The 111,365-nt window shown below is 41.3% G+C and overlaps 4 protein-coding genes across 7 annotated transcripts; 2 read left to right on the top strand and 2 right to left on the bottom strand.

The window, feature by feature from the left end:
* Positions 1–29,782: 29,782 nt before the first annotated feature.
* arhgap20b (Rho GTPase activating protein 20b) lies at positions 29,783–49,668 on the top strand. Of its 3 annotated transcripts, none has more exons than XM_018728619.2 (16): positions 29,783–29,918; positions 30,152–30,273; positions 34,237–34,319; positions 37,015–37,185; positions 37,516–37,665; positions 37,887–37,928; positions 38,295–38,379; positions 38,496–38,573; positions 39,594–39,660; positions 40,783–40,965; positions 42,129–42,301; positions 42,612–42,773; positions 44,420–44,529; positions 45,480–45,669; positions 46,168–46,282; positions 46,395–49,668. In XM_018728619.2, the coding sequence occupies exons 2-16, from the start codon at positions 30,190–30,192 to the stop codon at positions 48,089–48,091; spliced, it is 3,390 nt and encodes a 1,129-aa protein (XP_018584135.1). In that variant the 5' UTR covers positions 29,783–29,918; positions 30,152–30,189; the 3' UTR covers positions 48,092–49,668. The 3 variants fall into 3 exon arrangements, with proteins under 3 accessions (XP_018584135.1, XP_018584136.1, XP_018584134.1); XM_018728620.2 differs by having other exon boundaries at positions 29,784–29,918; positions 30,189–30,273; XM_018728618.1 differs by lacking the exon at positions 29,783–29,918 and having other exon boundaries at positions 29,931–30,273; positions 46,395–49,667.
* Positions 49,669–51,737: 2,069 nt separating this feature from the next.
* fdx1b (ferredoxin 1b) lies at positions 51,738–56,231 on the bottom strand. The gene is made up of 4 exons (XM_018728476.2): positions 56,099–56,231; positions 54,368–54,492; positions 53,642–53,771; positions 51,738–52,486 (listed from the first exon to the last, which is right to left on the bottom strand). Exons 1-4 carry the CDS (start codon positions 56,215–56,217, stop codon positions 52,372–52,374), a joined length of 489 nt encoding a protein of 162 aa, XP_018583992.1. The 5' UTR covers positions 56,218–56,231; the 3' UTR covers positions 51,738–52,371.
* Positions 56,232–60,504: 4,273 nt separating this feature from the next.
* On the bottom strand, positions 60,505–89,034 carry msna (moesin a). Of its 2 annotated transcripts, XM_018728530.2 has the most exons (13): positions 88,728–89,034; positions 78,115–78,198; positions 72,052–72,147; positions 70,942–71,216; positions 70,565–70,648; positions 68,905–69,051; positions 68,544–68,640; positions 68,120–68,283; positions 67,182–67,312; positions 66,539–66,699; positions 66,092–66,184; positions 62,061–62,291; positions 60,505–61,914 (listed from the first exon to the last, which is right to left on the bottom strand). In XM_018728530.2, exons 1-13 carry the CDS (start codon positions 88,737–88,739, stop codon positions 61,750–61,752), a joined length of 1,740 nt encoding a protein of 579 aa, XP_018584046.1. In that variant the 5' UTR covers positions 88,740–89,034; the 3' UTR covers positions 60,505–61,749. The 2 variants fall into 2 exon arrangements, with proteins under 2 accessions (XP_018584046.1, XP_018584047.1); XM_018728531.2 differs by lacking the exons at positions 70,942–71,216; positions 72,052–72,147; positions 88,728–89,034 and having other exon boundaries at positions 78,115–78,173.
* Positions 89,035–93,600: 4,566 nt separating this feature from the next.
* On the top strand, positions 93,601–109,334 carry las1l (LAS1 like ribosome biogenesis factor). The gene is made up of 13 exons (XM_018728615.2): positions 93,601–93,951; positions 94,162–94,287; positions 95,177–95,246; positions 95,337–95,418; positions 96,386–96,553; positions 96,728–96,774; positions 98,880–98,983; positions 101,453–101,538; positions 101,627–101,833; positions 102,119–102,266; positions 102,761–103,110; positions 103,429–103,579; positions 108,780–109,334. The coding sequence occupies exons 1-13, from the start codon at positions 93,806–93,808 to the stop codon at positions 108,868–108,870; spliced, it is 1,776 nt and encodes a 591-aa protein (XP_018584131.2). The 5' UTR covers positions 93,601–93,805; the 3' UTR covers positions 108,871–109,334.
* The last annotated feature ends 2,031 nt before the right edge of the window (positions 109,335–111,365 follow it).

Here is a 111,365-nt window from a genome sequence, read left to right as displayed (position 1 = left end):
TAAATACCGTTAATATCCAATAGCTTCCATGTTACAACAGTCTGCAGAATTCTTCAGATAATCAATAAACTGTCTGATTCTAGAGATTGTTACCTTTGGTTTGAAGTATTAAATGTAGAGTTTGGAGCAGTTTTCAGCTTTAAATGGGGTAAAATGTTCAATGTGTACCAGTCGCTGGAATCAAGGGGTCAGGGTTCTAACATGACCTTTCAGCTGATTAAGGAAATGGATTTGATTCAAGAGATCATAACCTTCGATTTTAACTATTAAGTATAGGGTTTGGAACAGTTTTTAAGTTGTAAATAAGGTAAAACGTTCCCTGTGTACCACTAGCTGGAACCAAGTGGAGAAGGTTCTGACATAATCTTTCCTAAATGCAGCCTCCCACATCTTAAGACAACATTGCTTTTGACTCTACAGGTTATACCTGTCATTTTGATGTATAACATGGGATTTTATGCAGTTTCAGGCTTAAACAGAGGCTTAATTCTTTGCAACACTTCAGCCAACTGCTGGACACTGACTGTGATTGCAGCAAACCCAGCTCTGCATTAAGCTGTCCTGCAAAAAGAAAATGAAACAAATAGAAATATCATTTACTTCTTTATCACAAATTGACTTATAATGTGCTGGAGTAGTGACGGTGAATTTAGGGATTTAGGTTGTACTCAGAATAGTGCACTTTCTTTCGTTTAGTACATCCCATTAAGAGACAGATGGAGAGGTCTCTCAAATGCATAACTGAACATTCCACATTATGTATAGTGCAATCTTATATAAACATTTCATATTTTTAATTTCCTGGACATGTAGATGTTTATTTATGTCTGCATCAAGGGGGTAGTTAACATACATTATTTTTTAAACATTTTGTGCTTTGACTTTTGTGAAGACAAAAAAAATCTAATAAAATACTAGAAACAATTTTCCAGTGCATTACTACACCTACATTCCATGCACCTAGCTCTCATGGTGGTCCTGATACTGCTCTTAGTGACATGAAAAACAGTCTAAACACAGAGTAACCCTCCATTAACCTTTAGTTTTTCCCATTTTAAAAGACAAATTTTACATGCTGCAAATGCTCTCTCAAACCAGCTGTAGTTTCACCAGTGCCCTGAAGGGGGCATTGTTTAGGGTGTGTGTTGGGCCTGGAGGGCGATCAGATGATGGACTGTTTGAAAAGACATCTTTTTGAACTGCCCAATCTTTTCATCAAAGAGGGTGACGCCGCAGCTCCGGAGCACAGTTAAAATTCATGAAGTGCTGACCTCAAGCCGCAGCCAGTTCCCACAGCAAATAAGAGAAGGACATGGAGACATAAAAAGACACATTCAGTTTCCTCTTATTTTACCAGTTGTCCTTCGCCCGTCCATGCAGTGAAGGGCACCCCTGGAAATACGGCCATTATTCGCATTCTTATAATATAACATACTGTATATCACCTCTCCATTCACCCATCAAGTCATCATCAACAACTACTTGTCCAGTGCAGGGTTTTGGTCCACAGTCTATCCTAGAGGGTTAGGGTTTGAGGGAGGGTACCCTCTGGACGAGACACCTGTCCACCCAAGGGAAAACACACATGCATTCATTAGTTCTCATATCCATGATAAGGGAGATTTAGAGTTCACCTAAAACAAAAGTCTTTGTGTTGTGGGAGGAAACTAGAGCACCCCGAAGAAACCCAGGAAGAATGTACCAACTCCACATAGACCGAGCTGGATTCAAACCCCAGTTCAGACCCACTGCTCAGGAACTCTGTGCCACCAGTGCTGCCTGCTATGCCACTGCTGTATATGAAAACTGCAAGAAGTTCAGGTCCATGAACTGGAAGGTGGGGACTCTAGTATTTCAAGTTTATTTTAAGTGGCTATTTTAAATATCGGCAATTGTGCAGGCATGTTTTGGAAAATATTGTCTCGAGAGTTCAAGTGTCACCCACATTCAAGAATAGCTACTAATGTGTGACTTGGTGAGTGTTTTATTTTGGGACAAGAGGAGACAGCATTTCTCATGCGGGAAACTTAAACGTATGAGACAAGATAACAGTGTTCAAGTTTATTCATTTAATAATAACACACACACAGTCTGAAACCGCTTGTCCTGAGCGGAGTCGCGGCAAACCGGAGCCTAACTCGGCAACACAGGGCACAAGGCTGGAGGGGGAGGGGACACACCCAGGACGGGACTGGACTCCAGTCTGTTGCAAGGCACCCCAAGCAGGACTCGAACCCCAGACCCGCCAAAGAGCAGGACCCGGCCAAACCCGCTTTTTAAAGATAACAATCAATATATTAGTAGAGCACCTGAGCAGATTCAGAATGAATCACTTCTAAATTATGCAGTAACATATGTCCTTGAAATCATAGTTTACATTTAAAACCCAAGATAAAATTCTCTTTATGTGTCCTAGGAGCCGCATGGGAATAATGTATTGATGTTGTTCTGTCACATATAAACATCTAAAAAGCACAGTTAATGGGGATTTTGATGGTAGTATTTAATCTTCCTTCATAAAACATTTTCTGTCTGCACTGAACATTTCACATGGATAAAGTGATTATGCTGCAGTCAACAGATGACACATTCTCCATATATAGCTGCTTGATCACAAGATAACACACATCCTCCCTTAGTCAAAGCCTGTTTTTCGAGGGGAAGTCATGAGAAACATTTTGAATGATAGCCTTAAATGGTTTACGTTGTCAAGAAATATCAAATGGTCCCTCATTCATTTTCCCTCCATTTTGGGGTCTTGCTCCTTCTCACATAGAGAGCCAGACTGCAGAAAACAAGGTTGCAGAAATACACCCTCTTGGGTGTGACTCCTTACTTCCATACTTTTTTGAAAATATACACCATAACATTAGTCAGTTGTAATCGTATAAAATTGCGTCGCTTAAAATATTATGAAAGTAAGATAAAAAATATGCCTTAAGTTGTCAGTGATCAGGTGGTATTCATTGTAAGTTATATATGTATTCCATAAACCAAAAAACACGCACATCAGTTATTAATGTGACAACATCTTGGGTTATGCATCTTGCAAGCACAAACACCTTCAGCCGGCTTTGCATGTGTGCTATATGTTTCCCCACGCTAAAAAGTGCTGATAGTTGAATAGATCAATCCTAAATCATTAAACTTTTGAAATGAGTTCACTAGGATAATGGCTTCACATTTGAAAATTACTGCATTGTGAACCGTCAAACAACGATGTCACGGCTCTTGAGATCCCCTTCTCCTTGAGACATGCGGATGAGCAGGGCGATGAGCGACCTCTCACTTGGGGTATTTGACAAACTGACACCGCGTCATACTGAGTGTCTAACTCAGCTTGTCAAATACACTAAGTGGGAGGCCCGCGCTTGAAGCCAGGACGCTGGCCATGCCTAAACCTGCAGGACACAAACAATGTCTGTTATCTATAACTGCAAGAAATGCATCCCAATAAATAGCAAAACCATCTTTCTTTTGTAATTAACCCCATGACCTAAGCTGCAAGCTGATGCATTAAAAATGAACATTGATTTCTGTTAAAATACGTGCACCATGTCACCCGGAGGGACATGTCAATTCATCAAAGCCCTGAATAATTTACAAAATTATAAACCAGGAATAAGCACCTTCCTTTGAGAATCTCAGCACATTGATGAATTTTAATAAATACCTTAATTCAGCAAACATAAGCACTCTCACAATCAATGTTACCTAAGTCTTCCTTTTCTCATGCCATAACTTTTACATAAAATAATTTTTTTTGATAAGGAGTCACGTTTGAAGGTCGGCTGGAGTTTCTCTCTTGTGCCATCGCTAATGATAGAAAATAAAAGAATCTGAGTGTTTCCAAGAAATATGTTCCTGCAAAGAATGACATCCACGGTTAGTTGCATACATGCAAACCCACATTTCGATCACCCACAGTGATCGATCATAACCAGTTATGTCCAGCATTAGACATGTTGCCGAAGGCCCATGCTTTATCAAACAGGAGAAATAAGATAGGAAATAGACGCAACAAAGTGCTTGGCTTACAGCCATAATTAAAGAGCCTTGAATTTCAGCTGCAGCTGTCAATAGTCCCACGATGGGTTTATTTTTTAATTTTTCTGAAATGCTAGTCAATACCCTGAAACTGTCCTTTTGCTTCTGAAGTTTCACTTTGAATTCAAGTAAAGCTGTAATGAAAGCAGGGCGGTAAATGTCATCACCCCCAACCTTTTTTTGTATCGTCTACTTCAGGCGTCACTGCAGCCTACAACGGGCCATCAGATACCTGGGTCGGCCTTTGGATCAACGTACCTGGCTGCTTTCCAGTCGCCCGGGCCCCCGATGGGATCCCCCAAGGGGCCGAAGTTTCTCTCTGCAGAGCTGAGGACAATGTGCACAGGGCAGGTGGAGTCTGACCATTAATAGAGCAGCAGTGCAAAGAGGAAGCTCAAAATGGGGAAGATAACTGTGAGGTTAGTGAGCAGGAAATATCTGGGACCCAAGTGACAAAATGTCACACTTGTGAAATGCTGCAGAGAGCACTTTGTATTCACATGCACGTTAAGAGCGCTCTTTATATGGACATCATTTCTTTGCACCATGTTTCAAACCTTTGCAAGCTCCATTAGGTAACTGCTTTTTAGAAGTAAAATTCAAATGCAAGCAATCACAAGTGCTCATTATTTTGTCAGCGCTATTTTAATTGACCGGTTCAGATGAGCACTGATAGCCTTGGACCCAGTTCAGCAAAAAACACAAAATGTGTAGTTTGCATGAGAAGAGAAGCGACAGAATCGCTTAAAACATATGCAGAAGTTCACATAGATGGATCTGAAGATAATAATATAAGACTGTTTGCATGGTTTTCAAATGATTGAAAATTACATCTTTTCCTCCATGCAGGTTAACTTTGTGCAACAAAAGAATATGTTATATCTCTCCTAACATCAGGGACATATTTATGGTCAGAATATTAACGTCTAGTGCCTCTGCGTAAGATTAGACATACGCTACTACATGCATATATGTATTACACACATTTGCACGTAAGTAATAAAAAGTCCTGTTGCATAGAGCTCTATCATGTTACTCACTGAAGAGCAGTTTAGATGAGATCATATGTACATATATAGTTTTTCTACACCTTAGGATATTTTTTGTTTCATAATTCATTTTAATGCACAACACAATGGCATTAATAAAACTGTCAGAGTGGAGCTCATCATATTACTATAATACCAACCATTAGCAGAAAAATCAGACTTGTTTCATTTATATATGTGAAGATTTTCTGGCAATAAATTGCATTAAGTCATCTAGTAGGTGACATGCACCTCAGAGCATACGAAAGTGTATTCAGTTTTAACTTATACTTTACATGTTCAGGATTAAATAAAAGACAATGAAAAAGTCTTCAGGAGTGATACAGTCACTCAACAGGCCAAGCTGTGTTAAACCTGGAGGATAAATGTCAGAAAGCTGCGGATGTGTCATCAACATCCTTGTGTATCTTATAATATTTAAAAAAAAAAAATTGGTGGGAGGGTATCGGGATTTGTCTATCCTGTGTTTTATGCACCTACTCTATTGATGAACCTCAGTGCAGCAAGTGGTAGGTAACAAATTAGGTTTGCTTGAGACTTTCATGTCTGCAGCTATGTCTCCTTCTCTTCATGTAATGCATAAATTGTTCTTTTGCTGAGATGTACGTCACTTTGGACAAAAGCGTCTGCTAAATGAATAAACGTAAATGGAAATGTAACAGCCTGAAGCCACCTTCCCAAGGGTGTGAGTGTGTGGATTTTGTTGCCCTTCAGTGGGGAAGGAAACCTGTAGCCTATGATGGTTAGTAGCCTAGCCATCAGGAAAATACAGCTACCATAACCTCCAATAAATTCATATTTCATGTCATCTTCTGAAAAACAGAAGTCCTGCATTAGTGGAACCTTGTCTTTTTTAGGTTAAATGAGTTGAGCAATAGTTGCACATGATGTTATACAGATTGTGTGAGAAACCAAGAAAATTAATCTACAGTTTTACACACACACACACACACACTGTCTGAAACCGCTTGTGCAGAGAAACCGGGAGCCTAGCCCAACAACACAGGGTGCAGGGCCGGGGGGGGGGACACACCCAGGACAGGATACCAATCTGCTGCAAGGCACCCGAAGCAGGACTCGCACCCCAGGAACCCCAGGCACACCAGAGAGTAGGACCTGGCCAAACCCGCTGCACCACAACACCCCCCCCCCCCCCCCCCCACAGTTCTATTTTTTTAAATTTAGAAGTATTTTAAAGTATTTTCACAGACTAAGTGAACGCTTTGATTGGTGGATTTATGCAATAAATGCTTTATATTTTGTATTAAACAGAATGCAGTACATTCAATACATATACGGATAAGCATGCTTGTCATTTATACATACACATATCATATGATTTTTAGACGCAGAAACTGTACCTTAATAAAATTTGACTGATGAGTGATGTCTGTATGGAACATCAAAAGGCTGGAAGAACCTTTCCAGAGGCTAATGGCAAAATTGGGTGTCATCGATGTGTTGCACCACATCCCCAGAAAATGGACATCTATGTTCCACACACCCATTCAATGGACATCAATGCCCCACTCACCCAGCTGTCAATGCATCACAAACCCATCCAATGCAAAAAATAACACAGCATAACCAGCAAGTGGGGTTTGGCTTGTGCCTGCTCTCTGGTGGGTCTGGGGTTCGAGTCCCGCTTGGGGTGCTTTGCGACAGGCTGGCGTCCCGTCCTGGGTGTGTCCCCTCCCCCTCCAGCCTTGCACCCTGCGTTGCCGAGTTAGGCTCCGGCTCTCCACGACCCCGTTCGGGACAAGCGGTTTCAGTCAATGTGTGTGTGTGTGTGTGTGTGTGTGTGTGTGTGTGTGGGTGTGTGATAACCAACAAGTGGACATCTATGTCTGATACATCCATCCAATGAATATCAGTTGCCCATGCACCCATCCATTGGACATATATGGCCTATATACCCCAATAAACCCAGCTAATGGACAACAATGTATCAAACACCCAACAAATGCACATCTATGCCCGGTGCACCCATCCAATGCACAATGCACCATATACCCAGCAAATATGAAATAATGCACCACACACCCAGCCAGTAGACAATGCACTCACACCCACCAAATGTCCATGTTGTACCCTAAGTAAGCAAATAATGTCTTCTCTTTCTTGATTCCTTTTTGAAAGTATTTTATAATTCAGTTTATTTAATATGAAAAATTTATATTTGTGCAGTAAAAAAAGGTAGGGACCAGAGACTTGAGCTAAATTGCTTGATGTGTGGGATATCAAACGATCATCTGAACACTTGCTTTCTGGGGAAAGGCCACCACTGTATTAATTACAACACATAAAACGCCAGGCTGCTTGACAAAAATGGACTCTTTTTAGCATGCAGGCGCCTTTCTGTGTTTGCGAAAATCAACGTACTCATGTAACAATTTGCGGTCAAGCTAAAACTGAACATAAACGTGCATAAAGTGACTGCAGGAGGTTAGCGTTAGCATTAGCATGGTCAGAACTTTTACAAACGTACAAAATGAGAAGGAAACACGAAGAAACAGGATGTCATGTAACACCTCTGCTGACTTATAAGTAACTGAATTTCAGGCAGCGACACACAATTGTATTTGGTGTGCAATAATTATAGCTATTCACAATCAGACACTTGATTTTGCTCCAAAACAGCAGACCAACTTCTGCTATGCTATTTTCTGCTCCCTTTCACTAACAAATACCTGTCAATTACAAACCATTACCTTCTTGAGAAAAAATATCAGATAAGATCATTTTTGGAAAATGCCCATTTAGGAAACCCTATCTGGCCAACATGCATGTGCCCTTCATGTGCACAAACTTGCTAAGGAAAGTATACCTGAAGAGGCAAGTTACAAAAGAGGTCTTTCAAGATACTCTACCCGGTATATGTAGAGTGGATGCAATTTTCTACGTAAAATTTCCACAGCATGTTTCAACATTTGAGTCTTTGGTTGCTCAGTAAGTACTAAGGGGAAGTTTAGAACCACTGCAACAGCACAGCATCAAATGTGTTGCTAAAGAGGAGAACCAACTGGGTTGGGCATCTTGTCATATTTAGGGCTGTCAGGTATGGGTCACTTTTGATATCTTAGCACCGGGGTCACCTCAGCTAAGCTTTAAATATTCATTTGTTCATTATCAAAGACTAATGGTCCAACACTAGGTAGCTGCGGTCCAGACCTTGCCTGAAAGCATCAGGTACTAGACTAGGCAGGGTATACCAGTGCATCACAGGGCAAACACACACTCATTCACTCATACACACGCACACACACACACACACACACACACACACACACACACACACACACACACACACACACACACAGTATGGGCATTTTAGTCACCAGTTCACCTGAAACATATCTTGGGAGTGTAAGAGGAAACCAGAGCACACATTCGCAGACTCCACACAGACCGAACAGCTGTCGAACCTTCGCTCGATCAAACAGTCCAGGACTACCTGCTGTACCACTCTAGGCTTTAATTATGTAAGGGTGATTGACAAAGTAGTTGAGGGGATATATTGCGCTGGAGTTCAGCATAGGGCCTGTCTTTCAGTGATGTGCCTACTGTGCACATTTTTTTTCTCTGCATACATGTATAAAACTGTAAAATATTTTGGAAGAAAAGTGCCTGCTTAGGGCAATAATTACTGTGTCAGAGAGGTGCTTTATGCATCATTTTGAAGTTACTTCAAAGTTCAAAGACAGTCAATGCAATGAAAATGGAAAAACCTTTGCATAATGAATGTCATACATTTTTTGGGGTGTTTAATGGATATCGACTGTACAATAAGAACGGACAGCATAGAATGGCATGAGACTGGGGCTACCACACACACACCAATGGCACATTTTGATGCGATGAGCACTTTGTATCTCAACACATGTCACCACAGCTCTGAAGACTGACTGCACATACTAACCACGAGGTGGGTGTGATAGACATTATCTTGGACGTCCAAGCCTCCAAAGACCCCACTGAAACTGAAACGTTCACAGTGTATAGAGGGTGCACCGTCTAAGCCGTCTAAACATCTTGTACCCCATTCCAGAATTGGGCTCCAGGAATGAGTTAGAGCCACATCTTTCTTCACAATGTGAGAAATAACTGGTGCATTGAGAATGATAACTAAACATTTTGATTTTAGCCTGCTCTTTCAAAGCTCCTGCTCAGATGTAGGGGCAAGAGTATCAGAACTGCATTTATTGAACAAACTCGATATTTATTAATTTAACTGACACTTTTTTTCAATGCCATTTACTATGATTTACCCATTGATACACCTGGTTAATTTTTTCTACAACAATTCAGTACCTTGATCAAGGGAACTACAGGAAAAGGTAGATTTCAAACCTGTGACTTTTGGATTCAAAGGCAGTGGCTCTTAACGCTCTGCTCTGCAGTTTATAACCACAATCTGAGATAAACCATCTCATCCAACCTCAGTATGGACCAAAAGGACACAACAACAATATCGACTGTATCTTTCTTAGAATGAGCTTTCTTTTCCCTCCACTGTTTTCTCAACTTGAAATCCGAATCTAATTGATTTGCCTTTTAACATTTTAGTTGATGGTTACTAAAGCAATTCGAAATACTGATCCGTGATCGCACAACTGTGTGAATTTACAGGGGGGTCAAAGTGCAGGCCAGTAACACAAGTATATAGGCCGATATTAAAAGTATCCCACATGTAGTGTTCTTATTTAAACATCACCTATTTGAGTGTGCGTCTCTTGGACACTGCTTCACAGATCATCAGTTTTTAAAGACTTGTGCAAAAAGGCAAATACACATACACACCGCTTCTCCCGAGTGGGGGTTGCAGTGAACCGGAGCCTAACTCAGCAACACAGGGTGCAAGGCTGGTGGGAGAGGGGACACACCGAGGACGGGATGCCAGTCCATCGCAAGGCACCCCAAGCAGGACTTGAATCCTAGACCTGCCAGAGGGCAGGACCTGACCAAACCCGCTGCGCCACCACGCTCCACGAAAGTAAAGTGCTTTTTTAAATATGTTATTACTACTACTACTACTACTACTAATAATAATAATAATACTAATAATAAATGAAATAAAAAACAAAATACTCCTATACATAATAATAAAATTAACTTCTGGGAATACTTTCATTTTTGTGCCAGATAATTTATGTTTTCACAAAAGAGTAAGTACTAGTAAACTAACTAATGTTGAAAAAAATTATAAATAAATAAACTGAATTATAAAATACTTTCAAAAAAGGAATCAAGTGTCATGTTTAACACGAGCAGGCTAGAGTGACAGGTAGGCAGTGGACCCAGTTCTGGGCTGGTTTTAATCTTTCAGCGAGGTTCGTAGGACTGGACGTAAACAAAGTCAGGGACAGGCGAAGGTCTTGCAAGGCACGAATGTCACAATACAGGCAATTCGAAGGTCTGTAGTCAGGGAGAACGGGCGAGAGTCAGAAACCAGGAACACGGGAACAAGCAAGGCAAAGACGCTGATATTGCAAAATCACAAAGGTGTTTGCAAGAATTTACATCATGGTGTGGACTCAGAGCTCCTTATATCCCAGTGGTTCGATTAACCGCAGGTGCTTCGCTCGTTCCTGGGGGCGTGACATCACGAAAGCAATTTAAACGATCAGTTTTTATTTTTTTCTTCCTCTTTTTGGGCACAAGACTTCACTCGATCGGTTGATTTGATCATCTGACATTATAAGCATGAACAAATTTGTGCAAATGTTTATCTGTTCTTTTCTTGCTTCAATTTCCATGTACAGAGTACAGACACCCCTCGACTTATGCAAACAGACCATTCTTCAACGCCTTACGTGAGTCAAAATTTACGTGTCAGGTTCCCCCTCCTCCCCACCATTCAACCTAGGCTAGCTGTGTAGAGGGTCTGGGATTCGAGTCCTGCTTGGGGTGCCCTGCAACAGCCTGGCATCCCATCCTGTGTGTGTGTGTGTGTGTGTGTGTGTGTGTGTGTGTGTGTGTGTGTGTCCAGCCTTGCACCCTGTGTTGCCAGGTTAGGCTCCGGCTCACCGCAACCCCGCTCAGGACATATGATTGATGTCATTGCTTGGTAGATAAATGTACACTTGTTATCTCTCTAAAAAAACCTACATGCAGCTACTTGTGTAGTGCATAGAGGTTCATATGGTGGTATGGACAGTAATCAAGAATCACGTGTCCTCATCCAAATCTCTCCTCCTGTTGGTGTGATGCACTCTTTGCACTGTTTTTCTATTGTTTTCTGAGATGTACATCACCTTGGGAAAAGCGTTTGAAAAATGAATACACGTAAATCACATATTGCATTTAACTACACTGCATAACCAGTTTCTCTGCCCTCACAGACCTGCAATTGCACTAACCATAGGGACCAAGTACAAGGTGAGGCTCGGTGCATTGTTAGGGTTGTTCCTTGCATCTGCTCAGCTTTATGGCCCAAGCTCCAGCATTAATTTCAGTGGCAGTCAAGACAAATGCAAGGACAAAGAGGTGTAAGTGCTCATTAACTTTTTGCAGCGCTCACCCTGGAGTATTAATGCTGTTACTCACACCATCTGCAGGATTCTTGTAGATTGTGCCACCTTGGAGAATCTTGCAAATAAGTAAATATTAAAAGCAAAGCAGTGGCCTGCAGTAACCAAGCAAAATTTCTATTCAGAATTTAACCGCTCTCTGTGTTCATTGCTTCAATTACAATAGTCGAAACCAGAGTCTGTTCTGCGAGTTCTATGCCAGTAGGCTAGAATTCAAACTAGAGTAGAAAGGTAGAAATGCAACAAGGTGCAGAAGAGGGGTATTGAGGCTGTAGCGCTAAGAGGGAAGTGCTGACCCTGAAAATGAGAAAAAATCTCCTGAGGTTTGAGAGATTCACATTTCATAGCTTTATTTGGCCTGTGTGCATAGAGAGCCCTTGGTCAAGAAGAGCACATGTCTCCAAAGAATAGGCTTGACATTTACCAAAAAATGTGAAACAGGCATGTAATACAGCACAAAAACCTAAGACTTCCATTAAACCTTTAAAAGACTCCTAAAATAGAGACACAGGGAGCAAATAATGACACCATTTATTTATACCAGTCAAAGTGGCCTCTGCCAGCTATTGTATATGAGTAATCCAGCAAATTTTATTAATGTAATTGCCAGGCTGCATAATCACTCCAGTTATGAATTTAATTTTGTTTTCTGATGACATGACTTTATGTATGCTGTTGTGGTACCTCAAACCTCTGAGCTCATGAAGATCAGAACGGAAAGCACTGCCAGCATGGCCGCAGAATTGAGGAAGAGGTTAAGGCTGCGCAGTAGAGTGGGGAAACCGCAGTGGGGCGTGAACTAACGACAACTTTGGCTTCAGCAAGAGGGTAGCAGGCTCTGAGAGATCCCTGAAAGGGCTTCTCTGATCGTTTATGTATCAAAGCACTAATGCTAAAGTAATACCCTGCAATAATAATAATAATAATAATAATAATAATAATAATAATAATAATCATAATAATAAAGCATTAAATGGCTGGAGGTGGGGGCGTGGTGGTGCAGTGAGTTGGACCTTTTCCTGCTCTTCGGTGGGTCTGGGGTTCGCGTCCTGCTTGGGGTGCCTTGTGATGGACTGTCCTTGGTGTGTCCCCTCTCCCTCTGGCCTTATGCCCTTTGTTGCCGGGTTAGGCTCTGGCTCCCCGCGACCCTGTATGGGACAAGCGGTTCAGATGGTGTGTGTGTGTATGTATGAAGGGCTGGGGTTCTATCCTCTTGGAGCTCACACCAATAACCTGCCAGGAATCTACAAGGATAGAAAATTGTTTGTTATATTTCCTGAAGAAACCTGCAGTCCACAGAATGGAAAAAAACAGGTGGCTCACTGGACACATTGGTGGAGGTGTGTGCTTACATGCACCCTCCTACCATTGGTGTGGTGCTTCAAGGAGGAGATGTATTAGGAATGTAATAGTCGGTAATGAATAAATTAGAATTTCTAATAATTAAATTCATCAGAAAACTGAGTATGATAATAATCAGAAAATGCAATGAGGAAAATCCTGTTTTGGAAAGACAGCAGTAATAGCTGTTATTTTTTCACTAAAAATAAATTAAAACCTGAGCATGACATGGATGGCAGAAGAAAAGAAATTTGATTTTGAAAGAATGGCTTGCAATGAATGGGGGTGCGGTGGTGCAGTGGGTTGGACTGCAGTCCTGCTCTCTGGTGGGTCTGGAGTTCGAGTCCCGCTTGGGGTGCCTTGTGGCGGACTGGCGTCCTGTCCTGGGTGTGTCCCCTCCCCCTCTGGCCTTACGCCCTGTGTTGCTGGGTAGGCTCCGGTTCCCCGTCACCCCGTATGGGACAAGCGGTTGTGTGTGTGTCTTGTAATGAGCCGTGCACACTTAATGTAGCTCAACGATATAGACATTTGAGCTTCAGGAAAGTGTGCACAATCAAGATTGCTCAAATAGACATATCTGTTAATGCAAAAATGTTTGCTAGAATATTTAATGCACTATCACCACCTGATGGCAAGGAGGCACTGTTGCACTGACAAAAAAAAAGTTAAAAAAAAAAAAATTCAGGATTTCAAACCCACATTTAGAATCAGAAGCAGGGTTATGGATGATTTACTCATTTAAATGTTTCAAATAGAACACACTTTAAAATATTATTCATAGAATAATGAATAGGAAAGTGCATACTTCCTGCATCCGTTAATGCAAACAAAATAAATTTACACACACACTTTCTGAGCCGTTTGTCCCATACGGGGTCACGGGGAACTGGAGCCTACCCGGCAACACAGGGCATAAGGTCGGAGGGGGAGGGGACACACCCAGGACAGGACGCCAGGCCGTCGCAAGGCACCCCAAGCGGGACTCGAACCCCAGACCCACCGGAGAGCAGGACCCGGTCCAAGCCACCGCACCACCCGTACATTTACATTTCTTGAAATATATGACATACAGACGTGCATCACTTAACAACAGGGATATTTTCTGAGAAATGTGTCATTAGGCGACTTCGTCATTGTGCGAACATCATAGAGTTGTACTTATATAAACCTAGATGGTATAGCCTCAATGCAGTCAAGAGATGTAAAATACGAGATTTATGACGCTGCTGTCTGCATAACACAGCATACAGTTTTACACTGAACTGTTTTTAATAAGGGGGGTGCAGTGGGTTGGACCAGGTCCTGCTCTCCGGTGGGTCTGGGGTTCGAGTCCCACTTGGGGTGCCTTGCGATGGACTGGTGTCCCGTCCTGGGTGTGTCCCCTCCCCCTCTGGCCTTACGCCCTGTGTTGCCGGGTAGGCTCCGGCTCCCCGAGACCCCCTATGGGACAAGCGGTTCCGAAAATGTGTGTGTGTGTGTTTTTAATAAGTAGAAAGAGCACTGTAAAATGACAACAAAAAGTACAATATAGTAAATACATAAACCAGTAACATAGGTGATTATCATCGTTATTGAGTATTACGTACTGTACATAATTGTATGTACTATACTTTTATACAACTGGTAGCGCAGTAGGTTTTTTTACAGCAGCACCACCACGAACGCGAGTAACACGTTACGCTATGACGTTGCTAGTCCATAAGAATTTTTCAGTGGTCCCATTATAATCTTATGGGACCAGTGTCATATGCTGTATGCGGTCAGTCGTTATGCGAAACGTCATTAAGTGGCGCATGACTGTAAGGCTAATTTGCACCAATGTTATAAAAAAATGTATTTATTTTGAGGACAAAGAGGGAAAAGATTCAGATTTTTTCTATAGCTGGCTGAGTTAGAATTTGCAAAACACCATGCACGATGAAGGGGACATACCTGTAGAGCAAAAACCTGTGACATCGTCCCCCCATAGCCTTGAAAAGTGTACTCTACAGTGGGAGCTTCAGTTTGAGTTCCTAGGATTATCATTATTACTCGTTATGTACCTGCTGCCTTTGCCCAGGTGACTTACAGTGTGAGGTCCGTGCCGTACACTAGTGTTCACACTGTGACTCACTGGCCTTCAGCGGTGAGCAGGTCCGGAAAACACACCGCCTTCCGACTGCTGGGTTCTTGTCCCCCTCACTGTTCGCAGGAACACCTTTGGTGAGTTTGGCACCCATAGGGTTGTGGGTGAAATTGAGTGCAAAATGGTCTCCTGGCAGTGCAGAACATCACCCAGTGAAGCCTGTAAGCAGCAGATTGAAAAGAGGTGGGTGGCTCACAGCATGTACACTGACTTTCGAGGAGACAGTTTGGAACTGTGCAATTTGCTGCGAACAAGTTGAGATAAATGTGGATGGCAGTAGAAGGGAAACATTAGATAAATTATTCCTGGAACAGTTTGTCCCTATCTATCTATCTATCTATCTATCTATCTATCTATCTATCTATCTATCTATCTATCTATATACAGTACAAGATGTATATTATATATATATATATATATACTCTCTATATCTGATTTTATACATCAGATACAGATCTTATATATTTGTATAATAATGTACAGTGTATAAGGAATACTCTCTAGTACTTCAGTGTTACCTTTCACCAAGGCCACTTACAATATTAGATGTACTATACAGGGGAGCGTTGTAACACACAAACACACTACTGGAAATTTGAGTCACCAGTTCACCTGAAACACATCTTTGGACTGTGGAAGGACACCAGAGCACCCATAGGGTTTGAGTAATACAAACCCCACACAAACAGAGCACATATTCTTACAGGGATATTATTGTATAAATTATATTTTTCTCTCAGATGACAGCAGCACAAAAAAAAATCAGGAGCTGTAAATCCAGGTACACAGTTTTCACTTTTTTAGATATAAAAGTACAGGGCAACAGGTAGAATATAGAGGATAGAGTAGGGCTGAATCGCCACTCCTGACCCTTTATCAGAGTATCCATCCATCCATCTTCCTCCGCTTATCCGGGACCGGGTCGCGGGGGCAGTAGTCCAAGCAGAGCCCCCCAGACTTCCCTCTCCCCGCACACCTCCTCCAGCTCCTCTGGGGGAACCCCAAGGCATTCCCAGGCTAGCTGGGAGATGTAGTCTCTCCAACGTGTCCTGGGTCTGCCCCGAGGTCTCCTCCCAGTGGGACATGCCCGGAACACCTCCCCAGGGAGGCGTCCAGGAGGCATCCGGAACAGATGCCCGAGCCACCTCAACTAGCTCCTCTCGATGCGGAGGAGCAGCGGCTCTACTCCGAGCTCCTCCCGGGTGACTGAGCTCCTCACCCTATCCCTAAGGGTGCGCCCAGCCACTCTGCGGAGGAAACTCATTTCTGCCGCTTGTATCTGCGATTTCAATCTTTCGCTCATGATCCAAAGTTCATGACCATAGGCAAGGGTAGGAACGTAGATCGACCGGTAAATTGAGAGCTTTGCCTTACGACTCAGCTCCTTCTTCGCCACAACAGACCGGTACAATGACCACATTACTGCGGACGCCACACCGATCCGTCTGTCAACCTGCCGCTCCATTTTTCCCTCACTCGTGAACAAGACCCCGAGATACTTAAACTCCTCCACTTGAGGGAGCAACTCCCCCCTAACCCGGAGGGGGCAATCCACCTTTTTCCGACTGAGAACCATGGCCTCGGATTTGGAGGTGCTGATTCTCATCCCCACCGCTTCGCACTTGGCTGTAAACCTCTCCAGTGCACGCTGTAAGTCTTGATTCGATGAAGCCAACAGGACCACATCATCCGCAAAAAGCAGAGACGAGATCCTGCGGCCACCAAAACAGACACCCTCCGTTCCCTGGCTGCGCCTAGAAATTCTGTCCATAAAGATAATGAACAGAATCGGTGACAAAGGGCAGCCCTGGCGGAGTCCAACATGCACCGGGAACAGGTCTGACTTACTGCCGGCAATGCGAACCAAGCTCCTGCTCCGGTCATACAGGGAACGAACAGCCCGTAGCAACGAGCCCTGAACCCCATAATCCCGAAGTACCCCCCACAGGATGCCACGAGGGACACGGTCGAATGCCTTCTCCAGGTCCACAAAACACATATGGACTGGTTGGGCAAACTCCCATGAACCCTCCAACACCTTAGTGAGGGTATAGAGCTGGTCCAGTGTTCCACGGCCAGGGCGAAAACCGCATTGCTCCTTCTGGATCCAAGGTTCGACTATCGGTCGGATTCTCCTCTCCAGTTCCCCAGCATAGACTTTCCCAGGGAGGCTAAGGAGTGTGATCCCCCTATAGTTGGAACACAATCTCCGGTCCCCCTTCTTAAAAAGAGGGACCACCACCCCGGTCTGCCAGTCCAGAGGCACCGTCCCCGAACTCCACGCGATGCTGCAGAGGCGTGTCAGCCAAGACAGCCCCACAACATCCAGAGACTTGAGAAACTCGGGGCGGATCTCATCCACCCCCGGAGCCTTGCCACCTAGGAGTTTTTTGATTACCTCAGCAACTTCAGCCAGGGTAATGGACGAGTCCCCCTCCGAGTCCCCTGGCCTCAGCTTCCTCTACGGAAGGAATGTCGGAGGGATTGAGGAGATCCTCAAAGTACTCCTTCCACCGCCCGAGGACATCCTCAGTTGAGGTCAGCAGCGCACCACTTCCACTGTAAACAGTGTTGGCGGAACACTGCTTCCCCCCTCTGAGTCGCCGGACGGTTTGCCAGAATCTCTTTGAGGCCGACTGAAAGTCTTCCTCCATGGCCTCAGCGAACTCCTCCCAGGCCCGAGTTTTTGCTGCAGCGACTGCCAGAGCCGCGCTCCGTCTGGCCCTCCGGTACCCGTCAACTGCTTCAGGAGTCCCATGAGCCAGCCAGGCCCGATAGAACTCCTTCTTCAGCTTGATGGCATCCCTTACCGCCGGTGTCCACCACCGTGTTCGGGGATTGCCGCTGCAAAAGGCGCCGGAGACTTTATGGCCGCAGCTCCGAACCACCGCCCCGACAATGGAGGTGTGGAACATAGTCTATTCGGACTCAATGTCCCCAGTCTCCCTCGGGACCTGGTTGAAGCTCTGTTGGAGGTGGGAGTTGAAGACCTCTGTGACAGGGGCCTCCGCCAATCGTTCCCAACAGACCCTCACTATGCGTTTGGGCCTGCCAGGTCTGTCCAGCTTTTTCCCCCGCCATCGAATCCAACTCACCACCAGGTGGTGATCAGTTGACAGCTCAGCCCCTCTCTTCACCCGAGTGTCCAAGACATATGGCCGAAGATCAGAAGAAACGACTACAAAGTCAATCATCGACCTCCGACCTAGGGCGTCCTGGTGCCAAGTGCACTGATGGACACCCTTATGCATGAACATGGTGTTTGTTATGGACAAACCGTGACTAGCACAGAAATCCAATAACAACTCACCACTCGGGTTCAGATCAGGGAGGCCGTTCCTCCCAATCACGCCCCTCCAGGTGTCACTGTTGCTGCCCACGTGGGCGTTAAAGTACCTCAGTAAAATGACAGAGTCCCCAGTGGGAGCGCTTTCCAGCACGCCCCCCAGGGACTCTAAAAAGGCCGGGTACTCTACACTGCCACTAGGCGCATAAGCACAAACGACAGTGAGAGACTGTTCCCTGATCCGAAGGCGCAGGGAGACGACCCTCTCATTCACCTTTATCAGAGTACTTACCCTGAATTACTCCAGTACAAATTACCCAGCTGTATAAATGAGTAGCTTAGTGTGCAAAAATGACATTCTGAGTTGCTTTGGAGAAATGTTTCTGCTGACAGAGCTGGCGGAAAACCAGATTTAAGATGCCGAGGCAATTGTCATTCACATTTAGCTGGGCTGAGAACAATGACATGTCAAAAAAGACCAAGACAAGATAATTAAAGTGAGCCAATGCTCACAGAGTGAAATCACAAGGGAAAGTAAAAAGTGCGAAAATCAAAGCAAACAAAACAGCGCTATGAAAGAAAGAAACGGTACAATGAAATCAACAGATTTTTTAAAGATATACTGTAACGTCATTTTTTTTTAAATTGAATGGACTGTTAGATTTTGTACATTCTGTTCAAGCTTTCAGGTTAGTTTTATATATCAAATAATAAATGGTTGTCTACAGTTGTGCAAAACCATGCTTATTGCACAACCAAATGATTCATTCTGCAGAAATGAATCAAGAAATGATATTGATAATGTCACATTCTTTTGACACACATCACATGATGACATGCTCCAAAATAAGAAATGGAACAAAATATTCGACTGATGTCGGAGCTCCTAGTTCACTGAAGTGTAAATATGAAAGGCTGAATTTTAAATAATAACAGCAGGAGGACTCTGGCACTTAGAGCACAATTTGCATTATAGAGAAGACATTGGGGTCAAGGATACTTCATTATATTTTTAAAACATACAATGAAAGCTAACAAAGAGACATTGTCTGACCTTAAGCAAAATTTTGAATACTAAATTTTGTGCGGCAGGCCAAAAGAAGCTTTGATCTATGGTTTAAAAAGGTTTGTGATCGTATGTAATTTTATTGTATGCATTTCCCTCATTTGTGTTTTATTTTGTCACAAAATGCAGAAAGCAAACCTACATCTGCAAACAAAAAGGCATGGGTCATTGTGTCAAAAGCCAGAGGATTAATACATTTTCATATAACAAAGCAAGGAAAACAGAAACTTGATTGCAAACAATATAATGGGGCTGCATGGACTGAATAAAAGCTTGAAGCCATGTCATTTCTTCTTAATATGTTAAATAACAGAAATTGATTATGGAAGTTATATAACATTTCTGAACACCTGCCTGCAGGATACAGTTGCTTGCCAGCTTTGATGAAACTATGACTGGATTTTATTTATTGTTTATTTATGACTTAGCAGCATTAAGCTATACAGGTTGAGGAAAAATAAGCCCTATGTTTAGTTGATGTGTTCCGTCTATACATGTATTTTAACAATTTAAATATGTAGCGTGGATTTTCCAGCTCTCACTACTGGAAAACTGGTTAAATAAGAAACCAGATTAGTTTAGTAGCTCACTGAGCTATTATCTGAGGAGCCCCATTTTACTTGAATAAGGGGAATATATCTCAAAATGAGTATCATATTACAGAAACATGAGTTATAATAATTTCATTCTACAGTGGTTAAGGAAGGGTATTAGAAAGTTATGCTGATTAATTTACAGGGCACAGTTTCCAAAGGAAATATGGTTTTACTGTGATTGACACTGGCAGTGGTTTACTTTCAATTCCACTATAGCCCAGGCAATGTTTCTTAGAGCAGCATAAACAGTACTGTGAAAAACAGGCTGTGGGGTTTGTCATTAAAACATATCTGGAAGGCAAAGTATGCAGAGATCCAGAAGGGCTGTTTTGTTTTTTTTTTTTTCTTCTTCTTGTTTTTTTTTTGCTTTGCTTTTTACACATATGTAAAATAACTGTAAAGATATGTATATATAACTTTTTAGCTGTTTATTATTGTTAATATTTCGATATCTTTATCCAAGACCAGTTATTTTAAATGAGCAAACTTATAATGATTACCCCATTTGTAGAGGAAGGTTTTCTAACTGTGTCACTTCAGAGGAAGTACCTTGCTCTAGGGTACTACAACAGAAGCTTAATATGAAGAAAGAATTGTCAAATTACAAGGCAACAGACCTGAACACTATTCTAACTGCTTTCCCAAAGTAACCTATATTATCTGACACATTCATAAAGCAGCATGTTTTTACTCAAACAATTCAGACACATAACTTCAAGGTACTAACACAAAAAAGGGTGTGGAAATCAAAACAGAAACCCTCACCATATCTGTCAATGTTCCTTCCAGTTACACTACCCAGAAGCAGACACATATCAGCAACTTTACTTGTTCCTTTACTTAACTAGTAATGGACAAGACCTTGTTTTTCCTGGGTGTATGCCACCTTGACAGCTTCATTAAATTTCTGCAGTGTTTTGGTGGAACATTTGTTCTCCTAACATCCCATTCTATGCCATCCCAAAGATGCTCCATTGGGCTTAAAAGTGAGGACTGTGCAGGTCATTGGAATAAAGTAAAGGCACTTAGATGTTTGTGAAACTATGCCAGGATCACGTGTGCTTTGTGATATGGCACATTATTCTGCTGGTAGTATCAGTTTGGATGAGGCAAGGCTGGCCATGGAGGGATGCACCTGCTCAGAAACAATGTTTAAGTACTTTGTGGCCTTCAAACAATGGGTTCATACTGAAAATCCTCGTGTGTGCCACGAACACATTCCTCATGCTGTTACTTCCTCAACAGCAACCTGCAAGGTTGGCACCATGAAGGATGGGTCAATGGATTCATGTTGTCGGCACCAGATTCTGGCCCTAGCATGTACAATATGTCACAACAGAAATCAAGACTCGCCACAATAGGTGAAGTTTTTCCACTCTTCAGTCATCTAGTTTTGGTGGTCATTTGCCCACTGTAGCCTTATCTTCTTCTGATCCCACAGGAGTATAACCTGGAACGGTCTTCTGCTGCTGAACTCTGCTGTTGACAATGGATGGATAGATGAATGGATGAGTTCTGTGTTCTCATGTTTTTTTTGCATAATATTGTTAGGCTTAGCTACTACTTTTGCACTTGTGCCCTTTTGGTTACGAGTTTGGCCATCTCCTTGAACCACTCTCGGCACCAAGGTGTTTTCACCCATGGAAGTGTCTCAGTAAATGTTTTATTTTATTTTTTAAACACCATTCTCTGAACTGTAAACACTTTACTGCAAATCTCAGGAGTGTGGCAGTTTCTGTAATGCTGAACCCACCATGTCCAGCACCTGCAATAAAGACATTTATGTCACACATCTTGTGCAATCAAACATTGATCAGAATAGTACCTGGATATATTGAGCCTGTCCACATGCTTTTTGCAGCCTTTTTAACCATGTGACTCATTAACTGTTAAGGTAACTGTATGTGCAAAGAGCCAGGTATACCTAATAAAGTGGCCAATCAGCATACAGAAAAGCTAATTCCAGTTTAAAATTTAGCCAGTCCTGATTTTTATTTTTCTTATGCCAATTACATATACATGTTAATATAGCATCATGCGTAGTTATGTCAAGTTCAAGGAGGGTGACAGACCACAGTTGGTGTGTAAATGTAATACCACATATTATTGCCGAAATGCCACAGATGCTCAAACACATTCTTCCCCATAGTGCCACTTTATTTATTTATTTATTTTTTTTTTTAAAAAAAGGTAATCTTCCAGCCCCAGGTGTTACTGTCATTCTGGAAGACTCGGTATTTTACAGCTCTTACCTTCTTCATTACTTATTTGCTGTTATTGGTCTCTTGTTGCTAAATTCTAAATCACAGTCAGAAAAATGTAAAATGCCATGACAGCAGTAGAATTGTATCATTTACATTTACATTTACATTTATTCACTTTGCAGACACTTTTCTCCAAAGGGACTTGCAATGTATACTGCTAATAAGTTCTTCATTATGGTAGCCATTAGTTGACTGTCTTCTTTGTTTGTATCAATTTTTCTTGCTGTATGCCTGTGTTAAAGCGCTCTATAAAAATAAAAATAAAAATAAATAAAAATATGTAGTGTTACTAGCCCACACACCTTATTCACTAAGGTGACTAACACTGCTAGATACACTACTTACAATGGGTCACTCATCCATACATCAGTGGGACACACTCTCTATGTGTCACTCACACACTATTGTAGCCAAGAGCTCATTACGCAGCGTACATGAGTCCCCAGAACGCAAGCTGAGACCCACGCCCAAAACCCTGATGAGCCAATTCCGCCGTTCATGGAATTAAGTCCAATATCGAGTGTTTATTTACTGATACGTATCGCCCGATAAATACATTGCTACTCTTCTCATGTTTGAACTTTGCTTGGCTAGTGACTACAGTGGTCACACTGCCAGTTGAAAGCTGACTGTGGGCATCTTTCAGACAATTATTAGCGGTCTGTATTAATTGAGCATTTAGTGTATTGTCATAAAAATGAAAGTAGACATATATTATGGAATAAATAATGCTGCCTCACAGCACCTGGGCAGTGTGGGAACAGGTTTGAATCCAGATCAGTCTGTGGATGTCTTAGCATGTTTTTGCATGGGTTTCCTTCAGGTGCTCTGGTTTCCTCCCACACTCCGAAGACAAGCTAGTAGATAAGTGTAGCTAGTTCTAGTATTGCACCATATGTGAATGTTACTGCTGGTGGTGACTACGCCACTTCAGTACTGGCAGGAAATGACCAAAGTGTTATTTTATTTATTTTGAGTTCCCAGCAGGACAACAGGCCTGACTTTGAAAAAACAGGAAATGGCTGGGTGGGAGGACCATGCTGCCCTTCACTCTATATATAGAACATGTTGTGAAGACCACAGTGAAGCCTACAACTGAAAGATTAAGGAAAACATTTTAAAGTGAACCGAATTTTGCACGGCATACGTGCAGTGCTCATATTATGTTGGGTTTATGTTATTATGGTATTAATTTCAGATTTGGATCATATTACTATATACTGTAGGATTGGGGTGTCTTTCATAAGAACCTTGACATTCATTGAAAAGCACTGTCACCTTCAATGAAACTGGACAAAACCAAGAATGAGATGAATGTCTGTCTGTCAGACAGTCCTCAAGGGCAAAGAATCACAAGAAACTAGTTGAGCTCAGCATGATGGATCTAGGGTATTGTCATGAAGAATGTGTCAAAGTGACATCTACTGTCAGCAACACTGCTGAAAGTCCCGGAGGCCTATCCTGTCTGGTGCATCAGGTGTCAAGAAGAAGCAACAGTTTAAACAAGCCACGCAGATGTAACTGCAAAGCACGGAGTTCACCTCCTCGGAAGACAGACGACACAACGCAAAAAAAAGTTCTTCGAAGGTCTTAGTAATATCAATGTTTGCATTGATTATGATCAGTTAAAGTTCACTGATTACAAAAATAACACATCCTTCCAGAGTGTGAGTTTTACTGTGGTACTTCACAGCCATTGGAAGATTCTAGAAGGCACCAGGACATTCTAGAAAGTACCAAAACATTCTAGAAAAGCATCAGATCCTGAAAGGTATGGGAATATTTGGTGCTTAGAACCCGGTGCCAAAATGCGCCAACATTTGCTTATTTCAAGAATATGGACTAATTTTCTAAAAACAAAACTGAATGGAAAATGCCAAAAAAAAAAAAAAAAAAAAACGGACATAATAAAATTTCTGTTACATGGTGTGATCAATAACTGATGAAGGGCACGGGTGCAAGAGTCCTTTAAGGAGTCACTGGTGTTCCTGCTGTCATAGACAGGAGATGCTGTGGCTGGGTTCTCTCCTCCAAACTGAATTTTCTATCGCTTTCTATCTCTATGTATGAACAATTCCTATCTCAAATTTCATAGCATTTTATAAAAATTTTCAAGCACATATATCACAACACATGTAGACGAAACTCCATGACACATTTTAATAATTTCATGTCACTATATACATGTCTGCCAAAATGGATGGGTTGCTAGGCATCCAAGCCACTTGTTACTACTGCTTAGTACACACTGCTTAGTACAGCAAACTTTTAATATCTCTGTTCAATTATAAAATTAATTTAAATATTTTCACAACATAGAGCCAGTACTTTTAGGGATTTGCATTTTATATGCTGTCAAAAGACTCAGTAATGGCTCAGCTGCTAACACTTCCTTCTAAAAGCATTGATCAAGCCATAACAATAGCTCATTAGGCTTGATTTTGAATAAACACATCTTCATCATTTGTGCATTTCCCATATGTCGATTAAATGGCAGCACACGTTATACATGAAAAAAAAATTATGTACTATTTATCCAGTTTATAGGCAAATTTTTTAGAAGCTGAAAATTGACTGCCTTTCTCAACCTTTTGCAAAGCCTTTCTCTATTGTCTTTAGATGCCCACAATCTGTCTTCCTTTCATTATTTCGCCTGCGTCTGCATACAGATGACATCATGTCTTTTGTCCAGAGGTCTGAGCCCAGCAGTTCATTATCACAGAGACTTCTATCTCTTTCTTTCCTCATTTTTCCTGTGTGGAAGTTTTTGAGAAGTGGTCCAGCAGCTGTGGGGGGAAAAAAACCTCTGCCAGATTTACACCTAACACCACAGACCCTTAAAGACTGGGAAAAAAACTATAAAGAAAATTTTTCACAATTAAAATCCTGATAAATACAAATAACAACATCAATGTTGCAACACAAGTACCCTCAGCCCTCATACAACATGGTTCTGTAAAAAAAATACAGTCATTTAACGGTATGAAAATATATACCTTTTTATACAACCTACTCACTATTCAATAAGAACAGAAGAATTTTTGTCCACTTTACCTGTCACCTTACTTCTAAAAAAGTTGTTTTATTCATTGCCTGTAATGTCTTTCACTGTGCAAAGCACACAGACACTGTTTCTTTCGTAACAAACCATGCACTGTGTATTCCTACTCACTGTCACACTGACAATCTCAAACAATCACAGCTCATGATATGCTGAATATAACACCTAAAAAGAATTCTGAAAAGATTAATCATCATCATCATCATCATCACCACCATTATTATTATTATTATTATTATTATTATTATTATTATTATTATTATAACAAACATTTGTTAGTAATACCACACAGCACATTTAACAATATAGTATCCACGGGCTTCACCAACTGGGAGACATAGTCAACAATTTTGTGAATTTTTCTGTATATGATAAACATTTCTCAGCCAAATAATCACAATGTCGCAAATTCTGTTAACAAGAATTTATCATGTATCATTACTTGAACAAGGAGAGGTACATAAATAATAATACAAATACTATCATGTTGTCAATACCATTACAATGTTTATTTATATTGAGTTTCTTGTTGAAATTGTTAGCTTTACTCATCCCCCTACGCACATGCAACAACCAGAAAAAGATCATAATTACTATTTTGTCCAATTATAAAACATTTGGAAAAGAAAGTTTTGCCTATATTTGCACAATTATGGAAAAGTTTCCACTGCTAAAGATTACCCTATTAAAGTCAGAAAATAACATGTCAAAAACTTGAAGACCTTTTCTGGGCCTTAGGACCCATGTTTTTTTTTTTTTTCCTGGAATCTAGTTTCCATTCAGACTGCTCTCAGAGAAAATTAAATAACTAGATAGTGGTCAAGTGTGGAATGGCATTACATTTAGACGGATTGAAATAACATGACCCGCTTGGGGTGCCTTGCGGCAGACTGGCGTCCCGTCCTGGGTGTGTCCCCTCCCCCTCTGGCCTTACGCCCTGTGTTGCCGGGTAGGCTCCGGTTCCCCATGACCCCGTATGGGACAAGCGGTTCAGAAAATGTGTGTGTGTGTTTGTGCAAAGCCATGGGATGGAGCCAAATCAGTGCGGTGTCCTGCTGATACAAATGGAAACTCTGTGCCAGGAATTTGCAGCCATTACAGTTTATAAGTGGTTTAGGGAACTGCAACCCCGGGCATAAATAAGGCAGACACTTGTTTTTCAGAAGAGCTCTGCGGCTGTCCTTGTAATGATAGATTCTGGGAGAATGTGCTACAAACATTTCAATTCATCGCTCTTCTCATTAGTTCATGGAGTTCTCAAAAGGGCTCATGTGACCCTTCGGGACTAAAAAGTTTTCCACATAAAAGAAGGAAAACAAAGAAAAAGGTGAAAAACAGAGAACTACAGCTCACCAAAAACTTATTCTTAACAAATATGTCAGTCTTCCACTATTTTCACAAGACTTCCACTACTTAACAAACACTCTTCTATACTTATGTCACTCAAATACAAGAGGCTCCACCCTCAACCCTTCCATTAAAATAAAATTAAATTAAAATGAGCAATTATTCATCTTCAGTTAAGTACAACAGAGTAACAAGATTAATGCATTTTTTACAAAGGTGAAGTTTTTAAGTTTTATAATTCAAATAACAATACGTAATCAGTTTGTCTGCTCCTACCACCTATTCCTTGAATTAATTCTTCCTCATAGGTACTTAAAAAAACTCAAATTCCCACAATTCCCTTTTTGCCATATTGGCCATCATGCCGCCATTTTACCAAAACGAAAAGTCTGGTTTTGTTTCTTTCTGTGATGTAACACCAAACACATGTCTTTACTATCTCTTTAGTTGCAAAGCATATGTTTCTGTGAACAAGGTTTCTTTACTTTTTAATAAACTTTTCTGCAACTATGTAAATATTCTCATGAACAGTATATCGACTTATATGTATCATTACTTGTAATAATAGCTTTTTAACCTCATTTTCAACCCTGTGTCAGCTGTACTTAATTGTTCAGGTCTCTGTGTCACTTATTCCAAGAGCACCACAAAAACAAATTAAGCTCTTTACAGAGATTTTCCATTTTATGCAAGCAAGTTAAGGTTTACTTTATCAATTCAGGGTAAACCTTGATTAAGGATACTACAGTTTGAACCAAATTCAGACAGAGGTCTTTTTTACTTCAGGGTAATGGCTCTAACAGCTACACTGCCTACTGCCTGCTTACATTGGCTTCTGTGAAGTACTGAAATGGTGTCAACAAAAAACATAAATATTTTTAGCTACGTGTAGCACTGTGCTTAAGGCAGCAGGTAGCACAGCTGGGGACCACATAACTTTCTAACCTGAAGGATGTTGTTTCAAGCCCCACTCCCTACAATGTGGCTGTTCACCTTTGAGCAGAGTACTTATCCTCAGTAACTCTGGTAAAATATGCAGCTGCAAAGATATTAAAAAAATGAGCTTTGAAGAAAAGCTTCAGCTAACTGGCAAAGTCTGTATATACCCTTCCATTATCGATAACCACTTGCCCAATGCGGGTTTGCAAGGGTCTGGACCCCATCCAGAAGCAGAACCATTTCCCATTGTGCTGACCACAAAATGTACATGTCTGTTACACTTGGCAGATGAACTTGTGCACTTCCCTTTTGAATCTGACATTTGTACACCATGCTTGGACCCACTACAGTCGACTGTACTGACCCATACTTTTCACTGACAAACTTTGTCTGTCCTCAGCCGGACACTCGCCTGTTGCATAGTTCCGTTCAAAAGTCCAAAATTGTATTTGGCAGATATATTTAATACACTGAGCACCAGTCACCTCTGAGTGACTCATTCCCCGCTTATACACTGTGTAATTACGCAGCTATGTGAGTAGTGTGTAACACAAGTACTTGACTATGACCATTGGCCCGAGGCCCACATGTCACTTGAATTCGTGAAAATCCTAGGATGCAGCTCGTTTCGTACTAAGAATAATCCAACATTTCTATCAATTTCTATCAATGATGACTTTTACATGTTTATTTTTCAGTGAGGCATACAATTTCTTTGTTTACGTTTTTTCATTTAGTTGACATTTTTCTCTAATTCGACTGACATTGTTAAGCTAACTATAATTAGCTACCCATTTATACAGCTGGGTAATTTTTAGTAGAGCGGTTCAGGGTAACTACCTGCCTCAAGAGTACTGCAGGGGGTCGTGGGCTTCAGTCCTGCAAGTCTTTGAGTGTAAAGGCGGCAGCACTAACCAAAACACTACCAGCTATCGAACTTACCGTCATCTTGTTTTTAGCAGATATTTTAAGTCTCTGGTGTCTCATGAAAATGTCTCACCTGTTCCAGAAATATCTATGATCAAGCTTTACTGTACGTAAACTTTTTTTCTGTTTTCTGCTATTCTTTGCATTATACCACTGGCTAATTTATGAAAAAATGTTCTTTAGTGTGTATAATGTTCTAGTGTGTATTTGTAACCTATAGCTTATTGTTTCAAGCCCCCCCCCCCTTTAGAGCCCTTGAGCATAGCACTCGTACTGAATTTCAGTTGAAAAACTGTAAATACTTTAGCAGTTACTCAAAAAAAAACAAAATTCATCTGCGTGACAGAAGTATCCTCAGGGAACAGAGAAGGAGGAATAACAATAATTATTGTTATTGTTACTTGCTCACATTCAACTGTTAATGGATGAGGATTTCTCAGCTGCACCCACCAGTTGTCAGGGAGGTAGAAATTGTATATTCGTATTCAAGGACAAATGCTTCTGTGATTTGGGCCCCCCTTGTGTCCTGTGCAAACTGATCCATGCCATGATAATCTCACAACACCCAAGAGCTGCACCATGTGTGAAACAGTGAAAAAAAAAATGGGTGTATGGTTTTTCCTCTTGCTGTTGTGTTTTTCTTTTTTTATTTTTTGAAGATTTGCAATTCATTGCAACTAAACAGTTTACAATCTACAGATCGGGTTGTTATTCTCATGTCATACAATGAGGTTACTATTCAGTTTGTCAAAACCCTCACAGAGCTCATTTGTTCACTAAAAATAAATGTTGTAGTTGAAACGCAGTATGAGCTGCAGGACCTGTAAAATGTTACACTTAACATTTTTTCATCACTGTCGATGTTTTACATCGGATCATTTTCTGTAAATATTTGAAGAGGAAAAAAATTTGGAATTTGTCTCCAAATTTTAAATTACCACCCCTTACGTTAATAACAGCGCCACAGACAAGACATGTGGCTTAGACCTTTCAAGGGATGTAATCAAACTTTTGACCTACACTGTGCATGAATATAAACTGTGAGCAAATTTAAAGTTTTGCCTAAAAACATGTATGAATTTGAAAACATTCCAGACATTCTGCTGTGGCACTCTAGAGCTTGTTTCAGAGGAAGGGTGGAGCGTCTTCCTATGTTGACCAAGCCTGGCCTGGCTGGAATGGGGAAGTGAGAGCGAACGCCAACCCTAGGGGTCCTGGACCATGGAGTGCCTGTAACTTGAGTCCTGCTGTTTGCAGAGCAGAGCGGAGCAGAGCGAGGAGACCCTGATGGGCAGAGGACCCGGACAAACCTGGGATGCCCTTATTTAGTCAGTGTGGAGGTTGGTCTGGTCACCCCCCCACAGAGAGCTGGACTGTGGGGGCAGTCACAATGAAGGCTGTGTGGATGTTGAGGAGGTTTCTGAGCACGCTGGAACTTTTGAGTTGTGGAATAAAAAAGTTTTTCTGATCTCTTTTGGGGTTTTCCCGCTTTTCCACTTCTTGCTTTAGATACCTGTGGAAAGGTTTTCTTTTCTTTTTCCTTCTGATCTGCATGCGTTTTTGCTTGTGGCAGGATGTTCATTGGTTTAGGAATGTTCTCCTGGACTTAGGATGACCCCGCAGCAGAAGACCGGCCCCAGCTCGAAAGCAACCAGCGATGAGATGAGGATGTCTCTGCTACAAGACAGAGAGAAGGCAAGTACATTCCATAGCGTGGCATCCCGCCACAAACCCAGTGGGAAACATACCCCACCGAAGTTGCTGGAAATGACTCAGATTACTTGGTGAATATGTTTTTTATAATTCAATAATTTTTTTGTGAATGTCATCTTCCCATATGGAACTTAAAATAAAAATTTATTCTATACATTTTGAGCACAGCTGGAGAACTGAGATGTGGTTTCAACTGAGCCCAGCTGACAAAATTCAGATAAGGGAACAAAAAAAAAAAAAACAGTTAATCAAAAATTAACTACTTCCCTTGGATATGTCGTTCCTTTTGTTTAGATATTGTTAAAATCCGTTTATACAAGGTGAGAAACATTAACCTAAAAACGGTGGAGGACTGGGTAAATTTGGCTACCCATAAAGTTGCATTAACTGTGTAGATGCCTGCTTTGGTCACAGGATAAACCTAGAATGTCATTGTATGTACTGGACTTCTTCATATTGCACTTTGTAATTGGGACATGCAAAGTAACTTTATTTCCTAACCTACACCTCTATCTTACATTATAGTAAGTCAGTTAGCGAGTCCCCTAAAACATAATAAATAACAGGATACCATATAGCCAACTTTTGCCTGCAAGTGTTGATCAGAGACACAAATTACATATGTTTTTGTAAACATGTTCAATTTTCTCTGAATTTCTATTTTTTTCATTTAATACAGACCAACAAAAGTGTTTCTTTTAGGCGAAGTAGCATTTGAAAATTGCATAAGGTTACAAGGTTATCTGGGGAAAACCGAGAAAACCATTTAGTCAGCTGTCTGTAATGAGATTGACTTGGTTAATGTGGTCAGTAGACTAAAGGCTGACCTGTCAGTGTGTGTCCTGAGACAATTAACAAATGATGTGTGTAACTGTAGGTATCTAGCATGCATGGAATGTGTCCTTGGGAGGGAATGTAAGCAGTTTAGGTTACATAACCTTAGGTGGTTGCTAATTAACAAAAGATTAAATCTTTCTGTGCTCTCAGTGTAAAGTGCAGTTAGACCTTAATAACCTCAGAACTGCAGCGCAGATTTGTGGTGATCAGATTTTAGACTGTATATTATCAGCAAGGTCCTGGAGGACAAGCATTAAGAGGTCAGAAGAGGAGAGGCTTTAACTGATCTAGTAAGTTTAATGGAAAAAAGTTGACAAAACACCTCTGAAGTTTATTCTTCAAGGCCATGAGAAGAATGCCCTACATTAGTGCATGATGCTTTAAAGGACTTGAAAAAATGTGATGGTTATCACATATCACATGTGATATATACATATGAGCCCTCATACATGTTTTTATGGCACAGCTCTATTGTCCATTCAAAATGAAACATTCAGGCCTCCAAAAAAGATTTTCTTCACATGCTATTATTAATATGTTGTCAAGGAAACCGAGTTCTAAGTTCCCACGGTTAACATCCATATTGATTAGCAGCAGCTGTTCCATGAGAAGGTTAATTTTCCTTTTTTCTAAACTCTTATTCCATTCTTTATCGAGGGTATTACTTCAGGATGGTAATTTGCTAGGCATAATATGTTGTTTTGAATAGTGAATAAAATATTACTTTTTAAAGGTTACGTTACACTTCAGTTCCTCATGTCAAGGACAGTGGTACCGTTGATTGTTAATACGCAATGCTTACTTTAAAGAATCTCAAAGCCACATATTGTCATGGGTCTGAATAATGTATTTTGAAGAGTGATCTATCATTAAAAAAATCTTAAATTGTGTAGTCAGAGGCCTTTATTCAGCTAAATTATTGCATGATACATAAGGAAAAAAAACACGAGAAGATAATATGCAGAAGACTGTCTGGTTTCATAGGTTTATCTGGAGAATTCCTCATATACAAATAAATTTAACATTGGAAATCTCTATGCAGGATGTTCTCATAGCCCATTAGAAATACTGTACACATACTGTTAATGTGCATTTTATGATTGACTTTGTAATAAACTACTTCAGAATGAAACACATTGAGTGAATTAAATGTTTACATATGCCTACTGTAAGAAATGCAGAACTTGTTGCTATGAGAATTTCATTATAAAAGTCATTTATAAAAGTTCCCTTTTCACACTGTAGTACAGCCCCATATATAAAAACACGTTTCACTGTTTTATTACACTTTATTCTGTTATTTGATCACATAATCTTCTCATTGTTCAATGTTTCCAAACAACTACAAAGAAAATGCTGCTGCATATTCTGACAATATCTGTTAGTTTTTAGAACTGAAGAAGAAAGGAGGATGACTGGTAATCCAAATTTAGGCTGATTCTCCAAGAAGGCATGTGAATCTGATTGATGAGAAATTGACATCATACTCAGCATAGCCTGGAAGAAACAGCAATCAGACCTGCAGCAGACTGAATGTACATTTATTTTGGTTGGATAATGTCCTGTTTCTTTGGTTGATTTTCCTTTAATTTACTTATTAATTTTGGCTTTATTATTACTGGGGAGTTTTATTATTCAGAGAACATTATCTTGTTTTTTTTAGCTGGCCTGGGTCATTTCATTCCCTCTGGAAATTCTTTCTCTGATGTGCTTTGATGTGACAAATCATATGTAAAAATGTGCTGTGAAAACAACACTTGCCTGTTTAGTTTGAAATTGCTTTGAAACATTTGGACAGCTCACACACACACGCACTATCTTCAGATTTCCACAGCTTTAACAAGTTATAATAAGGGATATAATCTTGTCTCACATGTGGGGGTTCTCTTACAGTTGTTCAATCACAAGAATCCTTAATACCCAATATATTGTTGAGCTATAAAGATACAGTATGCTGCAATCTTTAACTGATGTTTTCAATTTTGTCGGTTTTGTTTAATTACATTGAATGAATCTTAAAACTTTTGAGTAACATAACTAAAAACATTTTTTTAGTCCCCATATCCAATGTTTCGTAGCTTTTAACTAGGCTAAAAAATAAATCTCTCTGATGGTGTGTATGGACAATGACGTTAAGATCTAACAAAAAAAAAAAAGGCTTTTGAAGTATTTTCTGAAATGAGGACAATGAAATTATCAGTACCATTTCTTATGTAGAAGTGAAGAATGCCAACATTTTCAGAAGCTACGGAGTGTCTCCACCGGTTCAAATACTGGTCCGGGGACTTCATGCACCTAGCACTGTGACATGGAGACAGGATGCAGATGCCACATGCCTTCACTGTAAAATAACAAGTTGGCTTTTGTTCCCAAAACAAAACACAATTTTCAGCTAAAACAGTGCGTCTATTAACCTGCATTTTGTCAGAGGCAGAATGAACCCATGGTCAGTTTTTTCTCATTTTTCTATTATAATGAGGTATACTGCAAACTTACTCTATTATATTTGGTTATGATGAGTTAAATATGTCAGTGAAAATCCGTGAGTATTTCTATTACCAAATATATCAAGCTCTGTTGAATATTGGATTCAGTCTAACAGAATGTACAAATTGTAGGTGCAGTATAATCAAATATTTAGATCATTCACATAGATGATGAAGCAATGATGAACAGCCTGGGTAAAATTTTCCCAAAATACACTAGAAACTAAATGATGAAGAACAGACAGAATTTATCCCAGCCCAAGGCAATTTTATTTTTACAATATTTTGTGTCCCATTAGTAACGGGCCACTGTCAAAGGTGAAAAAGTTCACCAGCCACAGGTTTCATACGCCCACTTTTTCCACTGGCTCACACCATGAGAATAGCTGAGGGAGGACAGCGCCAGGTCTCGAGGGCAACAGTACAAAACAATAACACTGCTTGCTTACGCCGAGATGCCAGTTTATCCAAACTAACCCTTGAAAGCATGTTTGTCCACTTATCCACAACAATGACGGTCGTTTAACATTACAAGAATTAAGCCCACACTTGATAAAATGTCCTCCCAAGATATATTGGGCGCTGGTGTGCGATTATGCTTTTTTGTTTTGTTTTTCCCCAGAAAATGAAAAGTGCGGTTCCAAGAAGACGTTCTGCCTCCTTGGCATTGACAAAGGCCTTGGGCAAATCCAGAGCGCAAAGCAGGTCTGTGGACTCTAGGGAGGACTGCACCCCATCAAGTCATCTTTCCTTAGGATCTCTTTTATTCTGTTTTTCTCTCCATCTTGGACCCATTCTATGCTCATGCCGCATTTATTGTGAAAAGAAAAAGCACAGCAAATTGCTTTTAATGTTTTTGACCTCACTTTCTCCGAAATGCTGTCCATCGAGTTTGTGATGCGCCTTTTAAACACATTGTTTTTTGCAGTCAGCAGAATGATTTTCTTTTAAAGCTTGGCTGTGCACAATCCAGCAGAACAGGGCCTTTAACAGTGTGAAAATGCCACAGTTTTAACGTTGAATTGCCTTTAGATTGAGTTACTTTTATGGACATATTTGTTGACGGCAAATCAACTCCAAGCGCCACAAATATGGTCACACATGGAGTGTGTGGGAGAAAGAATCTGTGGAACGAACAGGTGGTATAAGGCCTTACTTTATCCTATCACAAATGTTTTGCATCAGTAGCCGAGCGGTGACGTGTATGCAGCTCCAGGAGCTGTGGTTTGGGTTAAACTTTGGATACTTTATCCCCCCTAACCGAGCGCTGCTCAAGCTCACTGTCTCCATGCGACGTTGTGCAGTGCGGCCCTGGGGCCAGCTCTCTGGCCTCCGCAGAAAAATTCCTGACTTTATTTGGCCGCGAGGTTCTTCTATCGTGGTAACAGCAACAAAATAATCAGGGCTGGAAATCTAAACAAAGGCTGCGAAATATGAGCCTGGAATTTAAGTGTTATGCCATCTTAACTTAGCTAGCGCAAAAGGAAAAAAGGAGGGAAATTTAGTTTCTGCCAATCTGAGCTTTTGAAAGATATAATAAAAGTAATCAGCTGCTTAAGGCTGCTCAGACTAAGCTCTCGCGATCATTCCTGTCCAGCACTGACGCACAATATCACAGCAGCAATCCATCAGCAGTACAGGATTTGGCAAAGGATGCTAAACTTGCTAGGCACTTACAGTGTGGAGAACTGATCCATAACAGATTCCATCTTTGGAGAGCTGCTTAAAATAATTAAACGCTTGTGACAATGTGCTGATGGCGCCCGTTCATTAAGACATTAAACTGGTGAGTTAGTGAGCCTGTTTTAGAGTGGTTCACATCTCAGATGTAGGAAAAGATTGGGACTCATGTTACATGCCATTATTGCTATAGAGGAATCAAAGGACAAGTTTTGTAAACATGTCAGCACAAAATAGGCTGCAGAGTATTTGTTCAGATCAGCACATCAACCACACATCCTTTTGTAACGAAACAAACAATATACTCTACGACAGCTTATTTTGATGATGTGCACTTACATTTATATACACAAACAGCGACATGAACACACATATGCTTTTTAAATGTGACTTTGTTATTTTATCTCCTTTTTGGATTTCAGAAGTGAAATGCTGACTTTTTTTTGGAGGGTATTTAAAACTTTGAATTCAAAACCTAACAATGACAATGAGGTTCAATTCTTCTTTCAGCTCTATTAATTGCAGCATAATCTATCCATCAAATTTCAATAACCACCTGTCCTGAGCAGGGTCGCAGTGAGCCTATCCTGAAAGGGTGCAGGGCAGAATGGCGGTACACCGTTGATGGGATGCCAGTGTATTCCAGGGTAGCTACGCATGCACACACACTCACCCATTCACAAACTAGAGGCAATTTAGAGTCACCAATTCACCTGAACTGCATGTCTTTGGACTGTGGGGGGAAATTTTAGCATAATAAACACCAAATTATTTAATAACATGTACAAACACATAAATTTCATAATAAATGTAGTACTCTTTTTAGTAACATGATCCAGAGTACTGTACAAGTGCAGTGACATGTCAGTAACAATAACAAGAAAATAATTTAATTAAAAATTATAGTAGGGACAATTGGTAGCGTAGTAGTAAGAGCTGCTGCCTTTGACCCCAAAGGTTGCAGGTTTGCTCTGGTACCCTTAAGCAAGGTACTTACCCTGAATTGCTCAAGTAAACTTACTCAGGTGTATAAATGGGTAAATACCTGTAAATAGATTAACATTGTAAGTCGCAAAGCGACAGCTAAATTAATAAATGTAAATATAGAAGACACACACACGCATTTTCAGAACCACTTGTCCCATACGGGGTCGCAGGGAACCGGAGCCTACTCGGTAACACAGGGCGTAAGGCCGGAGGGGACACACCCAGGACGGGACACCAGTCCGTCGCAAGGCACCCCAAGCAGGACTTGAACCCCAGACCCACCGGAAAGTAGGACTGTGGTTCAACCCACTGCACCACAGCAGCCCCCCCATATAGAAGACAGTTTGGTGCTTTGAAAGAAGACACCTGACAAATGAAGAGAGGAAAACAAAAAAATCTCTCAGACCAAGGAAGTAAAAAAAAATAAACCTGTGAGGATGAGTACCAGCAGAACACTGTACTCTATGACAATGGACCTGTGCAGGGTGTTTCTATAAATAAGGTGTTCAGTTCTGGTGGCTGATGCAGAAGTATAGTCAATGTAGATAGAAGCCAAAATCCAACAGTTTATGACATCCATAATTACTTAATGCTGAAAAAGAGTGAGAGAATAAAATGAAAAAGTGAACAACATCTTACATGGCTAAAACTGTTAATAGTCTGAAAAGTACATGAGTCATGTGTAAATATATAGCAGTGCATAAAGCAGATTCTGCACTGGATGTTTCCGCAGCAGGGACAGTGTCATTTGCCCATCTGCAAACAGTAGCAGCTTGATCCATGCCATTTCATCGCGGGGCGCAGTCTTCATTATGGATGATCATGTGCACCTCACCACGGGTCTGCAGACACAGGACAGACACCTGTTCCTCTTCAGTGACACCCTCATTATCGCCAAGTCAAAGTGAGTGATGCATGCTTTGTCCAACATACCTGTGTTATAAGGGCACCAGAGCTGATTTTTTTTCTTTTTTTTTGCTTGCCTGGGTCAGACACCCATTACAGCACATTGGAAGAAAGAGAAAGATGTGATGCTTTCAAGTAACCACTAAATCTCAAGGAAAACCAATCAGATACCCAAGGTCATACAATTTATCATGATGTATGTGCTTACGAAGTATTAAAGCAATATTGCTAGGACAACTGGAACAGCAAAAGTAACAAGATCAGTCTTTGTAATGGTAGGGAACATCATGCAAGGTTGGTCCTGGATGTGTGGTCTTTCCATACTCAGGTCGTCATCTAGTCTGAAGTTGAAGCAGCAGGTACGACTTTGTGAGGTGTGGCTCGCATCCGGCGTGCATGAGGTCGCCGAGAGGAAGCTGAACCCCAATAACTCCTTTGTCATTGGTTGGCCAACCACCAACTGTGTGGTCACTCTCAGGTACAGCATTTATCCCTGGCTACAGCAAAGGGCTTATCAAAGGAACCAGTTACATGTTCTCTATGCATTTGGAGTTCTTTGCCAATACACATGTGACATGTTGGTGATAGACAGCAGTTCCACCCAAACCAGGGAATTATAAATGCCAAAACAAACTAATTACTAAATTGTGTTTGACAGCTCAAGTAAAAGTCGGGTTAAAATGATCTTTTCCATTGCAGCTCATCTGAAGCTAAGGAGAGATGGCTTTCCGCTTTACAATGGTAAGAACATTCAAACTGATCATTTATTATTTGGTTAGGAGTTTTCTTTTTTATTGCATAGTTTAAAGCTCTGTCTATTCATAGTGCTGGATGTTTAGTGAAGGGTTCTACAGCACTTTCCATAGAGAAACTGAAGGGAAACTGATGTAATTTTACTGCAACTACCAAGCCTATTCCCTGAACACCACATGATCAGATGATATCAGATATGTTACTGTAGAACACAATGTTTCATATTTATACATTTATTATATTATTAAATGCCTCTAATGTAAAGATATAGCAAGGTGGGATTAGAATTACAGCCCTGTGATTTCATTCAGTGTTGAGTAATCAGCTTGTGTTTTATTAAAATGTCCTTTACAGGCATATACATAAATTGAAACAAGAGGAATATCCTAATAAGATTGCCATAAAAATCATGTTGCTGGCATCTGGAAACACAACATCAGTAAGAGAATCATTATGGCTTCATTTGCAGTGAATTCTGAGCTTTGCTACTGTGGCCTTAATTGCCCTGCTGCACAATATTTGCATTTTGTTATCTAAATTTCTCTCAATTTCCAGACAACCACAATACAAGTGAACAATATGGACACGACTGAGACGGTGATAAAGGCCTCAGCAGAGAAACTTGGAATAAGTGTAAGATGCTACCAACATGCAATGTTAGCTCTGCATGCTGTTGTAATATTATATATTTTGGAGCAGATACGTTCATCTCTAGGAATTTCAACAATCTTCTCGATTAGCTAGATGGGCCACATTTAACATCCAGTGAAAGGTGTAAATGAAATAAACGAAATTAAATAAATGGTGTGAGAATCAGGAGTTCATACAGATTTCTGTAAAACCCAAGCTTTAATCCCTAACAGAACAAAAATATTGTATACAATGTATTACTTTATACACACACATTGGTTGAAGCCGCTTGTCCTGAGTGGGGTCGCAGCAAGCTGGAGCCTAACCTGGCAACACAGGGCGCAAGGCTGGAGGGGGAGGGGACACACCCAGGACAGGACGCCAGTCCATCACAAGGCACCCCAAGCAGGTCTCAAACCCCAGACTCACCAGAGAGCAAGACCTAGCCAAACCTGCTGTGCCATCATATCCTCCTATACCCCTTTACATTTTTAATAACAACATATTTGGTTTCATTTTCAATTATTTAAACACAAGAGAAGCTTTAAAATTTTGTTTTGTTTTCACTTTTTTCATCTTAAAGTGTGTAAGATTAGTAGCCTTGTAGATGGAAAAAATAAGTTAAATTTTGAAACTGATTCTAATAGGTGGCCCCCATACAGAAATAATGTGTTATAAAACATCTGTTTTAAACCAAATGTTGTCAGAAACTAAAGAAATAGCAAAAAAGCTGAAGATATCAAAGAAGCCTTTTCAGATTGCGAAGTTTTGTGTGGACTGAATAATGTGCAATATCACAAAGAATTTCGGAGTACAGTGATATGTATAGTATCACACATATACTATATATAGCATATATACATGTAGTAATATTCCCATGTAATAAAACGGCAATATGTTTCTCAGACTAACTTAACCATATTTTATTTTCGAAAAGAATTTCCTGTTTTTTCTTAACCACACAGTTTTCTAGATATCTCTCTTCCTCTTATAAATACAGTGTTTACTTCCTGGCCCCAACAGGGCAGGCCGATTGACTACCGTCTCTGGGTAATTTCTGGGAAAGAGGAACCTCCATATCCACTTATCGGTAAGGAAATGTGAGCATTGTAGAAAAGCAAAAAAAAAAAAAAAGAAGCATAACAAAGCACTTTCCCTGCGACGATGACATGCGGAAACAGCAACCCGAATTCATTTCACCAGTATTTTTGAATTTGTTTTGGTTTATGGTTGTGATAAGTCTGGGATCCAGCTAAAAATATTGACAAAATGTTGTATTTATTTGCCAATAAATTCCTTTCACTCATCAAACAGCCAGAAAGACACCCTACATTTTATTAGTTTGCTTCTGAAATTATGATACCTCTAGGCTTATTTTATCTTTTTGTGGTGTCTTGTCTGTTTCATACTTTATTGTGCTGTCTGCTTATTTGCATGTTATACTAAGGTAATTGTACATAAAATGTAATACACAGAACCATCTGTTTTATATGAGAAGAAATCTCAGATGGCTACGAAAGTTAATATAAACATACCTCATCTAATTTCAGAATGAGTAGATTGCTTTGGGGCAGGTGATATTGCACTAGTTAGCACTGCTGCCTTTGGACCTGACGGTTGCAGGTTTGAATCCCACTTCCAGCTATAGTAGAGTTGATCAATGCCCTTTTCCTAAATTGCTCCAGTGAAAACTGCCTAGCTGTATGAACTAATAGATAATTAGAGGTTACTTTGGAGAAAAAAAACATTAATGTTTATAAGAGCCTTTGGGGCCCTTATTCAGATGGTCCTGTCTGTCATTTTTTGACAAATTACAGTGCTGAGAAGGAAATTCTGTTGAATATACGAGTATGTTCCTTCACTCGTGAAGTATGTTTTTTCCAAGGTCTAATATTCAAGGTCTTATAAATGTGTTCCGTTAATCTCCTGGTAACTTGAAAAGCTCAGATGTACTTCAGGGAGTAAGTCACTGCTGACCTGATAGTCTCTCCAAGAATTAGATACAGGAGCTGTGATAAATCCATTTTTTTCTTATTACATGAGGCAGGATACATTAATACTGTGTTCTCATTTTCTCTTTGTAATTTCCAGCAGAAAACGGTCTCTGAAAGCTTTCCTGAACATCCTACTTCCGCCTTTGCGACACTGAATGGGGCGGTGACCCACTTTGTTCAGTGCTATCGAGTCACTTCTAACACTCGTGTTGTTTCAGGCCACGAGCATCCCTTCAGCATCGCTATGAACTGCCTGCGGGACTCAGTGGAGCAACCTCATTTGGCCAACAACAACATTCTAGCTGCAGACGGGACTCTGGACCTGGAACAACTGCCCAAGGAGCAGCAGGTCCAGTTCATCCTCAAACTGAGACCATCAGTGCCCAGCCACATCCCATCAGGTAATAATACTTTGAATAAAATCTTTATTTTATATGATGTTTTGAAAAGCAGTTTCTTAAAGCACATTACAATAAAGGAGAACATTATGGATTCCAAAATATTTGGGTGAGCAAGATACCCAAATTAAAACCACTAAAACACTAAAACACAATATCTACTATGCTATGCTATGCCATATTATGCTGAGTTCCATCCTTGGGACTGAATGGTCGGCGACCACCTGAGCAGTTGAACCGACGTCAATACTGAGAAAAAAACCACAACACCTATGTCAATATATGGACAAAAACGATTTCAATTCGGAGAAGTTTTGTTGAGTTTCTTACTTTTTTCTGACTTCAGAAGTCTGAAAAGATCTACAGTACTTCACATTGGAAGTTACCCGTTAGAATAATTTTATAGTCTTACCAAAAGAAGCAGGTAGGTTGCTTCCCAACACAACATAACAGGAAAGACAGGACTATGATGTAGAGGACAGTCCAGTTCTTCTCTCGGAAGAAGTTAATTTAGAATGGAGATAGTGAACAATTTCCTGTCACGCAAGTGCAGTAAGTTTCCTGCACGTAATTACTACTACTACTGAACTACTTCCTGCAATTATGCCAATTTTACTGCAAATTAGTATTTCCAAGTTCAGTTGCACTCACAATATTTCAGTGGCTTTCTGTGTTGTTAACCTTTGGTGGAACTTGTTATTAAAATGCTTTCAACTGCCAGTCAGTGTCTTTGAAAATATTTCATATTACTGATTGCGTCAACATTTCTGTTTTGTCTTATGTTCAATAACAGAGTTTCACTCGTGTGATTTCCATAAATAATAATGTACTCTTGCTGTTACTTATCAGAACTTTCTGTGTTATGAAATGTACATTGGTTGCTATGAAGCACATTATGGTTGTGTAAGACATGTCAAATAGCTTTTATTCACCAGTTTCCCTTTGTAAAAATATTACTTTATCAAATTACTTTATCAGGCTTTATTAGTTCTTCCTCTTTCATCTGTAGTGCTTCTAGATAAAAGGTTACTTGCTCTGTTTCTGTCTTGTGATTTGTAGCCATTATTTGGACATATTTGACTTCATGGTTTCACCTTCTCCCTTCTGAGGTCATCTTATCTTATATTACTGTAATCATAATTAAGTAATTGGTCAAATTTTTTTAGACTCGTTTCAGAAACACTTCAGAAGGAAACGGTCGCTGATCGACTGGGCCCTGAGACGAGGAAATACGAGCCGATGCAGCAATCAATCGGATTCTCCTACTAACCCCCGAAAACTATTTGGCCACTCATTGACATCAGTCTGTCATAATGGGAACCTGCCAAAACCCATCTTGGTCAGTTTGGCTGTACTGCCCTCAGCTATGTAAAACACTACAAAATATTCATATTGATCATATTGATCACGCCATCTCAATAGTAATAAATTTACGAATTTATGAAAAGTAAAACCAATGCGTATTTTATGCCGCTAGGAAAATATAGTATTGGGCCCTCATCTTCTATAATTTTTTTAGTGATTTTTTTGGTGAGTCTACTAAGTGGTATATTTCAGTTATCACTATGAATAGAACTGAAAGAACACCACCAACACTTTATTACGATGATTTCATGATCAACTCCTGACCCTGGGTGATCCATATTCAGGACATGCTGTACCTGCTGTACCACGAAGGCCCGAGAACTAAAGGGATTTTTAGACGTTCTGCCAACGCAAAGACCTGCAAGGAGCTGAAGGAACGGCTGAACTCAGGGGACGCCGTTGAGGTGGAAGGGGAGTCTGTCTTCGTTGCAGCATCTGTCATCACTGTAAGCCCATTGAAACATCTTCCGCTTCCATCCAGAGCTCTGAAAGGTCAGAAGGAAAATTTAAAGCTGCCACCTGAATATATTTGCACAAGTTTCAGAAAACGGGGAATTGTTTGCACTGCAGACCAGAGCACAACCATTCACCCGGCCAAGAAATTATTCCTGAGATGTGTGATGTGATACTTCATGAGCTGGGGAAAGCTGAGTGTTCAGGTCACGTACACTGTTGGAATGCTCAGATTTCTCTGACTTCGGTGTAGTTTTATAGCTAACAGGTGACTTGATGTGGTATTTCAGAGTTCAAAGATGGAAGATTTTGACTTGAGATGATACAGAAGTCTAGCCAACAGGACACCCATTTTTCTGCTTCCATAATGTATCTAAACAGATATTTTCCCAAGCACTGTCCGCATTCAACTTTTCTGTAGAAGTCCTGTGAAACTGTATGATTTGCTGAAGGAAAAGTGAATGCCTTTTAAATATCCTCATGGGAACACTATCTGTTTCATGGGTTTGTTAACAAGCTTTGTTTTTTCTTTTATTTTTTTTTTAATTTTTAAAAAAAAAAACTGGAGAGCCTGCCTCATGGTAATTGTTGGAGATATTCACTGTGTTACTGTTTCCTGCGTTCACAGAGGATGGCAGGAAGGAAACCGAATGTTGAATCTTATCAGGCTCCTTTCAATGTATCAGGCTCCTTTTAATGTATTCCCATACTCCTAGAGAATAAAAACCATAGTCAACAGATGAACCATTTGTAACATTTTGAAGTTATACAGCTGTGCCAAATGTGATTTTCAGAATTATGTGATACTGTAATTATATGAAAAGTACACACACACACACACACACACACACACACACACACACCATCTGAAACCACTTGTCCCATATGGGGGTTGCAGGGAACCAGAGCCTAACCCAGTAACACAGGGTGAAAGGCTGGAGGGGGAGGGAACACACCCAGGACAGGACAGCAGTCCATCACAAGGCACCCCAAGTGGGACTCAAACCCCAGACACACCAGAGAGCAAGACTCCGTCCAACCCACCGCATCACTGCGCCACCACACCACCCCATTATATGAAAACTAGCAGGCATAAATTGACTTTAACATTATATTTTATTATTCATTAGCGACATTTGATAATTAATTAATTTAAATATGACTTTTGTGATATTCTGTTAAAGAAAAATGGCAGAGCAATTTATTACATGGATTGACAAAGAAGCAAGGAAAAATTCAGATGTCTGACCAGTGCTCACCTATTCTCATTACAGACAGAAGTGGAAAAGGTGGGAAACTGCACTTAAGAGCTCAATGAGGGAATTGGAGACCACAGTCTTGTTGCTATAGTTGCAAGGGGCTTCTCTGAATTTCAGCAGAGAAGCCTGTGAATAATGAAGTTGGCTGCTGGGTCACAGACATAGTAAAAGTGCAAACATAATTCACGTTAAATGATTTGTTGCTCAGTTAAATATGTTATACTGCATCATAAAAATGTACTAATAATAAGCTTAGATGTAAGTATTCTCCATGCACCTGAATTAAGGTGTTGTATTTATCATACAGTTTTTCCACCAAGTCTCAGTCGTAGTTCACTTAAAAATCTGCAAGACCTCTAGTTTTATTTTTTTTTTTGTAGGATTTTCTTCGCAATGTCCCCGAAAGTGTCCTTTCCACAGAGTTGTATGAAAAGTGGATGGACATCCTGGACATTGATGGACATGATGAAAAGACTGAGGCTATAAAAGGGTAAGAAAATGACTTGCAAAACACCTTTTTCCACCCATACCACTCTATTTCTGTATTTTATCCCTCTGAAAAGACAAAGTTCTTTACCATTAAAATTGTTAATAAGTGACTTTAATCTCATGTTTTCAGAATAGAGGATAATCAGGATGAACATACAATACCTATGTTGTTCATGTTTTATTCTGAACATAAATATAAGCTATTTTTTAAAAACACATTTTGTAACTCTTATTCCAACATTGTAATAAAAATATTTCTCAAGAGCTTTCAACTGTTTGGTATTATGTTTCCATATCTATACATATACATATACATATACAGAAAACTCAACACACTGCCTGTGTCTTTTGTAAAACTTTCTCTTTGCTGTGGAGCAAATACAATCTGCATTTACATGTGCAGCCAATAAATTTCAGCAAAGGACACACACAAACAATGGGAGTGTGGGAATCACTGGCATGATTCATTTGATTTCCACAGTTTCCTGCCCTGGTCAGTTATTTGTGATCGTTCATGTCCAATAACAAGCAGAGAAATCTTAGACATATTTATGGGGGGAACTAGCCAAAACTGCCACTAAACAGGAGTTTGTAAAGTTTTCTTTTCATTCAATTTATATTACTATTAATTTTAATGTAACTTGAAGTTAATAGAAATATTGAAACAAATAGCCCTACAAAAAATTTTCATTAGCCTAATAAATGAACAAAACAAGGGACATCTGTATTGCCCTGCATTTATTACTTATTACTAGCTGTCTTCTGTTTCCAATTATTTTTGTAATTAAGTGTACCTTATCGTTTTGTTTTCTGTTGGTAAACTACTGGATTCTGTGTTTTGCCTTAGAATAATGCAAAATGCTGCAGTACCCTGGGGGTAACAGCAGAACTGTGGATGATTGATGATTTTTCATTCTTGGATGATTTTTAATTCTTCTTTCACATCGCCAGGCTGTTGGATCAGCTGCCTGAAGCCAACATGACACTCCTGCGCCACCTTTTCGGTCTCCTTCACCACATACAGGAGAACTCAGAGGAGAACCAGATGAATGCGTTCAACTTGGCACTCTGTATAGCTCCCAACATGCTGTGGCAGCCCGTGCCCACCGGACCTGAGGAGGAGAGCAAGTCCACAAGAAAGGTGCTACAGAACCCCAGGGGCTTTCCTTCTCCCAGAACATGTCAGAACACCAGTGTTGGCAGTTTTGCCAGTCAAAATAAGAAACACCAGAGGAGATCATCTAATGGCTTCTGTAGAATAACGTGTAGAGACACATTCCATCCTTTTGTTGTTTTGAAGGCACGTGAGTGAGTTTTCCCACAGTCGCTTGCACTGTGGACGACTTGGAGACTCTAATCAGCTGAGGAAGTAAATTCCAGAGATAGGAAGGAATCCCAGTAGGGAAGAAGAATGCCGGAGAACTTGGCAGTTAGCAGTGGTAGACCTTGGTGGGGTTGTAGTTGGCAGCATTTTCTAAAACACAGGCGGGTCATAAATCCATTTAAAAGCAAATGTGATGATGTCGACCCCTCATATTAATCCCAACACATTCTTAAAGGCTCTTTGTCGGAAACATACATTAAATCGTTGGGTTTGCTTGCTTTTAGTGTCAGGTTACACTTCTTTGTTGTCTCCTAGGTGGCCAGTCTTGTTCAGATCTTGATTGAAAACACCCCAGCCATATTTGGAAATGATACCGAGTCCCTGTTCACAAACCTAAACAACCAGGAAGTAACTTTGGAGGATGCTGTCGGTATGTCCGCTATTTTCCATTTCATGAATATGACACAATTGTACAGTATCAGTTATTACCGCACAGTTTGTTTTCACATGTCAAAAAGGAAACTAATGTTCTTGCTTTCCAGATGATTTTTCTGGCCAGCTTTACTCTTCCGACGAGTTTGATTCTGAACAGGAGAGACTGAAGGGTATTCAAAGTCCAAAGAGGGATTCCTGTTTTCTGCCAGTCAATTATCTCTTCATGAAGCAGGAGAAGGAGATCTGGAGTCTTCTGGATGAGATGGACATTTTCCCGAAGCACCAGGAGGGTGGGATGGAGGACAATACCCATAGCTGTGAGGACTTGGAAGACATGTCTTTCCACTCCACCGGCTCCATCTGCTCCCTGATGGAGGGGCAGGGCATCCAGTCATCCCGTGGTCGCTGCTTGTCCGAGCCCAGCGTCTGCCAGACTTCACAGCTCTACCCCCAGTCCCACACCCCCGTTGCCCGGCAGTCCAGCTGCGATGCCGCTGTCATGCGTGATCAGACGAACCAAACACAGAATGTGCAAAAGCTGCGCCTGGAGGGAACTCGGGAACCCACTGTGGACTCTAGCCCCAGGATGAGCAGCCGACCCAAATATTCCTTTTGGCGGTCACCCCAAATCCCATCCAGGTTCAGGAACCACGGACACAGGCTCACACTGTCCAGCAGATCCAGCTTCTCCAGCCTCTCATCCACAGCAACCTCACCCTCTGTTTCTTCTCTGAGCTCTCTGGACAGCACCTTCTCATACTGCTCTGATTCTGCCTTCAGTCCTGGAGACATCTCTGCCTTGCCTTTCCTGTTCGGGACATCAGCAAGGCTGCATCCATCTCCCCTCGAAGGCCCCACTAAGTTCGCCAAAGACTGGACACCATCAGGGTCAATGACCAGAGAACCAACTCAAACATTCAGCTGGTACAACGAGTACGATGAGCAGGATGAGGACAACACAGCAGGAATAGGTGAAAGCCATGACATCGATCTTGAGGCAGATCCAAGTCAGAGCAGCAGCCTCACCAGAAGTGACCAGGTGTCTTGCTCTGAGGTTGATGAAGCCAATGTAGACTTAGGACACGCAGATGTGATGGTCCACCAGGTGAGCCAGGTTGATCACACAGATGAAGTAACCAAGGCTTCCGAGCCCAAATCACAGTCACATGAGACCTCCATCAAACACATACAGCTGATGAGGCCCGATGGCTCGAGTTTTGGCAAAGAGAAGGTGAAGAGAACAAAGATCACTTTCTACATCGCTTCCAACAAAGTGACAGTGCAGAAAGAGCAGATGGCCCCAGTGACCGAAGGGAAGGGCATTTCGGTGAGGGTGTCCAAAGCTGGCACTGAACCTCCTGGACCTATACAGTCACCAAGCCAAACAGTTCAGGTCCACATACCCCAGACTGTATTCTACGGCCAAACCACTCCTCTGGTTCTGCAATCTGTTTCAACGAAGCAGTCCACAATGCCTAAAGAAAACGCAAAAACAGATGCCTCAGCTGATCTGCCACCCACGATCCCAGCAGAGAGCTGTTCTTCCACAGCAGCATCTTCTAAAAGCCTCACTAGGGCTGGCAACACAATAAAGCATACGATAAGGATAAGGCTTCCAGCGGCTGTCAAAAGTACCGTTAAGGAATATTTCAGTCACACCGACAGCAAGGGCTGCCAGTCTGACTCCAAAGCCGTTGAGAAGGAACTGCTGAGAAGTAAACTGGAGTGGCAAAGTAAAAGTCTAACAGGGACACCTAAAGAAAACTTTGGTAAACTGTCCAACGGAGAAGAGTCTTTTGTTTAACTGTAAATATGTACATTGCGGCGGGTTGTTTTCGTATATGACAACGGCATTGTATCCCCAGTATGAGCTGCACTTTTTGTGCTATGGTATTGTAAAGGAAAAACAAAATGTACTGTAAGGCAATGCAAAGACTGGCTGTACAACACTTTTTGTTGAGACAATGTCACCAAAACAGTTTATATTTTAAGGGCACACACTCACTGGTTCTGTAGACATATACATATTTTTTTCCAGCAAGAAATATTTATTTTTGTATTCCAGAACAGTCATTTATGTGGGTATTTTGTTAAATATGTGTCTCGCTAGGCTGATTCTCAGATGCTGCAGTCACACTTACAATCATTATGTCTCCGTGAAGAAAACCTGAGTTTTAAAAATATATTTTTTTCAAAACACTGTTTTACTCAAAGAAACTGCTTTATCCAAATTGCATATGAAATCCTTTGTGGAAAGAATCCATATAAGTGAATTTACCTTTTTTTATTTATCATTACTTATTTATGTAAAAGAGTAATATGTAGTATTAAAGTAAAAGGTAGTCTTTTTCAGGTACATGCAGATCGGCATGCTGGCGGAGTCAGGAACATGTAAGAAAATCCAGGGAAGTAAGAAAGGCTGAAAGATGAGTGGAAGTGAGAGATGAGGACATTATGAAAGTATATATGGTGGAATGGAAGACAATCAGGGTAAATGTGGTTTGGTCATATGTATTGGTGTGGAGACACACCCCCTCCAAAGGGGCACAAAAGCATCATTTAGGCCAGATGTATCCAATCTCAGCAGTGCAGAAATCTGAGAAAAAATATATATAAATTTTGACTGGTTTCACAATGAAAAATGCAAGATAGAAAAATACAAAGGCAGGAATACGTGTGACTGAAGAAACAAAACAGAACTGAGAGTAAATGTTTTTACTGCGGTAATCTTTCATGTCAAGGGTTATTTTGGCGTTTGTGAATGTTTAATGAATAGTTTCATAAAAGCATGTGTTCCTGGTCCCAGTGGGTACAAATTCTTACAATGTGACGTATATTTTGAACCCATGAGTGCTGAGCACTTATAGGACCTTTCTAAGAGTTTCCTCAAAAGAAATTTAAGGCTGCGAAGAAGACGTTCCTTCTGCGTTTGGAAAGTCATGCAGATTTTGACTTTCACTTTTTTCACACTTTTTCACATGTCCTTGTTCTTGGGTTGCATCATTGAAAAATAAAATTTTCACCAACAAAATTAAATTACGTCTGATTTTCCTGGTATGCAGGTTACTGTTGCATCATTCATAAATAAAATATTCACCAAGAAAATTAAATTATTTCTCATTTGTCTGCTACATGGGCTCTCCAGATCACATCGCTGTCATGCCCTTTCTTTCTGTTAATTAATCATTCAGTTTAAAACATTAAAATATTTCAGCATTTTCATTATAGAAACTATAAGGCGCTAAATGAAAATCAAAAGTACAGTTTCACAGTGGTCTTGCATGGCCTTAGTTTTCAGCAGCATGTTAGCTGAATCCTACACTTCACGAATTGTAACGAGCAGGTGGTGACAAGAAGGTTGATGGTTCAAATCTTTTCAGAAAGATCTCTTCTGAACCCATTATAAAGATATTAAACTCGCTGCCAAAAACTTTCCTAAAAGGGTGAAAATATAATCCTCCCTCTGTTAAAAACAGCGAATACACAAACATGGTCTCTTGATTTTTAATTCAACGAATTAATTTGACTATGCCCTATCTAGTTACACAGTGCAATGCATAACATGCAAGAATAACTTGATGTGTTTCATTGTATTACCAGGGCTGTGCAGACAATGCGCATCAATCCATATGCGATCCGGGTGTAACAAGCCTTTGAAGACTTTCAAAGTGAGAACTGAATGAGAGAGAATCTGTTCTGAATTTCATCTATCAAGTGATGTTTGTAATGACAGTTAGCATTTAATAGCTTCTCATCCCCCTGGGGATATCTGATAGTGTAGTGGTTAGAGCTGTCATCTGTGGGTCTGTTGCCGTTTCAAATCTCACCAACTGCTGCAGTAGCCTTGAGCACACTACTTACCTTAAATTGCTCTAGTAAAACTACCCAGCTGTATAAATGAGTGAGTAATTGTAGGTAACTTAACACCATAAGTCACTTTGGAGAAATGTTGTCAGCCAAATGGATAAATGTAGAATCTGAATTAAATGTATTGCCACATGGGGATGGCAATTGGGCATTTTGAGAACCTTCAGTGCATGTATCCTGACCTAGTGGTCAATATACTTCTGCTGTGATATGAATATGAACCTATTTCATCGTAATACTTGTGAAAAAAAGTCATGTGGATCACATATATTTTTGTTCATGGATTCTTGTACAGCTGTAAATCCATCATAACTGATATTACAGATAAGAGGGTTATGTGAAAGAAATGGAGGGGCACAGTGGGTTGGACAGCCTGGTGTTCTGTCCTGTCCTGTCCTGGGTGTGCCCCCTCCACCTCCAGCCTTTCACCCTGTGACACCAGTCCCTCGTAAGGCACCCCAAGCAGGACTCGAACCCCAGACCCACCGGAGAGCAGGACCCGGACCAACCCACTGCACCACTGTGACCCCTCCTGATAAAAAACTTAGGCAAAATTTTCACACACCAATGACCATAAGCAGTGTAGGAAGTACAGAGGAACTAATAAAAGCCATCTGTTGTACAAATATAAATAATTATGTGTTGCCACCTATTTTTTAGGATACCAATTAACTTTAAAATGAAACTGGGTCTGACATTACATAATGTGACTGACGTTACAGATTTCAACCCCTGGCATGTCGGCACAAATAGTTGAATTTAAGTTTTGTTGAAGAGGTTGAATAGGATGAATTCATGAATAGGTTACTCATGACCTTTAGTGAGAGAATTATGAGAGAATGGTATTTAATTGAAAGGGTGGCTTAACAGAAAAGTGCGTTGACAGTTTTTGTGACTGACGTTACATGTGTGCTAGAACTATCTTTGGAGCTATTTGCGGAGAAAAACTAGTACAGACTGTTAGTTCCAAGTTGAACTTTTTGCAAATTACTACATTATCTGTAATCCTAGCTAAAAATATCATTCAAAATGTCACTGTTTGTGGTGACAGTTGACTTGGGTGTCTTTAACAGCATCACCAAAAACATATGGGAGGTGACAGACATCAAAATGTATGATTTCCACTAGCTCTCAGCTCTTATTTATTGTTCCATGTCCACCTTTTCATGGATTTGCCCAATTCAGTTCTGCTAATGGATCTGGGAAATATCCATCAATTAGGAGGTTTTCAATGTCATGGCCAGGAGAACTTGAAGAACAATAACGATGGAATAATAATGAAGACAGTTCTAGTAGATCTGGTATTTGGATATTAACTTATATTTTGATGATGATGAGTTCTGGAAGCAACATTTAAAAAGCAGCTTTTATTTTCTGTATCATTTTCTATACATAACAAATTTAAAACAGTTAATATTCTCAGAGGGGGCTGTGGTGGTGGTGGTGCAGTGGGTTGGACCGGGTCCTGCTCTCTGGTGGGTCTAGGGTTCGAGTCCTGCTTGGGGTGCCTTGCGATGGACTGGCGTCCTGTCCTGGGTGTGTCCCCTCTCCCTCTAGCCTTATGCCCTGTATTGCCAGGTTAGGCTCTGGCTCCCCGCAACTGCGAATAGGACAAGCGGTTCAGGAAGTGTGTGTGTGTAATACTCTCAGGAGCTTCCCTTTTGCTTTACATCTCCGCCCAGAGGACAATACCATCAGCCTAATTACAAAAATTAACTGCTTCTGAAGCTGCTGTAATTATATTTGTGTTATAAATGTTCTATAAAATAAATTAAACAGAATTAACACAATTACTGCCTTAAGGGAAGATATTTTCAGATTCGAAATATTTATGTTGTTCGGTTTGTGTGTGTCTGGAGCAGAGTGTGATTTTGCTCATATACATGCACGCAAAGCAATACGTTTTTACACATTTGGGAAACAAAGAAAACTGTCTAGGTTATTTATTTAAGTTAGTAAACCTTGTATTATTCATCCTGTCTTGAAAGTGGCCAAGAAGCTCATCTTAATTACATTTAATTGTAGAAATGCTCAATGATTAAGGAGACATGAAGCAAAAAGAACGGACTAAAACCACAGATATATACACATCTCTCAAGGACTTTTTGTGGAGCAGAACAGTAAGGACATTTGGCATTTTTGTATAAGCAAGGAAAGGAAACATGGGCTGTGCACCAGGTGACGCCACCGGGGACGAGTGGGTGTTTCAGTGTGACGTCACTGGTTCTCCGCAGACTCCTTGACGTTTCTCAGATCCTTGACATCCCGTGGCACTCGCACCGTCATGCCATCCATCCATTTTTGTACGCATACCTGGCAACCGAGCCTCGATCTAGCAACAAGAGAGAACCCAGTGTCATGCTCGCTGTCACTCAAGTGAGATGAGAATGTGCCAGATGTTCACTTAGCACCTGCTTTTCTCCAGAACAACATATATCCTTAATTTTGTACACTAAGCTATAATAATCTATACAATTGGGCATTTTTCACTGCATCAGTTCAGGTTAAGTACTTTTTGCAGTGGTACTACAGCAAGAGTGGGGATTCAGACCAAGGCAACAGGTCTAGTTGCTGTGTCACCAAGGAGAAGTTTTGTTAGCAGCTGGTCTCTCTTCCTGTTACACATTTACACTTCATTCGGCAGGTACTTTTCCCCAAAGCAACTAAGAATTATTTACCCATTTATATAGCTGGGTAATTTTACTGGTGCAATTTAAGGTAAGTACCTGGCTCAAGGGCACTACAGCTGGATGCAGGAATTAGACCTGCAACCTTTTGGGCCAAAGGTACCAGCTCTAACTACAACACTACCAGCTGCCCCAACAGGAAAAGCTATATATAATATGATATATTATATTAGATGGTGCACCAGTGACATCCTTTGGAACTCTTAGGAAAGCATTAAAGGTTGTGTTTTAGAATCAGAATCAGAATCAGAACGAGCTTTATTGCCAAGTATGTTCACACATACAAGGAAGTTGTCTTGGTGACAGAAAGTTCCACAGCACAGACAGAATGACAGTGACAAGACAGATGAGAAGACAGAATATGTGAATGAAGGATAAAGAATATATAAAAATATAAAGTACCCAATATACAAAAATAGTCACTAGACATTGTATGTATGTACAGGTATGTTCTATACAAATGCAATGGAGTGTGAGTAAGACATACGATGTGATAAATAGATATAATAGATATAGATATAATTATATATAATTATAAATATAAATAGCGTTGTGTATTGCACTGGTTTACTCCAGTATACTGGTTTAAACTCCAGCACCATCTATGTACCGAACCTCTTCTAATATTTAGTAACATATGATTACTATAGTATTGCCTGACTGACCCTATGAACTGAGATGTGACTTATGTCTCTTCTGGAGAAGCCAGCAATGTGCATTTGTCTCCCATGTCTGCAGTTAAATCATGTAATATGAACCTATACAATTAACGGTACTCAATTATACAGGTGGCCACTCACGTTTTAGTTAGCCCATACGCCAAGTCCAGCATGTCCAGCTCTTCATCCGCAATCGGCTCCAGGTTCTTGTAAACATTTTCATCAAAAATGAGGTGACAGGTGGAACATGCCAATGTCCCCTCGCAGGCCCCTGTGTGAGACAGGTGTTGATGGCACGAGGCGGAACACTGAATGATGTTTTGAAAATTCACGATAATGTATTTTTTTAGTTGACACCGTTTCTCAAGGTGGCTTACAATATTAGGCAAGCCACTTTACGTTGATTTACTCATTTATACAGCTGGGTATTCTTCTTGCATCAATTCAGGGTAAATACTCATGGATGCCATGGTTAGCGGGATTCAAACTCATAACCTTTAGACTGTAACACAGCTGTTACTTGATGTCCTTATGATCTAACATGTGAAAACATATAGCTGTCAGATAAGAATTGAGTTATTGATTTGTACTTCTTAACCCTTATTTATTTCATTTCATAACCTGCATATTGGTGAAAATTGTAGTTCAGCAGCACCAATCAATATTTGGGGAAAAAAAAAACATAAAAATAAGAAAATACATTGAAAATTGTTTCTAACAAAAAAAAACATATGCATGTAAATCAAACAGATTGATAATAAATTAGGAGTTTTCATGAATGAGCATGAGCTTCTTAATACCATTTGCAAAAGGGAGACCCATTTAACTGACATATTTTTCTACTTAGAAGCAACGCAGAGTACTTACCAAAACCACTTATGTCTAAGTTTTTGTTGATCACAACCTCCAGCAGAGATGCACCTTCTGTGACACTCGTGGTGATTTTGACTCCACTTTGATTTATAAAGTGTAGTAAAATCTTGTCCCCTTTACTGGTCGGAGAAATCAAAGAGTGTTTTTGTACTTACAAACAAAGGTCCCAGTTTTGTTTGGAATCAAAGGAGCCAGCAAATATCACACCCTGTCAGTTAAAGGCACTCATTTATACATCTGTACGTATAATATGTAAAGAAAATGTACAATTTTAGAATTGATGTATAAATTGCAAAGAACATCTAATACTGCAAACATTTTGTTTCTTTCAGCCCTTCCGGTGTGGTTCAAAAGCTGACTTTCTGATTTGATTTCAGGTAACTTCAACTCTTTCTCACACACACACGCACACACACACTCACACTCTATATTTACTTCTGCTGTCCTGGCTCTGAATTCCTTGGACAGTTTCCCTCATTCTCTGAACCGGACCATTAAACTGAGCTTCACACGCACTTGTGTTTCACACATGTGGACACTATTTTTCTCACCTTCACTGCATTTTATTATTCTATTATCCAGTTCTAAATGAAATAAAACATTCATAATGATCTCAGCTAATTCATCATACTTTAATTCTTCAATTAGCTGATACTTTTCTCTAAAGCAACTTAAAAGGTTTCCACTATTTATACAACTGAAACATTTTTACTGTATTAATTCATATCATTCATATGTACAATGCTGCCTAAAAGAATGTGAAGCCCTGTGGTTCACTTAGTTTTACCATAAGATGGTCATTTAATGAGAAGCAGTGTTTCTAATCTGACATAATGCCAAGAACATTTACCTAACACTTTCCTTCAAAGCAGCTTATAATCATTTATACAGCTGGGTAATTTTATGGAAGAAATTTAGAGTAAGTATGTTGCTCAAGAGTATTACAGCTACAGGTGGGATTTGAGCCTGTGACCTTTAGGTCTAGAGGGAACAGCTCTAACCACTACTATCAGCTGCCCCTCTAATAGGTCTGTAATGACCATTTCCATATGTTAATTTAGAGGAAATCGTGTGCGTAGTAGAAACACAGAAGTGGTGCAGGTCCAAATATCAATGAACATTAGGGACAGCTGGTAGTGTAGTGGTTTGTGTGACTCCCTGGAGACCTAACAGTTGCTGGTTCAAGCCTCACCTCTGGCTGTAGTACCCTTGAGCAAAGTACTTACCCTAAAACTGCTCCAGTTAAATTACCCACTTGTATAAATGGGTAAATAATTATAACCTTAATGTTGTAAGTTGCTCTGGAAAAAAGCATCAGGTAAATGAATAATATAGTGAAGCCCAAGTTGTATTAATCAAACCAACAGGTGCTCTGTAAAAATAAATTGAATTACATAAGTAGAATCAGCTGTGTGAATCTTAATTCATTGTATAACTTTATTTTAATGTTCTTTATACAAGAATAATGACCATCCCTATTGTGTTCACTAGCTTTCAAGCAGCACTGTATATATGTATGTTATGATGAGCATTATAAGCAATATACTGTATACTGCTCTCAATAGGATCTTTTTTTTTAACATTTTTCAAGGTTATTTTTCCAAGTAAACATATTTCAGTTTCAGAAGAGAGAGCTGCAGCCTTGGAGATCTGCTAATAAAGCAGTATTTCCAGCATCCACATACTGGATCATGTTGGTCCTGAGGACCTGCCCGGATTCCTCACCTGGGTTCCTGGGAGCCGCTATGGAGGGCCCGGTTCCGGCTGAACGTCCGGCTCCACACACGAGGGGCACCACACAGGACGAGCGAGACAGGGGAGCGGATGCGAGCGACGCTAGCCATCTCTGCCAAGTGATTCTCTCGGCTGACTGTAGATACAGGACACTCACAGCGAAACCCCCCCAAGCCCTAACCAGACCTCCCCTCAAAAACCACCCTCCCATTGACCCTGACAGCCCAGTCACAGATACCAGCAGCTGACGGTACATTCAACCGACACACCTCCAGCCTGTGGAAAATCATATATTTTAGATAATTTTTTCAAGCTGGATGTCACACTCAAGGCGATGTGAGCAACTATCCTCCAAGTCCAAATTCATTAATGATCACTTTGTGTTCTGTACTCTCACCCACATCAGACCTGGTCGCATATTAAGCACTACAGTCAGAATACAATTACTATCTTTTTACCAAAGAAATATTTCAGCTAGGAACATGTATTACTTATTAAATTTTACGATGGATTTTAGAAGATCTATCACATCTTGATATGTAAATGTTCATATTTTTAAGCTCACACTTTTAAAATGTTTGAGAATTCTCTCATTCATTCACTGACTGTCAATAACTGCAGGTCCAATGTACGGTCACGATGATCCAGAGTCCATCCTGAAAACATAAACTGTGAGGTAGAGTACACCCTGGATGGGATGCCAGTCCATCACAGAGAAATCACACACACTCATTTACTCACATACACGATATGGGCAATTTAGAGCTACCGGTTTACCTGAAATGCATGTCTTTGGGCTGTGGGAGGAAACCAGAGCACCTGGAGGAAACGCAGACATGGTGAGAATATGAACATATGAACTCGACACAGCCTGAACCAGATTTGAACCCACATCTAAACGCACAACCCAGGACCTGTGACGGACCAGTACCATCCACTGTGCCACCTGTAAAAATAAATCCAATTTGAGAAAAAAAAAAAATTCTGAGAGATTAAACACTAACGTCTCAAAAACAGGGGGGCGCGGTGGCGCGGTGGGTTGGACCAGGGTCCTGCTCTCCAGTGGGTGTGGGGTTCGAGTCCTGCTTGGGGTGCCTTGCGACGGACTGGCGTCCCATCCTGGGTGTGTCCCCTCTCCCTCCGGCCTTACGCCCTGTGTTGCCGGGTAGGCTCCGGTTCCCTGCGACCCTGTATGGGACAAGCAGTTCTGAAAGTGTGTGTGTGTGTGTCTCAAAAACACAAACTTACACATAAAGTCAGCTTTTTTAGTGCAAGAAAACATGCTGCAGGCTGTTTGTATAACCTTCTCTGAGACAACCATGGCCTTAATGAACTCTAATTGTACTTCATGGTAAAGGTTTGCCAAACCCTGTTGTTCGCACACTTAGCAAGAGAAATAAACATGTTCCTGTTTGTAGGCTACTATTTCATATATTCAACATTTAATATGTTAAATAACATTTAATACTTCAGACACTGCAATGGACTGGCATCCCTGTTGCATGCCACATTCCTCCAAGCCTTTCAGGTCCTTTTTTTGAACAGACTCTAACCATCCTGTGATGTCAAGGAAGCGGTTCGACCCTGAAACATTACACATATGGCTGGATCCCCATGGGGGAGTAGGTGGTTCGAAGGACGAGGGGTGTTTTCTCTGCCATCAGCAACGTCACAGCTGATAACCCCTGAGGTCTTTGATTCTGCTCTCTCTGCAATGCTATCATAGTAATGCCCCTTCAGTGCGTATGTGTCATACACACACACACACACACACACACACACACACAGGCTGAAACCACTTATCCCAAGCGGGGTCACGGCAAGCCAAAACCTAATCTGGCAATACAGGGTGCAGGGCTGGAGTGGGAGGGGACACACCCAGGACAGCATGTCAGTCCGTCACAAGGCACCCCAAGCAGGACTCGAACCCCAGACCCGTCAGAGAGTGAGACCCAACCAAACCCGCTGCGCCACCGCACCCTCTGTATGTGTTATATTAAAGCTGAATTAAAACATAAACTATGAGGGATTACATTTATTAATTCAGCTGACGCTTAAGCTCTCTACAATTATTTACCCATTCATAGACCTGGGTAACTTTACTGGAGCAATTTAGGGTAACTATTTTGCTCAAGAATACTATAGCTGGAGGTAGAATTCGAACAAGCAGCTATAGCCATTACGCTACCAGCTCCACTCCAGGCGTAGTGTTCCTTTAGCTATTCTGTGTGTTGCACTACGTGATGCTGAGCTAGTTATGAGTATTCTTCTTGCCTGTGATCGGTGTTGTAGATCATTACTAATAAAAGGTCTAATACAGCCACTAATGTCATATCTGAAAATCTTATATCTTGTCATCATTTTCCCCCTTTTCACAGGCCAACACACTCAGCCCCTTATATTCCCCGTGAGTCCCCACAGTGGTTGAACACAAGTCCATTTTACCCATAATTCAACTATTTCCAGTAAAACCATTTTCCTGCTGAAACTCCCAGTAACGCAGGTCGTTACAGCATTCCTGCATTGCACGTACATTTAGCTAAATGCACTCGACCGACTTTGTCCATATCGACCATCTGATGTTGAACATCACCGACAACCTTCTGGAACAAACTCAAGACCGATGTCCTGAGGTTGCAGGAATCTGTTGACCGAACCAATGACTGTTCCTATACCAATATCAAGAGGCCTCTGGGAAGAAGTCTAAATGTATTATTTGTGTGTATGCTGTTTTACTATATTTCTGTATGAGTTTGAATTTCTACCACATGTTGTAGAAGCTGGGGGTCTTAAAAGGAAAAGTGCTGAAGGTGCTCAAGCCAGTCCACACACAAGTTTATGAAAGTTTTCAGAAACTTTTTTGTACCATATTTTTTCTATTGCAATAGGTTGCATGAGATTTTTGTCATATCTGGAATCATTCATGGTAATTTTGGTGTGAACTTGGGATGGTCCTGGAATGGAAATGAACTGGTCTCAATGTTAAACGTCAGGACAGCAAAGGGGGTTGCATGAGAGTTAAGAGGTCTGGCAACGACCTCTCGTGTTCAAATAAGGCATTACACCCACTCTCCCTAGTATTTACATGTATTTATTTTTTCTCCAAAGCAACTTCCAATGAACACACACACACACACACACACACACACACACACACACACACACACACACACACACACACACACACCTTATTCAGCAAGGTGACTTACACTGCTAGATACACTACTTACAACAGGTCACTCATCCACACATCAGTGGAACACACTCTCTGTCACTCACACTATGGGTAAACCTGAACAGCATGTCTTTGGACTGTGGGAGGAAATCAGAGCACCTGGAGGAAACCCACACAGACATGGGGACAACATGCAAACTCCACACTGAGCAGGGATCAAACCCACACCATCTCGTACCACCCAGGTGCTGAGACAGTTGCACTACTCACTGTGCCACCCACAGGTATTAATGGACCTTTTTGTCAATAATCATGTAGAAAATGATTTATATTGCACTTTGTTACACAAAATGAGCTCAGCGTTGAGCCAGGGGATGACAGTGGGAGCATAACAACAAGAACATAGTTATGACGTGAGACTTGGCCGCACCATCTGCTGAAGAGCCGCAAAGCAGCTGTAATGTTTAAAATTCAGAAAAATCAGTCATTTCAAATGTGTAATTTTATTCATTTTATTGACAGGTAAAACCAAAAAAAAAAAAAAAAAACAAAACAAAGAAAAAAAAAAAAAAAATCAAGCAGCCAACTTGCATATTTTGCAAAGAGACCCTGTCTCTGCTGCATCCCTCTAACTGAATGTCTTCCTGACATTCACTAAAATTCAATTAACAGAAATCTAGAGGAACTTACAGTAGTAATAAATCCATCCATTTTCTGACCATCACAATGTGGTTTTGTTTAAGTGGGGAATAAACCGAATAACAGGGTACTTTGTAAAACTGGGGTCTCATACTCAATTTGCCCAAGGACTGGGGTCAAGCCTGCCCTTTTCTAATGCCAATTCATGATATGACAAAGATATGACAGGTTTTGACAACATCCATACAGTGCATGAACAATCTTGTGATGCCGTTAAGGCAACCGAACATCCTACGAATAAGCTATTTCCTTTGGGTAACAGTTGGCATTTTTTTTTTTTTAAAATCACTTCATCTCATTTTTGTTCGGTGTGGTGCAATGGCTGTATATGAAAAGAACAATGCTACAATGATGATTCTATGATACAACGAGAGAATAAATACCTCAAATGTAGCATGATTGTACTACGGTTCTGCAGGACAGCCAGCTTGTATCCATACAAAGCGGAGGAGGAATTGTGAGCGTCTGCGCGTGGTTATGGTCTAAGTACAGATGGCCCCATAGTCCTGTGCAAAGCCTTGGGTTTGAGTTTGAGGCCCATGTTATAAAAAAGGGTGTCTGAAACTGCCTCGAATGACAGATCTAGCAAGTATCAGTTACATAAAGAAACTTCTAAGTAGCTTCTACTATGCACAACTACTAGTAGTAGATATACTTAGAATATGAGAAAATATGAATCGCTACAAAATATGTATGTCACAAGGAGGAAAAAGTTTTCCTGGCACTTGATTTTTTTTTTTTTTAATTTTTATTTTCATTTTCCCTCATTCTAACACTGACTCTTGAGAAACAACTGTAAATAATTCACTTGAAAAAACTTTAAAAGGGGGAGGAGGAGACGCACGCTGTCCTTGAAGACAAATCCATCCACTTGTGTTGAAAAGCTTACAATTAAATTTCCAAACAAAACAAAAACTAAGTATTATAGTTTGATACTTTTACTCATTTACTGAAATTACTAACAGTGGAGGGCCATCCAAAAAACAACAAACCTGCTCTTTTGTTATAGCACTAACGTTTTCATGCGCACGACATACTTAATGAAGTGAAATGGCTGACAATGAAAAATAAGCTAGCTTGGGTTGCCTCGTTTCTACAGTAAATTTAAAGTAAAATACTGGAAGAAAGCCACTTTTGAGAATGGATTTCAACTATTTTCAGTGGCACCTGAGTTTTTCTGCAAAACAGGATGAATCTACTGGTATGATATTGTTCAAATAATTTAAGGACTATTTTGTTTCTTCTGTAATTATTAGTAGAACAACTACAAAAAAAACTATACAAACAATTTAACAGATACTTCTGTAATGGCAAATAATCTGTACTGAATACAGTGTTCATAATACTGGTAGACACATATTTTCTTACAAATACTTGACCTTGGCAAGAAACTGAAATCTGCAAGTACCCATATTTGAGTCTGATGTTTACTGGGTCGGTCTGATATTGATCTCTATAAGAAATATACACAATCAGGAAAAGGAAAAAAAAAAAAAAAAAAAAAAAGGCGGAAGACCTATAAACAAAAAAGGGCCTTCATTGGAATAGGTGTCCTTGCTAATGTCATATCTGAAAAATGCCCCGTACTTTTGCCATTATATTCTATTCCGAGAATTACATTCACGCTGCATTTCGTTTGTAACATGCTACCCTTAGCGGTTTCTGGAGAAGGCACAGTAGCTCGAATAAGGCAGGTTTGCAGTGAAGTGGAATAGGCCAAAGACGGCTCCCCTGTAGTGGTTCCAGCAATGCCACTGGCCCACGAGCATCACATGCACTCAAACTCGTCAATGCGCTGCTTGGTGTTCCCCGACCGGATCTGCCGCAAGGTCTTGTACTTGTCCCGACCAGCTCGCACGTTCTCCGCGTGGATGATGTCGTTCTGCGTCTTCTTGCTTTCGTCACGGGCGTTAGCCAGCTCTGAACTGAGGGCCTGAAGGGGGGCAAGTGATGCAAAGAACATTTAAGGCAAAATACTTTGCTACTCACAATGTCATGGTCATTCAATTGACACCGATCACCAACCCGCTCCATTTAAAAAAAAAAAAAAAAAAAGTGTTAGCAGGTCATAACACTGACCAGCAGGTGCTTCTGTACACGCTCGTTCTTCTCCGCCTCGGTCATGCGCTCCTCCTCACTGCGGTCCTTGTAGGCAGCAGCAGACGTGAGCTCGGCGCTGGCCTCGGCACTGCTCTCGTCATTCTCATCATGCTCGTTCTCGGCGTGCACCGGCTCCTGCATGTGAGCAGACAGCACCTTGTTCTTCAGCTCGTCCTTGGTCTTCTCCAGGTCCTCCTGAACTGTGGTTGCCTGCCAAAACCCAAAAAGGAACATGATCTGTGACCATGACACTTCAGCTGCAAATATGAATAAATAGTATTGTTTTGAAACACCATCTCTCAAAAGCAATCTGTAATACATTTACATTACATTTATTCATTTAGCAGATGCTTTTCTCCAAAGCAACGTACATCTCAACGAAAATACAATTTGTGCATTACATTAAGAGAAAGACTTAGCGGCAGACGTGACTTAAGTAAACTTAGTTTGTTACTTTCCACTTGATGCACCGATGTTCATCGCTCAAGTAGGTGCATAAAACACAGGATAGATGAATTCTGATAACTTTCCTACAAATTTTCTTTTTTTTTTTTTTTTTTTAAATAAGGTACACAAACATTTACATACAATCCAGGAGTAGCGGCTGTGTGAAGGGTTATTTGGGGATGATCGTGAAGGTAAGGTGCATGAACATTTACACCATACATGAGCTGGAGAGATCTTGGGCGAAGTGGGTCCGGAAAATGTGAGTTTTCAGACCCTTCTTGAATGTAGACAGAGTTTCTGCAGTTCTGACTGGGAGGGGAAGGTCATTCCACCACAACGGAGCCAGAACCAAGAACCTCCGGCGTAATAATAAAATCTAAAACTGATTTTGCCCCTTTTACATTTACCTGCTGACACATTTCGCTAAAATGACTTACAATATAAAGCTACCTACAGCTACTTTCCCATTTATACAGCGGGTTAACTTTACTGGAGAAATTTAGGGTAAGTTCCTTGCTCAAGGGTATTATGCGGAGAAGTGATTCAAACTTGTGACCTCTGGGTCCAAAGGCAACACTTCTAACCTCTATGTTGCCAGCTGCCCCTTTTAACACACAGTTTCAAAAACCCCGATATAGATAGCAGCTGTACAGAAATATGCCAGTGAGTGCTTGGAAACTTGTGATTTTGAAGAAGAAGAAGAAAAAAAAAAAAATCTTTAACACACAAAGAAAATTTCAGAAAACATTTCTGTTGGCTCATACAAGCCCCCAACAGCAGAGGGGGGAGTGAACACACTTTCCAAAAACTTAACTGTACTGTCTGAGTAGCACCTCTTACTGTCAATGCTCATATAAAGTACAATAAGTGAAAGTTAGTGAACGCTACAGAGATTCTCATTCTTGAAGAAAATATTAAAATAAACTTATGAAATCAAAATGTTAAATCTTGTTTTTATAAAAATAATTTATTTTTTATACTTTACTATACACTTAACTCTACTGACCTACTTGGTTTAACCAGTGCAGCTTGAGGTTAAATTATTTTCACTTGTGTTTCTACGACACACAATGCCCTGCAATTGGTCATTACACGCCTATTATGTCAGACGAGAAATGCCGATTCTCATTAAATAACCATTTTGTGGGAACATTAAGGGACACAAGAGGTTCCCATTTTTAAGGCAGCAAAGTATAATAAATATAGTTACAATTTTGCACCGATACGTCAATATTTTCTACATTACATTGTTTTCTTCACTTATCTATTTTGTAAAAATTTGTCTGCTGTGGAACAAAAGCAACCCACATTTAGACACTCAGCTAACAAATCACCGGATTAATTCATCTCCATCTGCAATTTCTACTCATCATGTGTCATGTCCCTTAGCGTCAGGTCTTCAGTAACAAGATGAACACTTCCAGTGTTTATGGGATGAATCAATCAACAGCTGGGATTGAGGCGGAGTCTGTGGAAATGATGCACTGAAAGGATTTTTTTTATTTACTATAAACTGAGATTCATACAAAACCTAATAGTACATAAATCATAATGTCTATGCGGAGTGTTTATTGATTGTGACTTAATGTGTAAATTGACGCAAGATTTACAAACAAAGCCAGTTACGACAGGAGTTCTGGTCCAAATTATAAAATGAGGAACTGGCATGCTGTCAAAACTGCACAAATAAGAAAATCATTCCGTTCCTATACCATCCATCCATTGTCAACAACTGCTTGAACCCCAACCACAGCTTGAACCCCAGACCCGCTACACAGCGGGCACTACCACGCCACCCCATAGCAGAATTAACAAATTCATTCCATAAATCCCAGCATTCCACAGATGTTAACCCCAGAAAGTACAATGCCAGAGCACATGGGAATTTCCATTTGCATTCTATTCCCACTGATGCTAAAATATGGAAAATAATCGTAGTGGAGGAATCCAACTTCCTACCAGATAAACAGGATTTCCCCATGCCTGAAAGCAATGCTGCAACACCCTCACCCAATGAGTCAGAGCCCATGATGGCTCTAAAGACCTCCTGGGAGGATCAGATGATGAAGGTCCTGCAAATTTGCTGAGAGCTTCTGAAGAAATCCAACTTATATGCACCTTATCCCCCTTTCTTTAATACCCTGCATTCAAAGCTGTATTTTGCCTGCTTTACCAGAAAACCATACTGAAACTTTCCAGTCTAGATTGAGAAGTAGAGGACCTGTACATGAAGATGGTATGGGGACTCTAGTGTTCTTGTTCATGTTAATCTTAGAGCAACACAGACTGTGACATCACCCTAGATTATACAAGCCTTACAGTATGGTTATACATTGGCTTACATTCTGTATTTAGCTAATGCTTTGCTCGAAAACAAGTTGCCATGTTACTCCTGCATGTTGAGCTACTTACAATGATCTACCTATTTATACAGCTGAAGAATATTTTTTTTACAGAAGCAATTCATACTAGAGCAGGAGCATGGATTCAAACCCCAGTTTTTTTACCTGCAAGGCACTGGGGAACCACTCTACCTGTACCTGCTGCTCCAAATGAATACAACATGTAGTCACTGGAACAGTTAGATCGCACTTCTTGTCCTCGACATGGGGTGTTACTCAATGTTCAGTCCTAGACCCCATTCTTTTGCTGAGTTATTTACATTTACTTGGCAACCTAATCAGGAGTCACAGTATTGAGTTTCACTACTAACAATACACAGATTTATAATGTAGGAACAAAAAATCTGACCAGGATAAAATTTAACCATTAGCTTGGAGGAATGGTTGATCATTTTCTTTAAGTCAATGGTGACAAAACCAAATCTTACTTGCACACCACAGCAGCTACGCAGCTGGCCTATAATGTCACCAACCTGCTAGAAATGTAGATTTACCTCAGGGTCAGTCCAGAATAATTATGGATTAAGGAAGAAACTAAGGGTTAATTTTTACAACTACAGATTGAAGATCTTAAATGAGCAATACTCTAAGAGTTTTTTTTTTTAAAAAAAAAAATAAATAAATAAATGTTTTGCTGCTGTTTATTCGGCAATCGCCAAAGATTGAGAAAGAGTTGAAAATGACGAATTGCTTACAACAAGGTTTGCGATCCATGTCTTGCTGCGCTGGCTTCCTTTTGCTTTCAAGGCCACTTTTATAAATTTTACAGGCATTTTAAAACCGAAAGTGACAGTCCTTTGCATCTTAACAAGGTTGCCAATCATCCAATCATATAATGTTTGCAGTTTTGCCAACTAGTATACACTGGACTGATTTTTTTTGGAACAGTCTCTGAGATCAAACCCATTCTGCAACAACTACACATGCTTTAAACTTGATTTTAAAACATTTAGGACTTTATTCTGCAATGCATTACAAGCAAAAGTCTTCAGATGGAATACATTTTTCTTTTTTTGCTGTATTTGACATTTTCTTTCAATCCCTTTCAGGTAGCATTTACATAACGCAATCTAAAAATGTCTATGTTCAGTTGCAAAAGAGGAGGGGGGAGGAAAAAAAAAAAAACTAACATTCTGAAGAAGCAGCTCAATCTGTTCTTACCTTCTGCTGCCACTCCAAGGCCTCCTCTTCCTTTTTCTTCTTGGCATCCTCCAGGAGGGAGATCTTGGAGGTCAGCTCAGCCAGTTCAGTGGCCTTATTGAAATAAAGACACTTTCTTGAAAGAACTGAGATAATGTCATATTTGGACTGAAGACAACACAGTTACTTGCTAACATTTTTTGATAGCACAGTTAAAACTATGATATTTGCATTATTATCTGTATGCATTTATACTTTGTCTCTCTGCAGTTCGATATTTCTCTAAAATAGAATCAGTGACATTTTTTCAAGTGCAAACAGCAGGACCCCTGTGCCCAGTCACGCGGCTTCCTTTACAATGATGTGAGCTGCTTTTCATTCAGATGCCAAAACTGTAAATGACTCTGAAGATGATGCGGCTGGACCACAGACAAGGACACTGAGCTGTCCCATCACACATGCACGCACCAGGTGCTCCTGGTTCTTCATCTGGTTCTCAGACTGCTGCAGCAGAGCCAGCCTGGCCTCCTCTGCCATTCGCCGCTCCTTCTCCAGCCGCTCTGCCTCCTCCTGGGCCCGCTTGCGCTCCTGCTCCAGCTCCAGGGCCCGCTTCGTCTGCTCCTCAAGTTCTGCACACACCCATCAGACAGCATTCTAGACTATATCCTTCTGTTTTAGGTTTCTCTGAGCAAATGCACAAATGTAGTAATTGGCTCAGATCAGGGATGACACAGATGGGCCAGACAGACAATTACTGAGCTCCTGGACCAGAATTTTATAAACAAGAAGTAAAAGTGCAAATAGGCAGAAAGAGGGATGCTGTGGACTGTTGTCAAGAAGACTAAGTTTGTGGGATTTGCGTGCATTTCGATAAAACATTCCAATTTGTTTAGTTAACTGCTCAGGGAGTGTGACAGCTCCTACCCTGTGTTTTGTTTTTTTTTTTTTTTTTTTTTTATAAAAAACCCACATTCCACAAATGTTCAACATCAAGGGGAACCAGCAAAAAAACCAGAAGGCCTGGAAGGCTGCATCAGTAGGCATCTCGAGGTCATTACTGGCATTGTTACATTATACTTCGGAAAGTATTACTTGACGGGCCGCGCCTGACCTTGCTGCGCTTTTTTCGTCTGCTCCTCGATGTTCCGCAGCCTCTCCATGAGCTCCTCTTTCTCCTTCTCAATCTTCTCCTTCTCCTTCTCGGCCATCTCGCGCTTCTTCTTCTCATTCTCCAGCAGTGCCCTGTTGGAAGGAAACAATCCAGAAATAAATTAACACAGAAATAAATTAAACACAGCGACAACTTCCTGCCATTGTCTGGCCCCATCAGAAAACAACAAGCCTGAGCTACACGAGTCTCACTTTGCCTTAGTACCAAATAAAGTTCAGAGGAATGTGAGCTAGGGGAATCCACCCATAAAATTTTATAGGGGTTGCTCACCAACAACTTTTCACAACTAATGTTTAAATGTACACCGTGCTATAATTCTTTGGACTAGGAAAAAGGTACGCCACACAATATGCAATTTCTCCCCAAAATGCTATAGCTGTAGTGCCGTTTTACACTCAGGTATAAAGAGTTAGTAAATAACTAGTCAGTAGTTACTAAGAGTAACTATTTACTATCTGCATTTGGCAACTAAGCAGATGTGTTTTTTCGCAACTTACAAGTATTTACCCCATTTATACTACAGCAGGAGGTAGGACACGCAGCCTGGGTCCAGAAGCAGAAGCTCTAATGACTACAGAGCCAGCTGCCCTTGCTGACACCTACAATCTTACCATCATGTAACTGTAGTTTTGTATATTATGTCACTTTATTATTTAATCATTTATACAATTGGGTAACTCACTAGAGTAAACCCAGGTAACTCATTTGACCAAAATTTGATCAATCTGTACAACAGTAAGAGAAAGGATTCAAGCCCAGATCTTTTGGGTTAAAGTAGCAGCTCTAAGTACTACTCCACCTGCTGCCCCAAGAAATTCAAAGACACAAGCAGCTGCCACAGTGTGTGACACAGAGGGTACAGACAGCCATGTGCTGACCTCTCCATTTTCTTGTGGTTCTTTTCCTCACGGGCCTGGGCCTTCATCTGCTGCACTTCGATGGTGTCCGGCTTGCGGCGCCGCATGTACAGCTCATGGTTGCCCATGCACAGCGCAAGGATGCGCTTGTTGATGCGGAGGCGTGGAGCGTAGAACACAAAGTCCTGAAACACACAGACACTCCCACATGAATCGTGGGTCTCCTGGAGTCACATCAGGGCATTTTTACACAAAAATTTACCAGCTACAAATATTTACTAAAACCATTATTCTGAAACTCTAAAAGTGATTTATAAATGTATATAATGACATAAAAATAAAATACATAATTTTTTGCAATTTAATTTTTATCAAAGTTCACGACTAAAGAGACCTCCATATTAAATTTTCACCCCAAACAGGACAAGATAAAAATGTTACTAACCGGTGCTTTCTTGTCAATTGGCTTGATAACAAATTTCTTGTCGTTGAAGGAGATGTTTCGGATCTCACTCCACGGGAACCCAATTGTTGGCGTCATCCTATTGAGACCAATAATGATCAGTGTGATTTTGGCTCCAGACAGTATGACAAAGTCAAATGTTCAATTTTTTTTAAACTTAAAATTGTGATCTTTTACTTCCATGATTTTCTTTCCTCGCCTGCAGAATTCTAAAAGCGAATCACTGCTTATTTACAGAACTCCGCAAATGTTCATACAGACACTAGACACTATCCAATTATGGTGCCCACACATGGCAGGCGGATGAGGAGAGCAGGGAGTGTGACTGATCACTCCAGCTTACTTGTCCTCCTGCTTGTAAATGTTGAGTCCAAGAGCATCCACTCCCAGCCACAGTTCTGAGCCTTTCTTGTTCTTGATGCTGAAGTAATTCACACCATACATCTCGAGGTCTTGGGCAATCTTCAAGTACTCCATCATGGAATCCTCCCTAAGGATAAGGACAGAGAAAGGAAGGGAGAGAGAAAAAAAAAAAAAAAAAAAAAATTGTCGCAGTGAAGGAACATCTAGGCAGCATGATGCCTTCTTCCATTAGGGACTTTTGCTGTGAGGGAAACGTTATCAAACAAATTCACGAATGTTATAATCAAAAACAGCTATACCATATATACTCCAATATATATACTGGAAACAATGACCGTAGATCATGCTGTTGATAAGACAATGAACTGGATTAAAGCTATGATTTTTATCTTGCACTTACTGTTATATATATTAGCTCCTCAGTTCATGAACTCAATTATGACCAAAAGTCTGTTTGTAACAAGTTGTTTATAAACCCAAAGTCACTTTTACTACTATGTCATCAATGAAACCTTACAGATGCTCCTCAATTTATCTCCAGGTTGGGTTCTGTAGGGGACTTGGATAAAGCTATAATAAATAAATACTATTTTCATATTTTATTATCACTGACATACTTACTGATCAAAATGACAAGTCAAAATCAATAAAAATACAGTCTCTCCACAAACTCCTACTAGGTGCTCACTGATGACTGGTCTATTTCAAACAAGTACAATGTTCATCATACTGCTATTGATCATAAACATTCAGGCACACCAGACAAGAACCATACTCCTATTCTGTTTGGGTGTGCTTTACTGACATTTATTGGCTGGATGGACAAATACAGGCTGTGTTTGCTCCACGGAACAAATTTCAGAAAAAAAGTGAAGAAAATATGTCAACTATAAAAATTTATTTCAATTTACCATTGAAAAATGTGTCATCTGAGGAGCCAATGCTCCTTCTGTGCATCTCTCAATTTGTACTGTAGGTTAAACATTGAGGCAACATGTTGTTTGACCCTAATTGTATGCCAGTAAAACTACAACCAGCCTTCTTATACAAGCAAGCACTGAGAAATGCTTGTGACACAGATGTGATAAAACAGCTTATGGGTTCTATGCCGAGGAGCTGAGAAGTGTGTGCCTCAACCAACAGGATCAGCAACTGTGGGCATGAGTACCATTCTTAGCTTCCATGGAGTATAGCTCTACTTTATTAACATTCTAGTCTTTCACCACATTAGAATGCCCAGGAAGGGCAGACATCTGTATTTGGACTTCTACACGTTATTTCCCTACCCTCCTTTGCACTGGGATTTTTTGTTTTCCTTGCCTCAGCTGTTTTATCCTAAAAGCCAACTACAGCACTCTGTACTGTATCTTCCCCTGCAGTTTTCAGTGCTGCGTGTCACCTTGGTGAGAAAGCTGCTCTATAAAAATAACCTGAATTGAATTGATGACTGAGAGAGACAAGTATCTAAAACAGAGGTGAGAAGTGATTAAGTAATGTGAGACACAGGTGTGAAGGAGTGGGAGATGACACTGTAAGATGGCGATGTGAAGGAGTGGACACAGTGTGGGAAACAATATCAACAGAATCAGAATTCCAAGTGTTTTGTCACACAAAGAGCCAAATGTGTCTGTATGACTTACCTGAGCATCCCCTTGTGCTCCTCATGCCACACCTGGATCCTCTCTTCCCACTGCTCCTTGGTGAACTTGTGCTGCTCCAAGACTCTTAAGTGAACATTACATTATTAGATATGAAAAGAAAATAAAATAAATGATACTATGTATAACTAATAAAACTGCCATTGTGGTTTTTCCCTTGCAAGAGGACTGCACTTAACTTGCAAAAATATACTACAATTTCCACTGGGTGTTTTACTCATTCGAGGGAAACTGAGGAGTAAAGACCAGAAAAGGGCTGCTGGACCTTCTGGATCATAATGTTAATGTCACAGAGAAAATATAAGAGCAACATATCTTTTATTTTCAAAACTACTGCAAAATGTATAGTGAAAATATACCTTTGGGGAAGTATCTTTTCATTGGACAGGTATCCAGGCATGTGGGTTTCCTTGTTGTAGTCCCCGTACTTGGCTTGCACAGCGTAGGAGGCCAGCAGCACGGCAGTCTCGGGGGGACAGTAGATGTCATCATTGAGGATCCCCTCCTTCACCTGCAGGAAAAAAAGCCTCTGCGTGGCCTCCTGGATCAGCTCTTCAGACACGTCTTCGGGGTAGAACTTGGCTCGGAACTTGAAGAGAAGGGGGCTCTCCTTGCGTACATCCTGGGCCGTCACCTGAAGACCCACAAAGAACATTGTCACCTTTGGGTGTGGTGCTAGAAAGGAGTACCTTGGTATGACTTCCTCAAGTCTTAAGTGACATCTATTATTTGGACTAAGTTGCAACTGACTATTTAAACTGGGAAAGGGCAGCAGGTAACTGATAATGGCAAAATATTGCAAGAGTACAGTTCAGTCATACAGGAGCAGATGACTAGATATTGGAATGATCAGACAGTTCAGAACATTATTTTATTACTGCATTTTGCAGAATTTTCAACTGGTTGGTAAATGAGCAAAAAAAAAAAAAAAATTTTCAGGCCTTCGGCTATCAATACAAACATTATCTGGAAATGGAGAACTGGAATAAATTAGCATATTCTTTGCATCAACCTCCTCCCTCTCATTAATATTATCAGATTTTTTTCCCCCCATAGTATCACCATATTACGCAAAATTAATTACAATTTGTTTGGGGGGAAAAAACATTACTTCAAGCATAAAACTAAATACATAAAACACAAACCATAATTTAAAAAAACGGTTGAAACATTTTATTTATAGCATCCTTAATAAGTGAAAATCACAACATTTTTAAAATAATGTATGATACATCGGAAGAATCAGTCATTCACATGCACAGACCTCTCTCTGATCTACTAGTCCAGTCATCGGAGGATGAACTTTGTGTCTCCTAGGCAACATGATGCTGTATAATGTGAAAATAAAACACTCCAAAAATGTGTTTACTAAGCAACTAAACTTTAACAAAGGAAACGGGCCATTTCCAGGCGCTGGAATTCCTTGTTCTTTCCCACCATTCATGAGAGAAATTTGAGAAATTCATTACCTTTTTGTTGAGTTTGAGCCAAGTGGAGAAGCCTTTGGTGTCCTGGTACTGCAGCCCAAAAAACCAAATCTCTCGAAGTCCGATCGTTTTCACCACCTACAGGAGTGCAAGTTAAAGACTGTCCCTCAGTCCCTCCCAAAACCTTTAACCACACATCTGGGTTTCATTTCAGAGTTAGACACATTCATACTAACATATTTTCCACAGAAGCTTGCAACTTATTTAATAGAAAATGACTGGCATGCAGTCCTTATTCCTGAAATTTAAGAGCAGAAATTATACAATTTGAATGTACACGGAGGAATAAAATGTACTTCTACAAACCACTGTCATTATCATCATCATAATCTTTGTGATCTATCAAACTTCAAAAAGTTGGCAGGAAACTAGCTGAATGTTGCTTTAACAGCAAACTGTCTCAAATTACTAGATTATAGACTCCAGGTGCATCTATGCATTCATATACAGAAAATGCATAATTTATTTCCACAACAAAAACACAGCTGGGCTGGAATATACTTGTTATGTGTATAAAAATTAACATGAACAACTATTACTATTTGAGCAACTGGTAATATAACTTTGTTCCTTCAGCTACCTTCAACCTAGACATAAGTTCCTCGAGTAATGCATAGTTCTCAACCATAACACTCAAACAAGCTACTGTAAAATCATCTCATCACAGATGAGTGTGTCCCTTTGCAACTTTATAAGTCAAAGTTCATTATTTGTCTAACCCAAGGGCTGAATGAATTAGATTTTCAAATTATTATTTATCTTCATCTCTAATTGCCTTGGGTCCAGCAACTTCTGTTTTAACTGGCGTCCCATATTTTCTCCCTTGTTATTATGTCTAAATCTATGCCCTAATTCCATGTCCTTCGGTCATTAGTCTTTGTGGTTTGTCAATTATAGGTCTGAATGGATCCTCAGACATGTGATGTATTATCCCCGCATTGCTGGATACACTTTCAAAAAGACTGCCCCTAAACAGAGCCCTTCAGTTCAAACATAAAAAGTCTATTTCTGTTCATTATTTTAATTCCTATTTTCTAAATACTAATACCGCTGACAAGTTCTGCAATCACTGGTACACAGAAGCTTGCTACTTATTGAACACAAAATGACTGGCATGCAGTCCAAATTCCTGAAATTTAAGAACAGAAATTGTACAGTTTGAATGTACATGGTGGAATAAAATAATTCTGTAAAGCATGCAAACATTTTAAATAGTTTTCAGAATGATTAGGACAGAAAGCTCTGTTGAATCACCGCATTTTTGCAAGCCGTTGGATCATTTTTAAACCAACCGAGCAGCCTCCTTTTAATAGGTTTCATGACGGTCATTAACGCAATTCTTATTTTGAGTAGCCGATGACTATTTGCCCTTGTGGTTAGACCTGCATTCTCTCTGGCATTGACTGCACCTTGAATTGAACGACATGAAATGATCATTATAAAGTAATGTCCCTGCCGGACATCGTTTGTACTGTATGTTATGTGTATGTTCCATTTGCATGCAAAGTCACTTAGTGTATGTAGCTCCCACTAATATCTGGTAGCTAAAATTTCCCTTGAAAGACTGTAGTTTATTAAATAAACACTGACTGGGCTATAAAAATACACAGGCATACTTCAAAACTGAATATTTCCCTCTATAATCTGAGCTTGTTTTTATATTAGCCTCCAGTTCAACCCCCCCCCAAATTGTTTTCCTTCTTTACCAAACCCCTCCCCCACCACTGTACACTACTAGACCTGCTAGATATGCTACAGTCATTAAAAAAAGGATTTTAAAGCCAGAATGTCAGACAGACTTGCAGCTATCGGATAATCACATTCTCTACGCCCTTATTTGATTAACAGTGCAGGTCTTTGGAGGACAGGAACTGGGCAAACGCCAGGCTTCTGTCGCATCTGCTTCACTCACGGCTCAGTTTAGCACTCAGTTTCATACAGTTTCACTGCCTCAACTTTTAAGCAATACAGTACTGTATAGACCATCCATATTGCTCTTACAACTACTTTGCTCCAATCCATAGAGGTCAGCACATTTTCCATAGGACTGAAATATCTCAGCCAAATCGAAAGTGTACTTTTGTGTTTGGGCAGCAGGTGGCATAGCAGTTAGAGCCACTACCATGCAAGTGAAGGACCCAGGTTGAAATCCCACCAGCAGTGGTAGTACTCTTTGAAAAAGATACAAGCATTAAATACACACAGTAAAAATTACCCAGCTGTACAAATGGGTAAATAACTAAGTATCTTAACATTAAGCTGCTACAAATTTCATTATGATTAATACTGTAAACAATTTGACTGCCCTGATGTTCCACTATCAGCTTGTTCACAGAGCATCTGGGGGTTGGCGAGTTCTTTGCATTCATGAGAAGACAATCTTATCTGACTATGGCAGGCAAGGCTGCCCAGACCCCGCAGGCCAAGAGTGATTCCTAGCATAGCAATGCACTGCAAAATTGCATGCAGCAACAAAACCGTTGCTTATTTTTTTTTTTAAAATAAAATAAATAAAAACACTGCTATTTTCCATAGCAACCCAACACAACGCCCTCTACTATGAAACCGTTTACTGACACGCATTATTTTATTAGTGTTATCTGATCTGCGGTCAGTTCAGATAAAACGGGGGGGAGATCCCCGTCAACCACCCCCGCGTCACTGTAGGTGGTGTTTGGACTCTAACAGGGAGGTGGGAACCAAGGAAACGCCTATTGTTTGCCTCCAAAAAACTTCCTCTGCCTTGCCGGCACCGACAGGGCCGTGTTAACCGATTCGGCCCACTTATAGCGTTGTGGAAATCCTAAACAGCTTCCAGTGCGGCAGCCAGAACATCTCTGTAAACAACCCTCGTGAGCATAATAGTGAGAGACAGATGAAGTGTTCTGCAGTAGTTTGGAGGAGTCTCGCCAACTGTGCTTACACTGACTATGTAAACAGTGCAAGCGGAGAGTTCCCCTTAGCTTGCTAGCAGAAGACGCTAAGCCCCCTTTAGCGTGTAGCGCAACACGTAGCTTAGTTTGCAACACTTATTTTTGGTGTGGACTGGACAGGACAGATCGATCCATTTCCCATTCAAAGAGGGGCAAAGAATGTAGTTTTCGGTATCTAATTATCTGACGTGAGGGAGAGATGGGATCTTTTTAACGATAAACATCATAAAAGTAGGAAAACAAACTGTGCTGACCTCTGCTAATTGCTAACCACTTGGTAATGCTCGCTACATAATTACACGTTCTGCACGGAAAACAAGGCTGTACAGCAGACAAAATTTCCGCTGCAAACATCTTCAATCCAGCATGATGACTCCTTTAAATGTTGTGCTCAATCTTCGAAGTAGTTTCTCCCCACCTTATGTAGGTAATGCATTCCAAAAAAACCCTTTGTAAGTTGAATGCTCACAAGTCAGAGACATAATTAGCATTAATTTCAACGGTGAAAATTTGTGTTCCTATGCCGCAAAACTAATGCCAAATTCTGCTAAAATATCAGCAAATCCCATAGAAAAGGCACACAATGACTTCAGTAGTTAACATTTGTCGTTATAGCACAAAACGTTCTCTTCGTAACTTTAAAGTACTTTTTTCCTGCCCACTGGTTTCGCTTCTTTGTTGCCATTACATACACTTACGCGATCACAAATGGAACATAGGCTCATGACACCTAGTGTTTATTAAACTTGGATAAAGGTGTTAGCTAAATACTAGTTAATCACTAATCATTACAACTCTCTTTGGAGAAACGCGTCTGTAAAATAAACTGTAAATGTCTTTCACCTCTCAGCTGCTGGGAAAGCAATACCGAAATTCAGTTCTCATAAGAAAAACGCAACAAAATGTCTCATGCTGAAGTAGGGCTATTAAATGAAACTCCTTGTAAAATTGAATTGTCATGAATCAAATGGGCGTACCGCAGGGTATAACTTTACACAGAAATCAAAAGTAGAATGAGAATATTACCATTATTCTGGTGTATAAAGCTACTGTGCACTTGAAATGTTAATACTTTTGTATTTTGCACTCAGAATAAACTTTGCTCACAAGATACACAGAGGTATTTTTTACACAGCTGTAATTTCCCATAATAATAAAAAAGGCAGGAAGATGACAGCGTATTCAAGAAGAGAAGACACGCCTGCCAAGGTGACTGGCATAACCCACACTGGAAAGTCCTTCCATTGAAGTTGCCGAAAACTCCCTGGCAATTTAACTTGTCAAAAGTGGGAGGAGAGAGCTGCTGAAAGAAAGCATCCCTGTCCAGGAACAAAGCGGACCTTTTATCGCTTCAGAAGCACGGGCACTTTGAGCTGCCAGGGGACGCTATGAGCAAGGTTTGGTCAGCCATCGACAAGCAGGAGGGGGAATTACAGACAGACTCGCCAACATGGGCAGGAGAAAGCTCCAAAAACAGCACCCCTCATTGTCTAGAGCTGGCCGTGCTCCCATTCCTCTTCCTGCTACTTTCCCTCTGCCTCTTTTTTCTGTTTGAAAAGGAGCTCAAAGCAGTTGTTCTCCGTTTTCTAGATGTTCCTTAACTAACTGCAAAAAACTACAGTAAACTGTATAAAGGCTACAAAGTCTCATTTAATATGGCTGCGCAAACTATGATGTTTACGGTGCTTTTCTGGAATGTTCCATTATGTAAGGTATTAAATGTTTTCATATGGTTTTCTGGATACTGTCTCAGTAGGCCAAATACAGACTAAGTGTTTTATAATACATGAAATCATTAACAAGCATATCATCAAAAGCCCATGTTAAATATTTAAACAGACCTATCCTGCACATATTTACATTTATTTAACGGATACTTCTCTCCAAAGAGACTTACAACGTACCTAACCTGTACAATAACCTCTGCAGTTGATACAGAATGCTGCTGCACGAGTTGTTTGACTTGCCAAAGCATTCCCACGTATTTCCTCCACTTGTTTCACTGCACTGGCTTCCTATAGCTGTCCTGATCAAATTTCACACCCTGGTTATTGCCTACGAATGCATCAATAGAACTGCTCCTAGTTATTTACAAGACTTGATCAATTGCTACACCCCAACCACACCACTTCACTCATCTACTTCTGCCTGATTGGTGCTCCTGCGCACAAAAGGTAAAGCGTGAAGGTTCTCAGTTCTGGCTCTGTTGCGGTGGAATGACACCTCCATCACTCAGAACTGCTGAAACTTTGTCTACATTCAAGAAGGGTCTGAAAACTCACCTTTTCCGGACTCACTTCGCCCAAGAACTCTCCAGCTCATGTATGGTGTAAATGTTCATGCACCGTAATTTTATGATCATGCCCAGATAAGCCTTTACACAGCCACTACTGCTGTATTGTATGTGAATGTTTGTGCATCACAGGGGGTGCGGTGGCGCAGTGGGTTGGACCAGGTCCTGCTCTCCAGTGGGTCTGGGGTTCAAGTCCCGCTTGGGGTGCCTTGCGACGGACTGGCGTCCCGTCCGGGGTGTGTCCCCTCCCCCTCCGGCCTTACGCCCTGTGTTGCTGAGTAGGCTCCGGTTCCCCGCGACCCCGTATGGGACAAGCAGTTCAGAAAATGTGTGTGTGTGTGTGTGTGTGTGCGCACATCTTTTTATATATATTTTAAAAAAAAAAAAAAAATTGTAGGAAGGTGATCAGGATTCGTCTATTCTGAGTTTTATGCATCTACTCGTGCAATGAATATCGGTGCATGAAGTGGAAAGAAAACCAGATTTACTTAAGAATTATATGTCTGCAACTATGTCTCTTTCTCCTGATATAATGCACAAAATATATTTTCTCAGATGTCGCTTTGGAGAAAAGCATCTACTAAATGAATAAATGTAAATGTACAATGTTAAGCTACCTACAACAACTCACTCATTAAGACATCAGGGTTTTTTTTTTTGGCACAGATGAAGGGTACAAACAGCAGGAGGTGGCATTCAAACCTGGGGCCTTTGAGTGCAGAGACAGCGGCTCTAACCACTCAGCTACCGTCTACAGATGTTTGAGGGGTCAGAAGCCAAGGATATCCAGCATCCAGACAGAAATAATCAAGTTCTCACCTGGTCAAAGAGCTGTTTGCCTGTTGTGTTGGGCTGGATGGCAAATTCCAGCTCTGCATCCATTGTGGTAACTCGCACACTGATCTATCAAAAAAAAAGAGGAAAAACATAATTAATTCCAGCACAAAGGAAGCATTGGCTACAATGGTCCCAGACCCAAAAACCCTGTGGCAGGGTTTGCAAAGTCTGTAACTGATGCAACAGAGTAATTAACATTTAACCCTGCAAAGTCTGAAAACATCTCCTCAGATAGGAACTCACTGCACTGCGTGTGGCAGTCTTGGGGGTCTTTGGGGGGGGGGCACAAAATGCAGAACTGGCAGACACAACAGTACTGGTTAGGTCCTACACCACGTTTATGATCAATCAATCCTCATAATGCAAAAAATATATAGAACAGGGTCATTTAATCTTTAACTGGTCACCTAAAAACACAATACTGGCCAATCCTTCCATTTTCAGTTATTGCTTAATACAATGAGGGTCGCAGTGACACGATAAATCAATCAAATGCACTTAAACCACTTGTTTCCAGGCATTTGATCTTACGTAATAAATTTAGAATTTTATCCGGGGATTGGCCTATCCCGCCTACTAACTCCTACATCTGAAAGCAGCCAACTGGGTGGGGCGTCGGGTTCGTGCCATTCTCAGTGCCTGGTATCAAGCACGGCAAATTTCTGGAAAGCAACAGGCAAAAATAAGAAGGACAGCAGATGCCTAAGCCTGCAGGCAGAGCAACTGAACAAACAATTGAAGCACAGAGGGGGAGAGGGGGGGAAAAAAAGGAAAAAAAAAAAAAATAATTTGTTCCCTATTTTAACATAATACCTTCCTGAGATTCACAGCAACGGAAATGCTAACCCATGGAATTCAAGAACCCCACAAACTCCACATCATCACCATCTTGACTTCTTTTTATACAAATTCAAGTAACATACCCTGCTTCTCGCACCATTGTTTCTTTTAAACTTTTGCAGACTGCAAAAGAAAAATGATGTTTCCAGACCATTGTATGTATTTTTTCCTCACCTTACTATTTTTCTGTAAGCCTATTTGTAACTTGCCTGGATGTGTGTGTGTGTTTGTGTTTTTTTTGGTTACTTATACTTAACTGTCATGAAGCAGAACTCCATGAAACACTATTGTTCAAATGTGTCTCCCCTGGGCAATTCTAAAACAACAGTTTGGCTAGAGCTGTGTCTACTGGGGAAAAAGAAATGCCACATAAAACTACATGTACCTTTTCGCCAAAGACACTTTTGTTAATGTTAAGCTACTTACACTTATTTACTCAATTGCACATCTAGATAACTGAGGGTGCCTTGCTAGAGGGTACTACAGGAGGAGACAGGATTCGAACCCGAGTCCTTTAGGTCCAAGGCAGAAGTGCTAAGCACTATGTCACCTGCTGCCAAAACACTTTTGAACATTAAGCATATGCACAAAAATGCCTCAGCAGTTACACTAAATCTTATTATTCTCATGTTTCCAAATCCAACTATTTATTACCGCTCCCCTGGAAAAAAGTTGCAAACCAGCATCCCAGAAAAAGCTACATGAATTTTATGAAAATCACGATCATTCCACAGCATTATGTTTAGAGAAAGGGTGGAACTGGGATTTAAATCACCACCATCAAATATGTGTACCGTTTACTGCTGGATTTTGTAAGAAGTGGATAATAATACTACTTCCCATAATTTGTGGAACTATATGAAGCTCAGAAATGGGTTCTGTAAACTACATAGCCCATTGTTCCACAATCACAACAGCACAAGGCTGAGAAGAGGCGACCGCAGTGCTTCCTGTCTTCAAGACGTGTGAACAGAGGCTGCCTCAACCGTTGAAGGTTGAACCCGAGACGAGCACCGAGTACATGCTTTCAGCTACACTGCTGCTATTCCAAACTTTCAAATGCGTGCACGGTCTGCTACCCTGCTTCGCAAAACCGGACATTCATGCGCAATACAGTGTTAAACACGTCAATACTTACAGACATTTGTGACGCTTTCACCACAGTTCTACACACTGTTTCATAAAGGTTCTTCTTCCGATACCTGCTCTCCAGAGAGTCATATGAAAGTGCTTGCGATTTTTATGAGGATTATTCTTAATTAAACCAGCCCCTGCTTGGGCCAAGCTAAATGGGCTTTTCTTCCATATAATCCAATGGGAACCTCTGGAAGTAAGTGCAGAGCATCAAGGTCAAAGACTGACCCGTTGTGTACCACGGAAATGTTACGCCGAAAAAAAAAGTGTCACTTTGTGACAAAAATCTACTCACCAAAAGTCTATTTTCAAACATGATTTGCCATTACAGACTAAATTTAGCAGCACTTTAAATTCTCAAAACCTGACTAGGGGATATTTTTCACTAAAGCATTAGGTGCTCAGTATTAGTCTGAAAAGCTGGATATTCAGATGGAAGACAAGCGCCATTTCTCATTAAACTAAGGTTTTACCAAATAATGTTTAAAACTGGAGAACTAAGATGGTATTAAGGGGCATTTCTAAAAGTGTAAGATGTTCCTAAGTTACTTAACAGAAACTGTTCTTAAAACCTCAACACTAAGATGGCTGACTTATGGGGTGTTTTTCATTAAACCGTAGAGCGCGCCTAAGTTTTCATTCTTAAAACTGGAATGTTGAGACGACCAAGGGGCGTATCTTATTGAAGCGCAAGACGCTAAGCGCTAATTCTTAAATCCTAATGATGGAGATGGCTGACTTAAGGGACGTTGCTCATTTAGCACGAGCGGCTGAAAGTGCAGGGGTTGCGGTGGGTGTCGGGCCTTCGCAGGCCTCTCTTGTTCTCCGTTTCAAAATGCGAATTGAGCAACCCCACTACAGGAAGTTACCACATCCTCTGCAAAGTAGGTCTTCGGGCACAAAGATGGCCGTCCGCCTCTCTCTGCAGGGGAGCCGCCTCCTCAGCGCTTTATCGCGCCAGAAAAGCACAATCGACTCGAGGCTCGAAAGTTTCATTGAGGAACCGCTGTACACTTCAATGACCTCCAGAACTAGAGTCGGCAACAAAGCACGGTCAAGTCAGCAACCATTATGCTGGTTCAGAACACTTTACAAAGTAGTTAAATGATTTATCGTATACTTCAGGCAGGAGCATTTCCTTTCGCTGACGTGTATTTGGTAGTACGAGGCACAGCGGTTAGAACGGTCGCCTTTGCACTAGAAAGTACACAGGTTTGAATCCTACCTCCTGCTGTGCTTCTGAGCAAGGTAGCTACTCTGAATTGATACTGTGAAAAAATTACCATGCTGTATAACACGAATCATTGCAAGCAGCCTCACATTTTATGTTGCTTTGAAGAAAAGCATCAGCTGAACAAATACTTGCATCACAACAGAGTAGCTCATTATTTATTCAGCTGATGCTTTTCTCCAAAGTGAGCGGTAATGTCAGTGTTGTGCATCAACTGATGTACCACAATTTACCCTTTGGTACACTTAGGTAATTTTTACAATTATTTACCCATTTGTACTCCCGTAATTTTTACCCCATCAGTTCAATGTATCTACACCAAGGGTACCACATCAGGGGCACGGACTCAAAAGCGTTTCCATGGATTGCAAGTCACCAGCACATTTTTAAGAACTCAGCAAGTATAATTTATTCATTGTGACCATGAATATTAACATAATAATAATTGTTTAAGCTGCTTTCTCTGCAATGTATCCAAGTACATAATGAAGACCTTGGAGGGTCCCTGATGTCATATCCTGACTGACACACAGCTAGTCAAGGCGGGACAAGAGCAAGCATAGCTGCCAGAGGCCGGGGCTCCGTTCCACCACAATGCTCCACATTATTTCACAGCTGCGTGCCTGATTAGGACCGCACCCCTCCTTCCCCATGTCAGCGGTAGGCCCTTGCGGTCCAGGTCACTAGTCATGTTGCCACATCCGGTGGCAGCAGCAAGGTGGGACCAAGGGCAGTGGAGATAGGGGCTCGAAGGAGGCGTGCAAAAGAAACGGAGCTCAGTGTTTCACTGCTCCCTACTTCGCATTCAGCACTCACCTTTACTAGAAAATGTTTTTTTTTTTTTTCCCCCCTTAATGCATTTACCACTGTATTTGTATTATATTCTTCTTACGTTTCGTAAGTGGACAGTTATTTATACAGCTGCCACCATAACAGCATCGAAACTGTTTGAAAGCGTATATAAAGACACACAAAAAAAGTTCTGATCACATTTATTCCAACCTATAGTAACAGAGGCCAGGAAATTTTCAAAAATTAAGCAATGGAGTAGTTTAAAGAAATGGGCTGGATATTACCCAGCCCCATAACCTAGCTGTTGCCAGTTAAAGTCCCCCTCCCACCAGTGTTGTAACTGTGGACTTACCCTGAGTCACTCCGGTAAAATGCATTACAGAATCCTGTGTCAAGTACTGTTGAGTTACTTTGGGTAAAAGAGTTTACCAAGAAGCTTAATTATAATAAGTGTAAAACGTATCAAACTGTGCCTAAATATATTCTGCAGCATGCTGTATTTGTGATTTCTGCTAATGACAAACCCTTTTATTAAATTTATTTTTTCCCAAAATATGAAAGTGGCATAAGCCTTCTATCTTGAATTTCATACATATATAAACATAAAACAGCTATTATTTAGTATGGACTAACCTACTGTCTGCAATTATTTACCCATTTATATAGCTGGGTAAATCCTCCTTTATCAATTCAGGGCAAGTACCTTGGTCAAAGGCAGTAGAGCAGGAACAGGAATTCAAACATGGGTGCTTCCATTGCAACGTTATTGCTTCTAACCACTACACCACCTGCTGAACCTGTTTAGTACATGCACTCAGTTTTGAGGACAAAAAAAATGTTTACATAGTGATCTATATCATTTTGGAAAAAGTTTGCTTTTTAAAGCAAACTGTGTGCCTTACATTATTTATTTGGTAACAGTGTAGGTCACTGCAAGTACGGTCCCATTACACCAACACATGATTTGGTACCTTTCATTGCCTTATTTAGTAATCGACATCATTTAGTCTATGTCTCCATTTTCACAGTTGTTATTGGCTGCGACTCCCTTCCGGTGGACAGAGCCCTGCCGATCGGCGACGCACACACAGCAGCTCACATTAGCGGTCACCCCGACACGCATCTCTTTTTCCACTAGTGCCCCGAGTAGAAGCAGCAGGCGATGGGCTCTTGGCTCTCCGGGCCGCAGTTCAACAGTGACTTTTCCAGGTAAAAATAGTTCATCTCAGAAATGAAAAAGGGAACTAAGAGCAAGTAGTTCTGTCTAGCAAGGGTGGGTCTCCGAGGGCGGTCCGGCACACAGGGTGTTTTTCACAGCCTATTTTTAGCACAATAGCCGAAACAGAACAGCAGGGGAAAAAAAAAAAAAAAAAAAAAAAAGCTTACGCACAGTGCCCACCCCTCCTTTTACAGGCATTGCCTAAACTCGGCTGCAATAGAACAAACTGAACCCTTTAGGTGTCGGGTACAAGAGCTTAAGGGCCTTCCTGACCCGCAGGTCGCACCCGAACCGAACTGCGGGCACGTAATAACTTTGAGGACCAAACTTGTTCACGAAACACAACTTAGTGGCTCATAAAAACCCGGCATTACACGTGTAAGTCTTACATGAAAGTTTACTAATTTTATACTCTTCATTTCAGTCAAACGGGCTTTCCAGAAGTGATTTATCATACACTGATACGAGCCGAAGTCTAATGGAGAGTCCCTGTGTTTTTACCACTGTGGCCTGAGTGACTGCTGCCCATTACTGGAAAAAAAAAAAAATAATGCAGCCACAAGTTCAATCCATACTCAATTCACTTTATTCTGCAATATTTTGCTTAACTCCTATCTGTCCTATCTATTGATTTAGCAGATGCCTTTCTCCACTCTCACATACTGTGTTGGGTTTATACACTAAGCTGCTTAAAGTGGTTTACCCATTTATGCAGCTGGGAGACTTTTACTGGAGCAATTCAGGTGAAGTGCCTTGCTCAAAGGTACTAGAGTGGGGACGGGGATTCAAATGCGGTACCATCTGATGTCAAAGTGACTGCTTTAACCAGGAGCCACTCAACCTGCTGTTCCAATTAGACCTGTACAACCCAATAGTTATTATCCACAGTCAGACCCTTCTTTCGTTGCTGATCTACAGCATAGTGGTTAGAGCTGTTGCTTTTGGATCTGACAATCATAGGTTTGAGTCTCACATACTGGTGCAGCACCCTTGAGCAAAGGACTTACTCCAAATTGTTTTAGTAAAAATTACCGCGCTGCATAAATGGTAAATAACTATAGGTACCTTAACATAGCAAGTTGATTTAGAGGAGTGACAGCTAAATGAACAAATATAAATGTAACTTTAGATGGGTATAAAAATAGAAACTAATAGAGAACAACACACAAAGAGTTAAACCCTCTCAATACTCCTCTAGAATAAGATGGGTGCATATTTTTCATTGGTAAGTATGTTACTGTAAGTGAGAGGTACAAGTTCAAAACTGTCAAAAGCTAACAATTACCGTGACTTTCATTTCAAACATGAAATCAACAGCTGGCTGTCCAACTATTCCATTAGTTCTACATTTCAAAATTTTGTATTGTATACAACACCAACACAGAGAGCCTCGCATATGCATTTTTCATTTTGCATTGTGAAATGAAAAGGTAAAACTGTCACAATAAAGCTTATAAAATTTATTAAATGCTGACAAAGGGCTTAACCCATTGATGCAATGGGAGGTCAAAGAGCAAACCTTCTGAAAAAGTTTCTCACACACTGGAGAAAATGCCTGCAAAAAAGATCTCCTAAAGCCTTAAAAAGCAGGATATGTATACATTTCAGGCTCATATACATTTTTTCAGCGTGACTAATATCAGTCCAATGCATTTTTCAATGCAGTCAGCATGGTCATCTACAGATGGTGAGCAAAAGGAAATCTAAATAAAATGAATGATTTGCACATTACTCGACAAGTAGGGGGCCCGGGTCACAGCACCAGAAGATGAAAGACAGGAAGTCGACGTTCGCAGAGATCAGCAAACAGGGTTGGGGGAAAACAAGCATAGCTTTTTTATTTAAAAAAAAAAAAAAATGTAAGGTTAATACATTAGCAAATGGAGGGAAAGTTTAGCAACGATTTCATCAGAAATGGATCATCTGCATGATTTAAACATGGTGAAAAAAAAAATTTTGGGGGGGAGATTTAAGCAGCAACAATTTTCGTGCTGCTACAATGTTCTTGCAGAAAAACAAATGAATAAACACTTCAGAGCTCAGCAGAATTGAAATCTTTCTTCAGCTACACATGTGTAAAGGCAGAGTTCAAGGTTCAAAGGTGAGGATGCAAAGCTCTCACTAAACAAATACAATAAGAAAATTTCCTCTAACTGAAAACGTAGTAAACCACTTAACTGTAAATTGTTGTTCTCTTCAATTAAAAAGTACAAAATATTTTCAGATCCATAACTCAGCTGAACCACTAACTCTACGGTACTAAACAATTCTAAACACTTCTGCCTGAATCACAGCAGAAAGAGAGAAGTGAAAAATATTGAGTGTGTAACAAAAAAGTACAGTTTTAAAGGCAGCTAGTCCAGATTCACACACTTTTGAAGAGCAAACATCCCTCAGGACGAGCTTCTGGAAGAGGGAACTTTCCCTCCATTCCCACATTTTTACCCTCCATTCAGAGGAAAAGCCTTGGATAGTTCACATAATTTACCCTTTACACTGGCGACCACCTGCAGCTTAGTTTATTACAAATTGTTAATCTCTACTTTGCTGTGTATGCTTCTAGAGACATTTAATCCCCTGCTTACATACCACCGGCCTTTCCACATCACTTAGCTTTGTAAATAGTTTTTTCTCCCTGCCCTCCCTTTTTTCTGTTGCCTGGTACTTCAACGTACTAAACAGCAGTTTTTCTCTATTTGCTCGTGCTTTTCAGCACCGTCTTTGGTGGTCTTTGTCTCTTAAAGCCCCTACCGAGTTTTCCATTTCGTAACAGCGAACGAAACAAGGACAAGAAACATATTACTTTTGTTAAGAACAAGAAAAAACTTCATTTCCTGCTGTGCCTGCTATCATTTTAACGCAACAACAGGAAGAACAGGAATTTGTATCAGATAATTATCAACATTTTGTGAAAGCTGCCAGGTCTCCAAAAATAACAGTACTCCAAATTATTTTATTATGTTACTTAACAATTAGGGACGAAATATATTTCTCCACAAACACAGACAGCCTTTTTAATTTTCCATATCTCTCATTAGTTCTTGAATTGACCAACGATTATATTCTCAAGAAAAGCCACACAATAAACAATACAATAAAACCTGGCCAAAAGGTCCAAAGCAACACAGCACCAAATAAAAGTCAAGTGGACCAATTACTATTAAAAGAAATGACTCTGGGTTGATAACTTCAGGTACAAAATATTTAACAAAACCACAGACTGAAAAAAATTTCACTTTGTTTCCGATCCAACATAAACGGCAAAGTGTTTATGAGCACATCCAGGCGGAATGCTATATTTAGCAGCATTCCTCCTAATCTCATCTGCATAATAATTTCGTGCAGAGATTCTTAGCAAAGGAAGCACTCTGTGAAAGTGTTCGGGAAGGTTCCAGGGGCAGGAAACGGGCGAACGATCGCCTCACGTCCGTGAACGCGGCCCAAGAATGTAACGGTGCGAGAGAGAGCGGGCTCGCCCTCGGCCCGAGCCCAAGAGGATAAGCACCCGACGGGATTTGAGGCCGGCGGTATGGCCGGGAGTTGTGCTCGGGTTGGGCCCGTCGCCTGCGGGGTGGGAGGAGCGAGACCCGTAAAACGCCAAATAAGGTGCTGAGAGGCAGCGTCAGCTCTCCGGGAGCCAGGAAGGAGCTGCCTGGGAACTGACGCGCGGCGCTCGCAGCCCTTGAGTCATCGGCGGCAGTTCCTTGGGAAGCTGACACTGCGCCAAAAAGGAGTGGGTGGGACGGCGGGAGGGAGAAGGAGGAGGAGGAGGCGGCTAGCTAACTGCTCCTACTACCGTCCCAACATCACTGCTACTCTCATTAACTCATCTTCGTACAGTTCGCTGCCTTCTGGATAAATAAGATCAGATCTCCTGTCCGTCTCCATCTACCTCAGTCTGTCACCTGCAACCCAAACATGCAATGACACAAACAAATAGTGTTCACCTCAGCTCCCGCCTTCTGCGTTACAAACCACGTAATAAATTATATTTCTAATCACCCCCCCATCATTCAAACTGACGCCCATTAATTAAAAACTAGCAAATATTTACTAAAAATGGTCATTTTGTTAGCCCTGGTGAAATGTAATTTCAATTTGGAAACGGTGGAAACGGTCGAAAATGAGATATTTATGCGCCTGACAAAAGTTATGCGAAACGCAAAAATAAGCAGACACAGGGTGCATTAGTACAGACGAAAGCCGCGCGAGATATGAATGTAGAGCTCTTATGTGCTTCTGAGATTATATGATTTTTAAAGTAAAAAAAAAAAGGGGGGGGGGGGGTATTTTATTAGGTACACCCAAAACGGATCATCGCCACAGGAAGTGAACAAACGTGACTGCAAAACGTGCGGCAATAGCGGCTCATTTACGGTTTATTTCGCGCTTTTCAACCTTGATTCACTTATTGTTGTACCCGAAACACTGCATATTTAAATTTATGTTAATAAGAGTACTGCTTGTACTGAGATTTATTTGAACGCGTCACTCAAAAACTGGCTTTGCTTCTGTTTCGTCAGTTTTGTTCTGGAGTCCAGTTTGTGGGCTTGGGGTCGCAGTTTTGTCATTTTGTGATGTGTGTCCGGCGTAAAGGCGATAACCCTGCGGAAACGCCACAGATGCCAGTGTTTGTATAGAGCTCAACGGGGACTGAAAGCGTCGCCGCTGGCCGCGCGTTCGAGTCGGGCCCGAGGAATTGAGTGACAGGGCGCCGCCCAATCAGCGTCCGAGCGACCGCTGAAGGGCGGGAACGTTTTGTGCAGGAGCCAATCGGGTCGCGGATAACAACAGCACCCCTTTGTGGCACGTAGGTGGACAGGGAGTAACGGTTCGCAGCGCTCCAAACAAAGTGTCAGCATTTATTGACTATTTGTCGGGACTCGTTAAAAGTTGTCAATCAAAAGTGCAATGAACGCTTACTGCCGCACTTGTTTTTAGTCTTTTTTCCTCCTCTCAAATGACCTTCAAGCTTTGATGGAGCCGAAAAAAAAAAAAAAAAACACGCCCAAATTCGAAATTAGTCAGTTTCATCGATTGTGAAGTTCTTCTCTTGGTGGTAAAACCAAAGTTTTCTGGTCAATCAGCTCGTGGAACACGTGACCGTATTCCAGCTAGTAGGCGCAAAAGGAGAAAAAACAGCGAAGACTATTGTGCCCAAAAGTTTGCTACAAAATATTTGTGAAAGCTTCAACAGCAGTACTAGTCTTTAGTTAGTGCGCAGAACCTACATTTCGTTGACTACGACGAGTAACCTGTTGAGCATCACCACCACCAGGCTTCAGCGATCGTCCGTTACAAACGAAACGGAAGCGACACTAGACCAAGTTCAGGACAAAACAAAAGAGGATGAAATAACCAATGCGTGGTTTTACTCACAGTTTTCGGCATGTTTTCAGTCTTTCTTGCAAACCGAGCGATACTACGACGGAATCTTCAGCAAAAACTTTTTCCCACCATGAGACAGAAAGAAAGAAAGTGGCGCAGCAGAACGGGCCCAGAGCCGCTGGAGCGACAGATCGGCTCTCCTTTGCGGTACAGCTGTATTTTCTTCTCAACTGCCTTCCTTCGCTTTGAAAGCCCCCGGTTTGTGACCGTGTGCTTCACAGGCGCTCTGCGACTCGCCTCGTTTCCTGCTAACGGAACTCCCAGTAAAACCACACCCAGCGAACGCGCGCACTCGCGCGCGCTCTTTCGCGCAAGCGCCGCCTGTTCTCCCGGCTCGCCTGGTCCAGCAACGACCCCCCCCCTTTCCCATACAGCCCTAATTGCCCCGTTCCCCCATTTCCCATATTTCCCCAAGTGCCCCCCCTACTTCCCGTACTCCCCAAACAGCCCCGTTACCGCATTACCTCATCACCCATACCCCCCCTTCACGCTCCCCCTTGTTACCCCATTACCCAAACTCCCCCCGCTCCCCTCCATTACCCAAATAGCCCCCACTCCCCCATTACCCATACTTACTTGCCCCCCCACTCCCCTTGTTACCCCATTACCCATATGCCCCCCAGCCACCGTTACCACCATTACCCATACCTGCCCCCCCGGCTCCCCTTGTTACCCCATTACCCCAAGTTTCAAGTTTATTGTCATAGGTACAAGTACCATGTACAAGTGTCCTGAAATTCTTTTCTTGAATGCTTCTCCACAGACTATGGACAAAGACAATAGAAATACTGCACAAAACAAAACAATGACAATGACAGTAAGTAGTGCAACAGCAATAGCAATAAATAATGGTAACAGTAGTAACAATAATGCCAGTTGACAGCCAGAGAACTCAGAATGAGAGAAAGAGAATGAAAATGCTTAAAGTCGCAGTGTAATTTACCAATGTGCTTGGGAGGAGCAGTCCAACTCTAGTTACTGAAGGTGGCACATTGGTTAGTGTTGTATAGTCTTACACCAGTGGGGTAAAAGCTGTTCCTGTACCTTGCAGTGCGGGTTCGAATAGACCTGAGCCGCTTTTGCAGATGACAGGGAAGAGAAAAGTGCCCTTGCCGGGTGACTATGATCTCTCATGATGCGCATCGTCTTTCTTAGGCAGCGTGTGGCGTAGATGTCCTGGACTGCTGGTAGCTGTGTGCCGATGATTCCCTGAGCCGTTTTGACCACCCTCTGTAGGGCTTTTTTGTCCTGTATGGAGCAGCTGTCACCCCAGGATGTAGTACACCCTGTGAGGACGGACTCCACAGCACAGCACACCTGTAGAAAGTGGCGAGGACTGTAATGGACATCCGGGCTTTCTTCAGACGCCTGAGGAAGTGGAGGCGTCGATGGGCCTTTTTAATGCTCGATGCTGTGCGCTCAGTCCATGTGAGTTTGGCAGTGAGGGTGACTCCTAGGAATCTGAAGCTGTTGACCCTCTCTACAATGTCCCCTCCTATGTAGATGGGTGCATAAATTGTATCCTGTTTCCTGAAGTCAATCACCAACTCCTTAGTTTTACTGACATTGAGAGACAGGTTGTTGTCCTGGCACCACTCTGCCGAGAGCCTCACCTCCTCTCTGTAGGCCGTCTCATCGTTGATCGTGATCAGACCCACAATGGTGGAATCGTCAGCAAACTTTACGATGGTGTTGGAGCTGTGACTGGCCACACAGTCATGTGTGAACAAGGAGTACAGCACCGGGCTCAGGACGCTTCCCTGTGGAGTGCCAGTGTTGAGGATCAGTGGGGAGGAGGTATTACTGCCAATCCACACATGCTGGGGTCTGTTGGTGAGGAATCCCCATTACCCACACTTGCACCCCGCTCCCTTTGTTACCCCATTACCCATATGCCCCTCGTTCCTCCTGTTACCCCACTACCTATGCCCCCTGAACTGCCCCAGCTCCCCCTTTACTTCCAGTGACCACAGATGTCTATATAAAAGCTGAATGGTGACATGTACGACCCAGTAAAAGCCCGTATACCCCTGTCTCCTCTATGTCACCATGCTGAAACACGCCCCCATCTGTTGCTGTTCGCTGGTGTAACAGTACCACACCTTTACTCGTAGCCCCTCCCAGGATTCACACTGTACAACCGCACTTTACTGCCCTATTCCACAGGACAATGTGTTTTACACGTTTTGCAACACGTTTTGTGCAGTGTGGTACTGCGATAAGACATGGTGTCGAGTGACCGCGAGTGTCTGTTTGCTCCTTACATTTGTTCACCACTCATTAGAAGCATCCATTAATACCCTGATTTATACGCTCCTAAAATACCACACTTGCTTGTGTGAGCTTCCACACCACTTCATCTACTTTTTTGGAAGACGCCTTTCAAAAATCTGAAAGTTTCTCTCTTTCCTCATGTATGACACAAGTATGAGCCAACGCCCTTCCCATGTCGAATGAATTTGTAATTTGTTGAGAATCTTGCGCATATTTCATCATGTGACCTCCAGATATCTTGTGATGACATGGCCTTCAAAGTGATGCGCTCCTTTGACTAAGTGTGTGGGCCGCGGCGCAGGAGTAAGAAACTTGAAGAAAGGCCTGCGAAAATGTTTCACTTTAACTACTTGGGTGGTCTTAAACCTGTTGACTGGAAATGATGGGAACCCAGCGGTAGTGGGGCGAAGTGAATGAACCGAAGGAAACGAGTTTTGAAATGCAACGTGCAAAGTTCCTCAAACAGAAAAAAGAGTTGCGCTCAACAGCTGACCTGACAGGAATATTTTTTCACGATATGCTTTGTAACTGTGAACTTTCCAGACGTGAGAATGTAAATGACATGAACGCCTTGGAAATCCATCCATCCATTATGAAGCTGCTGTTCCTGGTAAGACTCATGGTGGCAACTGGCCAAGCTTCCCTTTCTCCAGTAAGAGCCCTGAACTTCCCCCAGGATTCCCCTCGCATTCCTAGAGCAGCCTGGAGATCTCTCCATCATTTCCTGAATTGACCCTGAGGCCTCCACTCAGTGGAATGCACCTGGTGGACCTCCAGCGAGAAGCTCCTATGGGATTTTCTAACTAGACACCTGAACCATCTTAACAGGCTTCTCTCAGGGTAGAGAACCAAAATGTCCTCTGAGAGCCTCCCTGATCCCTGGGCTCCACACCTTGTCACAGAGCGCCAACCCAGCACCCTGCAGAAGTACGTCTTGTCTCCAAAGCTTGAGAGCAAAGCTGAGAATGAGGACGTAAGGTAGGTTAGAGTAAGTGCGAAAGGTGCCACTGAGGAAAATCTTGGAAAATTTGGTTTTCATGGTAAGGGAAGGTATGGAAGTGGAACACCGTTGTCTTCTTCCTCATACACCTGTGGACTATAAACACAAGGAGGAACACGCAAACGTTACTAACACTGTTGCAGTCAAGGCGTGACCTTATCCAGCTGGCCATCAGATGATCAGTCCACAGTTCAGCCTTGCTTGCATATGGATGGATAGATAGATAGATAGATAGATAGATAGATAGATAGATAGACCCCCCGTCCAGCTGTCACCAGCGAGTGTTACAAGCTGACAAATCTAACCACTATGTGACCTTTAAATTTTATATTCTTTAAATCCACTAAAAAAGAGTTTATTAAACATTTTCACAATGGTTAGTATTGAACTGTACATGTTATGAACACAGTACCTCTTTCAACAAAAAATATGTATACAAGAAAATGGCTGTCTTTGTAAGTACAATTTTAAATGTTATAGAATGTTACTCCTAGTTTATTATTTTATTTCTAGGATATTATTTATTTATTCACACTCATCACACTCCATAAATGATGTCTAGTGAAGGACCATGTAGTCATATAATTACGGCTTTTTTTTTCAGTATTTTCATAGCGCTTAACGCTTTGTGCGCTGCTGCCATCTAGTGGGCGGGAGACTAAGTACATCTTGGGTTTCAGAGCAGTGAAGAGTCTCCATAGGCCAGAGTGAAAGACTTGATGGTACAAAGAGGAACTGAACTGAACTGGCGTTTAAAAATCGTTGTATAATTTGGTGTCTCTTATTATCCAACTGTGGGACTTGTAAAAACTAAATTTGACTATTTGTGTATCGGGGTTTCTTCAACAAAATCACTGCATTTATTATTGGGGTAGAATTATATACCTTAAGGTTTATATATCATGAGTATAATAATGTTTGTAAGTATTGTGGCGCGCAGCACCATGGGTTTGGATGGGGCGAAGAAGGACGCGGAGGCAGCGTTCATAACGAACGGTTTATTTGAACACCAGCACAAAGGGAATAATGCTCTTGGTCCGAGGACTCCGTTTCCTCGAGAGCCTGCGCTTACAGCCAGCCTCCCTTAGCGCCCCTAGACCCCTCCAACACACCGGGAGACACGGTCACCCCACCATTTTCCCCCTAAGTGCCCCCAGTGATTACACACATTTAACATTATTTCCCATAATGCAACTATTTACATTTAAACAGTAACGCGGGTCGTTACAGTATGTAAGTTTTTGTTGTAAAGTCTGATATGAAAATACTTCCAGAAAATGGTGAAATAATTATTAAATCTGTAGTTTTATTAGGGTAAACTTACAGTGCCCGTGACATTTGGCAGTGATATCTGAGCTGTTTCTTCTACTCTATAGACGTATTTCTCCGGGCTTTTTGTTCATATCCATAACGGGCGCCAATGATTTTGAAGGCCACAGTGCAGTTCAGTTATCATGGTTATTTCTTGAGAATACATCGCGGTTTGCCTCGAAATTATTGATGCGTGGAACCTTTCTTTGCCGACTAATTTTACTCCGGAGAGATATAGAGTACCCACTCAGAGTTAGAGCGGAACTGTGGATGCACGGAACCTTTCTTCACAGTCCAGGCCGAGTCCGGACTCATGTAGAACACCGACTCTACTTCCGGTCGAGGATAGAAGTCGTTGATAATTGAGCTGTGTTGCGGTAAACCGGAGCAGCGAGGGAATGTGAATTTTGTTCGTCACTGTTGGTGATACATTTGTTTTTAGTAGTGTGCCTTTTATTTTGTTGTGCGCGTCGTGAGGAGGACGATGAAGAGCCGAGCGGCGAGCCGCTGCTGCCATGTGGTACCGTGGCTCAACAAGGCCGAGTGGGACCAGGTCGTGGAGCTGCTCTACTGCAGGGATCCCTCTCTGCAGAAAGTGGCCCTTCAGCGCATCTCGGCCTGGAAAGGAAGGTGCAGCAGGCGGCCGCGTTCACTCAGCGTGTCTGCACAGAATTGCGCAGTGCTCAGAATTATGGGGCACTGGGGTGATAGTAGACACACACACACAAGTCCTTGGGTCCCACACTTTGTGTGTTGGGTTCTTCTGCATTCAGTGGATGCCTGCCTTGGCTTGTGACTGTGAAACTGACTGGATTTGTTTGTTTGTTTGTTTGTTGGCAGGTTTGGGAATGCCACCCCTGTGGCTGTGGAAAGCACAGCGGAGCTGGTGAGGTGTCAGGTCCTGGACAGTTCGGGACACCTGGACCCAGATGACATGGTGCTGCTGTATGGGACGGCCCTCGTAAGGTGGGGCCTCCGCCGTGCCAAGCTGCTCTTAGTCATTACTAATGAATGAATGAGAGCATTTATTAATTTCACACACACTCATTCACTGAATGATTCAGCAACAAAACATAAACGGACAGCAGGGGGAGTAGTGGTTACACTTACGTTGCATACATTCATTTACCACATGCTTTTCTCCAGAGCTACAGTTCTTTACCCATGTGTAATATATACAGCTGACTCACTTTACTAGAGCAATTTATGGTACTGCAGCAGGGGTGGGATTTGAACCTCAGTCCTTTGAGTCTAAAGGGAGCAGCTCTAACCTGTTGATAGTGTATTGGTTATATGTGATTCACATCTTCCTCACAATCTTCTCCTCCTCCTTCAGACAAAACGGTGATGTTGATGCCGATAAGTTGTGTGACAAGTGGCAATAGATATTTCTTAGGGACAGCTAGTGGCATCCCTGCTCTGCTGTAGTGCCCTTAGTCAATGTACTTGCACTTTGTTCAGACTTTGGCTTCTGTGTAAACGGCAAAGTCGCTGTAAAGTTGCTTGTCTTACTCCATAGAAAAAGCTGTCAACTAAATTTAATTTCATTAATTTGTCTGACATCTCTCTTCGAAGCAGTTTACAAGGCAAAGCTACTTAGTTGTTTACCCATTTATATGGTGGGGTAACTTTTATTGGAGCAAACTCCTCAATTATGAGGAAGGGTACTGGAACCCGGGTCCTTCAACTACAACACGTCAGCTTTAACCACAAAGCCACCTGCTGCTGCTTCCTAAATTAAAGTTAATAGTAGTTATTTGTAATAATTATATTCACTTTGTCCCAATCTTTACCTGTTTTCAGATTCTACCATGTGCACTCTATGACAAGAAGGTATTAAGACTCTGTGTTTCAGGTTTGTCAACTTGATCACGGAACGTCGACAGAAGAGGATAGCCATTTCTCTCAGACGGATAGCAGATAAGGTGTGCATTCCCACCCCACTGGTGCATGCATGTATTGAATTAACGGTAACAGGTTTAAAACTGCTTTTCTTTTTTCATTTTTTTAAACAGATGAACATTCCCGAATGGATTGTGAACATGAGGCATGAAATAACTCATCGCAATCTCCCCACTTTAAAGTGGTGCCGTCGAGGTGAACAAAGCATTTTTTTATTATTATTATTTTAACTCATTCTGTTCCCACAGGTTCTTTTCTCCCAAAAGACTTTTATTGTAATCAATACTTGATATTTCTTATAAAGTGGATACAGTACAGTGCTGCTGAAAGGATGTGAACCCTTTGTGTCCCTTAGTTTTACCATGAAATTATTTATTTAATGAGAACCAGTGTTCGTCTGCCATAATAGGTATATAGGTGAACCCCAACTTGCATTAGTTAAACCAACTAGGTAAGGAGAGTGAGGTGTGTAAGTCATACATTCAGTTTAAGTTTAAATTACTTCATTTAGCAGATGCTTTCCTCCAAAGTGGCGTCCAATGAACACCATGTAGTATCATCAGCCCACACCTTATTCACTCAAGGTGACTTACACTGCTACATGAACATTCTCACAAACACACACACTATGGCTAACTCAGTCACAAACTCACTTAAACAGCATGTCTTTAGACTGTGGGAGGAAACCAGAGCACCCAGAGAAAGCCATGCAGACACAGGGAGAACATGCGAACTAGACAACAAATAGGCTGAGCCCATATCAAAACCACATCTGCTCCCACCACCCAGGCACTAAGACGGCAGCGCTACTCGCTGTGCCGTGGTGCCGCCACCACTTACAAATTTATACATTTATTTTAAGATTTGATTTAAAGGTTGAGTTTATTTAAATATTTTTTACAAGAACGATGACCATCCCTCTTGGGTTCATATATGTTCAAACAGCTCTGTACATTACAGGACCACACTTATAATCCTGAAATGGAAAAATAATCAATTTGGCACCTAAAATTTTGTGTGTATATATACATTTACATGTCTATACTGTATGCACCTTTTAAATATTTACTACGCTATTCCTCTCTGTTGTTGAGAAGAACACTAGCCATACACTCTGCCGTGCAGAGTGGATATTTTATTTATGGAAATTTACTTCTTACAGGATGTAAGTTTGTGCTGGAATGGCTGCAGCAGGAGTACTGGTCCAGGCAGCTGGGCAGCGAGGTGGATGAACACTGGGATTCCCAGTCGGAAAAGGATGAGGATGAAGATGAGGAACGAGGAGAGGAAGATGAGCTAGCGCGAAGAAAAAGAAAAGTAGACAGTGAGAGTAAGAATGTAATTTATCCTGTTTATGTAACCTATAGCCAAGCATTTTGAAATTTGTGTAAGATATCTCACCCGTGTGTGTGCGTTAATGTGCGAGGGGGGAGTTTCTTCACAAGGTGTGAATTTCCAGTTCGATACACTGCAGGTATTTAATTGTTGCTGTTTTTCTTTTCAGAGAGAGCCAGAGAATTATTGATTTCTTATGAAAATGAACAGTTTCAGGTAATCATTTTTTGGTCCTTAGTTTCCCAGTAGTCATAACCTGAGCACCTGGGTCCAGCTCAGTCTTTGTGGGTTTCCTCCCACAACTGAAAGATTGTTCTTCAGGTGAACTAGTGACTCTACATTGCCCTCCTTGTAGCTGATAGTCCTGATCAAAAAATGCCACCTGTAGACTGTAGGGCTTCTGTGTGATATGTCTGTTGTTCTATACCTCTATTTTAATACCAAATAGTTTATAATTGTAATCATATTTGGTGAAATTCTACATTCATTTTTCATCTGGAGAGCACAAACAAGCGTACCGAAATCAGTCTTCAATTTGCACATCACCGATGTTTCGCCATAATGCCTTCATCAGCCTGAACATGTATTGTGTAAACAGTAAAATGTACATAGTACGGAGATCATGTAACAGGTTATAGCATCGCACTTCTTGGACCTACAGAAAAAGTAAGTCTCAGAACAGTAGTAATAATACAAGGATGGTGTGTGAAATGTCAAAAATGTTAGTGAACAAGTGGCCACAATCATTATAAGTAGGTGGCTGTTGGGGGCCGTTGCAGTGTTTCAGTGTAGCTTTCAAGGCTGTGAAATGCCATGTGTCGTGAGGCATAGGCTGCCCTGTGTTCCCTGGGGATGTGAGATGGCTGGAGGTTCTCTGCCTTTCGCCTCCCGTGTCAATGACTGCAATCACTCAGTCGTCTCCTAGGGCCTGGAGTGGCGCTCTGCTCCCACTCTGTTGTGTCCAGATGAAGCCTGCAGAGTGAACGGAAGCTACCCTCGGTGAACACACATCGACGGAGGTGTGTTCCAGTGTTCACTCCCTGCCGAGGTGCCGTGGGACATGAGTGAACTAACTAAGCTGTCAGTCAGGACCGAATCGGGAGAGAAAAGTAAAAAGTCGAAAAAGCAGGAAGAATTAAATTTATTTAGCTCCATTTTAGAGAATCTTTTGGCTTAAGACACAGATACCTAGACTGCTTAAATCACACGATACCTTCATGAGCATCTGGCCTCGGAATCAGTCCATCTCCCGGGCTCCTCTCAAGCAGACTCGCGCTGCATCACAGCCGACGCATCGCAGCCTTTTTCTTGCTGTTAAAGTTAAATTGGAACCTGTGTCAGATCAAGCCTTTCAGCAGATTCATGTGCAGCCTGTCCTTGTGTAGGTCTGATTGAAGCTTCTTCTTGGCTGCATACAGTATTTATAACTTTGGGTTGCCTTGTTTCTCAGCTTTACTCGTGACGCCGCCAAGCCGCGTGGGAGGGTGAGAGTTGGAAGCAGAGTGTGTGAAGACTGGAGATTTCTCGTCAGAGGCTCTCCCATTTCTTTCACTTATTTAATTTTTTTGTAAAGTGCCGTTGCAGTCCAGGAACAAGAGAGAACTGCCAGTTTTAGTTTGCGTTTTACACGGGAGGTGTCTCGTGTATTTTGTTACCAAATGGTAATTTCATCTTTGTTATGATGCTTTACTTACTCTTATGAAGTTGCCATTAGGCATATGGTTTTTTGTTTTGTTTTTGTTTTTCTCCTCCCCTCACTCCCTCTTGTCATTCGGCCTCTTACTCAGAGGTCACTGATGTCCTCATTTTGCCAGGGATGCTTTCGAACGCAATGTTCATGCAACACCTTGACCGTGGCAACCCTGGGTCGTGTTTCATACAGACTTCTGAAACAGTGTGATCATCTTTCTGCTTCCTTTTATGTGCATGAAATACAGTATGTTTTCTTTATTTTAATAATCTCCTTTTGGAATTGGGGAAAAATAAGGTAGAAGTGCCTTTTTTCTTGCCAAAGTATTAATCGATATACCTCTCATTGATGAGAAAGTGCTTGGTCAGTGTTGGGTCACAGGGGTTCAGAGCCTATCCTTGAAGCAAAGGGCTTGACACAGGGTACATCCTAGACAGACATCGGTTTGTCGCTGGAGAATCAGACAGTCATCTTGTTTACCCACACATTCATGCACCAAGGGCAGTTTAGAGTCACCTGCTTACCTGAAACACATTCCTTTGGATTTATCTTCCAAGATTAGGCCAACATGGCAGAAGATCAATTCTTTCCTGTGAATGTATTTGAATGTTTTCCATTGCACTGTGTGCAGGCCTTTGATAAATTACACAAGGAGAACAAGAAGCTGTGGAGCGTCCCTTCAACAGATCTGGCCTGGATCCTTATTCAGATGAAAGACTTTGCAGTGGACTCCAGGTTGGTGCTTCTTTGAGCTGAGACAAATGGTGGAGCACACCGCAAGATCTTCCACCATTTTGCACATTTTTTTTTAAGGCGATACATTGCAGGTAGATGTTAAAAAGCCAAACTTGTTACCTGAAGTGCAAATACCAATAATTGCTATGTTCTCTTACTGTCCTCTTCACCCTTCTAAAAGAGCTGTGCTGAGTGTAGTGAAGATATCCAGCTCTGTCAGTGGGTAAAGTTTTTAGTAGCTTTGGATTAAGGAATTGCCTCTGCAGTCATCGTAATAATCGTGTTGTTTAAAAAAGATTTCCCTCTAACTGGCTGTTGGCCGCCAGTGGCAGACCCCTGTCCTGGTGCGATCCTGTGTAGCTGGTGTCTTCTGCCAGCCCACCCACATACTGCAGCCCCGCAGCTGCTGTTCTTCGACTTGGGGAAGCCCGCTTTGGCTACCGCCCACACTCACTGCACACATACTGTTGCATTCTGCTCGAACCGACCCAAACACATCTTCACATGCTTGTTGGAACCAAGTGCCCCGCTGTCCCACCTCACTCCGGGGATCTTTAGAGTCATCTTAGAGACCAGTAATACTGCTATGTGTTTTTCCCCCCTTCCTTCCTTTCTTTCTCAGTGGTAGTGTACATTACTCTTTTTTTGAAACACTCTTTCTTCTTTCAACAGTTTTCTCAACTGGTTTGTTTGTGGTTAGCTGTGGGGTTGTCTTTTTTTGACCGTACCCATCCCTCTCTGAAAGCAATTTTGTTTTCTCTGAGCTTTATGCATCCCAGCATGTTCAATTCATTTGAAAAGCAAAACTACACAAAGTAAAAGGGTTGTATGTCACCTTGCTATTGGAAGAACCAGGTTTGAATCCCCACTCCTGCCATATCAATTTCTGTTACGCCAATTAATTTACATTGTAATGTACATGTTAATTACCCCAAATTGATACAGTAAAATTACCCATCCCTTTAAATTGGTAAATACAAGTATTGTAGTAAACAAGTCTGACTTCGCAGTTCACTTTGGACAAAGGCATCAGTTAAATTAATAAATAATGGTTAATAAAAATGGGGAAGATGGGTTGTTGTTGTTGGGGCCATTTACTGACTTTGTAATGATCAGTCTAATAGCTCTCTGGTTTTATTTGGAGTGTTCAGTTATTCCACGTACATATGTGATGGTCCTCCATAAATGTAAACCTTTGTGATTTAATATCAGGACCACTGCCTTTCTCTAAACCTCAAAAACTATCTAGATGACTATTCTGAAGAACTTTCTCATACTGTCTGCTATAAAAATAGTTTCCCAGTCTTGGTTTCTCTTGCCAGTTTGCCAGTGTGTAAATGCCAGTTTTATATTTGAGTTGTTTGTCAATAGTCATTTGTTATTGCATGAGGGATTGTTTCAAGGTCTGTTCACTTTAAAATGGCCATTTCAGGTTTTTTGCATTTTTATTTTTAATGTTAATGCCGATAAAGTGCGTGTGGAGAAACATGTCTACTAAATGGATGAATGTAAATTCCCTAATAACTAAGCTTTTAGTCTTTTTTTCTGTTTCTCGTCTCAGTGAGGAAGTGAGAATTGTCCTTGATCTCAGGTTATATGCTTATCTCTCTGTTTTCATCAATAGTTAAGTTGACTGTATCAAGCTAAAGTGAGTATATACTGGTTCCTTACTTTACAGATGTAACTGAGACTAGAAGTCTGTTTAAAAACTCAATTTGTTCATATATCTGCTAGTAAAGTCACTTTTACTGCTGAATCACAATCTGTAAAGTCATTGGCTACTTTGTGTAAAAACCTCCAATGGTTATTGTACTCGTTAACTTTTAACTACAGTACATTAAAATTTTCTTAACATTTATGAGAATTAAAAAAAAAAAAACTAATCCCCAAAATGTTCTGTTTAATCCATATTGGTGACCAGTTCATCAAATAAAGCGTGCAGCATGCTTCACCCCGGTTTCTTTCAACCTTATGGACATATTTGTAAAAGTTTAATCGTACAGATGCCCTTCTCTTTGTTTGCATGCTAGGTTCTGTAAAGGTGTTGAAAATGGCTGTAATAAATACTATGCAGGACTCCTATTCAGTGCTAAATGTTCCCTGATTCATCCCAGAAACATGGGCAACATTGCTCCTCTTGTTATTGGTTACCAACACTATGCATGCATTCCAATGAGTGGGGTGAATAAGAGAGACTGCATTGGGTGCATTTTACTGACACCTATTGGCTGGGAATGGAAATGCATGTTGCTTTCATTCCACATCACATAGAAATGAAATGGGGGAAAAAGTTGGAGAAAAATGTAACAAAAATCAATAACAGGAAGATGGAACTACTGTTCTTAACATGTCAAGACACTATCACTTTTTTTGCTTGAAATATACCAGGAGAGCTCAGAAATGGTGTTTTCTGCTGTTTTTACATGAATGAACAGAGTTCTTGCAAGTGCTCTTTGTTTTTCCCTTTAGTGATACTTTAGTAGATGTCTTACTTGCGGACGGATTCATGGTCCCTACAGTGAATCAGTTGGAGGCTCTGGACATAGACCCAACAGGTAAGAGACCATCTGACTCTTGGTCACAGTGCAGACGAACTGTAGCCTTGTTTGAAGGGTCACCCGGAGGCTTGTTCTTGCATTTCAGATGGGACTGACCCTACGGACCCCCGTGTGCCCCGCCTCTTCCTGCGTTTTTGGCAGCCGCTCTTCAAAACACTCTCCACTCACACATTTGTTCAGCTGTTTCTGGAGAAGCTCTTCAGCGAGCTGCAGCTTTCTGGGGAATTCTCCCAGCACAGGATGTGCTACATTGCAGGGTGGATCTCTGAGATCATCTCCTGCTGCATCCACAGTACGATTTTGGTGTTGCTCTTGCACACTGCTAGAACAGAACAACTTTATGAAACCAGTTTTTCCAACATTTTTCTGGATAATTCTGGATATTTCAGTCTTTAAAATATACATGACTCATTGCATAAGTTTATTTTTAGGACATTATCTACCCAACTTGAATTCTTTGTTTAGTAAACTGATGTCCAGCTCGAAAGGTTAGTCAGAAACCTGCAGGGCTTCAGTTCACTAGGGCTGAGCTTGCATATCAAAATTTATATCTAGAAATTACTTTTATTTTTCACAGAAAACCCAGACCCTAATGAGTCAAAAGCTCAGAAGAAAGCACGGCTCAGGGATAAGGTGCTTCCGAAGCCCTTCACGCTGCCATGGGAGCAGCTGTTGCCCCTCTGCCTGGATTCCCCATGCATGGCTTCACCTCATCTTCTCCAGCAGTAGGTGTTTTCACCTGTTTGCATGCAGATTTCTTCTGTTGAAGAAGCAGCACTTCTGGCTTGGCGTTCTTGGTGCATTAGATCTGGCTGCATTTACCTCTGTATTCGCAGAGGTCAGTTGCATTCAAGGCCCGTTTCTGCTGTCGACCACTCTTTCTGTGGAGTTTTTATTCTACCTGTACCATTCGCCTAACGGTTAGGAGCTCCATACATGTTCCTCTGAGGTTTTTCGAGATTGATAGTATTGAAGAGGAACTGCTTTTTTGAAAGTTTTGTACGTATATTTGGTGGCGCAACTCAACAGATCCTTAGGTCAGTGTCCTTGTTTAACTTTAGATGCAAGTGTTCACTCTAGAGGACACATTTACTGACACATTAATTCTATTTCCCAAACTATATTTGCTACATTGCATTGAAATTTTAGGCTTTTATGATTCTATATGAGGCCGAAGTCCTGTTAAAAATTTAAAGTGTTGCTTGATTGGCTTGTACAGAATCCTGGAGAACATGGAGTTCCCGTTACCTTCGGACACCCAGAGGAAGCTGCTCCAGCTCTGCCGCATCTACACACAGGGGGGCCTACATGACTGGACTTGCTCCTCACGCACAGAGAGTCCAGAGCAGCTCATCTACACAGTGGAGAGTCTGCAGAGGGCAGTCCAGCTGGGTTCCCGTGCCAGCACCACCACCCTCAACCCTGGCAGTTCGTCTCATTTAGTCCGGACTCCCTTATTCCCATCGGACACGCATGAGGATTCAGAGAACCTTCAGGAGCAGCTCAGTCAGGATGTTCTAACTGAGAGAGCACTTGCCCTAAGGGGTTCGCCCTGGCAGGTTTGCACAGGTGAGCAAGAGGAGCATGAATAATTTGTCCGAAGCATTTTCCAGACTTTGTATGCAAAATGTAAAGATGAGAGCATCTGAACAAAGCAGGCAGAGACCAGCTTATGCATGCTGATCGATTCAGTGTCAGTGGCTGCATGTGGGAATAGGGGGTGTGAAACGGTACGCTCTGGATGGGATGCCTGCCCATCACAGGACAGTCACTCATTGTGTGTTGATTGGAAAAATAACTGCACAGGTGCCCTGTGTGTTCACTACAGAATTACTGTCCATTCCAGCATGGGTTAATAACGGTTTCTGCCATGCACCCCCCCACTAGATAATGTGAAGTGGAAAGATTATCCCCTGGGAAAAGTCCCAGGTCAGTCTGAAGATCCTTCATACCTGATGGCAGAGAACTACTCAATCATGTCTGTGTTTGATCAACACATAGAAGTGGACAGAGCTGCCCTGAGCAATACGTTTCCAAGGTAAGTTGGAGCTGCTGCCATTGGACTCCTGAGCATGATGCTTAACTTATTGCTGCAGTAAAATTACCCACTTCTATAAATGGAGTAAATAATAATAGGTATCTTAACAATGAAAGTCACTTTTAAGGAAAGCATCAGCTAAATCAATAAAAATAAAATGACTTCACTATTCAGTGATACATTTTACCAGATGCAGGTAACACCTTGCTTTTAATAAAACTTCTTACAAGCCATGAATTCCATAGGTCTAATCTAAAGTAAAATAAGGGAATAAATGCTGATACTGATAAATAATAAACTTCTGTTTTAAAAGTTTCCAGAAGTCTAGGGAAAGTCATATGAGGTGTGGTTAATATAAGTAAATTACTGTTTGATCATTTGTTTGTTTTTTTTTTTTTTTTAAAATTAAAAAAAAACACATGTAATTATTGCTGGTGAGTTCCCTTGTGAAATTTGATGTCTAGTTCATGTCTAAGATTTGCAGTTCCTTATTTATCACCTGGAGGCTTTCATTTAATCTATCGAATGTTCTGGTTCCTCTTGTTGGACAGGAGGTCTCTGCTTGGAAATGTGATAGGAGGAAGTTGATTTTATGTATTTGCTTTGGATTTGGAAATTCTGCCATGACGCTCACATCCTTATCAGGTGCTCGGCAAGGTGTTTCCCCGGTCCAGTTGGTACGCCTCGTGTATCTGTGATTAACAAGGTCTTTTTGACTCTTATAGACTGGGCTGAGCATCCTTTAGCAAAAGTTTTACAGTTAAGTGTTTAAAAAATTCAAGTTTAGGAGGCATAAACATGTCATAAGTGGAGGACGATGTGTGTAGTTACACAACGGTATTTTTTCTGTATCAGTTCAGGGTAGATACCTTCACCAACAGTGTTGCAACTGTACTGCGTTTTGTTTCGTAAGTGGATCCTTTCCCCACAAGGAGATTGCGCTCACTGCCCCACTAACAAGCTTTACACTTGTGAAAAAGCTCCTATGGGAATGGACTGTTTGAGGGTCTCTCTCACTTTAGAACCCCTTTCCCTCCCAGTTTGTTCATGGTCAGTGGCTCCATTATTTTTTTCTCCGGACTGCAGCGTTCACTGTTTTTTCTTTTTTTGATCGCAGTCATAGCCCTGCAGGTTTCTGTTCAACTCTTAGGTGTCATCGTGAGCAATGAGGGAAGGAGAATCCCACCCACTCAAGGACAAAACAGGGCAGCTTGTGTTTCCTGCCCCCTACCCCCTCTTCCCCAGCTGGTGATGAGAATCGGTTTAATCCCATGTGAGGTCGAGACATCTGCTTTCCTGGGAATCCCTGTGCATCAGTCTTAATCTTTTTTAGTAAGAACTGAAACGGTTTCAGTCAATGTTTTCTTTTTGTTTTGACTCAGACAAGACATGGAGGTCATGGAATGTGTCTCATAGTGAAATGAGAAGTTTTTGAAGGCAGTCGTCAGACAGTAGTTCACCGCAAGCTGGAATTCCCTACACTGTACCAGTCAGTCATGCATCTGCAGAACATGAGAAAGTTTGGTGGCTTTGTGTCCTCACACTGTTTCCTGCGGCTATGAGGCTGAGCTAACATGTACTTCCTCTTTAAATTAAAAAAGAGATAGTAAGAGAAGTTGGTCACCTCGACCAGAAGACATGGCACATTTTAGTTCTCTTGATCATGGGACTGAGGAGTTCATGTGCTATTCTCGAATTTCGATGTTCTTAGTGTTTGCTTTAAGGGACTGATGAAGGAGTTCCATGTTTGCTTCAGCCAAATGTCCAGTGTTGTCTTAAATATGGACTAAATGCTTCCAAAGGTTTCATAAATCCAAAAGCTGCGCTGCACCAACATGGCCAAAAAGAACAGCAAAAAGACTAATTTAATAATGGTTCTAATGGTATATGAAATGGTTATAATTGTTGGAATCTACCTAGAATTCCCAAGAGGACGGAGCAGAGACTCGACCTGAGGCAGGGTACAGATGTGGTGCACAGGAGATTCCACACACGTTGCAGGTGCAGGTGGAGCTATATTGCCGTTATGACGAAGCTGAAGTTTTGAGAGGTCAGATATTTCAATTCCCAGTCTCCTCTTGTTCATTTCTTTAGCTTCAGTCCCTTCTGCCTGTCAGTTTTCCCATGAGTAATGCGGTCAAGAAGAATGAACTCGATTCAACTGTGCTTGAGGGAGACATCGCACACGGAGTGAAATTACTTCCCTGTCTTGAGCTTTGCTTCAGTTCTTCCCTCCCATTATGATGCACCCATTATTGCATTCCTGCGCTTGAGACGGGTGATCTAATTTGGGGTCGTGGCTTCATTTGTCTCTGACCGGTTTTGCTCCATTCTCGCCAACTGTCATGGTCACTGCAGGTGTCTCACGTGGGCTTGTGTTTGGAGGACCAGGTGGTGGTTATGAAACTCTTCTGAAACCTGCATTCTTCGATGGAGCTGGTGGACTTGCATAACTGTGGAGGAGGGGGTACGGTACATATAAAATTTAGGGTAGTTCAGTCAAATACACCAGGGGATTTTTGCACAACCCCCCCCCCCCCCCGGTCACTTTCATGAAGACGTCATTTATCTCAAGTTACAGAGAGGAGAGAGGAAAAAAAAAAAACAAGGAGTGGTTGGTCATAAGTGTTCCCCTGAATTTCAGTGACAGTAAGCCACGGCCTGTCTCTTCTGTAAAGGGGGACTTGGGCCGTTGGTTACACACATGACAAGTGGCAGAGGTGAAATTCATCTTCCTCTTTTATGACATGCTTATATCCCCTTTTCTGACTTTTGAAAATTTCAGAGAATGTGTATATTTCGAAATTGTCACCCATTTTCAAATATCTGAGGGAACCGAATCCATCTTTTATGAATAGGAAACTCTTTGATCATAGAACAGTTTTCTGCATTAGACAAAGTTTTAAATGTGTTCTTATTAATTAATTTAGTGGGTGCTTTTCTCTGAAGTGACTTAAGGTACTAAGGTATTATGTTTATAGTACTTGGTGATATTTACCAGAGCGTTTCAGGGATTATTTTGATCAAGGCTTCTACAGTGGGGTTGGGGATTCGAACCTGGGTCCTTTTATCACAAGATGAAAGTTACCTGCTGGATTTTTTTTTTTTTTCTTTTTTTTTTTTTGATTGCTGTCTGTAGAGGCGTTGACGTGGACACGTTAAGTGTAGGTACTGGTAGGATGCATTTTCCTGAGGGCCTCAACAGGAGGACTGCGGCTCTTGAGTCTTTCAGAAACATTAACAATAAAACGGATAGATTCCTTTCCTTTCCTTTCCTTGATGGGTGACCAGTGTTGCAGATGTTATTGGAAGTTGCCAGGTAACCTGTCTGAAGTGAGAAGGGGGTGGGAGGAATGTAACTTTATTAAATGAAGTGTTGCGTGGTTATGACGCGTGTCTGGAGTGGAAATCCATCACTGCAAGTGTAACGGCTGAAAGGTAGAGAGAGGACCCTGGAGACAGCCCCAGGTTCTGCTCTATTACAGTGTCTTCTGGTGTGGAACCTTCACAGTGTCCAGAGACCATGTACAGGTGGCCCTCGAGTTCAACGTGTGCGACTGGCGACGGCCATCCCAGCGGCCTCGTGTTACTTTTGAGTCCCAGTGTTTGGTCTTAGGGTCTGACGACAACCACTCTGCGTGCTATACAATAACATCAGCCTTCTGTGCTGGCGCAAGGCACCCGTGTCTTGCCTGTTATTGTTGGTCTCCAGCAGTGATCGCATTTTGTTTACATAACATTTCATGTGTGATTCCTTGCAAGTTATGTCTAGCAAGTGGAAAAAGTGGCTATTGATTGTTCATTGGGTACTGTGCAGTATTTACAGTCTTGATAATTGTTCTGCAACTTATATTGTTGTTACTCTGTCAGTATTTTAACAATATGTGAGATGGGTGAAAAATGTAGCATTCATCCGTGCACATTATTTATGTATCGTTATGAGTAGTCTAAGGGGATTTTTTGACTTATAACGCAATCATCAGAACAGAATCTGGTCGTCAGTCGAGGACCACCTGTACAGCAGTGAGTGAACATGGGGAAATGCACACCAGTGAAAATATTTCAAAGTGTGCGTTGGCAGTAACCACCCACCGCTCAATAATTGCTTTTGCAGTACAGCTTGTGGTGGTGCAAAGTCTATCTTGGAAACGCATCCCTTGGTTATAAGTTGTTTCCTTGCCCTTGAAGGCCCTGGGTTCTATCTCCCCACCTTCTACTCTAGCCCCCTTGATTGGGGGAGTATAAACAACATTGTAAGTTTCCTTTGGAGAAAAGAATCAGCTGAAGGAAGTAATAATGAAGTTCGGGGAGCCGTGAGCAGAGAAGTCACCTACAGGAAGTAAATAATGTTTCATTTACTTTCTCTGAGTGTCAGTGAAGGAATGAGGTGGTTGATTTAATCCAAATGAATTGCAGTAATTTATTCAGCTTTTTGTGGGTTTCAGCGTTGATGAAGTGTGGGAGTGTGAGAGCATGGTACTGGCACAGATTTACCGCTACCTGTTTCCTGAGATCAACCCCAGGCTGGATCCACACAGCCGCCTTCTAACCGGTTTAGTTTCACTGGAATCGACACATTTCGGCTTTTCAGTTTTACCCTACAGGCCACAGCTTGATAGGAAAATAAAGGGAACACACAGGGGTCCAGCAGGGGACACGGGGGTCCACCAGAGTCGAGGGGAATCGCAGGCGTCAAGTAGGACATGCGTGTTGGATGCTATGAGTCACAGACTCAGTTAGTCGTTCCTAGAAGGTATTGTTTTTACAGCAGTGCTTTTAAAAGCAGAGGTTCCTGACCAGGGAGCCTCATAATTTGCATTTTAGACATTTGTTCTGTCCACTGAAAAGGTGGACCACACGTAGTAGCAATTCCGGAGCTCTTATATGTAATCTGTAATGCTGAAACGCACATGTCCAACTGAGGAACTACTGATAAGTTGTGGATTACTTTATACTAACTTAGCTCGAAATTTATCAGAACCAGTTTACAGGATTTAAACCCATTGCCATGTGAAGGTTGCAGGTTCGAATCCCATTGCCCCTCCCTGCTTGACTGGAACTGGATTGTATCCCCTCCTGAACTTGTCAGTGAGAACCGATGCACAGTCGGGCTGAAAAAAGAACTCATCACATTCCGTTGCTGACTCGCTTTTCATAGTATTGGGTTCGTTAACAGTGGTGCTGCTTGTTGTCTCTGCAGTGCGTCGGGGTCAAGTCGCTGCAGCTCCGATGGACCACTCTGGACACACAGCGACCTCAGCAAGCTCAAATCTGGCCTGCAGTTGTTCTGAACACGTGCTGCTGTTCTGGGGAAACCCAGCTGGAGAGAGGATGCCTCCCATAATGCACCTGTTTTTTTCGTGTATGTGTTCAGTACTGTCTGAGAATGTAAATCTGGCAGTTTCTTTTATGTTTTTATGCTAGTTTTATTATTGCTCTAACATTGTGCAAAAGTGGGAATATACATAACTGTTTTTAGTTTGTCAAAGGCAACATGAAGCAATTTCCCAAATTTTTTGCATAAGTGTCTTAATTTACATGCACAGGTGCTTTGTGATGTAAATTGTTGCAAAATGTCAGGAAAACACTATCTGTATGCTTTCAGTGCAGTTACAGCAACTGACAAAATTGGAGGTATTTTAGTGATGTGCATTTAATTAATGCATCTTACTAGGTTGAGACCTCCTGTATGCCCAGTTCCTACAGCTGGCTTAAGCCTTTCTATACTTGACTCAGCTCCTGAAGGTACAGGGGGGACCCATGTAAAAAAAAAAAAAAAAAAGGGGGGGGGGGGGGTAAATTATACAAGTATTGCATGAACATCACAATTTGGCTTTATTCAAATGAACACATTGTCATAAAGACTTACATTTTGTTTTGAGTCAGGTGACTCAAAGTTGTTTGGGTTAATGTCTACAAGTTTAAAAGCAATGAATTTCATTCAACAAAAAGTACTGCAATTTTACAAGACCTCGATAGCAAACTCAGTCATAAACCCCAAGCATCACAATACACAACAGCTGCACACTTAGTGTGATGTGTGCTGATTCACTAATCTGACTTGGAAACCATGTTTTCCTTCAGTGAACAATTGAGTACAAAAAAGTGACCTTTTGCCAAGTGTTTACCTGAGAGTTGCTAAACTGTACATGTAGGAGTACACACACGTGAAGAGACCACTGTCTTAATAGCTGGTATGTTACAGTAATTTGAGTTAAAATATAGATTTCAGGAAAAATATTTACATCTATCAGATTTAAAGAGGTTAAATACTCCAAAAATAGGTTAGCTATAAGGACATGCCTCCAAGCGCAGTTAAGGTCCAAGTCAAGAGTTGTTTGCGATAAAGAATTTCAGTGTCGCCGAAACTTGTTGCCCTCTGTTCCACCGTGCTGCAAAAAGCCTCCGAGAACAGTCTATACAACAATCAGACACAATAGGATAAAAGTTTGCCCTGAAAAGTCTCATCTTACAATATTTAAGGCAAATAAGTGCCAGAAGAGAATGGCATATTGCAAAAATGTAAAACTTTCAACTGATGTGTACCTCAGGACAGTGTGGTAATCCCCATGAGCTAATTGTTAAAAACCCTAAAATATGGAATTAAATCAAAACTGCCCCAGATGTGCAAACATGACAGGTGGTACATCGAGGGGCAAAGAGTGCCAGAAAGTGGTGTAAACACAAGTCTTTCTGAACTACATTGTGGGATTCCAGACTGGTGTCAAGATACACATATGGCAGAAACACTTTAAAAGCTCTGTATACTGTACAGCCTTATAGAACTGTAACTTGTTAAATACACTGAACACAGTAAAGTTCACCGCTAAACACGGAAAACCTGTGCGGTGTCGTACGTCTCATGTTAGAGTCCCTGTCTAAAACTACTTTGCCCAGTAAGAAAGTACATACCCATGGGCTACTCCCAGTGACACACAGTGTCACAAACATTATGGCATTTTTTAATAAAACTATTCTATAGAGGATTCTGTACATGTCATAAATACTTTTTTTTTTTTTTTTTTTACAATCAAGAAATAGATACAATTTGTATCAACAAACAAAGGTTGTTTCTAGACATTTGAGGCTTAGCTGTTCGCTGCACTAGAAATTTAAATTTAAAACAAAAGATGGGAAAGGAATAAAAATCAGCTGCTGGCCAACTTTAGCCAAGTAAGATCACAGATGACATACTGGCCACAAAAATGGCATGTTAATTTTCCAGTGCCTTATTTTTCAAATAGAAAGTCCAAGATAAATCCACAGAAGTAATGACAGGCATCACCACAGCCAACCCCAGACCATCAGCAGAAGAATGATCGCAAACGGCCTTTGAGCTCCCGCTTTGTCATGGGCAGTTTCCATTAAATTCTGTAAAATGGGCTCCTCCTTTTTAGAGGTTAGTAATCAATTAAGTTCTAATGGTTCACTTGTCAAAAGAACCGTTTAGTCGGGCATGCAGGCCATAGTCATGGCCTAAGGCTGGGGACAGGAGACAAGTCACAAAGGCAAAGAGTGGGGAGGGATGCAAACGGTTAGCTAAATGCCAGAAACAACCCTGATGGCAGCCTCTCGTTCACATCGTTTCACAGGAAGAAACAGTTAGGCAGTGTCACACCTTCTCATGAAGAAACTGAAGGCCGTATGCAGCCTTCTCCACTTTCGTGAAAAAAAAAACCCAACAAATCACGGCCCACATCTGTCTGGGCCACCATTCAACATTTTCAAAATGTGCAGAGGGTGAGCTGTGTCTTTCAGCATTAAAAAAGGAAAAAAACACCCCTTT

This window comes from Scleropages formosus, chromosome 14 (genome assembly GCF_900964775.1).
Source record: "Scleropages formosus chromosome 14, fSclFor1.1, whole genome shotgun sequence".
Taxonomy (NCBI): domain Eukaryota; kingdom Metazoa; phylum Chordata; class Actinopteri; order Osteoglossiformes; family Osteoglossidae; genus Scleropages; species Scleropages formosus.
The sequence above is the reverse complement of the archived record's forward strand: the minus strand, read 5'-3'. Positions and strand labels throughout refer to the sequence as shown.

What these genes read in the sequence shown, in the direction of transcription:
- msna (XM_018728530.2), bottom strand. An exon ending in GAAAAGATACTTCCCCAAAG is followed by an intron (nt 70,649 to 70,941) that starts GTATATTTTCAC and finishes TGTTCACTTAAG; the next exon opens with AGTCTTGGAGCAGCACAAGT. An exon ending in CAATTGACAAGAAAGCACCG is followed by an intron (nt 68,284 to 68,543) that starts GTTAGTAACATT and finishes TGTGTGTTTCAG; the next exon opens with GACTTTGTGTTCTACGCTCC.
- las1l (XM_018728615.2), top strand. Translation starts at nt 93,806, where the DNA reads ATGAAGAGCCGAGCGGCGAGCCGCTGCTGCCATGTGGTACCGTGGCTC. An exon ending in CATCTCCTGCTGCATCCACA is followed by an intron (nt 101,834 to 102,118) that starts GTACGATTTTGG and finishes TATTTTTCACAG; the next exon opens with AAAACCCAGACCCTAATGAG. An exon ending in GCCCTGGCAGGTTTGCACAG is followed by an intron (nt 103,111 to 103,428) that starts GTGAGCAAGAGG and finishes CCCCCCCACTAG; the next exon opens with ATAATGTGAAGTGGAAAGAT.
- fdx1b (XM_018728476.2), bottom strand. Translation starts at nt 56,217, where the DNA reads ATGGCTAGCGTCGCTCGCATCCGCTCCCCTGTCTCGCTCGTCCTGTGT. An exon ending in AGCGGCTCCCAGGAACCCAG is followed by an intron (nt 54,493 to 56,098) that starts GTGAGGAATCCG and finishes TTCTCCGACCAG; the next exon opens with TAAAGGGGACAAGATTTTAC. An exon ending in CTTAGACATAAGTGGTTTTG is followed by an intron (nt 53,772 to 54,367) that starts GTAAGTACTCTG and finishes TGTCTCACACAG; the next exon opens with GGGCCTGCGAGGGGACATTG.
- arhgap20b (XM_018728619.2), top strand. Translation starts at nt 30,190, where the DNA reads ATGACCCCGCAGCAGAAGACCGGCCCCAGCTCGAAAGCAACCAGCGAT. An exon ending in CTCATTATCGCCAAGTCAAA is followed by an intron (nt 37,186 to 37,515) that starts GTGAGTGATGCA and finishes TTCCATACTCAG; the next exon opens with GTCGTCATCTAGTCTGAAGT. An exon ending in CAGAGAAACTTGGAATAAGT is followed by an intron (nt 38,574 to 39,593) that starts GTAAGATGCTAC and finishes TGGCCCCAACAG; the next exon opens with GGCAGGCCGATTGACTACCG.